The following is a 140,094-nucleotide window of genomic DNA, read 5'->3' on the forward strand; positions in this document are numbered from 1 at the left end:
CAGTCACACCGTACCCTGGCCAGTGATGAAACTGGTTTTCAAAGCTTCTGTGATGCGCATCGCTTCCTGGTGTGCTCGTCTAATCGCCCTGGTGTCTGGCTGCGTGTAATCAGCGGCCAGGTGATTTGCCTCAGCCTCCCACCCCGCCATAAAGGTCTCCCCCTTACTCTCACAGAGGTTGTGGAGCACACAGCAAGCAGCAATAACAATGGGGATATTGGTTTGGCTGAGGTCTGAGCGAGTCAGTAATGTGCACCAGCATCCTTTTAAACGTCCAAATGCACATTCTACCACCATTCTGCACTTGCTCAGCCTGTAGTTGAACAGCTCCTGACTACTGTCCAGGCTGCCTGTGTATGGCTTCATGAGCCATGGCATCAAGGGGTAGGCTGGGTCCCCAAGGATAACTACAGGCATTTCAATATCCCCAACTGTTATTTTCTGGTCTGGGAAGTAATTCCCTTGCTGCAGCTATTTAAACAGAATAGTGTTCCTGAAGATGCGAGCGTCATGAACCCTTCCCGGCCATCCCATGTTGATGTTGGTGAAACGTCCCTTGTGATCCACCAGTGCTTGCAGCACCATTGAAAAGTACCCCTTGCGGATTATGTACTGGGTGCCCTGGTGCTCCGGTGCCAAGATAGGGATATGGGTTCCATCTATCGCCCCACCACAGTTAGGGAATCCCATTGCAGCAAAGCCATCCACTATGACCTGCACGTTTCCCAGAGTCACTACCTTTCGCAGCAGCAGCTTAGTGATTGCTTTGGCTACTTGCATCACAGCAGCCCCCACAGTAGATTTGCCCACTCCAAATTGATTCCCGACTGACCGGTAGCTGTCTGGCATTGCAAGCTTCCAGAGGGCTACTGCCACTTGCTTCTCAACTGTGGGGGCTGCTCTCATCTTGGTATTCTGGCATTTCAGAGCAGGGGAAAGCAAGTCACAAAGTTCCATGAAAGTGCCCTTATGCATGCAAAAGTTTCGCAGCCACTGGGAATCGTCCCACACCTGCAACACTATGCGATCCCACCAGTCTGTGCTTGTTTCCCAGGCCCCAAATCGGCGTTCAATGGTAGAACCTGCCCCATTACCAGCAGGATCTCCAAAGCGCAGGGGCCCGCGGTTTGAGAGAATTCTGTGTCCATGTCCTCATCACTCTCGTCGCTGCTCTGCTGTAGCCGCCTCCTCCTCGCCTGGTTTTGCAGGTCCTGGTTCAGCATAGACTGCACGAGAATGCGCGAGGTGTTTACAACGTCCATGATTGCTGTTGTGAGCTGAGCAGGCTCCATGCGTGCCGTGGTATGGCGTCTGCACAGTTCACCCAGAAAAAAAGGCGCAAAACAGTTGTCTGCTGCTGCTTTCACGGAGGGAGGGGTGAGGCTGTACCCAGAATGACCAGCGACAATGTTTTTTGCCTCATCAGGCATTGGGATCTCAACCCAGAATTCCAATGGGCGGGGGAGACTGCGGGAACTATGGGAGAGCTATGGGATAGCTACCCACAGTGCAACGCTCCGGAAATCGACGCTAGCCTTGGTACATGGACGTACACCGCCGAATTAATGTGCTTAGTGTGGCCGCATGCACTCGACTTTATACAATCTGTTTAAAAAAACCGATTTCTGTAAAACCGGAATAATCCCATAGTGTAGACATACCCTTATGTGCATTTTGGCCAAAGGGTAAAGACTCTTGACATTTCCTACTACTAAAAGCTCTCTGCCCTTTGTCCTAGAAATATGTCACCTTCTTGAAATATGTCACCTTCTGCTTAACCACAGAAATCTCTGCACCTGTGTCTTGCCATCCTAATGATTCCCTGCCAATAATCTTGAAACCCTTTATATGCTCCATGTCTGGTTCTGCAGAGGCTAATATCACAATTCTGCAGCGACTAATCTCCCAACAGGATAAGTGTCAGTCACCTGAGAGGCTTCTGCACTGAGGACAACAGCATTAAAATGGGTTAGTTGTTGCCTGCTTCCTTCCAGCACAGGGCACTTATTCCTCAGGTGATCAGTGGAATTACACCTTTTGGGGCTCTTCTGTTTTTACAGGAGGTTTTGGCTTGGAATTAGAGGGATGGTTTTGTGGAAGTGAGTGCCCAGCCTCCCAGTCTCCCTCCTTCTTCCCAGGGGTAAAACAGGAAATCTGCTTCCCCACAGGACTGAGTAAGGGGACCCCAGTCCAGGAACCAGTTTTCCAGGTGTCCTAGGGTCTCACCCCCACTTTGAGCTTGTGAGTTCAAAGATGGGGACCCACAGGTATTCTCCCCCCACCCTAACCCTTAGGGTAGGTTTCCTTCTCGCTGCCACCACTCGATTGATTTGGTGAATCGAGACACCCCTCTGTTCCCCCCTCCTCCTTCCAGAGACTTTCCTGGGGAAGCACAGATCAAATCACAGAGGGAGAAAGATTCCTTTCACTTCCCTCTCCCTTCCCTGCTTTCTCTGCTTGGAGACAACCCTTGTCTCCACAGAGTGGCGCCTAGCTTCCTTCCCCTGAATCCACAGGTAAGGAACTTAACCAAGTCCTGAACTTAAAAGAGTTTATTAAAAGAATAAAAAAAGAAAAAATACACAATATCTATGAATCCAAGATAGACATTCATAGGGTCTAATCTTATTAATCCCTGGAGAAATTTCTCCCTTTTCCTCAGTACAAACAATACAGGCAAAATTATGAATAATTAATACAAACACACAGAATTGCAGACACAGGATTCTTATATGAAATTACCAGTACTTCTAATACTCACTAGCTTGAATAGAAGAAATTAGTTCAGAAAGATGAGCAGGCTTGATTAAGCATCTGGGCTGGTGTAGTTCCAGACGGCTAAGAACACAGAACAAAGAACACAGAGACCCAAGTTCCCGCTCTCTGGGATTTTCAAATTCTCTTCTCTGATTGGTCCTTTGGTCAGGTGTTTCACCAGGTCTGTGTTAACCCTTTACAGGTAGAACTTAACCCTTAACTAACTACTTATGACACCAGGACATCGACCTGACAGCTACGGGGAGAGCAATACCGCATTACAGACTATCCAGGAAGTTTTTGGAGCGTGTTGGGGACAACTTCCTGGTTCAAGTGCTGGAGGAACTTGCTAGGGGCCATGCTCCTCGACTTACTGCTCACCAACAGGGAAGAATTGGCAGAGGAAGAAAAAGCGGGTAGCAACCTGGGCAACAACGACCATGAGATGGTCGAATTCTGTATCCTGAGAAAAGGAAGAAAGGCGAGCACCAGAGTATGGACCCTGAACGTCAGAAAAGCAGACTTTGAGTCCTTCAGGGAACTGATGGGCAGGAGCCCCTGGGAGGCTAATATGGGTTAAGAAGGAGTCCAGGAGAGTGGGCTGTATTTTAAAGAAGCCTTAGTGAGGGCACATGAACAAGCCATCCTGGTGTGCAGAAAGAATAGCAAATACAGCAGGCGACCAGTTCAGCCTAACAGTGAAATCTTTGGTGATCTTAAATGCAAAAAGGAAGCTTACAAAAAGTGGAAATTTGGACAGATGACTAGAGAGGAGATAAAATTATTGGTCAAGCATGCAGGGATGTAATCAGGAAGGCCAAAGAACAATTGAATGGACTATAAGGTGGCTAGAAAGCTGGCTAGATCGTTGGGCTCAACGGGTAGTGAGCAACGCCTCGATGGCAGCTGGGGGAGTGCCCTGGGGTCTGTCCTGGGGCCGGTTTTGTTCAACATCGTTATTAATGATCTGGGTGATGGGATGGATTGCAGCTGCAGCAAGTTCACGGATGACATTAAGCTGGGGCGACAGGTAGATACGCTGGAGGGTGGAGATAGGGTCCACAGTGACCTAGACAATTGGATGATTGGGCAAAAGGAAATCTGATCAGGTTCAAGAAGGACACGTTCAGAGTGCTGCACTCAGGACAGAAGAATCCCATATACCGCTACAGGCTGGGGACTGACTGGCTAACCGTCAGTTCTGCAGAAAAGGACCTGGGGATTACAGTGAACGAGAAGCTGGCTATGAGTCAGCAGCGTGCCCTTGTTGCCAAGAAGGCTAACGACATAACGGGCTGCATTAGTAGGCTCATTGCCAGGAGATCTAGGTAAAAGATTATTCCCATCTAGTCAGCAGTGGTGAGACCACACCTGGAGTACTGCGTCCAGTTTTGCTCCCCCCACTACAGCAAGGATGTGGACAAATTGAAGCGAGTCCAGCTGAGGGCAAAGAAAATGATTAGGGGTCTAGGGCACATGAGGAGAGGCTGAGAGAACTGGGCAGGAGTGTTAGTCACTGATTAATACAGAGGCACTGTGCCCAAGGTCCTCTTTAGGTTTTTGACACTCTAACTCCCAAGCAGTGCTAAACATTGAAGAGCTGCGGCAGCAGTTTCTCAATATCCTCCGCAGGGAATCTAGGACTTCACTTTGCTCTATCTGAGGTACTTGTCTGGCCCCCATGACAATAGTATTTGAGCAGCTCACTGTAAAAGCATTTGTCCTAGCAAAACCCCTCTGAGTTAGGGCAGTGCTAGCAGCGCAGATTTACAGATGGGGAACTGAGGCATAGAGAGGCTAAGTGACTTGCCCAAGGCTGTCTGTGGCCGAGCAGGGAACTGACCCTAAAAACCCTGACTAGCACCCTAACCACATGCCTGCCTAACCCAAATCTCTGTATCTCCAAACCAATGTCCCCGGGGAATTGTATTTACATTGATGCCCACAGTAGCATTGTTCCCTGTCTGAGTCTCCCTCGGAGATGCTGCTATGTCGTTTCCTGATGCTGAGAAATGTAATGCTGAAATTTGTCTTCTGATGGTGCTGTTTTCTTCTGATGTTTCTCCACTTAATAAAATGTCGGGAGCTGGCACAGAACTTTCTATCCAAGATAAAACCAGAGGATGCGATGCTATTGCTTTGGTATTTTAAGGGCACTGTGAGAATGCATGGGTGTACCTCTCCCTGGCACTACCCCTCAGGTGCAGGATGGGAAATAATCACTTTTAAAGGGCCTTGCACTCCTAGTTCACATGGGCTCTTTAGAAAATCCCACTTTTAACCAGCAAGCAGGGACACGGAACCAAACTTCAGGTAAGCTCCTGAAGTTCCTTGAGCATTTCCAGCCCTACGGTGGGTGACACCTGGTGAAAGTTGAGGAGAGCCGGTGTTGCACCTCCCCGTACTAGGAGCAGTGGTTTTGCTTTGTGGGGACTCTGAGTAATGCAGCGAGGAGGGAATGGGGCAAAAAGCAGAGCTTTTCCCAGCAGCAAACCAGAGACAGTACCAGCTGGATCCCCAATGCACTGGTGCAATGACCTTCTGCATGTTCTAGAAACCCTCGGCACAAGAGGTAGGTCCCAATTTTAACTTACCTCTGAGCCTGTTCTGATTATGGATAAACAGGGACAGCCTTTGAAGCCTGCCCGCCCATGGAACCATCTTCCTCATTATGCTCCAGATGCCTGCCCACATAGCTGTAATGGGACTCCCAGAGCTGGGAACAACCTGCAGGAGATGGTCCCTGGGCACACACAAGGAAAACATTATACCCATCCTGGGTCCAGTAGTTTCCCCAGACATTGAAATTGGGGGGGGGGGTGTCTGAAATTATTGGGGGGGGGTCAGGGCCGATCAGGGCTGAGACTGTGAAGGTGTAGGTGGTCTGCATGGCACCACAGTAAAAACTGAAAAATGTTTCATGACCATTTTATTAGAGTTAACTCATGTTTTAAAATCATCACACAAATTAAAGTTGGCTACTCAAGCCTTCTATGAAGCACAACATCTACATCCTTCTTCATTTCTTGTTATAATTTTGCACAACTCTGTTAATGAACTTCTTGAATGCAACGCATTCATCTTTGGTGGCTTCTCGTGTGTCTGGTACTTCCATGCCTTCAATTGATATGTTCATTCACATGATCAGGCAGAAGGTGACTTCTTTCAGAACACAAAATTCTATTCAATGATGAAAAATAACACTCAACTGTAGCTGTTGTGACTGGGAGTAGCAAGAGATGAATTCCTATTTCTTTCATCCCAGGAAACATAGCACAAAGATCGGGTCGAGCCACTAGCGATGATAAAAAAGAAGTTGAAGTCAAATCTTCATTCATTCGCCGTATGATATTCCACTCTGTGTTCAAATTCTCTATTCTGTCCTGATCACATGGCAGCCCCATTGCTGGTAGTGCCTCACTCCACTCAACTGTTGGTGTTTTATAGGACAGGGATCCGTAAAAGATACATAGAGGTTGAGTCACTGAATCAAGTCTGTGTCCTTTTCAGTTGTCTTAACAAACACTTCTTGTCTTCTTCACTTAAGGATTCACTATAAATGCCTTCATTAGTCAACTTCTGGACTGAAGTCTTTGCTTCTTCCAGTAGTTTTTCAATGGATAGTTCTCTGATTGATCCAAATGTAGCTTCTATTGCTGGACAAAGATCTACTACTGTTGTAGCAGATGCCAGAAAAGTTTGCACCTCCATCAAATGCACAAGCAGACATCTGTTTGGGGTCCACTTGACAAGCATGTAACTCTTCCCAGATGTGGGTTGTCACAGATGCAGCCGATGTGTCTTCTATAACTTGAACATCTAGAAATGCACCTACTGGCCTACCCCAGACATCAAGATAATGTACACAATGACTTACTACTGGATGCCCATTTGCATCAGTGCATTCATTTGCATTGGTGCATTCATTCATGAATGCAAATTTTTTGAATGTGGCGAGAGAGTTCTTCACTTTTTCAACTGTTGAGTCTTTCACTGTTGCACGATATGTTTCTAGCCAGTCAGCTGAGTTTCTTGCAGAAAGATAGTGAACATTTGCTGGTCTTGTTTGGAACCAGTGTTCAACTTCAGGATGAACAAGTGACAATGCGCTTAACATTGGCCTCCAGTTTGTAGTGTGTGGTATCTCTTGCTTAAATAGAAAGTAGGATGCCACACCCATGTTTGTTTGTATGAACTGTGTTGTGTCTCCAGTATTCTTAAAAGTCTCATTTAGTACGTCTAAAATTGGCTTTGAAGTTAGGGAGCCCATTCTGGGTCACGTTCAAGACGTTAGCACAGCTAGGTAACATGGTGACAATCCTATCTACAAACTGCCACCATGTCAAAAGCCACTCAGAGGCTCCGTTATACTGTAATGCAAACAGGGCCTATGGCAACAAACTGGGTTTTCTCTGGTGCTCTCCCATTAAAGTTGTGGTTAGCCTAGCGACCTTTCTGCTGCTGAGATCTGAGCAAAGCACAACGCATGGTTGTCTGGCAGCAGGCTCCCCTGACTCAATGGGTTCTTAATAGAGTGCATGTTTCACCCTAGGCCGCTGAATGTCACCAAAGTTCATTTCCTACACACACACAGCAGATGACTGGGTATCTTTGGGGCACAATCCCTTTATTGATCACAGCAGGTCACACACACCTTTCCTTGCTGCCTCAAGTGAATGGGATTTTTCATGCTCCCTATTCTTGGAGTTCATGTGGATGGGTTGGGGCAGAAGAGGGGCAGCAACAACCAGGATTGATGTGCTTTTTGGGGGTACTGGGATGCACCGTGTTGATGTTTTCAATCATACTACTAGGTCAGTGAGGGAGCAGGTGTTTCTCCAGATGTTAGTGTGATTCTCATATCAAGGGACCTTGGCCATGGGTCCCCTAAATCTTCTGATGGAGATCAGCCTCCATTCCAGCTCAGGATCAAGCTCTCTGCTTATTGAATGTCAAATACCATTGTCAGAGGTGATTCTCCACATCTAGTTGGGAATCATTAAGAAAGAGATAGAGTGAGGAGCTGAACTGCACAGCAGGGTGTGGGCTACCAGGAATGATCTTAACATGGAATGGAATAGGTGAAAGCCAAATGAGCGTCAAGATCTGTCTCTCCTTTCCTTCCACACCTTCAAGAGTGAGCTGTGCTCCATTATCAGTCCCCCAAGGGCCTATGAACTATTTGTGTACCAGGAGCCAACATAGTTGTCATTCTCAAGATTGTCAGGTTGGCCAGATACAAACACCTGGAAGTCCATTTCAGAACCATCTGTGCATGAGAAAGTTTCTTCCAGGAAAAGAAAGAAGTGGGATTATTTTTAAACCCACAAGTGCTTGTGAGAGGTGTAAATACCAAGGATGGAGTAGATTGAGGGTAGAGAGAGTAGTGGGAGGATATTTGAAAAGAAAGAGCTTTGTAATGGTGAGACGTGCCAGAACATGGGCAACAATGAGCCGGTGTATCAGGCAGTAAGCCCTCAGCACACACAGTCACAGAGTCCCAAGCCTGTTATTTTATTTATTATATGTCTGACACCAGCAGTGCACTAGGCACTGTGGATAGTGTAAAAATGAGTGACCAGATGCACTGGTACTCTTTTCGGGTTTTGTGCCAATCCAGCGATACAAGCAGCTATAATCTGGTTGATTTAGACAAGTAAATAGGTTTATGGCTGCATTGTGTTGTTGGAGTGGCAGAAAGCAGACAGTTCATACTTCTGAATGTGGCCCACAGAGGTATATTTGTTGTGTGTAACTGGGTTGCTTGCCGTGCTCTGTGCATATGACTTCAGGCAAAAGAAGATTAACAGTGAGGGGGAAAAAAAATCTCTGCATATACACAGCTCCCCGTTCTGTGCCCAGGTACACATGAATGTCTACTACTTACGTCAACAGCCTCAAATTCACATATATAAATTTGGAAAGTTAGGTACAGAGAGTATTTCCTTAAGTGGCTGGTCAAGGAATTGCTTTTAGTACCTTAAAAAAAATCATGAGTTTCAATCCAGTACGCTTTCCCAGAGTGACAGTCCTGTAGTTTCCCCATCAGAATGAAACTAAAGTTGTTTTCTTCTGCTGTGTAGCTGGAGGCCAAATATGCCTGGCAAAATGCCTGAAATAAACCCCCGAGGACAGACTGAACAGTTAGTGTCACAAGTCATGCCCACCATGAAAAGACAGTCCACAATCACACACTCAGGCAAGGCTTGCGGTCCTTGTGGCCTCAACAGTGCACTCATGCACATGATAGGATAACACTATTTAGTCAATAGGTCAATAACGTGCCGCCACTGGTAATTAGTACCGAGGGTCAATGTTGGGCTATTGAAAGTCTTTTTCCCGAGTGTCTGGCTGGAGAGTCTTGCCCGCATGCTCGGGGTTCAGCTGATCGCCATATTTGGGGTTGGGAAGGAATTTTCCTCCAGGGTAGATTGGCAGTGGCCCTGGAGGTTTTTCGCCTTCCTCCTCAGCATGGGGCAGGGGTCGCTTGCTGGATGATTACCTGCTACTTGAAGTCTTTAAACCAGGATTTGGGGACTTCAACAGCTGAGTCAAGGGAGAGAATTATTTCAAGAGTGGGTGGGTCAGCTTTTGTGGCCTGCATTTTGTGGGAGGTCAGACTAGATGATCATAATGGTCCCTTCTGATCTTAAGTTCTATGATTCTATGCATGGATTGACTGTCTTCTGTAACTTCTGTTACATACATTGTTTTCGCCCCTTTTTTCTTTTTGGAAACTGAATTTCCAGGGTTTGATTTTTTTTATTTAATTTTTATTTGTCTTTATGACTTTCGTTTTTCCTTTTGGCACGCTGCACCTTTCAAAAGCTAGAGCAGGGCCTGCGTTTGATTAAAAAACTAGAAAACACTGAAAAATCAGAAGCTTTATATAAACGTTCCCGCTTTGCACAACTCTCCCCCTCCAAAAACCAACCAAACCATCACCAACACACCACCACCACCAAAAACTCCTGACAACATTTCCTATTAAAAATCTCAACCAGCTTTACTCAGGACTCCAGTAGTCCTGTGCTAATATCCTGATGTGTGCAGACATAGCCTCAGTAGGTTAGATCAGACAAAGAGGAGCTGCATCGACTAGGCATTGGGATGCCTGTGCCTTTAAGAACCCAGCCCTGGGAAGCCCATGCTGAGGCCTGGTCTACACTAGGACTTTAACCTTTTGCCTGCAGTCAACTGCCCACTCCAGTTGAGTGGGATCCGAGGACGAGGACTACCGGGAGTCCGCTCAGGTGATGGACAGTTCATCAATGACTGAGGACTGCGAAGGAAGGATCTCAGGAGACACACACAGCTTTCAGCTCTCTCCCCAACCCTCTTCCGGTCCTTCAGAATCAAAGAAGGATCCTGCGGTCCTCGCACAGCCCCATACACAGGATCATTCAGGCCTCAAGTGATAGAAGAAAAGGGAACATTATTTTTTTATAATATATATATTTAAAAATAGAAACAGTATTTACAAATACAAATATATAAAAATATAAAAATATAAAAAATAAAAAAAAAAATAGAATAATAGAATAAAAATTAAATATTCCACTATAGGAATTCAGTTCCGTTGGGCGCCTTCGTGGAAGCAAATAATTCCCAGAAAGGCCAAGCAAATGTCAATCCGAATCAGACTCTTCCATGCTTGGACATCATCTCAGGTGAGAGCCTCATCGCGTCGAATCAGCTCTGCATGACATTCCATCGCATTGCAGCGTATGTCTGCATCTGCTCATGGTCTGCTGCACGTCCTGGGGTACTGTGTGATTCTGTTATGTTAAGCAAATTATCTATTAGTGTAGGGGCAAATGTAGTAGTACCTGCAATGTAGTGTTACTATTAATAATGTTTATAATAAGGTTAATCGTAACAAGCCCAATTGCTGGGCCCACAACATAGAGGCACCAGAGAACATAGCTTGCACATATTGGGCAGCAGAAGGGCGCAGGCTGCCTGCTTTGAGCATTTCTGTAAGGCAGGCTGGCAGCTACTGGCAGCAGAGCTTTGCCACTGACTGTCGCACAGGCACTGTACTTGCTGCAATAGGCTGATGCAAGCTGCATGTGCCTGTCTGTCCTCCTCAGCTGTCTGCTCCTGCTGATGCAAATCTGTGACAGCCTGCTCTGTTCACTGGGCTGATTCCCCTGTGAGATAACTTGTTCTCCTGTATCTGTTATGAAATCTCCTTCACTGTACACTTTCTCACTGAGCTGTACTGAAACATGTTCCGGTTCTATCACATTGTTTCAGGACTCTCCTGCACTTTTCGCATCCTGCCTGCAGAGGCCTCCAGCATCGGCGCGCCCAGGCTGGCTCAGATTAGCTGGCAGGACTGTGGCAGAGGAGAGACACGAGAGCAGAGCAGGTGCAGAGCACCAGAGGCGGAGAGGAGCAGAGGAGACAGAGGAGGGCAGGAGGAGCAGCAGGCATCGCACAGGAGAGCAGGGGGAGGAGCCGGCAGCCAGGTGGAGCAGGGCAGCAAAGGCAATGCAGCAGGGGAGTCAGAGCAGGAGAAGAGAGCGCTGCTGACGCATCTGCACGCGGAGCAGCTGGGCAGGGTCTGCCCCCCTGCCCTGCTGCTGCTGCACCCCAAAGCCAGAACCCCCCCGCCCTCCTGCAGGCACCCCAAGGAGCAAAGAAGGAGGCGAGGCGTAGAACTGTCACTGCACCGGCGCAGAGCGCTAATGTTCAAGACACTCGCTGTAAATTTGTAGAAGTTCACCTTTTACCACACCACACCCCCCCCCCAACACCAGTTTTCACCCACTTCACCATTGTTAGTTTCTTGTGTGTGTGTGTTTGTGTTGTTTTGTTGTGTTTGTCGTGGGTACAGTGTTGTGTGTGTGTGTGTGTGTGTGTGAGTGCAGTGCATAGCCCACACACAGCACACACACCACACAAGGGGAAGGGTCAACTGGCACACACACACTGCAGCAGACTTCACTGCCAGTCAGCAGTCTGTGTGGTGTGTCACCTGTCTGTCAGGATTGTGCTGATTGTCCAGCTTGCTTGTCCCTGGTGCACTGCCAGCATCCCCGAATGTTCCTTCCCATGCCCTTGCATGAGCCTCCCCCCATGATCGCCCACCTGCCCCCCTCCCCACCCCAAGCCCCCATCGCCCCCAGCCCCCCACCCTTCCCCCACCCCCCCCCCCTTCCAGCCCCCCCCCAAACCCCCATGCAACCCACATCCAACACAACCACCACGCCAACCCCCCCCCCCACCCACCCCCCACAACCACACACAAGGCTGCCCACCCCCCCCACCCACAGTGTCTGTTAGGTCCAGCAGGCTGTCCGTCCTGTCCTGTACAAGCCAGCCACATCCATGTCACACAGCAGAAACACAACAGTATGCTTCTTCCATGTTTCAGAAAAGAAACAGAAATTTTATTATTATTTATTATTTATTATTATTAGTTTTTGAAAGTTTTTAGTTGTAGCGAACTTTGGAGAACCGGGTTGTGAGAGACAGAGCTCAGATCACACTACAGACACTAGAACACACAGGCAACAGTCAACTCTCTTTCAAATCAAGTCAAACAGAGTTACACACTCCTGCCTGGCGCTCAAGCCTCTTAGCTGCCTCGCTCTCGCACGGCTGGCTGGCTGGCTGGGATGATCTCTCCAGCTGATCTCTGGGCTGGTGCAGCCAGGCGGCCCTCCTCCTCCTGCACCCTCAAAAGTCAGCATCAGCTCACAGCAGCAGAGGAGCAGCACACAAGCAGGAGCAGAGAGCAGATAGCAAACAGCTAATCGGAACTCCTCAGTAAACTCCGCCATCTCCCCAAAGCACTCCGCCATCTCTCACACAACACTCCCTCAGCTCCATTCTGAAGAGTTCCTTCACTAGGGCTTCAGCCAGGCTTTTCCTTCTCACTGGCGGGGGTCCCGAGCCGGGTCCTAGGGGGGGAGGCGGTAGGCCAGATCCCCGGGTCCCCGGGCACATCATACCATCTGCACATCGTTATGCCAATTTTTGTGTGAAGGAACACTCTGCCCTGAACACACTGAAAACCACACCTGCCCTGAACAAAGATGTGAGATTAAACCCCACCCGATGTCCACCATTGATGGCAGGCGTCCCCACCAGAAGCCCTAGCTCCATTGAAAGCGAAAAGTAGCCTGGCTGGCCTCGTGGGCCCTGGTGGGCTGGGCCTGGTAGCCCCTGGCCCATATGGGTTTGGGAATCCCATCCGCGCCCCATTGACATGACGGGCCATTTTCGAGAGTCTGACCCCTCCGAGAGCAGTTGCTGAAAGCATTGCGTGCAGCAATGTCAGATCAGCAACCCCCACCAGTACTTTTGCCCACGCCTTTGCCCGACGCCCAAGTGTGGTAGCTCTGGCTAGGCTGCTGAGAGGCGCTGCTAGTTCCAGAGGGCTCAGCTCAGGCCTCGCACACTCAGCGCGGCCGGCTGCGCGTGTGCTGGCGGGGGGCAGGGGGGAGGGGGCAACACACGTCAACTGAAGTTTCGCGCCCACCTGTGTCATCCCTGAAGTTGTAGCCACCCTGTGTCATCCCAGACCTGCAGCACTATCCGGTCCCACGCCCGCCGTTCCCCAGAATCCCCACCCCACCGCCACACACCACCCATTGACCCCCCACCACCCCATTTTCACTCTGCCGCCTGCTCTGCTGCTTCTCGAGAGGTCTCCTCCTCGCTGCCGGAGCCTCTCTCAGCCTCTTCAGCAGCAGCTGTGGTGAAGGTGGGAAGAGGTGAGCGATAGACATGCGTTGACAGCGATGAGTGCAGCGAGCGCCTAGCTCGCTGTGCTGGCGCGTGTGTGCTGGCGTCCGACACAAACCGACCACACAAAGGCGCAAACAGATTCCTGCGGGGAGGGAGAGGAGAGGGCAGATTGAGGGCAATGACAACCCAAAACCACCCTCACCACCTTATTTTTTTTTCCCAGCAGGCCAGAGCCCCAGCCCTCCAGCAGCATTCCAATGGGCGGGGCGGGGGGAACTGTGGGATAGCTTCCAGTGCACGCCGCTCGAGTCGATCGGCTAATGTGGATTGGACAAGAAAGAATAGTGTATTAGTGTGTGTACACATACACAAATTTTCATTCATTGAATCCACAAAAATTCACTTAAGTAGATTCGAAATAGTCTTGTAGTGTAGACAAGGCCTGAGAGAGGCTGTCTGTGAGAGGGGAAATAAAAAAAGCCCCTTCCCCATTTTTGCAGACACTGGTGTCTCAGTCCCACTGGGGTAACTGTTACCCCCTCTGTCACTCTCTGCCAGCGCCTCACCCCGAGCTTAACTCCTGCCCCCCCCCACCCCGATTTTGCCCCTCAGCCCCTTTTCTAATCCTGCCTCCAGCTGATTGACATTCCTGACCAATTTTTGCCCTCTGATCAGACCCTGCCCCCCGCTCCGATTTGCCCCTTTTTAACCCCTGTAGAAAGCAGGCCGCCGAATGCTACGCCCAACAGGGGCAGGTTGCCGAGCACGCTCTGCACAGCCCGAGTAGCACATTCCTACAGGGAGCAATTTCATCCCCTGCACGGCTGCCCAGGGCCTCGCTGCAGCGCCGGGGGAGCCCGGCCGGCCGGCAGGTGTCAGCAGCGCCCCGCCGCAGCGGGGCTGGGCTAGTTTCACTCCGTGCTCACGGCTCCCTGCGCGCCGGCCAGAGGCGCGGGGGCCTGGAGCGAGCGGGCCGGAGCGACCGCAGGGAGCCCGCCCAGCCACCCGCGGCCCGGGGAGCGGGGCGATGGCAGCAGCAGGCGGCAGCACGAAGCTGGTGGAAATGTTCTACGACGTGGTGTCCCCGTACTCCTGGCTCGGGTTCGAGGTGCGGGGGCGCTGCACGGGCAGAGGGAGGGGTGAAGGCAGCGGGGGCTGGGAGGAACAGACCTTAGGCCTGTGGAAATCCTAGGAAATTCCCCGTGTTCCCTGAGTCTCCGAGCCCCCAGGACCTGCCTTATGTCAGGTGCTTCCCCTCCATGTCATTGCTGAATTTTCCCTGACTGGCAGCAGGCTGTAGAAAAGGGAGATCGTTTCTCCCCTACCCCCGCGCTCCTCTTCCGCCAGAAGTGCTTAGAGGAAGAATAGTTTGCAAGGTCACAGCTCCTGCCGGTGTGTACTTACAGCTGTTCCTTTCAAGGGCCTCTGTTGGCCAGCTCTCCCTTAGTTTGTTTCGTACAGGATTGCATCTGTTGCTCTCTTGCATAGAGGTGTGTTTGTGTTATCATACTGACTGTGGTGCCTTGCCTGGAACTGAAGTTAGTACAGTTGGATAAAAGCCAGCGAAGGGTGCTGACTGTTCAGTGGAGGAAAGTTAGTCATTATGCTTTAGAGAAGATTAATGTTCTACAGTTATTACTGGAGCATAGGTTGTGAGCCTGATCTTAATCTTAATTACACGTGGCCTTTGGACTAAATTCTGCCCCATGGAATCCCTGTGAAATCAATATCATTTCAGGAACACGAGGAGCCCAGGCCTTATGCCTAAAGCTAGCTGGAACAGTGCTAATAATTTTTTTAAATTTGAAACAATTTTCATTCCTTACATTTTGAAGAGGAACCAGGTTTTGGGCGGGGGTTGTCTTTGTTGTTTTCGGTTGGTTGAAAATGTTGTAAACAAACTTTTTAGTTTGAGTGTTTTCCCCCATTTCTCTCAACTATTTCCGGTTTCCATTTTGGCCAATGAAAGTGGGAGGAAAAAAGAGGCGAAAGAGGCAAGGAAACACATTTTAACAGCAAAGCCAAAAAATTCTCACTTTTGTCAAAAATTGAAAATTGCAAAAAAAAATGCAGTAACTTTCATTTTTTTTAAAATGACCTTTTTTGTCAATGTTTCAAATGAAAAATTTCAACACACTCTATTTGTACAAGACTTACAAGGGTGACTTTAGGGATACACACATTGACATCACACCTGACTAACCTCTGTTTTTTCAGGAATTTCTCAAGACCAATGGTGGTGTTTCCAAAAATCTCAGGATTTTTTTTTATTATGCTTTGGGTGGCATGTATGTTGCTACCATGAAAATGATATTAAAACCAAGGCAAAATTAAGGCAATCTGAGGCTGCAGATAGACTTCACAAGTGGTCCTTCGTGGTCCTACCCTAATGCCATAGCCCCACCCTTATTTCTGTGCAGGGCCGCCCAGAGGATTCCGGGGGCCCGGGGTCTTCAGCGGCGGGGGGCCCTTCCGTTCCTGGACCCGCCGCCGAAGTGCCCCGAAGACCCGCGGCGGGGCCCCCCGCCGCCGAATTACCACCGAAGCGGGACCCGCCGCTGAAGCGCAGCCCGGTCTTCGGCGGTAATTCGGCGGAGGGGGGCCCCCACCGCGGGTCTTCGGGGAACTTCGGCGGCGGGTCCCGGAACGGAAGGGTCCCCCGCCGCCGAATTACCGCCGAAGACCAGGCTGCGCTTCGGCGGCGGGTCCCGCTCCGTCTTCGGCGGTAATTCGCCAGCGGGGGGTCCTTCCACCCCGGAGCGGAAGGACCCCCCGCCGGCGAAAGGGAGCGGCCGAAACTCCTGCGCCCGGCCCTGCAAGAGTTTGCCGGGCCCCCCGGAGCGAGTGAAGGACCCCGCTCCGGGGGCCCCGAAAAACTCTGGTGGGGGCCCCCGTGGGGCTCAGGGCCTGGGGCAAATTGCCCCTCTTGCCCCCCCCCTCTGGGCGGTCCTGTTTCTGTGCCCCATCCCCCCTAGACGTGGGAGCATGTTTCATATTTAAGATGCAATGGCAGTTCACACCTTTTGAAGCTATTATTTCAAACTCTCTATATGCTGTTATAATTGCATTACATGTGTGTCTATGAGGGAGAGAGAAGTTTGTAACTCACAGTTAGACCATGCCTATATTAGCAAGCTTACAGTGGCAAAGCTGTACCAATGCAACTGCACTACAGTAAGATCACTTGTTTAGCTGCTCTGTGCTGGTGGGAGAGAGCTCTCCTGTCACCATAATAAAATCACCTCTATGAGCAGCAGTAGCAATGTTGGCGGGAGAAGCTCTCGCGCCGACATAGTGCTGTTCACACTGGCAGTTCTGTTGGTGTAACTTATGTTGCTCAGGGGTGATGGTTGTTGTTTTTTTCACAACCCTGAGCGACATAAGTTATAACTGACAAAAGTGGTAGTGTAGACATGGCCTAAGTGTTGCACACTCTCTCTAGTAGCTGGACCACTGAGAAGTTTCTATATTTACAGCTTTTGAGCTACTAGTTATGTCTCAAGTAATAGATCCGACTATCCTGGGTTCAGTCTCCACTGCCAGTGACATACCTGGGGCATCACATTACACACTTTTTAAAATGAAAATTGAGATTCTCATTTTATCACGACTCCAAAGCTGGGTCCTATAGCATCTATATCGTCATCTGGTCCTGGATGAAATAGATTAGAGCAGCAATAGACAGAGTTGTTCTGTGAGACAGGCCCAGAGGAAATAGATCATTTATAGTCATGAAGTGCTTAAAGAAAGGGGAGATGCTATTATTTTCCTGATTTAAAAGAAAGAAATGAATCTGATGTCATTTCTTCTTGCTCCATGGCTATTGTTGGAGTGCATTTCACAGGGGCTTAGAGTTGCTTGATATCCCTGGTCCCTCAGTAGTAATTTACAAACCTTCCCCACAGTATCGCTGGCATGAAGACCTGAGCTGCCCTGCTGATCCCTGGGTTGATTTCTAATGGTCTCAGACAGATCAGGCTTTATCTTTCATAGTTTCATAGACTTAAGGTCAGAAGGGACCATTATGGTCATCTAGTCTGACCTCCTGCACAACGCAGGCCACAGAATCTCACCCACCCACTCCTGTAACAAAACCCTAACCTATGTCTGAGTTATTTAAACCTCAATTTGAGGACTTCAAGACCTCAAGGTGCAGAGACTCCTCCAGCAAGTGACCCGTGCCTCATGCTGCAGAGGAAGGCAAAAAACCTCCGGGGCCTCTGCCAAACTGCCCTGGAGGAAAATTCCTTCCTGACCCCAAATGTGGCGATCAGCTAAACCCTGAGCATGTGGGCAAGACTCACCAGCCAGCATCCAGGAAAGAATTTTCTGTAGTAACTCACATCCCAACCCATCTAACATCCTATCACAGACCATTGGGCCAACTTATCTGCTATTAATCAAAGATCAATTAATTGCCAAAATTAGGCTATACCATCCCCTCCATAAACTTATCAAGCTTAGTCTTAAAGCCAGATATGTCTTTTTTCCTCCACTGCTCCCCTTGGAAGGCTGTTCCAGACCTTCACTCCTGTAATGGTTAGAGACCTTCGTCTAATTTCAAGTCTAAACTTCCTAGTGTCCAGTTTATATCTGTCAGAGAAAAACTCAGTTCTCGCTTTTTGTTTGGGTGCAGCAGAGTCAGATACTTTATTCTGTTTAGCAGCTACAACAGGAAGAGAGTGCACTAGGACATAGGGTGTCCCCTTCCTAGACAGGTCTCTCAATAGGTAAACAATTACAACAAGCATTTATACTTTTGTTACAGACAATAATAAGCAACAGCTGCATTTTGTTTGTACATAGGTCATCCTGATATCTTGTTTTTCTCACTTCTGGGAGATGCCAGTCTATCTACACATTATCTACACAAGGTCAAAACAACTTCTCACACAGTTCTTTTCTGCTCGCCTCACACAATCCTCGCTTCTACAAATCTCGCGTTATTAGGGTTACAGTTAGTCTAACTCTTGCTAACAAAGACTGTCATGCATTAAGATCCCCTACAAATCCCTGTCAGTTCTTTCTGTACTTCCACATATCCATGTGTTCTTGTGTCCACGTTGGTACTAAGCTTAAGTAATTCCTCTCCCTCCCTGATATTTATCCCTCTGATATATTTATAAAGAGCAATTGTATCTCCCCTCAGCCTTCTTTTGGTTAGGCTAAACAAGCCGAGCTCTTTCAGTCTCCTGACTGCTAGAGGAATTTCAGTGCCCAGACCTTGGTTCTGTCAGGCACTAGGCCTCTGGTCCTCATTGCGGGTCTTAGGAGTTGTTTATCCATTATTATTTGTCCCATTGCAGGTGCTTTGTCGGTACCGGCACAACTGGAGCATTGAGTTGCGTTTTCGTCCTGCTTTCCTTGGAGGCATAATGAAGGAGACTGGTAAGTGCTCCACTGCTCCTAACCCCCAACAGAGAACATCTGGAACCCCCTGCAGAGTGTGGCTATGAGGGAGTAGAGATTCCATCTTGCACTCAGGCTCTGGCAGGACACTGCTGTGAGGGAGCTCACCACAGATCCCAAAATGGATGCTATGGGGAATATCACAGACCACTGAGACTCCCTGCTGTCATTAGCCAGGCATTGCTGAAGTCCTTCCATTCTACTCAGAGATCTAAGGCTTTGTCTACGCTAGCACTTTTGTTGGTCAAGAAAAAAACACCCCCCTGACTGACAAAAGTTTCACCGACAAAAGCACTGGTGTGGACAGTGCTATGTTGGCGGGAGCAGCTCTCCCACAGACATAGCTACTGCTGCTCATTAGGGGTGGTTTAATTATGCTAGTAGGAGAGCTCTGTCATGAGTTCTATTCTGGCTCTGTTGGAGACTTGATTTGACTGAAATCGCAAAGCACTTCATCTTGCTGTGCCTCAGTTTATTCCTATTTTAAAAGTGAGAGTGATCCTCACTCTCCTTAATAAAGTGCTTTATGATGAACAGCACTTTATTTGTACCCAAAAGTTTATTTATCTTTAAAAACTGATTTAGCTGGTGCAAACCCCTTTGTGGACATTCTTATTGGTTTAAAACTGGTTATGTCAGTTTACCACCTGCAAATTTACTCATGCAAGTGAAATTGAAGTAAGCCAGGTTTAAAGTGATATAAGTGTCCTGACACAAGTTGCAACTGTTTTACTAAATCAATATAGTTAGACTAGTTTAAATTTGTGTAGACCAGGCCTACCTTATAACTGGAATCTTCATCTTGTAATTTCACTTTTTCTGTAAGGTAACCAGCCCCCAGCGATGGTGCCCAAACGTGCGGAATACTTGATGAAGGATATAAAGAGGATGGCAAAATATTACCAGGTCCCAGTGCAGATGCCCAAGGATTTCTTTGGGAGTGTTATCAGAAAAAGTAAGTAGGGAGGCTGCTTGGTCAGTGAGTTGACCTTTCACCTGAAGGAGATCCGGGTCCAAATCTTGCATGACATTGAAGGGAGGGAAATGAGATTAGATGTTCTCTGCTTCTTCTCCCATTTGTGATTTGTATGAAGTCCATGCATAGCTTCACCATGAGTGGAAATGGCTGAGAGTGGGATAGCACAGGAGTTTCTGCAGATCGTGACTGAGGTGCTTTGGCAGAGCTGGGAGGGGGAACAGCTCAGGATTTGAGGCAAGGAGGTAGGAGGAAAGCCCACAAGCTCTGACATTGTAATATTTTTCATCACTGAATTACATGAGGCAGAGATTGTGTTTAAAAATAGCAAATAGTTTTGCAAATAAAAGCATTGGGTTCAGATCAGTCCTATTCACACGGTCATGTTACTTGTGACTGTTCAGACGACTGCCAGAAATTCATGACAATGTTCACAGATGCTGAAAATCTCCAATATTAGCACAAACAAGTTATTCAATTAAAAATTCATACAGGAAAGTGTGTTCGTCATTATTTACAGGGTGGATTTATTTAAATCATGATTTAAATCACTAGTCAGGAAGACTTGATTTAATCATGAATGTTTACATAAAAGTATATTCTTTTTGGTTGTTATAACCTTAACACACATTCTTCACAACTCAGAGGTAGATGTAGGTTTCATTTTTAGAAGGTACACGCTATACATTTTTAAAGTGACTTATTCTGAAAAACTTTCAGATTAGTTTTACAGCTATATCAGAAAATGAATGATGGTTTGGTTATTTCATTGAAGCAGATATTTATGAAGTCATTGGAAGGTTAATCATTAATATTTGGAGGATTTTCTTTGGTTGTGACAGTGCCATCTATTGGCTTCGACAGCTGTATTAGGAAGAGAACATCACCAGACAGACATTTACATTGTTTTATTTAACTAAAACAACATTATGTATTCTGGATTTTTTTTTTCTTCAACAGCAAACATATAATATGAATTTAGTTAAACATTCAAGTTTTTTAATATCAGGTTCGTTTTTGTTAAAATTGTTTTTAACTAAAATAGTTAAATGAAATACTAAAAAATAAAATAAATCGACTGTCAGCCAGGTCAACGTGAGAAACTTAAAATATTGGCTTCTGAAGCTATCTCAGTTGTCTTCACCTTCATGTTCCTGTTTGTTCATAATCTGGAAAAGAAAAACAAGCTTTCCTGCTTTTTCAGGTCCAGAACGATTTCTCAGTTTGGAATGAATTAGTCCAAAGGAAGAAAATGTTCTTTCTACACTGGCAGAAGCAGCTCCTGCTGTTAAAAGTGAGATTATCCCTTCAACAGTCTCAGAATCCAAGCGCTTAAGTGACTTCCACCAGTTCACTGGTGTGACCTTCTTTAAAACATCATCAAACATATATTTCTTGAATGGTTCACCTTTAGCTCTGAAATTTATTATCCCTCTGTAATGCCAACTATGATTGCTAGATGTCCATGTCATAGCCAACTCCTCTTCTTCAGCAGTTTAAGGTTTGAACCTGGGACTAAATATTGAGAATATTTGCAAGAAAATGAGCTGGAGATGGCGCTTGTCCCAGATGGCTTTTTTTTTTTAATGCTTGTAATTTAACTCTGTCATTGCATATTTCTCTTCTTAAGATCTCACTCAGTTCCTTCCAAATTTCAACAGCGTCAGCAATAAAACAGCTATTTCCCTGCATTTTGTTCAAGGTTGCAGAAATAGGCTTCAGGGTACTCAGCATGTGTTCATTTCTCTTAAACCCGGTGTTGAACTTTGGTTGTGACAGTGCCATCTATTGGCTGTGACAGTGCCATCTATTTTTTTCACGATTTTGTTTGCAAACTGGCATCAGATTAGGCCATTCTTGATATAGTGCTCAAAACAGTCTACTACTGAGTTCCATCACACGTCTTGTGGGAGGAACCAAGCTAACTCTCCCACTTTTTTTGTTTCAGAGCAGCTGCTGCAAAGTGGTTGTTACAGAAGTATTTTGCAATTTCAACAACATTAGCCTTCATTTCTGGAACACTGAAGTCTTTGGCTAGGAGGTGCATCAAATGAGCACTGCAACCGTATGTCATTAGCTTGAGACTCTTTTCTAAAGCATTTCTTCTCATCTTGGATACATTTGCAGCATTGTCTGTGACCAAGCTGCGTACTAGACTCTTCCTCCGTGCCTCCCCCCCCCGCCCCCACTGTTTCTTATAGCTTTTACTGCTACTTGTAAGTATTGTGCTGTGTGCGCATTTCCTGATGTATCAATTGTTTCTGTAAGGAAGACATTCCCTTCTTTTGTCACACAAGCACATACAACAGGATCATTGTGGACATTGCTCCACCCATCAAGACTTAGGTTAACAATTTTACCCTCTAGACCTTTTGCGCACTGCTCAATTTCTCTTTCATAAACTTTATCCAGCAATTTGCCTGCAACATCTACTCTGTTGGGTGGACTGTATCCTGGTCTTAATGACTGAACCATGTTAATGAAGTGTGAGTTCTCAATCATACGGAAAGAAGAGTTTGTTGCATAAACAAACTGGGCAATTTTTTCATCAATTACCTCTTTTTGTAATCTGCTGGTTCTTATCACAAACTTATCTATGGTTGTTTCTGGATGATGGATTTTTTTTCTTCCCTTTTTGCTGTAGGTGATATATTGTGGCTATGTGGCATATATGATGTGACTGAATCACTATCATTGGCAGATAACTCTGAAACTATAGAAAATGATGGTGATCTTGAAGGTGGATAGTCTTCAGAATCCTGTATGCTGAGGGTGGGTTCTCTTAAACAAAATAAGTCAATGCAGTTATTTAATTATTATTACCATATTGCTCATTTAGTATTACTCATTGCATTCACTGACACTCAGTGCTACTTTAAAGGTGGAAATTGTAAAAGGAAGATCTGCCTATTTTTCAGCTATTTATTTTTTATCACAACTGCATCTAAAATGATAGTACTGTAGTGTAACAACTATATTTTTTGTTCAAACACGGAAATTCAAGAATACTCCAGAAGGAAGGCAGGCTGTTCCTAAGAAAGAAGTGTGCAATAAAAACGTTTACCAACCTGAAGATCCTGCATGTTCAGACATGTTCCTTTCATCCTCTTCAATGCAGCTTCCTCCTGAGAAGGAACACGTCTCATGATGTTTCATTGAAGCAACTAGACCTTGCATTATCCACCCTGGCTATTTATTATACTGCTGCTTTAAAAAGTTTCCATCAAAGCAGAGTGCAGAACCAATTTCATGTGACTTAGGTGACCAGCCACACATAACCAGAAAACAAATTGCAATTGACTGAAGTGAACAGTTCACAACAACTCTCCATAGGCTGAAAAATCTTCTATTAATTATTTCTAATGAATCAATAAACTTGAACAGTGGGAATCAGGATGGGTTCTTGAATGAGTCACTCAACAGAAATGGGGCTGAATTCAAAACAAGTATTACTGGTAATGAATAGTTTTAACCTGCTCTAATAGGGTTAAGACCCCAAGGACTAGTGCCACTGTATATTGGACATCCACGAATATAACTAGTGTTCAAGATATTAATACTGCTACTTAGCACTTGTATGAACTGCACGTGGCAGATTTCAAGTTATTAGTGAGCTAGTTCCTAACGTGCAGAGAAGCTGAACACCCACAATTCTGGTTAAAATCAGTGGAATTGAGGGCGTTGAGCACCTCTGAATATCAGGTCCTACTTGTCTCTAGTTGGGCTTCCAGTGTTGGAGGCCCCAGAACTAGAAGCAACTCTTGAAAGTTTGGCCCATGATGTTTTTGGCTATAACAAACTGCTTAGAGTCCACTCTCCATCTGAGACCAGTGCAGACTGTTCAACAAGCCATTCCCATAGGTGAATCCCAACTAGGTCCCTTTCCTAGCGAACCCTCTCCCTGTTTAGACCCTGCTGCAGGCTTAAGTAGCTAACTCCCTGGGACAGTCCCAAGGAAATCCCATACAGAAGTAGTCTTCTTATGAACATCGGCAAGAGATTCATTAATGACCTCTGCACCTTGGGGATATTCCCAGAGCAGTGGCAGACTAAAAGCCCTGTCCTGGTGTGACATTAGTGCAGACTTTATTGGTTGGTGCTGTTCCTGTGCCTCCTCAATGTGTCTTTCTGTCTTTCCCACCAAACCCAGGCAGTCTTTCTGCAATGCGCTTTATCACAGCCGTGGATATGACACAGCCACAGTTCCTGGAGCCTGTGTCCAGAGAGCTCTGGATGCGCATCTGGTCCCGGGTGAGTACTTATGCATATCCCCATCCAGCTCCTTTCCCCATCTTCCTGCCCCTCCTCTGCCATCAGTCAAACATGTAGTAGGAGGGTTGAAATCTGTGGTTCAGGGTCCAATCCAAGGAAAGCACTACATTCCAAGTCAATTTTAGCTTCTTCTGCTCCTTTCAGTGTGTGGATGCTGCACCAGTAGTTAATTCCAGAGTCCACATAATCCAGTTCCAGTTTAGGTGAATGGGATCTTTTTCCTTTCCTGTGGGAAATTCTCCAATGGGATCCCGGTCCTCAGCTGAGCTTTTCTGACTCCATCCCTGCAGGAAGACAGGGTCACTGGGAGAAAATCTTTGTGGATTCAGCATCTTGTTCATAAACATTTAACCATTTGATTTCCTCCTCCTCCTCTCACCAGGATGAAGATATCACCCAACCAGAGAGTATATTGGCAGTAAGTTTCTCCCTGTTACTACTGCTTCTGCATTCATTTGCTGTGATTTATTGGATGTGGGTCTTAGGGTTACCGTCTATAGAAGCAACTTAAATAATTTTCATTGGCTGTAGATTTTTTAAGGGATCGTTTGGAGTTATCAGGAAATTCCCTTAGGGAAAATGTGACTCCCATGTCAGTCACTCCCATCCCCTAAGTCTGTGGAAATGTGCGGGTAATTTACCAAGTAACTCTCGTGCATTTTATTGCCAGGTCTATGGTGGATATTTAGGTCACAGTGCCTTCCCTAGCAGGATGCCCCAGAATAGGCAGTGGATACACTATTAACTATATTTTAATTAACAGTAATAAAGCCAGGAGCAATGTTCAAGAGTGAGCTCAGGGAAGGGGATGGATTTGCTTCTATAAAAGGCTTTTAACTTGAGTTAAAATTTGATTCTGAAGGCAGATTGTGGAGGGGACAGTGGTGGTGGTGCAGCTGGGCTCCATTCTCAAAGCTTAGTTGGTTCGCCTTTCTTTGTAGTTGCTTTGGAATCGTGTCCATTCTTCTTTTCTTCAGTGCCACTGTCTGCATCCTGCCTCTTCTGCTTGTTAGATCTCTGGCTATAATGCAGAGATAGGCAGAAGACAGTGTTCAGATTTGAACCAGGATTAGTTCTGGGGTTTGTGTTTGAGGCCAAATCAAGGCCACAGTTCCAATTTGATCCCAAACTAGGATCTCATATTCTAGCCCTAGATGGTAGCCAAGTATTAGCCCCCACCTTACTTTTACAAATACTATTATAACTACTACTACTAATTTTATATAGCACTTTTCATCAGTATATCGCAAAGCAGAGAGGCTGCACAAGATTATTTTAGGCAGTGTTAGCATGAGAATCTAGGTCTCTAAAAGTCTTAAGCTATGTCTACACTGCCAACTTTTTTCACCAAAAGTTATACCACTTTCTTTAAAGCGCGTTCATTAAACTGCTGTTGCATGTCCACATTGTGCTCCTTGTGTCGCTGAAGCACATCCAAAGTAGCAGCTCTTGCAAAGATGAGAGCAGTGCACTGTGGGTAGCTATCCCCTGTGCAACTGGCTGGGTGCTTTGGGAAAGGTTTGCAGTGCCTCAAGGGGCAGGTACAGTGTCACATGATGTAGGGTTTTCAAGCCCATTATTCCATAGGCATCCTAATAGGTTGCCAGTCACTTTTCAACTGAAGTGTGGAGGGAAGATGGAGCGGGGGGGGGGAGAGTGTGTGTGGGGAGACAGTGTGTGTTGGGGTAGAGTGAGTGTAGCCACACGCTGTCTCATAAATTCAGACAGCTGCCAGAAGCAACCAGTCCTGGGGGAGGGGGAAACCCAACATCAGCCCCATCTCTCTCTCTCTCTCTCACACACACACACACACACACACACACACACACACACACACACACACACACACACACACACCACAGTGTGCTGGTTGTCAGAATGGAAGTTTGAAAGGGGAGGGGTGCATGCCCGCAGGGCTACTGAGTTCAAAATAATGAGCAGAGCAGTTACTTCAGGCATTGTGGGACACCTCCGGAGGCCAATTACAGCGATAAAAGCAAGCAAGGTGTTTACGCTGGCACTTCAGCGATAAAACCTTTGCACAAAAAGCCTTATCACTCTCATCTAGGTGGTTTTATTGAAGTGCTGCAGCTGAGGAGTTTTGTCTCAAAAAGTGGCTTTGCAGTATGTACACCTTTGTTTCATCTCCAAAAGCTACCTTTTGGTCAAAAAACTTGGCAATGTAGACCAGCCCTTAGCCACGCAGTCACACTACCTTTCAGAATAAATATTCTAGGTATATGTTCTTTGGCTTGTCCTGTCTCTAATCCCTCTGACCCTCCTCCCCTCTTAGACCAGAGCTAGAACTCAGAACCTCAGCTCTCCAATAGTCTACTTCCTAGCAAATGTGAATCCACTGGGAAAAGATGTGTCAAGGCCCCACTTAGGCCTGGTCTACACTGCGGGGGAGGGGATCGATCTAAGATACGTAACTTCAGCGACGAGACTAGTGTAGCTGAAGTAGACATATCTGAGATCGAATTAAAATTGCTTACTTCGTGTCCTCGTGGCACTGGATCGACGGCTGCGGCTTCCCCATCGACTTTGCTTCTGCCTCTCGCACTGCTGGAGTTCAGCAGTCAACGGGAGAGCGATCAGGGATCGATTTTTTTTTTTTTTATCACATCTACACTACACGTGATAGATCGATCGCTACCCGCTGATCCAGCAGGTAGTGTAGATGTACCCTCAGTGGCTGGTCCACATAGTAGTTATCAGTTACTCCTGTAGCTGAAGCGGTAAAGCTATGTGCTGTTGAACTGAGGCTTTAACTACATGAGAAAGTTGCACCAGTTAAATATAAAGTGTGAATTTAAAATAAAGTAGTTAAATTTGAGCAAACCCCTGTCTAGACACTTATTTTGGTTTGGGAGCAGGTTTTTTTGGTTTAGCATTAATTGTTTGGGAGCAGGTTTAAGCTAAACGGAAACAAGCGACTCTCAGAATGAAATAAGTGTCCCCAGAGCGGGGAGTTGCACCAGTTTTACTACATTGGTTTACAAACCAATTTACATTCAACTGGTGCAGCTTATTTGTATAGACAAGGCCTGAATGTCCAGGTTCAACCCTGCTGATGGTCCATTTTGTGGACTTTATGATTACATGTGAGAATTTGTTTTCTTTTTTTTTTTAAATGGGGTTCTTTCATTGACACAGGGAGGTTTTTTTAGTAAAGATCATTATCTGTACATTATGGTGTGACACAGTAGGATACGTGTCCCACATTTGGGCCCTATGTCTCACATTTTGATTGTTGGCATCACACAGTGGCAGATTTGAAGGTTGAGAAGTTCACTGCTAGAGCAAGGGATGAAGAGCCTCTTTATCTCCAATGAAGTAGAACACGCACTGCCCTTCTGTACCAATGCTCCAGTTCTGAAGATCACCCACCAACTTCCAGTTGGGCTTACTGAGTTTGGTCTCTGTCATGCAGTGTCACTCCTTGTTCCTCTATTGCTGTGTTTGGCAGGCTCCTTCCAATACTGTTTAGACACTTGAATACATTAATACCCTTCATCTTCTTTTCCACTACAGCACTTCATCTGTCTTAGTTCATATGTTGAAAGAGTTAACTTGAACTAAGCATAAACTCCCTTTCCCCCTTTTGCTAGCTAATTGAAAGCCCACCTAACAAGGGCTGCATAATTTGAGCCTGGGAGGTGATATCCCTTCAGCTTCATATTCAAAAGTCATTCAGAATAGGTATATAACCAGGCAATGGGAGAAAGTAGGCCAGACTGTCCTGCCAGGGAAATGTCCTAGGAGTAGTATTTTGTTATCATTTGACAACAGACCTTCAAGCAATGAAGCTGCAAGTAATTATTATGTAACTATCATGGTAACAGTGGCTGTTATTGTCTGCCTATCTGTCTCCTCAGGCTGCTGGGGAGGCTGGGCTACCCTCAGCGCTGGCCCAGAAGCTACTGGCAATGACCTCGACCCCTGAGGTGAAGAATCGTCTGAAGGAGACAACAGAGGAGGCACTGAAATATGGGGTGAGACGCTCCCATTGCCATGTGGGGTTAGATCTGTGTGTTCCTTTCCCAGCAGTGACACTGTGGATCAAGGCAGGATGAAGGGTAGATCAGGATACACAAGGATCTCATTGCTCTCAGACTTTTTTGTATTTTAAACACATCTTGCAAGCCAGCTTAGTACCCTAAGTATTAGTGCAGGAAATTATCTTTTGGGAAACCCAGGTTTGATTCCTGGCCCATTCTAAGGGAGGTGTCGGGACTGGCGTGCCAGAGACCAAAGCTAGTGCCTGGGGTCACTGCTCTCCACTACCATGCATGAAGCCCTGGTTTGATTCTGATTCCTTTTCGCTCAGTCTCATGGGATGACAGGGTCATAAGAGTTCTGCAGAATCCAGGCTTGGTGCATGGGACTCAGATCTGAGATAGAGAAAGAAGGGAAAGGGGAAAAAAGTGCGAGTGCGAGGGAGGAAGAAAAGTGACAGTTGTTCTTTGTAAAAGTTTCTCTTGGAACTGGTCTTGTGCTTATTCGTCTGGGTGTGACTCTCCCTGTTTTGTCTCCCTGGGGGCATTAGGCGTTTGGAATGCCAGCAGTTGTGGCCCATGTTAACGGTGAAGCTCACCTCTTCTTTGGCTCTGATCGTTTAGAGCTTCTGGGCAATGTTATAGGTGAGTGTTTCTAGTAACGTTTCCTTCTGTTTTTTTTTTTCTCCCTGGTAATTATCCATCTGCTCTAATGGGATGTGTAATGTGACAAACAAATTAACACTCTGGGGGTATGTCTACACTGCAGTTAAAAACCCGTGGCTGGCATGTGCCACCCGGCTCAGGCTAAGGGGCTATTTAATTGCAGCGTAGACATTCTGGTTCGGACTGGAGCCCAGGCTCTAGGAACCTGCAAAGCGGGAGGTCCCAGACCTTGGGCTGTGGCCTAAGCCCAAACCCGAATGTCTGCACCACAATTAAACAGTGCTTAGCTTGAGCCCTAGTCAGGTGGCATAGGTCAGCCGTGAATGTCTAATTGCAGTATAGACTCAGCATCTCCTTCCCTCTTGGGCCAGGGAAAGGGAGAGCTATATCTTTGTATCATCTGCACACGTTATCAATTATTTTACATTTTCTTCCAGATCACTGATCAAAATATTAAATCGCATTAGACTAAGAACTGATCCCTGAAGGAGTCCGGTGAAGGCACCCCAAGTACTTAAGTCTCAGTTAGTAACTACATGTTGAAACCTGTCAGTTATCCAGCTTTTAACCTATTGAGCCGTATTGATTTTGAATAGCACTCATGTTTGAATCAGAATATTGGGCGGTATTAATTCAAATGTCTGTCTTAAATCCACATCTCCACAGAGTTACCTTTATCTACCAGACTTGAAATCTTTTCAAAGAATTATATAAAATTTGTTTGACAGGACTCTCCATTATTTTTGTCTGGGCTTTGTTAGGCTGAGTAGCCCTTAATTATCCAGGTCATCCTATTTACCCTTTTTAAGTATCGGTCTGACAGTGGCTTACTTCCACTTTTATCCCTTTCTAGTTTTCCTAGGGTTCTTAAAAATTAACGTCAGTGGACCAAAGAGCACCTTGATAAGCTCTTATAAAACTCTTGGTTGCAAATCATCTAGATCAGCTGATTTTACAATGTTTAACATTAGTAGAAGTTGTGTAACATCTTCCTTAGTTACCACTGTAAAAGAAGGTTTGCTTGTCCGATTAACTCCACTTCAATGGCAAATGCTCCTTTTCCCCAGGCCAGCCCCCTCCCCAGCGATGAGGTTACATGTTGAGCTCTCTCTCTGCTGACAGAATGTCTGGAGACTGACAACCAGATGCTCAGCTGCTGTAAATGGTGCAGCTACACACTATGGGGTAAATCCTCAGCTAAAGATCCAGCCTTTTATTAAAAATAAATAAGTAAATAAATTGAAGCCTTCCCAGTCACCTGATGTCCTGTTTTAAGACTGTCGGAATCTCAGAGGTGCCATTCTCACACTACTGTAGCTGGTTAATGCGGAATTTTGAAAACTAATTGTAGGTGCTGGACAGTAAATTGCAACTAGCTAAGTCAAGCAAAGTTTATTTTTGGTATGAAGTGGCAAAAAAAAAATTGAGCTCAGGTGAGACCCTATATTTCTTGGGTGTAATAGCTGTCCAACTCATTTCAAATCTGACAGAAAAATATACCTCAATCCTAGACCTACCCTAGTAAAGGGAAATCAACAACTTAAAACTTGTTTATGGATTTTTAGCAAGGAGAACAAATTCAGGATTACAATGTGGAGACCTGCTACCAGGACTTCATAATCCTACTATAACTAAGATGAGAGGGGTTCTGATTATATTTCCATAGCAGACAGTCCAGCTGGATGTGTATTCTGCTTAGCTTATAGTTCTGTGATTATTTTTTTTAAATTTTTGTTCTAAAATAACTTTGATTTTAAATAAGAACTGGAATAGGTTGTTGTGACTGTTTAAAAACAGCATTACCCACTGTTGAATGAACCAGAAAAAAGGAAACTGAATTTCAGCCTCTGATTTGGCAGTGTTTGGGGAGTGGCGTGTCAGTCATGGGAAATGAGTTTATGATCCCTTTTTAACCTAGCCCTATAAGGAACCTGGCTAAGGGATGCCAGGCTTGATTACAGGTTCCATAGCTCATCCTTAACCCCCAGATCTGTGGGCAGATTTTAAAATTCAAGCTAATCTTTGGTGCTGGGCAGTACATCTCAGCTAGCAGGGTCCAGTAGTCTAGATGTGAAAAGCTCTGTGTCCCATTAATTACGTTCCCATTTCAGCACAATTACCCATTCCATGAGGAGGAAGGAGAGCCTCACCCTGCAACCCACCCCCAGTATCAGGATTTAATTTGTTAGCTTTTCTTACAGGAGAGAAATGGCTGGGACCAGTTCCTGCAGCTTCAAAACCCAGGATGTGAGAAATTCAGCTGCAATATGAAACAAGAAGGAAAATAAGTGACTAAAATTTGAATGAAGCAGTAATGTCCATGTCTGAGAAGTGGCATCTAGGGTCCCAGAGGGGCTGGGAGGAGAGCAGTGATGTTCCCCTGGAATCCAGTTCTACTCCAGTCCCCGTGATAGACTGAGACTGATTTTTTCCCAATACAGATTGGTTTGTTTTTTTTCCCAGGCAGGATGGGGACGTGGTGACACTTTGGGTGAAATGTTAATACAAGGTCATGGGCAATGGCAGAGCTCTGGCTGGCTGATAAGGGTGATTGAAATCTTGTCTCACTCGTGGTCTGCAGTCTGGAAGCGCCCTGCTGAGAACGACTGAATTTGTTTCACCCTATGAAGTGTAAATGGGTAGATTGAGACAAAAAACCTGATAAGCAAAGTGTGCAGTATTTGGTGATCAGTGGGAACCACAGCTGTAAGGTTTTTTTTGTTTTGTTTTTTCTTTTTTTAATATATGCAAAAACTCTTGACCTGGCTACAGGAAATTGTTTTCAGGCTGAGAGTTCAGAGCAGGGTCTGAATCCTGTCTGTGTCAGTGCCTTGCTGCTCAGCCCATATTGCCAGCCCATTGCCTCATTATCCCTGCACTTGGAATGCCTCTTTGGTTATCGTATAATGTAATATTCTCTCTCTCTCTCTCATATCTGAATCCTACACTTGGAATAAATTACATCCGATTGTTAACCTGGACATTTTGCATTGTGGGGACACACTGGCTGATTATTTCCCCCCCACCCCCAAAATGTAATTTATTCTACTCTGAAAAATGACATTTGAGCTAGATCCCTGCAGCCTAGTGGAATTCTCAGCCCCAAGTTAGGTGTCTGTACAGTGCATTGGTAGGAGCCTCACAAAATAAGAAACAAATACAGCAATATCTAGGTCTCTCTATTAGAATAGACTGATATCTCAAGCAGCACAATGACCTACCTGTCTGCCATATCAGGTCAGACTTGTGAGCCATTTAACTTGGAATTCTGCCTGAACAGTACCCCAGTAGCTGGTATAAACAAACACAAAACTAGCCTATTGTCCCACCTTGTACCTCTGCGTGTGAGGGGGAGAGAAAAGCAGGAGTGGAAGACTGACATGATTATTTCTATCACTTTCCTAGGTAAGTCACCCCCAGTAGGGTCTAAGTTGGAAGGAGCCTTGATGGGTGGGGCTGGGCTTGTGCTGAAGTAAGAGCTATGCTAGTGTCTTGGCTGGGAGAAAGAACTCCTAGCAGCTTGGTTAGGGAGATGTTAAGTATCTCACCTCTAGGAGTCACCATCTCTCTAGGAGTCAGCTCTAGGAGTCATATGTTTGGGGTAGGAGATAGCTCTCCCTGGCATGAGTGTGACTTGGCTGGGAGCCAGAACAACCTGGGTGACTGATTTTTCTGTCTCCTGGGCAATGTGGGGGATGGGACACATACCAGGGTTGGGGAAAGACTGTTGCTTTGGAACTGGGGACTAGCACTGTGAGAAGTCACATTCTGTGGCTGAAGTGAACTCGCTTTCTCTCCTCCTTTCACACCTTCGCCTCCCCGCAATGACAACAAAATAAGCACTGGCCCGAACTGTCTTAGCATCATGAGTATTTCTAGAGGACTGTAGCATGAAGATGAGCACACACAGAAACAGCCTCACAGAGCCCAGGGTCGGTTGGTCACAATCTCCTTTTATTGCAAGCCCAAGATGCCACACAGACACCACAAGCATGGAGCGAGGGTCAGAGATTCACATTTACACATCCTGCTACCGCAGGGTACAGAGAGTGGTGGGCAGAGAGAGAAAAGGGAGAAGATACAGAAGGAAAATGAAATCCTCAAGGTCAAGGCTGGGGAACTTATCAGGTACTGTAAAAAGAATGACTCCTAACGGGACAGTGTTTCCTACACTAAGTTTGCAGTGTGATGAAAGATGGGGGAAGGAGAGACCTTCATGTACACACATTCTGAGGGGACAGGCATAGCCCTCAATGGGTTCAGGGCCTCGGCCTCTCTTTAATGACAGGGTTACAGTAATGACCTTGGAAGTCAATGACATAGTCCATGTCAATTCATAGGGCAGCACTCGTGAACTGGATTTCTCTGCTGCCTCAAGAATGGACTCTTAAGTGCTGCCTTCCTAAGAAGAGAAGACCATGAACAGACTATCTAAACCCTTCTGCACTGGACTCAACGGGGAAAGTTTTATACCAGGAATAAAACCAAACTGAAAGTGTTCCCTTTTCACTCTCTCTCCTCCACTGGTGGATGGAAATCCCCTAGTGGAATAGCTTGTTCCTGGCCCCAGAGGTGGCTGAGTTGGAATGATATACTTGGATGAATTAATGCCACATTTGGTTTCGTGGTTGGTTTTCTGGTTGCTTTTGACACAACCATCACTGGAGGAAGCAGAAGGGCCAGCAGTCTTGGGAATCCAGCTTTTCTCCTCTGAATCTCTAAGGCGAGGAGTAGCCAGGCCCTTCACTTCAGCAGCAAATCCTGAGAGAGAGACAACCAGACACACAGTAAAAGCAAGTTCCCCTCACCCAAATCTTACAGCTACCACTCCTCTGAAGGGACCATCTGGCCTCACTTGTTCTGTCTACTCCTCAACCTAACCACCTCCCTCCATCCCAGAGCTGGTCCCTCCCCTAAAGATCTAAGTCTAAGTAATGTTTTGTTTAGACATATTTTCAAAATGAAATATTTAGATATTTCAATTCTAAATGACTTTGTGCTGACGTTTACTTCAACTTTATTTTTAAAAATTGACAAACATCTCAAAAGCCAGATAAAATGGTTTGTTGAACCCGAAACAATTTTTTTCTGACTTTTGAGAAGGGCCAGTAAACTGAAAATCAGCTATTTGCTCTAAATACACTGTACTTCCTTCCCCATGGGTGTTTCCTCTGCCGCCCCATCTCCCCCCCGGTTCTATTGCTAAGTCTGCAGTCTCTGGGGGGAGTGTGTGTCAGTCTGACATCCACACCACCCATGGGGCACTGTGCTACTTTGCTGTCAGGTCAGAGAGAGGAAGTTTGTCACCTGGATAACTCACTCACCAAGACATTAATGAAACCAGAGAAACTGCTCCCACTGCATCTCAGAACCCCTAGGGATCCTGCTGCTCAGAGTGCTCTCTCTAGCCCTGCCACCACTCACCCCATTATAACTGTCTAGTAGCTCATAGTCACATTCTGCCTATCTGAATAAGCTGTAACACTGCCACAGAGAAGCACATTCCACCAATGGACAGACATGGAGACAGACACAAAACTAGCCGGTGAGCAAGAGATGGTTCAGCAAAATAAGAAAACCCTGGGAACCATGGGGGATGTCTGAGCAAGGTGGGAAACTTAAAGAGCATTTGGAGGGAAGGGGGGCAGCGCTAAGAAGGGGCCAGAGTACAATGAGGTAAGGAGAGGTGGCTGGGAAAGGCTATGTTGTTGAGTGGGGTGCAAAGAAGTTGCCAGAGAAGGGGGCTCAGCTAAATGTGTAGGGGCACAGGGAGTGGCCATGGAAGGGGTGGGAACCACTAGGATGTTGCTTCACTGTGAATCTGCCTTGTGGAGGGGTGGGGGTGGGGAAAAGGCCCCTTCTCATCCTTCACAGTTCAGCCACCTGCCTCCAACCCTCCATCCAGGGGCATGAAGGCTCCTAGTGTGTCAGTTACCTGTGCATTACCTAGCATGCACCGTGACACCCCTCCAGCGATGACATCACACACAGCACAAAATGGAGGCCTGTAGAACAAGGAAATGGCAGTTCTTTAACCTTCCCTGAAGCATTGTCCCCATGCACCCTGGCCTCCTGAGCATACAAAGCCCCCTGCACCAAGACCAGCTCCTCCCTGCCCCATCATCATCTGGGTGTTGGTGAGGATGGAAGCACATGGAGGCCTGGCACATACCGGGCTGTAACGCTGAGCATCTGCCTTGCTGCCTTTCCCCTTCTCCATGGAGCCTGCAGCGTTGGTAGAAGGGAGCAGTCGAGTTACTAGAAGAGAGCCAAGCACACAAGAAAATGAGTTTTTCCAGGAATGGGAAAAACAGTTCCGTCACCCCAATCTGTGATCCATAATCTGTCTCCACCCCTTAGCCATCACCCCCATCTGTCTGATCCCTACAACCTCTTGCATTGTCTGGTAAGTTTGCCTGCATGTGGCAAAGCTGCTCTCCAACAGTTCTTAATTTGATCCAGGACTTGCTAGGGTTGAACTCCAGCACCTCTAAGCTTGACAGTTCATATCCCTAGCAACTGTGGGGTTGCTGCATCAGTTATGAAAGTATAAACATTGCTTGAGCCCGGGCACCTTTCATTACAAATGAAGTACTGCCTCCAACCACTCCAAATGTGCATATTTCTGGCCCCTCATTTCAACCCCACTACCCGTGTCTCTGTCTACTATTACACACAGAAAACTATTTTAAAAGAACATTGTTAAAGTTGTAAAGTCAAGCACTTGGAAGTGAGGAAATGCTAGAATTAAGGCTGCCTGTGCAGCCTTAGTTCAGCCTCCTAGTGCATATGCATAATTATTTAATTACATATTTTTTCCACAGGACCCTTGCCTCTTTCAGTACACAGGATGGATAGTGCTCAGTTAATGTTTTGTTTTCTCTGTGTTGTTCAGCATGTGGCCCCAGGGCTTATTTACTGCACACTACTTAAACACTGTTCTGAATTCAATATTATTAATTTCTTCAGGGGCTTTTCTTTGGTGCTCTTCACTACAGTACCTGAGTGCTTCACAGACTATAATCAATTTATCTTCATGATACCCCTCTGAGGTTGTGGGGTGATATTAGCCCCATTGTTGATACTGGGAACTGAGGCACAAAGAGAATAGTTAGAATTGTCCATTAATTTTGGCAGCCCAATTTGAGACTCATAGCAGTTCATATGTTCAAAGCACAGCTCTTATAGATTTTAGCCCTTCTACAAATCAGACCCCAGGATCTCACACTGGGCACCTAAAAAATGAGGAACACACAATCAGTGACCACCTGGGAAAAGTTTTGTTTAAGTGACTTGCTCAGTATGAAATAGGACAATAATTCCTACAGCATATCTTTTTTTTTTTAAATCCAATCTTGGTTTAAAGATTGCCAGTGATGGAGAATCTACTACAACCTTTGGTAAATTGTTCCCATGGTTAATGTTAAACATTTATGCCTTATTTCCAGTCTGAATTTGTCTAGCTAAAACATCCAGGCACTGGAGTATGTTATACCTGTGTCAGCTAGATTGAAGACCTTATTATTAAATATACAAAAAGTAATTTTCCCTCTGCTGATATTCACACCTTCTTGTCCATGGTTGGAAATGGGCCACCTTGATTGCATTGGCCTTGTTAGCACTACGAAAATAATTTTCCCTCCCTTGGTATTCACCCCTTCTTGTCAACTGTTGAGAATAGGCCACTTCCACCTTAACTGAATTGGCTCGTTAGCACTGACCCCCAACTTGGTAAGACAACTCCCATCTTTTCATGTACTATAATATATATTCTGCTTATTGTTTTTTCCACTCCATGCATCTGATGAAGTGGGTTTTAGCCCAAATAAATTTGTTAGTCGCTAAGGTGCCACAAGAACGCCTCATGGTTTTTAATTAAATATTTGTAGCCCAAGTAGATGCATACAGATTGTGATCAAGTCATCCATTAATCTTAAATTAAATAAATTGAGCTCCTTAAGTCTATCACTAGATGGGATGTTTTCTAATATCATTCAAGTGGCACTTCTCTGAACCCTCTCCAATTTATCAGCATCCTTCTTGAATTGTGGACACCAGAACGGGACACAGTATTCCAACAGCAGTTGCACCTGTGCCAAATACAGAGGTAAAACAACCTCTCTACCCCTACTCGAGATTCATAGAAGAATCATAGAAGATAGGGTTGGAAGAGACCTCAGGAGGTCATCTAGTCCAACCCCCTGCTCAAAGCAGGACCAACACCAACTAAATCATCCCAGCCAAGAAGGCTTTGTCAAGCCTGACCTTAAAAACCTCTAAGGAAGGCAAGTCCACCACCTCCCCAGGTAACCCATTCCAGTGCTTCACTGCCCTCCTAGTGAAATAGTTTTTCCTAATATCTAACCTACACCTCCCCCACTGCAACTTGAGACCATTACTCCTTGTTCTCTCATCTGCCACCACTGAGAACAGCTTAGCTCCATCCTCTTTGGAACCCCCCTTCAGGTAGCTGAAGGTTGCTATCAAATCCTCCCTCATTTTTCTCTTCTGCAGACTAAACAAGCCCAGTTTCCTCAGCCTCTCCTCATAAGTCATGTGCTCCAGCCACCTAATAATTTTCATTGCCCTCTTCTGGACTCTCTCCAATTTGTCCCCTGTTTATACATCCCAAGAATCACATTAGCTCTTTATGGCCACAGCATTGCACTGGGAGCTCATGTTCAGCTGATTATCCACCCCACCCCCAAATCTTTTTCAGAGTCACTGCTTCCCAGGATAGAGTCACCCATCCTATAAGTATGGCCTACATTCTTTGTTATTAGATGTATACATTTACATTCAGCCATATTAAAACACATACTGTTTGCTTGCACCCAGCTTACTAAGTGATCCAGACCACTCTCTGTCAGTGACCTTCATTATTCCCTTCATTATTTTCCATTACCCCAACTTTTGTGTTATCTGAAAACTTTATCAGTGATTATTTTATGTTTTCTTCCTTGTCATTAATAAAAATGTTAAACAGCATAGGGCCAAGAACTACTCCCTGTGGGACTCCACTAGAAACACACCCGTTTAATGATGATTCCCCGTTTACACTTACGTTTTGAGACTTATCAGTTAGTCAGCTTTTACTCCATTTAACGTGCACCAGTTTAATTTTATATTTTTCCAGTTTTTTAATCAAAATGTCATGTGGTACCAAATCAAATCCCTTACAGAAGTCTGTTACATCAACACTATTACATTTATCAACCAAACTTGTAATCTTATAAATAAAACATATCAAGTTAGTTAGTTTGACAGGATCTGTTTGTCATAACCCATGTTGATTGGCATTAATTACATTACCCTGCATAAAGAATTAAAGAGGCCTCTATCAGCCACTCCATTATCTTGCCTAGGATCACTGTCAGACTATAAGCACCCACGTCATCCCATTTACCTTTTTTAAATAATGGCACAAAGTTAGTTTTCTTCCAGTCTTCTGGAACTTCCCCAGTGTTCCAAGATGTATTGAAAATAAACATTAACAGTCCAGCAAGCTCCTCAGCCAGCTTATGTTTAAAACTCTTGGATGAAAGTTATCTGGGCCTTTTGATTTAAAAATGTCCCACTTTAGTAGCTTATGTTTAAAATCCTCCTGAGATATTAATGGCCTGTGAAATATGTTATCATATGATATGACTGACTACACCCCCCAAATAGAGAACAAATATTTTTGAACTTTTCTGCATTATTATCAATAATAATCATGATAAGTTATTGTCCTTAATTCTGCTGGCCATAGATTTCTCTTTGTGTCCCTTTGCTTCCCTTATCAATTTTCAATATTTGCTAGATTCTGATTTATATTCATTACTGTGAACGTCCCCTTTCTTTCATTTTTAATAGCTGCCTTCATTTCCCCTCTAAACCATGTCAGTTTTTTAACCAATATGGTCGTCTTCCTTGTTTGTTGGATTGTGGCTTTTTGGGCATCTAGTATTTATGTACAGAGCCAGTATTAACTGGCCAGTATTAACATTCCTGCCAGGCTCCTATATAACCCTGCAAGGAGGGATGTTTGCCTGCTGTTCTGTCCTTCAGGCCTGACCCTACACATGGAATTGACCTAATTTCTGAGATCCCATGTAGCCCCGTATGGTGACATGCTGTGTGGGTCCTGGCTCCAACCTCTGTTGATATTGGTGCTGGGCTCCTACATAGACTTGCATGAAGGGATGAACTACTGCTTCAGCAAACATAACACCTGGTTCTAATCTTTCTAGTCCCCAATATCCTGGCAGAGAGAAATGCTCGGCTACCGGGAAGAGTCTGGGATCCAAATCCAGAATTCATTCATTGCCATGATGCACTAGGTTAGTGGAGCGCTGCCACCTCTGTCACAGAGCACTTAAAGCCTTATTCTAGCCCAGTATTAACATTAGGGCCAGACTCCTCTTTGCCCCTCCAGGAAGGGGTATTTTCTTGCTGTTGATTCCTTGAGGCCTGGCTCTGTACACATGGAATTGACCTAATTCCTGGGCTCCTACATCGTCCTGTAGGGCGGGATGCTCTGGAGACCCTGCAGCCTGACTCCATCCCTGAAAGTGATGATATGTGGGTTTCTAGCTGGCTGCTGAGGGGAATGTGCTGTTGTGGTAGCTGCTAATTACTTCTAGTCCCCATGTTGCTGCTGGAACTACCCACCACCCCTCCTACCTGCTGAACTTCAGGGCAGAGGAGAAGAATTAAACAAACAAAACAAAAAACACCCTACAATGAAATTGGCATTTGGAGCTGCTCCTCCCCACTTCATCCCTTTGGGGCACTAATCTGCTTGTTTGTTATTGCACTGGAAATCTCTGCTGTGTTTTTCAGTAAAATGTTATTTCCTTTTCCCTCTTAAGGACTCTGCACTGACTGGGATGGGGTGGGAGTCCCTAGCTTGTGTTGTATATTTCCTGACAATGACTGAATTACAATGGAGTAAGGGTTGAGAGATCAGAAAAGCATTTTAGGGTGAAAAAATATTACAGAGATGATGTAATTATCTCCAAAACAAGCATTATGTCCCCAGCAGGTTCAGAGTTCAAGTTAAACTTTAAAGACAGGCAACTGTGTTAAGATCTGAGAATGCTAAATTAGGACTCCCAAACAACTTTAATTCTGCCCTAGACGGAGACACCAGAGAAAACAATATGGAAAAAAAATGTCTCCAAAAGTCAGTTTAGTCTAATGTGGGATCACAGACTCTGCTAGGCATCCATCTTAATTGTATGGTTGCAGCATGGCATCACTAGAGGGCAGAGTTAATATTCTCTGGGGCTTTACATGAAACAAATCCTACAAAAACTGGTCCACACCGTCCCAGTATGAGCTGACACCATGGAGTTTCAGAGTTTTACACACTGAATTGCTGACCTACTTCACAAATCGGCGTAGTTGTAATAGATCACTAATAGCTCTAATTTCTCAGGTTCTCCTGCGCCTCCATGTTCCAGAACACCAGCCCCAGTACAAGTCTGTTCTCCTGCCACACACCTCACACCATCTCCTCTTCCCCGCTACTCCCAGTAACACCAGACCACTTGAGGCAGGGACCTGAATGCCACCCAACATACCACCATTGCCAGGGCACTACAAGGGATATGATGAAAGGCACACTGCTGCTATGGAAACCCTGAGGCCTGGCTCCATCCCCTAACTTAATATCAATGTTAGCCTGATATATAGCCCTGCAGGGAGGAAAACTACGGTTACTGCAGAGAGTGATGTCTGGTTCCATTCCCCAGGCCCAGTCTCCATTCTTCGGACTTCTCATCCCAGTCACCTTGCTCAGCCAGTCCTAGTCTCCCCCTCCCAACTCCTCATACAATTTGTCCCTCTCCTCCTTCCCCCATCCCCCCTGCAAACTGGCTTCCAGTCCTAGTCTCCCTCCCTAAGCTACTTATCCCATCTCATGTTCCCCATCCAGGCCCTCCCTAGCTCCTTGTCCCAGTCTCTATGCATAACCAGTCCCAACCTGCCCCCCTCCACTCACAGTCACAGTTTCCTCCCCCCTGCAGTCCCAGTCTCACTAGACTCCTTGTCCCAATATTCTCTTTTCCATCTCCCCATCCAGCTCTTGGCCCCTCTGCATTGTAATAAAATGGCTTCCTTTTCCATGCAGCCTGGGTGTCTGTCGGGGGGGGGGGGGGGGTGACCAATGTCATTGACAGAACAGGAGAAACAGGCTCCCTGCTCTCAGTTCCAGTGCCCCTGCCCAGCCCCAACCCAGTCTAGAGCAGCTGGAAGCATCAATGACAGGAGAAGTCAGTCTGAGCTCCCGTAGCCCTGGGCTGGAATATGCTGCATTGCTCCATGGAGGTGGCACAGGTGCAGTCCTGTCACGTGCAGAAGATGAGAGGGGACAGGACATGCTCAGTCACTCTGTGGGGATGGCACATGCACTTGCTGGTCAGTGCTAGGAGGGGATGCAGTATGCTCAGTGACAATGGACTTCAGAGATTTTAGTTGTTAAGCTCTAGCAAGTGTGTGCTGAGCATGTGCAAACTGTGATGTTTTTCAAAGGCTTTTAATCTGGCCTAGTTTGGTTGGATTCTCACAGGGATAGTGAAAGTCACATCCCTGACACACTCCTGCTCCAAATTTTAATCCCTGCCTGCTCCAAACCATGGGGGCACAAGAGCTGTTCTGAGAAAAAGTCTCACAATTTTTTTTTAACATGGGCAAAACAAGGTAATCTAGTTGTTAGAAACAGCAGAACCAATTTCGCTGATTTTCCCCCGCCCCACCTTCCCCAATCAGCCTGAGGCAAACACCCAGCATTGGCAATTTCAGCCCAAACAGTTAAAGTCTGGCAAAGTTATAACCAAATGAAAACAGGGTCTTATCATGGGAAGTGTCAGGCGACCATAATAGCAGACAGGTCTGCGAGCCCTATCTATAATCTCTCTCTGTATACACACACATATATATTCTGTCCACAGGATTTACCTAAAGTCTGTCCCCGCCCCCATCTCCCCACTCCCATATGTATCAAAGCATTTATACTGTGCACATCCTAAGTGCCCCCATCCTAAACTCTCTCCCCATATCTCCCTGTCCCCCTTCTCTACGCTCCCTCACTAGTTTGAGTTCCTCTCCTGCTCTTTGCTACTCCACTTCACCTTCCTGCACTCCTCCCATTCTGGGTATTGAGAACAGGTGCTACTGCTGTCTCTTTACCTCTCCACACCCTCACATGTTCTAGAGAGGGAGGTAGGAGCACAGTTTACCTGGTGAACTAGCACTACTGGGTGTGCCCACACTGTCATCCAGCCACACGCTCTGAACCAGGGAATCCCGCTTCTGAGGACCCTCAAGAGAGCACATCAGCTCCTGGAGAGGGGAAAGAAGGGATATTTTAGGAAGGCACTTTGTAAACATGGACAAACCCGGTGGACACAGAAGAAAGTAGAATTTAAAGAAAGGGGCACTCTCGGGAGGACACAACTGGATGAGGGGACCCGGAGTCTGGGGGGAGGGGAATCTCTTGGGGAACTGTTGTATTAATTTTGATGGACTAAATGGGCCCAAAAAGTCACTGTTAATGTGTCACTGTCCAACATTAAACAGTTCAGCATTTGGTATACAGGGACCTCAGCCTACTTAGTAACATGGCAAACACACCATTACAAATCTTTTACCTTTTATTACCGATGCAGAAAAGAAGGAAAAATAGTCAAAGCATTTGCAATATAAAGTTTTACATAAGGCTCTTATTTTAATAACGTCTCTTGTTCCCTTTGCCTTTAGCTGGAGAGAGTTTTTAGAAGGAAATCCCCCATCTGGCAATCTTAGATGGTATTAAAAAGGACAATAAGTGTCCTTTATGAGGAAAAAAGAAGTTAGCTGAGAGGAGCTGGAGCTGCCTCTGAAATCTGAGCCTGTTTTCTTGAAAACAAAACAACACAGACACAGATACACATAAAAGGGAACAGAAAAGACAGAAAATGCAGCTTCTATTTCTGGTGCTGACTCTCATTTGCAATCTTGCTGCTGGAGAAACACAGCACATGGTCTGATCACCCCCATCTGAGACCTGGCAAACTTGTACCAGCATTGGGCCATTTAAGACATTGCTTTTTGCTACCTTCCTGGTGGCAGGCCTACAGCACTCTTGTAAAAATTAATAAACAAATAAATAAAAACGCAGTCTTGGCCAGCTGAGCCAGACTGTTATTAACAGAAGGAGAGAGATAGAAGGAAAAGAAATAAGGTAGGGAAGGAAAAGGATGTCGGCGGGTGGCGGGAGAGAGGGAGAATAAAGTCTTCCATCCCAGGTGGTGGTTGGCATTTAGCTGATGGAAGTAGCAGGGTCATCTGGGTCCCTCTCTCTGGCGAAGTCTCATCAGGACATCTCTCAGGATCTGGATGACAAAGGCCCAGCAGTGTCATGGTGATTCCCAGGGTCCCAAGAGACAGTGGCAGTCATGATGGTGAAACTTGCTTCTTCTTGTACTCCGGTCTTTCATTCAGCCACCATCTTCTAACTTTCCCCAAAAAGTCTTTTGGAGGACTCCAAGAGGGACTGATAAGTGGAATTGCTCATCCCTTCATTAAATGTTCTCCAAATAATTAGAAGCAAGAGGAAGACCAAGGACAGGGTAGGCTGATTACTCAGTGAGGGGGGGAAGACAATAACAGAAAATGTGGAACTGGCAGAAGTGCTAAATGACTTTTTTGTTTCAATTTTCACCAAAAAAGGTTAGTAGTGATCAGATGTCTAACACAATGAATGCCAGTAAAAATGAGGTAGGATCTGCAGCTAGCCTCTGAGGCCCTAGCTTCTGTCTGCCAGAAGCTGGGAGTGGGTAATAGGGGATGGCTCTCTCAGCGACTTCCTGTTCTGTTCACTCCCTCTGAATCCCACCTGGCACTGGCCACTGGTGGAAGACAGGATACTGGGCTAGATGGACTATTGGTCTGACCCAGTATGGCTTTTTTATGTTCTTATATAAAATAGGGAAAGAACAAGTTAAAAGTTACTTAGACAAGTTAGATGTCTTCAAGTCGACAGGGCCTGATGAAATACAACCTAGAATGCTCAAGGAGCTGACTGAGGAGATATCTGAGCCATTAGCAATTATCTTTGAAAACTCATAGACTGGAGAGATTCCAGAGGACTGGAAGAAGGCAAATATAGTGCCATTCTATAAAAAAGGGAATAAGGACAACCCGGGGAATTACAGAGCAGTCAGCTTAACTTTAGTACCGGGAAAGACAATGGAGCAAATAATCAACCAATCAATTGCAAACACCTAGAATATAAGAAGGTAATAAGTAACAGTCAACACTGATTTGTCACGAACAAATCATGTCAGACCAACTGAATAGCTTTCTTTGACAGAGTAACAAGTCTTGGTGAATGGGAGGAAGTGGCAGATCAGGTATATCTTGACTTTAATAAGGCATTTAATACTGTCTCACATGACCTTCTCATAAACAAACTAGGGAAATACAACCTAGGTGGAGTTACTATAAGGTGGGTGCATAACTGGTTGGAAAACATTCCCAGAGAGTAGTTATCAGTGGTTCACAATCAAGCTGTAATGGCATATTGAGTGGGGTCCTGCAGGGCTCAGTCCTGGCCTGTTCAATATCTTCATCAATTAGTTACATAATGGCACTTATAAACTTTGCAGGTGACACCAAGCTGGGAGGAGTTGCAAGTGCTTTGGAGGACAGGATTCAAATTCAAAATAATCTGGACAAACTGGAGAAATGGTCTGAAGTAAACAGGATGAAGTTCAATAAGGACAGGTGCAAAGTACTCCACTTAGGAAAGAACAATCAGTTGCACACATACAAAATGGGAAATGACTGCCTAGGAAGGAGTACTGCGGAAAGGGATCTGGGGGGTCATAGTGGATCACAAGCTAAATATGAGTCAGGAATGTAACACTGTTGCATAAAAAGTGAACATCATTCTGGGAGGTATCAGCAGGAGTGTTGTAAGCAAGACATGAGAAGTAATTCTTCCCCTCTACTCTGTGCTGATAAGGCCTCAGCTGGATTATTGTGTCCAGTTAGGTAATAAGTGGAGATATACCAATCTCCTAGAACTGGAAAGGACCTTGAAAGGTCATTGAGTCCAGCCCCCTGCCTGTACTAGCAGGACCAATTTTTGCCCCAGATCCCTAAGTGGCCTCCTCAAGGATTGAACTCACAACCCTAGGTTTAGCAGGCCAATGCTCAAACCACTGAGCTATCCCTCCCCCACATTCTAGGAGCCATATTTCAGGAAAGATGTGGACAAATTGGAGAAAGTCCAGAGGAGAGCAACAAAAATTATTAAAGGTCTAGAAAACATGACCTGTGAGGGAAGATTGAAAAAACTGAGTTTGTTTAGTCTGAAGAAGACTGAGCGGGAAACAGTTTTCAAGTGCATAAAAGGTAGTTAAAAGGAGATGGGTGAAAAAATTGTTCTTAACCTCTGAGGATAGGACAAGAAGCAATGGGCTTAAATTGCAGCAAGGAAGCTTTAGGTTGGACATTAGGAAAAACTTCCTAACTGTCAGGGTAGTTAAGCACTGGAATAAATTGCCTGGGGAAGTTGTGGAATCTCCGTCTGTGACGCTCTGTACCTCAGGGGAACACCCTGCACCCCCATGTTCACCCTTATAATAGATTGTGTGTTATCCAATGCAAAGTTTGTCATGTTGGGTGTCTTCGGAAGGCTCATGATGCATGGAGCATTATTGTTATTTCATGTACATAGTTATGAGGCTGAAAATGTGACTTCATGGCTTAAAACAAGCCCAGGCAAAACTCTCCAAGAGCAGTTCACACCTCATCAGGGCATGTATGGGACAAACCCAGCCCAGCCTCACAGGAACAAGGGACACTGCAAGACGGAAGTTCCTAGGGTTGTGTCTGGGACCGGAGATATTGGCTAGTGTCATTCGGTTGCACAATCCAAGCAGCGGCTGGCCAAAAGTGCTCACTCACATAGCTGGGAGCAGCTTACATGCTGGAGGCTGTGTGTGAACAGCCCAGGAGTGGGGGTTCTCACAGCAGAGCAGGGTAAGGGTGGCTCCCAGAGTCCAGATAACATCAGGGGAATGTCACACTGTCACTGGAGGTTTTTTCAGAACATGTTAGACAAACATCTGCCAGGAATGGTCTAGTTATTACTGTCTTGAGTGCAGGGGAACAGACTAGATGACCTACTGAGGTCCTTTCCAGTCCTATACTTCTATTCTATGATTATTTTGCCCACCAATTAGGCCTATTTTCTGATACACTAATTTGGTCCATTGACTTCCAGTCCCACACTTTGTTTTCCAGGCATGAGCTTAACATAGTCCTTGAGTTTTTTTTTTTTTTTTTTTTTTAAATAAAAGGGTTGGAAGGGACCTCAGGAGGTCATCTAGTCCAACCCTCTGCTCAAAGCAGGATCAATCTCCAACTATTTTTTTTGCCCCAGATCCCTAAATGGCCCCCTCAAGGATTGAGCTCACAACCCTGAGTTTAGCAGGCCAATGCTCAAACCACTGAGCTATCCCTCCCCTATATCACTAGGTCTTTTTGTTTGGACTAACTCACTGTTTATACACCTTTTCCAGCTTTTCCTATCAGCATCCATTGTTGTAGGTTACTGTAATACTTTACAAACTTTTATCCACTTGCCCACAGTTAGGCTCACAACTGGGGTAGACCTACTAGGCCCCAATTATCATTACAGGACTTAGCTGGTGTTAGGGGAAGGCAGGAGAAGGGGGGACCCGGAGTGTGAGGGGGAGGGAATCTCTGTATTTTAGGGCTCATAAATCCTACACTCACCGTCTCATTCTCCTCTTCCTCAGATGTTTCATTTTCCCTCACTCCACTACAGCAGCTGCTCACGTTGGATGAGGAGCGTGAGAGTGGCTGCATCACACAATATCCCAAGGTTTGATTGGAGAGGGTTCTGAAATCCAAGTCCAAAGTTATCACCATCATTGTGATACGCAAATCTCATTTTGCACCATTCACCCAAGACCCTTCCAGTGGTTTGCAGACAGTAACAAAGCCTTACAAGTCCCTGTGGGGCAGCTTTATTGTAATCATCCATATTGATGGGGGGTCATCCAGAGAGGGGAAGTCACTCATCCCATGGTCAGAGTCAGAGCCAGGAAGAGAACCTGGTGGAACTAGCTCCCGATCCCTGGCTCTAATCACTAGCCACCACATTCAAGGTACCTATATGAGGGGATAAAAAGTGAGACACCTGCCATGCTGAAGCCTTCCCCAGGGACACCGATTGTTTCTCCTGAACAGAAAGACCATTTTCAACTCACTTGTTCTTCCTGTTTGGGAACTCTGGGGAACTGGGACTGGAAGAGCCATCAGACTTCAGGTCAAAAAAGGGTCCTGGACTCTCCAGCACCTTCTGGATTCTGTCAGCAACATCCCTACTGGTGTGAAAGGAAAACCAGCTACATGAGACATGAGTTACCACTGTGTTACTTAATGCTTCCTACAAGGGGAAATACAGAGGGATTTCTATGGGGGACACAGGTACAAGGTGCAGGTTGGGGCAGTTTGGAACACAGCAATCTTCTTAAGTGGTCTACAAAGGAAGAACATATCAGGACTGGGCCTTTTTATGCTTCTTTATGATAAAAATAAAAGACCTGAAAGGGTTTAAGTTTTCAAAATTTCTTCTCAACTTGCTCCCCCTACCCCCATCCCACTAGAAATTCAGATCTTATCTAACCTGGAAGACTCTACAGTTGACTGGAGATTTAGTATATTTATAGTGTCAAACATACCATGGAGGTGACATTTGACTAACTGAGAGCAGCAGTGGTTTTTCTTTCAGACTGTATCAAACGTGTTTTTGCAGACACCTATTTAACTAATATATTTGTGAGGAAATCTCTTTGTGTGAATTATTCTGCAGTGCAGCCCCTTCAATTAGGAGCTGAGAAAACTCCCAGTCTTCATCTCAAGTCGTCTGATGAGTCAACCAGCAAATGCGGGGAAGAGCAAGCTTAGCATTCCTGATATATCTAAGGTGAAAACAAGCAGAAGAAAATCTAAAGAAACCCAACACCTTCTTTCTGTATTATAAAGAAGCAAAGAAGGGCACAGACCCATTTTTCCACCTTTGCAGGAAATCTTTAAACATCCTTGAAGAGGATAGGGAGGTGAGTAACATATAAAGGGCTGGGCTGAGGAATGTATTTATACGAGATGTACAATTGTTGTTAAAGGTAAGCCACAAAAAGTGCAAGTGTCGTGACAGTTTTTTATTTTAGATACATTGTTAATGGGAACTTGCCTCCATATAATTTATTGTTCTAAAAAAATACATCATTTCAAATAAAAATAAGTCTGTCAGTGTCTCTCAAGAAAGGGCAAGAGAAAGAGACATGCGGAGAGACTTCACAGGCACAGATTTTACCCATGGTGTTGGTCACAGCTGTATACATTCTGGGAGGGGGGTTCTCTTCTCCTCTACACTGAGCCCTTTGACAGATTCCTGGATTTCATGAAGGGAAGGTTTCATGTGGTGTATAGAGCAGTTCAAAGGACTGGGCTTTGGATCTGGCATACACTGAACCCCTGATGTACAGCACCCCTTTATGGGCCCATTAAGAGCTTAACAAAATAACCTCTACTGCTCAGTGTGCAATTTTCAAACGCTCATAACTCAGCTACATCAAGACCTGGAAGAAAGCTGTGCTCTCCTCCTCAGTGAAGGCTACTTCTGTGATAGTCTGCAAATCTCAAAATTCAGCCATTTTGATTATAGCATGTTTAGAGAAGTTGCACAATTATTTCTTTTAAAAGTCACAAGATTTAGTTACTATTTTAAAAAAATGGAAAAAAATTATTTTTCTCCACTCTTCTCTCACATGCACACAGCTTGTCTACCCCTCCCCTACTTCCTTCCCCTCCTACTTCCTCTCAGTTCCCCTGGGTCCCAGGCCTATTTTCTCCTGCAGTCTGCCCCCATTCCTGTTCCTTTGATCCCACCTCTCCATCTCCCCTTTTCTTGCCTCCCCCAGCTTTCACCATCCTCCATCTCCCCTTGATCCCAGTTCCTTCCATCTCTCCTCCACTGCCCCAGCACTCTTCATCTCACCCCACCCCAATCATTCCCACAGCTCTTACCTCTTCTCCTCCTGGATGTTCTCAGTGCCAATGGCACTGCTGCGACGCCCATGGAAGTGGCTGCCTCGGGTGCGTGATGGGCTCCTCCCAGGCAGGGCAAAGGACTAGAGAGAAGGTGAGTAAGGAAGTTATAGGAAGGAGGGAGGGGAGTGTGAGAGACAAAGCAGTGGAGTACTGGAGGAGGGGGAGAGGGAGTGTGCAACCTGGATCCCAGACCCTCTCCTTGCATCATCTCTGATATGTAGTAGTGCTGCCCAGAGCCCCCAAGGAACCAGAATGTGAAGGAAGAACTCCCACAAGCTGTCAGTGAGGAAGAGAGGGGAGGAAGTGATCTCCAACTCAGGGCCACTGAAAGTCCCCTGGTGCAGCAGGGCGCTCAGGCAGGCTGCCTGCCTGCCGTGGCCCCATACCACTCCCATAAGCGGCCGGCTGCTAGCACGTCTCTGCGGTCCCTGGCAGGGGTGGGGAGGCAGTTCCGTGTGCTGCCACCGCCCCCAGCACCATCCCCCTAAGGGGGAGGCACTTGCAGGCTCGGGCAGTGCATGGAGACACACTCTCCCCCTCCTCTCAGGGGCTGCAGACGTGCTAGCAGCCAGCCGCTTCTGGGGGCAGCGTGGGACCACGGCATGCAGGCAGCCTGCTGCGCTGCTGGGCCGGGAGCTGCCTGTGGTAAGGGCCTCCCTGCTGGAGCCTTCACCTCACACCCCTTCCTCCATCCCAACCCCCTGCCCTAGATCAGAATCCCTCTCCTGAACCCAAACTCCATTCCAGACCTCACACCCCCTCCTGCACCCCAATCCCCTGCCCCAGCCCGCTCCTGCACCAAACTCCCTCCCAGGAAAAAGACTTGTATACAGGAGCCCCACAAAATCTAATAGCCCCGGGCCCAGAGGAGAGTTAATCCAGCCCTGAACACAGATGCTAGGAGAGACAGAGAGGAACTAAAACAGACAGGCAGAATGAGACGCAGAGAGACAGGAGACAGAGTCAGAGAACTGGAAAGAGAGACAGAGGCTCAGGCAGAGAGTTACAATGTCAGAAAGAGAGACACCGAAAGAGTTTGGAAGAGAGGCATAAACTCAGATTGAAAGGAGACACAAAGGACTTGTCTACAATATGCAGCTTTTAGTGACAAGGCTGTGTCGACACAGTCTTGTTGGTAAAAGTCAGCATGTGTGAACGCTCTCTGTCGGTATTTTGTCAGCACTTTTGCCGACACAATACTTCCAGCCCAGTAAGCAGCGTTAGCTTTGTAGGCAGGAGAGTGCTCCTGCTGACAAAGCTGCATTCACGCTGCCACTTGCGTCGGCAAAATTTTTGTCTTTCACAGGGGGGCTTTTTAAAGTACCCGTAAAAGAAAAAAGTTTTGTCGACAATGTCGCAGTGTAGACAAGCCCAAAGAAACCAACAGACATACAGACTCAGAGAGAGAGAGGAAGGGCCCAGCTCATCACTACTCTATGGCTCCTTCGTGCAGACATAAGGATCTATAAAGCTATAACATCTGTCCCCTGGGCAGCAATTCCTCAAAGAAAGGGACCTCCCTGGTTGACACAGAGCTGGTGTTTTTGGCACTACACCAGCCCTGCTGGAGCCCCAGTGCAGAAGCCTTAGGCAGCCAGGTGTGAGTTAGCTAGTAACCATATTTTCAGAATCAGAAACCAGGCCACTTTTGTGGCAACATTTTCGGGGGTCATGAAATATTCATAAAGACGACATGAGTGCACTTTTTCTTATACAACTAGGTGTTACTTCTATCAGTGACACAGGCATATTTCTCAGAATGGAGCATTTCTCCTGGAATGTAGTGCTCTGAATGAGTTTGTCATGCAACACCAACCAAGTATCCTTAACAGTCACATCAAGTAAAAGAATGGTTTTGGCAGTGCCTGTGCTCATCTAACTTTTCTTTCACTCCAAATACTGTTCATCCCTCTGAGTGCTTGTTCCACTGAACTGTTGTTCAATGAACATTTGATTGATGAAGTGAAACACTGAAACAATTCCAGCATCCTGCAGTTCTCATCATATAAAAAACCAGGACTGTCTTGGTAAAATCAAGGTGTATGGTCTTTTTTCAGTTAGAGCAATATGCAGATCCACAGCTAGTCCAGGATAAGGGTGGCACAAGGGTGATGTCAAGCCACCTCTGCCCTTCCTCTCAAGCCCTGTGCCAAGCTCAGATCCAGTGTGTAGATGAACGGGACCCAGAGACATAAGACAAAACAGAGACACAGACTCAGCACGAGAGAGATGCACAAAGAAACACCCAGTCAGACACACAGAGACAGAAACAGAATGAAACAAACAGAAAAGATTCACAGAGGGACACACTAATAGGGATAGAGGGACAAAATGTGTGGGTCGCTCATGGAGGATCAGAGACATGCTTGGCCCCTTCCAATGGCACTCCCTCGCGGTACCTTACCGCAGCAATAGCCTTGGTGCCCTCGGCGACACTCTGGTTGAGAGCAAGGCCGGCAGTAGCCGGGCGGCTGGGCGGGGTTGCCGGCTGCTGTTGTTTCCTCATGGCTATCCCCATGGTATCCAGGCTCTGGCTGCGGCCTCTGATCACCCGCTGGACAGAAGGGAGACAGAGAGACAGACGAAGAGACACAGATACACACACAGACACACATAAGGACAGTACGAAGAGCATCACGGAGGGGAGCAGAGGGGGGGGACAGACACCAGTATCAGAAATATCCTCCCTCCCCACTAGAGCTCAGCAGCCCAAAAATTACCCATGGGAAAGGCCTGTTTGGTCCCATCTTGTCTATTTGCCCCCGGGTCAGTGAAAGATTGTTCCTTCTGCTCTCAGTCTCCCCCATCCTCCTGCAGACGATAAACAGATTCCCCACCAACATTACAACTTTCCAGAAAGCCAGCATTACCTCACACAGTCATACCGAGTGCAAGAAAAGGGACCAAATCCCCATGTAAGGCTGGAGGGCTCAGTCCCAGGCAGGCCTATGCAATGGCCATGAGAGAGAAGCTGCCTCACGGAAACCAGAGTACTCTGAAAAAGCCACTTCACAGGCCCCCTCCCTCTTCTCCAGCCCCTTAAAAGGCTGTCTGAACACAGCGATGCGCAGCAGCTGCCAGAGGCCAGAAAAACAGATTTGGGGGTTTATGCCGACAGGCGCTGGACAGAGTCTGACATTTTCTATTTACCCACTGAACAGGTGCTGAAAGCTGTTCACTCAAACACTCAGCCATGACCTGCACCAACCACCTCTACAGGTGAGTGGGGAGTTGGCGCATTTTGTCCCCAGCAATTCTGATGAGGGCTGCCAACCAAGGGGGCTGACAGTGCCAAGTGCCAAGTGAGTTGCTGGTACCTGTGAGAGGAAGCGGGGCTGGCCCCAGGCCTCGGTGGGGACAGGGGAGGGGGAGGGGAAGTGGAGTGACCCGGCCCCAGCCTGCTCTGCTCCCAGGCTTGGGGGACTGGGGGGAACCGCCCCCCAGCACTCGCCAGCGGTGCAGCTGGGAGCCAGGGGAGTGGAGCAGGCTGGGGCCGGGTCGCTCTACTTACCAGTCGGTGCAGGCCCAACAGCTTCTGGAGTCCTCAGGAGAGAGGGGGCGGCTGGGGTGGGGCAGGAGCAGGAAGAGGTGGGGGTGGAGCAGGGGCAGGGGCGCTAGGGAAGAGCCGGAGCAGGGGCTGGAGCAGCACGCAGCTGTGCAGGGCACCAGGACCTATGCAGCTGAGTACTTTGCGTGTGGGTAAGGACAGCCCTGGATGCAGGCAGTGGAGTGAGAACCAGCACACTCATTCCCTCCTGTTTGAGTAGGCCAGTGATACTCAGACAGGAGGCTCAGGAGCTGCAAGTTGCTCTTCAATGTGTCTCCTGCAGCTCTTTGCAGCACATGATATTAAAATACCAGGATTAAATTATTTATTAACCAAGCTAAGTTATTAATCAATCAGGATGCTTTTATTGTAGAATACTTGGTCAGTCATTTTGCTGTGAGAATGGTATATATAAAGAGAGAGAGAAAGTAAATGAAACAATGAATTCATACTACTGTGGCTCTTTTGGGTAATGTTGATCACTAATTTGGCTTCTGAACCATTGAGATCTGAGAATCACTGGTATATGCGTTCCCTCCCCCACATCACCCTGACGCTGTGCTCCTGGAGATTGGCCACTGATACCACCTCATCATACAAAAAAGAGCTTGTGCTTTTAGAGGGAAAAAGGTGTATCTCAGTATTCCAAAGTATCTAGATACTACAGCAACAGTTGTGTGAGATACAACCATCAGATGGGACCTTCCCAGCTGCTGCTGCTGTCCTGGAGCTAGGCTAGAGCCAGTGTGCTGCTGGGGGACAAAAGGCTCTGCCCCCCGAGCCCATCATACTTCCTTCTGCAAGCTCCTGATCTCTTTTCTATACATCAGGGGAATTGGGTCCTCCCTGCCACTAGATGCTAGCCAGGGCCAAGGCTAGGGCCAGGGGGTGTAGGGCTTCATTTCATCCCACCCAGAGGCCTCACATTAGGAACAGCATGGGATGCTGTACTGTGCCAAGCTGCATCTCCCTTGAGTGGGGAGTGAGAAGCTGCATTTTTCCTTGTGAGGTACACCTCTACCCCGATATAACGCGACCCGATAGAACACGAATTTGGATATAACACGGTAAAGCAGTGCTCGGGGGGGGGGTGGGGGGTGCTGCGTGCTCCGGTGGATCAAAACACGTTCGATATAACGCAGTTTCACCTATAATGCAGTAAGATTTTTTGGCTCCCGAGAACAGCTTTATATCAAGGTAGAGGTGTATATAAAAATACATTGCAAAATGTGGCTGTTGAGAAGGAGCCACATTTCCCCCCACTCCCTACCATCCCAAGCACACGTGCTGAACTGGGACTGAGCTGGGTGGCGGCCGCTCTGAAAGAGGGGTTGGTTTAAGAGGCTGCAACAGTTCTTGATCTCTCACCTTGAAATTTTCAAAGAAGCCACCACCTCCATTCTCCATCTTGTCATCGTCCCCAGAGGCCAGGCCCATCATGCTGCGGCTACGGAGCTGCAGCTCCTCAAAAAGGCTCTCTAGAAGGGCACTGCGAGTCCGCTCCTACACCAGGGCAGAGAGAGAGAGTGGGAGAAAAGGGACAGAATAGAACAGAAAAAAGAAAGGACAGAGCACTGAGAGAGGGGGAGAGAGAGAATGAACTCTCCTGTGTTTCAGCTATAATTGATACATCCCACTTTGTCTAGTGTTAAGAGGAATATGATTTCTTCCAAATGTGGACCCTTCTCTAACTTCCTTATTCTCCCCCCATTCTGAAGGCAGATATACTGCCTTGAGCTATTTTTGGTGCCCTTTTTCTTCATTTCTTCTGTTTTCCATTTCCCTCAGCCCATCTTAGAAGAGCCTAGGAAATGAAATCAGGGTGGATAAAATCTGATTATTTAAAATAAATAAATAAATAAATAAATAATGTTTCTTCATTTAAATCAGATTTTCTCTCTTTAAATTAAATACATTTTTGTTCTTAAAAATAAACCTATTTGAAATTATGACAACCTATGTTAAAGGCCTAAACTTACTACAATCTATTAAAAATAATTTAAACTAAATTTACAAAATATAATCTTAATCAGTACACGTTTGCTGCCAAAGTTTTAAAGAATGTCACACTGCTGAACTGGTGGAAGACACTGGCTAAGCACCTGGAACCAGAGTTTGTTGAAGTGCTAGCTATTGATAGTCTTTTGCAGGCACAACACGAATATTTTCTTCATTTCAGTTTATTCAACTAGTTCTGTTCAATGGCTAGTTCATTCAAAGTTAAGAAACGGACCGGGAGTTTAAAAAGCAGGAAAGCTCGTCTCCCTCTTCCAATCTATGAATAAAAACTAGGTGTGAAGATGAGGCCTACTAGTTCTAAAGCCTTGAAGGACATGTTGCCAGAAAAAAATAGTACAGTTCACTCACTGCAGAGGATACGTACTTTGGTTAGTAAATCAGTTAATTTTAAATGCAAACATATTCTCATAAACTTACATTTTTAATTTATTAAGTAGTTTAAACTATATTCCAATTTCCATCCAAATACAGCTTGACACAAATCACACAGAAAAAAATCTAGTAAATGAAGAAATGTATAATTCACATCTTCTACCTTAATAAACAAATGTAAAAATTAAGAATTTGAATAAATGCATGTTAAGCAATATAATTGCTTAAATAAATATGTATAGATATAGTGAATCCTCCTGGCTAGCAAAAAGAAGTATCAAATTTAGTGTAAAAAGATATGGTTGCAAATTAATATGCTTTAATGGTTATCAACCAGTGCAAATAAACCTTTATTTAGGAAAATAACTAAAAAGTATAAATGGAAAACAAGATTAAAATTGATTACGGTATTTAAATCAAGATTTTGTACTTGCTAATTTAAATCAATCTACCCTGAATCAAATGCAAAAATCTAAGTTAATGCAACATTAAGATTGGGTGGCTTTCACTGTACAAAGTCAGGTAATGTAACCACTAGAGTTCTAGTAGCAGCCACTTTGCACATATGCCAGATATAGTGTTCTTGTTTTGGAGGGGTAAAATGTGTACTTTAATATAGATATATATAATAAAACATACAAGAAACACCACGAGGCTGAGTTAACATTTAATTTACTTCATTTTATTTTTAAGGGACTTTAATTTCCTAAGTGTTGCTATATCTTTCATTAATTGTGCAGCCTTAAAAAACTAACAGTTTTTTTGCATTTATTAAATATTAATGTGAACACTCAAGTACACAGACTCACCTCTAGTTTGGCAAACTTTTCAGCCCGGTAGCAGCTGTACTCAGCATTGATTAGCTTAGCCAAAAGGAATTCACGAAACTCTTGACCCTGTGGGAAAAAAAGGAAGTATAGATTGGAAATGGTAACCTAGGAAAGGCTCTGGATATACATTTCCTTAACCCCCCAGGGTTATCCAGCCCCATCCTGAAGCCAGATTGGAAACAGCAACCTAGAGGTGACGGAGTGTGTAAATCACACAACTAATCCCTGCATCGCTTGCTTACAGGACTCATCAGAGACACAAACCTTTTTAAATATAGCTGGATTTGGGAGTGGGGGTCCAAAGAAGGGGACGTCATCTCGAGCTGTTACTGAAACCTGAAACAATACAGAAGAAACCACTTCAACATCATAACAAGAACCAGAATGTCACATCCTCTCACAGTGATGAGCTTGTACAGTAACTCCTCACTTAACGTAGTTATGTTCCTGAAAAATGCCACTTTAAGGGTATGTCCATACTACCCGCCCGGGTCGGCGGGTAGCGATCGACTTCTCGGAGTTCGAGATATCGCGTCTCATCTAGACGCGATATCTCGAACTCCGAACGCGCTCCCGTCGACTCCGGAACTCCACCACCGCGAACGGCGGTGGCGGAGTCAACGGGGGAGCTGCGGACTTCGATCCCGCGGCGTCTGGACGGGTAAGTAGTTCGAACTAAGGTAGTTCGAGTTCAGCTATGCTATTCGCGTAGCTGAACTTGCATACCTTAGTTTGACACCCCCCCCTAGTGTAGACCAGGCCTAAGTGAAGCGATGTTAAGCTAATCCAATTTCCCCATAAGAATTAATGTAAATGAGGGGGTTAGGTTCCAGGGAAATTTTCTTCACAAACAATTTAATACTGGTACACAGTGATGATGATTGTGAAGCTTGGTTGAGGTGGAGGAGTCAGAGGGTGGGATATTTCCCAGGGAATGCCTTACTGCTAAATGAACTAGCAATTGACTGAGCCCTCAAGGGTTAACTCTCACAACACTCTACAAGGCAGCAGGAAAGGAGAGAGGGCAGACAGAGACACACACCTTGTGTGTGAGAGAAAGAATGCGCATTTCCCCTTTAAGTAGCTGACCCCAGGCTTAAGTACACTGCCTTGTTAATTAAATCAGCTTGCTGAGACCTGAGTCCCAAAGCTACTGCCTAGAACAGGGGTAGGCAACCTATGGCACGGGTGCCGAAGGCGGCACGCGAGCTGATTTTCAGTGGCACTCACACTGCCCAGGTCCTGGCCACCAGTCCAGGGAGCTCTGCATTTTAATTTAATTTTAAATGAAGCTTAAACATTCTGAAACCTTATTTACTTTAAATACAACAATAGTTTAGTTATATATTATAGACTTATAGAAAGAGACCTTCTAAAAAAGTTAAAATGTATTATTGGCAAGCAAAACCTTAAATTAAAGTGAATAAATGAAGACTCGGCACACCACTTCTGAAAGGTTGCCGACCCCTGGCCTAGAAGCTCCCTCCATCCATCTGTCATGTGTCCCCCCTGCTCTATGGAAGATGGGGTAAGCGGGGTGCAGGAGCAGGGGGGAAGGGGGAGACACCCTGACATTAGCTCCCCTCTTCCCCCTACCCCCCCGTACAGCAAGCTGGAGTCTCTGGAAGCAGCTCCAAGGCACAGGGCAGGAGCAGCACATGGCAGTGGGGGGAGGGACAGCTGTTACACAGGGAACTTAGGGGAGTGGGGAGTTGATAGGGGGGCTGCTGGTCCACCCTGGTTCCAACCATCCACCACCTAGCTGCAACGGGCTGCTTTTCCTGCAAGCAGTGGACAAAACAGGCGGCTGCCAAACGACTTAGAAGGAAGCATTTCACAACTTTAAACGAGCATATTCCCTAATTGATCAGCAACTTAATATTGAAACAACGTTAACCAGGACGACTTTAAGTGTGGAGTTCCTGTATAAGAACAGAAACAGAAGTCATGGACCCTGAAAACATCCGGTGATGTGGATCAGTCCCATAATACAAAACTAAGGGGCATCTGATTTAATTAAGGGTAAATACATTTCAAATAAATCAAAGGCAATACTTCTCCACAGCACGTAGTCTGTAGTGTAGTCAGCAGACAGTTCTATGCCAGCTAAGTCCCAAGTGTATATCTAAATAATATATTATACCACAGAAGAACATAAATTTTATGAATCCAGTCTTCTGAACAACCATTTATCCAAATCATTTTCCCTGATAGGGGGAAAAGAATATAACAAAAGTGATGCCAATGAAGAACAAGTCAACATCCCTTCACATCCTGATGCCGTCAATGCAATGGAAATCACTTTACTGTGGTTTGAAGGACAAGAAGAAAGTGATGCAGTGCACCAGACTGAAATTTATGCCGGTATCTGCTGCAGTATTGAGATATTCAATGTAATGAACTCCTCAATCCCCAATTAGTTTCTAACATAGTTCTACTGTAATATATACTCAGTTTATATAGCATTTTTCTTACATACATAAATACATACACACACACATATGGCCTTCATTACATTAGCTAAGTACCTTACAATCATTAAATTAATGTATCCTTGAAATGTAGAGCAGCATTATTCTTATTCCCATTATACAGATGGAGAACTGAAGGAGACGCATTCAGCAGCAACTCACCCAAGATCACAAAGGAAATCTGTGGCAGAGCCAGGGATTACACACAGACATAGCAGGGTGTCTGTCTCCTTAAGAATTATAAGGACTAGTGGTCAATCAACACCTATTCTTTTTCATGTCCCTTAACTTCTGGGACTTTTTAGAGTAAACGAAGACCTAGAGAAGGCAAAGTTGGTGCTGGGAAAGAGGAGGATGGTCCCAGGAGAACAGTTAAGGCCTGGGGAAAATCCAGGCTATTATTTCTTTAAAAGCCCGGGACTAGCAGGACAGGTTTCTCCCAGCTAATCTGGACAAGCTCTGGGAAGACGACTGTATATATTGTCTCTTCCCTCAGAACAAGGGAAAAACCAGCAGGGGGAGGTATGACTGGGAAAAAAGGTGAGCTGGAGGAGAAGCGGGCTAAGGCTCTATATTTGATTTAAAGTTGTAGCTGGAGCGGATAAAATTTGGACTCTGGGGACTTTATTTTGATTGGTACGGTTTATGAGAATAAACCAGGGTATTACTGGAAGAGAAAAGCTTGTGTGGAGTTTTAAGGAGTCCAAGAGGGGAAATGGAGCCAGACCCCCTGAGCCATGCTTGGCCAGAAGGGGGCACTAGAGGATAGGCACACCCTTCAGTGCCTGACCTCTCTTGTCCCAGGCTAGTTCCCTAAGCCATAAGACCATCTCCCACTAGAGACCTGGCTAGTTAAAATCTTGCATTACACTGGGAGGTGGTTTAGCTCATGTTAGGATATAGATATTCAGGCCTGTCTGCAAAGGCCTAGACTTTAAGAAGGTATAAAAGAAAGAATAAAAAATACTGTCTTCCTGTGTAATGGCCTTTTCTTACTGTGTCAGTCTGAGGCCTGGTTCTTCAGCTAAGCAGCCATAAGCTGGGAAGTGTATGGTCACATCCTCACATTCCAAACTAGTCACACTGAAATAAGGCAATCTGGGGTTGTTAGGAAGGTGATTAGATCTATCACCTCCAGAGAAAGGGAAGAGCCTAGAAAACATGAAAGGAAATTTAGTTTGATAGTTTTCTGTCTGGTAAGAACTTACTTATCAATAGACACAGCTGGAGAACCCTTATGTCGGTATAGATGTAGTTGTGAAATCCTCACTTCTGTATTGTTTTGTATGTTTATTTGCATGGTCTCTGGTTCTGTGATTGTTTCTGTCTGCTGTATAATTAATTTTGCTGGGTGTAAACTAAGGTGGTGGGATATAATTGGCTAGCTAATCGTGTTACAATATGTTAGGATTGGTTAGGTAAATTTTAGTAGAATGATTGGTTAAGGTATAGCTGTGAATATTACTATATAAATTAGGGGCAAACAGGAAGTAAGTTGGGATTTGAAAATAAGGAAAAAGGAACTTGGATTTAAGCTTGCTGGAAGTTCACCCCAATAAACATCGAATTGTTTGCACCTTTGGACTTCAGGTATTGTTGCTCTCTGTTCATGTGAGAAGGACCAGGGAAGTGTGAGAGTGAAGGAATAAGCTCTCTAACAGCTCAGTGGTTTGAGCATTGCCCTGCTAAACCCAGGGTTGTAAACTCAATCCTTGAGGGGGCCACTTAGGGAACTGGGGCAAAAATCTGTCTGGAGATTGGTTGTGCTCTGAGCAGGGGGTTGGACTAGATGATCTCCTGAGGTCCCTTTCAACCTTGATATTCTATGATTTCTTGACTCTGAGGAAAGATTAAAATAGCCAAGTACTATGGTCAAAATTTTCAAATATGATTGTCTAAAATTAAGCACATAGTGTCAGTGCCCAAATGTGGACCTAAGATAGGGAAAGCATTGACAGAAAAAACTGCCCATAGTGAAATCTATTATGCTGCAGAATAATCTCCCAGGAGAAGTGGTGAAAGGTCCAATGGAAATGTACTGTAGCCTATAGGGAATGATTCTGCAGTGGCTCCTGGGCAATGACCTGGAGTATTTTTAGTTCTTTTCCATCTGTAACTCCAGTGATGGAAAGGATGGCCAGAACAGTCCCACCAGAGGCTGTGCAAGGAGGGTTCAACAGCAGGGATGGACTAAGGGACACGGCAGATGCCACTCCCGCTTTCATTTTGATAAGGGCCCACCGTGAATTTCTGTGGCCCCTAAAATGAACTGGGGGAGCAAATGGGGAGTCTCACTCCACAGATGAGCAGCAGTGCTGTGAAAGGCTGCCCTTGCCCCTGGCTGGTGGGAGATGAGCAAACAGGAGAAGTCAGCCTGTCCACCCACAGAGCCATGGTTGGCTAGATAGCCAAATCCTCTCCCTGATTCCTTCTGCCAACTCTCCTGGGATTCATAGAAGGGACTACTATCTGTGATAATCTAGTCTGACCTCCTACATAACACAGGCCATAGAGCTTCTCCGTAATAATTGCTGTTTGGACTAGTGCAGGGTTCTCAAAAATGCGGCACGTAGGCTGCATGCAGCCCGTGGAGTTATTTCCTGCGGCCCACCATAAGTGCAGCCAAGCTCCCCCCACCCCCCTACTCCTCCCCCGACAGTGCACCATGTCCCTGCTCCTCTGCTTACCTCCCAACGCTTCCTGCTGACAAAGAGCTGTTTGGCAGTGCTTAGGACTTTCCAGGAGGGATGGGGAGGAGCGGGAACACGGCGCACTCAGGGGAGGAGGCAGAGAAGAGGTGGGGCTGGGGTTGGAATTGGGGCAGGGAGGGAATGGAGCTGGGGCAGGGACGTTGGGGAATGGGTGGGAAGAGGCAGGACGGGGGTGGGGGCTCATGGAAGGGATGTAGTGGGGGTTTTGCAGTCTGTTACCAACCAATTTTGAAGCTCTCAGCTATTTTACTTGATAATTGGTGTACAACTGCAGAAAGGTGTGTATTTGTGCTGTGCCAAGAGTACTAGACCATTGTGATATCAGAGATAACTCAACCAATCACCACCCTTACTCAATAGCTAATTTGCATGCTAGTTTCATTGGATGTATGAGGGAGACTTCACAGACGGTGGATTACTTGGCCCGACTGGCACCCCCTTGTGCCTAGCTGCCACCTCATATATCAGCACAACCACCTACACAACACCACAACCAGCAAGTCCAAATACTGATAGCCCTTCACTCCAGTACACATCTCTTATTTGCCACCAACACAAATCAACCAAAATCTCCCAGCACAACACAACCCAGGCACAAATCAACACAGCTTTCCATCACAACACACATTTGCTCACCCTCACTCATACTTACCTTAAACTTGAGTGGCTAAGTGGCAAGTCCTTTGCTAGTAAGCATATATTGGGCTACTGTGACAACGCAATAAAAGTCAATAGAAAAATCACTGTAAGATGCTATACAATTTAAGGGTGTTGAAAAAAGATATATTTTATATGAGAAACAGTACATGACCCTGTAATTAAAAGATTACATGATAACACAGTCTCAAAGGGGCAGAGAAAAAGTTGCGTGTGCAACCCTAATTTTGGCACGTGTGCTTAACTGTGCAGTCTTTACATTCTCTTAGTGTAGTTTTTTTGTATGAAATGTGGTACAATTTGCAAGCAACACAGACTGGTTTCATCTCAGGATATCAAACCTAATATTGGTGCTTTTGTTGATGCAAAACGCTGCCAGCTAAGTGGCCAAAAATGAAATGACTGTCTAAATTAGCACTGACTTTTTGCAATACGTTAATTTTTAATAGCATACTATATTACTCTTCATTTTTTACTATATTTTTCTATCGTTGCATGAAAAGGTTTCAGTGATGTGGCCCTTGGGCCACTGTACTAGTCCTCATATGGCCCTCGTGGTGATTGGAGTTTGAGATCCCTGGACTAGTGCATATCTTGTTAAATCAATATTGGATGTTTTTTCAAAAATTGTCAGTGATGGAGAATCCACAACAACTCTGGTAAGTTCTTCCAATGGTTAATTACCATAATTGTTCAAAATTTGCATCTTATTTCCAATATGAATTTGTCTGGCTTTATCTTCTAGGCATTGGATCTCATTAGACCTTTCTCTGCTAGACTGAAGAACCCTCTAACTGAATTGCCGTTTGCCATGTAGGTACCTATAGAATGTGATCAAATCACCCCTTAACCTTCTCTCTGTTATACTAAATAGACTTGAGAAGCTCAATCCATCACTATAAAGCAGGTTTTCCAATCCTTTGACTATTCTCATGGCTCTTTTCTGAGCCCTCTCCAATTTATCAACAGCCTTTGTGAATTGTAGGCACCAGCACTAGACCCAGTATTCCAGCAGCGGTCGCACCGGGACCAAATATAAAAGATTGGAGAAGGAACTGAGTGGGCTATACATGCAATCGCTGCTGCCTGTGCGGGCCAAGAGTATGAGCTCGACTGCAGGGCAGGAAGCAGCCTGACAACGTGGCCACTGTGAGCCTGCCTTGCGCAACATCTGAGGCTCAGCCAGAGCCCAGAGTGGTGGCCCTGGATCCAGGGCTGGATTTACACCTTACACACCCCTAGGCACAGCATCTTCAGTGCCCCCGCCCCACCTCCCTATGTGACCCTGCCTGGAGCCCCCCTCCCACATCCCCACGTGGCCCCGTGAGCCCCCAGCAGCCCTGTGTGGCCTGCTCTGCCTCCTAACCTGGCTCCAAGAGGGCGCCTGTCATTTTTCACTTGAAGAAAAAATGACATCCGCCTGCTAGGTGTTTGCTGCTGCCCACCAGACCAGGCAGCCTCAGCCAGCTCAGGCTGTTCTGGTGCCACAGCAGCCTCTGGTGGAAGAAATGCAGAACTGCAGCACATTTTCTGCAGAAAACAAATTCTGCCTCCCTTAGAAATGAATTCTGCACATGTGAGACAAGCGGCTTGTGGGGTGTCTCATCAGGGGACGGGGCAGATCTGGAGGCTCCCAATAACTCCAGAGCAATTCGACCAGCAGCAGTAGGGCAACAAAATAGCCCAAAAATACCACAATTCGCAACTGCTAAAAATCCCTGGCAACAGACAACTAAAAATAGCCCAATTGGGCTAGGAGATAAACATACTTGGCAACTCTCCCTGCACGCCCCTTGAATGCTGGTGCCCATAGGCACATGCCTACTGTGCCTAATTGGAAATCTGTCCCTGCCTGGATCGCTGATGTGGGGCCCTGGGACTGTGTGCATGTTCATAATGGTGACTGTTATTGATAAAGCAGTTGGAATGATGTTTAGGTGAATTCCTGCCTCCCCAAAAGCTGGAGGAAGGGTCTTGCACTCCAGGCAAGGGGCAGAAGTTTGAACGAACTACCAGCAAGGGGATCCCTGACCAAACAGGGGGCCCATTGGCTGTGTTTACCTTGTAGAGGGTCTCCCCAATGGCACCATGAGCGAGCTGTACCACCACATAGGCATGCAGGAAATTAGACGCTATCATGTCAGGGACAAAGGGAGTGTTTTCATCCTGGAAGACAATGGCCACAATGTCGTTCCCAATGTGACGCTTCCGCTGCAGCTGGAGGGAGCAAATGAGATGAGAGAAACCAGTAAGAGGGGAGATTCCTTCCCCAGCCACCAACCCATCCGGCACTCCCAACCCACACCCCCAGCTGGAAACCCAACCCCAGCCACTAATCTACACCCATCCCTAACCACTGCTTACTCCAACACACACCCAGTCCCTAGCCCCATCCACCAGTTCACTCTCCCATCCTCCTGAATCACTTGGTGCCTCTCCTTATGGTACCTGCTGGGCATCTCCCTCTGTGAACGGCAGCTTCGTAGATATATGGAACATGATCTCCTTGCCCCGGAAATTGGTATAGACTGATTCGGTGCCAGTTTGACCCCTCGTGACATCCAAGCCTCCTCGGAACCTGAATGCATTGGCACCATGTGGTGCGGGGAAGGAAGTAGACACCAGTAATGCTATTCAAGGTTGTCATCAGAGACAGGTTTAAGAGCTCAGTGGTTGAAGGGCACCACACACTCCAAAAATCAATGCAGTAGCTAGACTGCAGCTGCACAAAATTCCTATTGGCATCATCCTCTCTCCACTGAGAACTAGAGAGGCATCTATTCCTGCCAAACCAGGCAGCTTTGGAGGAGCAATCATCCCTGCCACTCTCAGGGGAAACATCTCCAGTTGAGAAATGTGGAGAGCACGGGGTGCCCCACAGAAGCAGATGGTAAGGACCAAGGCTTATCAATGCCCATTAGCACCTCAAAGCAGCGCAGGATAGTGTGGATATGGTCAATGCTCTGTCATTCTCTGTTGATCCTTGTGGGCCAGTCCCAGCTGCTGTCAGTCACACAGCTTAACATTTGGAAGAAAAGCATCCCAGGAAAGTGTCCCTAGAATCTCCCATTAGAAATCCCCAACCATTCAGCCCAGCTCCCAGTCATGAGACACAACCTCAAACACTGCGTATTGGAGAGAGCCAGAGCTGACAAACCAGACTGGATACTGAGATATGTAAATGCACAGCACCAGCAGGGAATGGGACTCCAACAGGATCCCAGGGGAAATGACAGGCCAAGCCTTTCTGGGAATACCCCACAGGATGCACAGCTAGAGCTCTATTTAGCCTACATGGGGGCTGAGTTCTTTTGAAAATCCAACCCACAATGTAGTGTTTGGATCAGGGATGTGGCCCTCTAACAGATGGACCCACAAAGAGGATATGGGCCTGCCAGCAGAAGGAGACCTGCTTTGTGATTTTTTGGAACTGAAGACACACGGGTCTACTTTGGGCTCCCCAAGTCTGTGCCTCGTACCTTAATTGTGTCTGACTGCAGCCCCCATGCTGTGCTGACTGGTCACTCCCATGCTGTCCCCTGCTTACCCACGGAAATCCTGCAGCTGGATCCTGTCTCCAAGGAAATCCAGGAACTCCAGGAAGGCCAGACTCTCTTCAGTGTTACTGAAGACTTCTTCCTCTGTGGTCTAGAAGGGGAGAGGAGAGATGATAAGCAGAGGGGATTATTCCCCATACACACTCTCACCTCTCCTGGGATCTGGAGAGGAGGAAAAGAGAAAAACTGATATGGGGAAAGCTCACTTCCCTTCTCACACACAGAGTCTACATCCTCCCACCTCAGCAGGGTCCAGAGCCCTATCCCCCTGTATATAATGGAAAATTGTCTCCTCTTCCTTGAAATAAAACAAGGTCTGTCCTCCAGCACCAAGAACATGGAGAATGCGAATCTCACTCTGGTGCCAACAGGGGGTTCTCTCCCTGTGGACACTGCAGAGGGGAGAGAAGTCTCTAGGACTCAGAGGGCTTCCTTGGGTTGACAAGGAAGAAGATCTCAAGACAGCACCAAGGGGTCCCCAGAACCAATATGACAGAGAAGGCCAATGCCTGCAGGGGGCACAATCTCCCAGCTGAGGTGCACTAATGTTGCAGCAAGGAGAGGAGACATTAGGACAGAAAATGATACATAGTACCAGTGCTTGGTACCACTAGGAGCTGTTCTAACTAGAGTGGGATTGGGGCTCATAAACAGCAAAGAGAAACTAGACTTCTCTAGGACTGAAATTGCAGGGCACGAACCCTTGGATCCAGAGGAAGGCACTAGGTTTGGCCACACTGACAGGGGGATGTGAGGAGAGAAGCCCCCAAGACTCAAGAGTGACAGGGAATGAAAAAAAAATCCTTGACCCCAGGTTGGCTTAAGTCGCCTTCTATATGGTTGGGGTTGAGAAATGTGACCTGGTGTGTTTGGGCCTGAGGGTGCTTGGTTGTGGAGTGCAGAGAGCTCTCACCTGCCCAGCTTTCTGGTAGATGACCCCAAATTTGAAGTTATTGCTTATGACGTGTTCATCAAAGGCAACAATGAGCTGGGAAGCCTGGGAGGGCGGAAAGCATAAAGTCTCGGTCACATCCCACCAGAAGCCCCTGTCATCAGAGGGACAGGCAGGTGGGAAGCTACTGTAAACATACCTTGGGGTAGAGGACAGGGAAGAATCGGTCAACATTCACGTCCTCACACAGCAGCTGCCGAGAGAGAGAAAGAAGGAAAAGTGGTGATTGATTGCCACTGTTGGGAGCTGTGACTCCCCTTCCTATACCCTGACTCGCTACAGGCAGGAGGGTATTGCTTTATAGTCATCTGGCAGGAGTCTCTTGGTAAGAAAATCTAAGGCAAAGTGAGGAGAAAAGATAGATGAGAAAGGGCAAAAAGACTGGAGAAGAAGAAGGGAAAAGAAAAGTGAGAGAGAAGTGAGAAAGGAAGCTGAAGAGTGAGAGTTAAGCAGAGCCAGACAAAGGGTATGTCTACACTGCAATCAGAAGTGTGATGGCAGCCTCTCTAGACATATCCGAGCTAGCTGTGATCTATCTAGATCATATAACAGCAATGAAGTTGTGGAAGCACAGGTTAGCCTCTCAAATATGTAGGTTCCAGGTGGCTATCCATCTGGATAGCCTATGGCTTTACTGCTATTGTTATTCAATCTAGTTAGATCAAAGCCTGCTCGGATATGTCTACAGATGCTGCACTCTGACTGCTGTGTAGACATACAGGAACTCCTCACTTAACGTTGTAGTTATGTTCCTGAAAAATGCGACTTTAAGTAAAATGATGTTAAGCGAATCCAATTTCCCCATAAGAATTAATGTAAATGAGGGCATTAGGTTCCAGGGAAATTTTTCACCAGACAAAAGACTACACACACACATACACACACGCACACACACACACACACACACAATAAGTTTTAAACAAACAATTTAATACTGGTACACAGTGATGATGATTGTGAAGCTTGGTTGAGGTGGAGGAGTCAGAGAGGGAGATATTTCCCAGGGAATGTCTTACTGCTAAATGAACTAGCAATTGACAGAGACACACACCCTGTGTGTGAGAGAAAGAATGTGCATTTCCCCTTTAAGTAGCTCTTCCCAGGCTTAAGTACACTGCCTTGTTAATTAAATCAGCTTGCTGAGACCTGAGACCTGCAGCTACTGCCTAGAAGCTCCCTCCATCCATCCGTCATGTGTCCCCTCGGTCTATGGAAGATGGGGTAAGCGGGTGCAGGAGCAGGGGGGAGGGGGAGACACCCTGACATTAGCCCCCATCTTCCCCGTACTGCAAGCAGGAGTCTCAGGGAGCAGCTCCAAGGCACAGGGCAGGAGCAGCACATGGCAGTGGGGGCAGGGACAGCTGCTGCACAGGGAACTTAGGGGAGTGGGGAGCTGATGGGGGGGCTGCTGGTCCACCCTGGTTCCAAGCCCCCACCACCTAGCTGCAACGGGCTGCACTTCCTGCAAGCAGTGGACAAAACAGACGACTGCCAAACGACTTAGAAGGAAGCATTTCACAACTTTAAACGAGCATATTCCCTAATTGATCAGCAACTTAACATCGAAACAATGTTAACCAGGATGACTTTAAGTGAGGAGTTCCTGTACCATGAGTGTGTGAAAAAATATGTACTCAGTTAGGGTCTCACCTTCGCCATCTGGACTGCATTGGGGAACTCATTCAGGCAAGAAATGGGGATCAGGTCATGTTTGGTACCAGTTCGAGTCCTGCCACAAACCAAAAAAAGAAGAGAACCAATGACAAAGGGAAATGCAAACAACATCTCTGACTGCTTAAGGCGACTCCTGCTGCACCTCCAGATCTCTTCTTATGGAGGGAATATTGTTCTTGCATAATATTCTGGTCCAGTAACTAAAGGGTTAATTAGATCCCAAAAGGGTTATACATGTGCTAAGCTAGAGTCTATGTAACTAGTGCCTAATGCAGGGATCCCCAACACGGTGCCTGGGGGCACCATGGTGCCCATGGGGGCATCTAAATGTGCCCGCGTCCTGGCCGGCGGTCGAGCATCCGCCGAAATGCTACAGTCCTTCATCTGGTGCCCGCCAGATGAAAAAGGTTGGGGACCACTTGTAGCCCAGTGCTTGGTATTAATTGAGCAGAAAGAAAACAGCTAGTTAGGTGACTACATGGATCTCCATCACTCCTAGAGACCTTTTTTGCTTAACAGTTAAATATATTGCAAAGGAAATCCAGGTGTTGCTTCAACACAGAAGGGAATATTTTGGGACAACAATGGGATTCAAAACCATTACTCCCATACACAAATCTAACTGCACTAGCCCTGAGGTCATCCTCATAAGTCAGGCATCATAACTCCCTTCTATCTGGCTTTGGCTGGCCTGCCAACAGCATGCCAGAGTCTCATTAGGAAGGGGTGGTGCATAGAACCAGGGTCTCTTCCAACCAGCCACCAGCACTTTCCTATGTGTGTGTCTGTGCTCAATGAAAATATTCCCTGGTACAGCTCAGAGGGCTTTTAGATTCCCCCCCTTTTTATGTAAGATTTCTGCTTATCCTTTCACTATGTTTCCCTATCTACAATGGAACAGACACATCAGAAATTCTCTTCTTCCTGACCCCTCCCCAATCCTGGCTGCCCTGCAGCCCTCAGCTTCCTGAGGGTGACAGCTGGGAGAAGCTGGGAGTAAAGAAATATTAACGCTCAAAGATGAGCCAGAAGGAAAAGGGGCTTCCCCAGTCAGGGGTTTCCCTGCAACCATCCCTGGGACAATGACATTAGGTCACAAAATCCACACAGAAAGACTTCCTGGTAAGGTGGGAGACAGAGCGTGGTACATGTGTTTCCATGTTGGGTGCTGTTACCTCAGCAGCAGGTGCAAGTTGTCCTGCCTCTCAATCTGCTCATACTTCACAGAAAGGATCAGGTAGCCCAAGGTTGTGTCATTGGAGTAAAAGTTCTGATGCTCCTAAAAACAGGAAGTCAGAGAAGCTCACTCTCCCAACGTACCCACCAGATAATACCTATGATATTGCCAGTCTCCCATAGTCCCTGAGAAGATACCCCTTCACCATTGGGTGTCTTTCCCACCATCCTCATCATCTCATGCTCAGGCTAGGCTGTGAACATGATAGAGCTATTCAGGACATGATAGAGCTATTCGTGGAGCATAGCTTCCTCCTTCCCAGGTCCCTGTGAGGACAGAACCTGGGCTGCACAGCACCAAAAGCAGAGGCCTCTACCACTTTGATCTGAAGGAATAACTCCGTTGTGAGTATGCTGCAAGCTCTTAGTGTTGCTGGTGCTATCCACTACAGGAGTTATGGTCACTGTGATGATTTCTTGAACCCAAGCTCACTAATACATGTTTCAGCAGTGAACCAAGGAGATCTGCTAGGCTGAGCAGAAGAAGGGAGTGCTTAGCGTACAGTGACTCAGTAGTACTGCACTTCAGATGGTTGCTACAGTTGTGCAATACTCCACTCTTGCACATTTTGCAAACTCATTGGGTCTATGAGACTCTGCTATACCAGACCAGTCATCCCACATGAGAAGAGGGGAAAACTCTTACTGCTGCATGGAGTGGGGTAAGGGTCATATCAGGCTAGCAGTGTCATCTACAGCTAGGCCAAAGATCAGATCCAGCATGTATCTGGTTATGTGGGTGGCTCTGGAAAAACTCCCTGGTTACTCTAACAGATATGGGGTTAGCGGTGGCATACCCAGCACTTCGAAAGACTCCCAAGATAATAAATTTCAGTCTCCAGATTCAGAACAACATCTCCTTTCATTCAGACAAGAAGCCGCTGGTGCGGGGTCTGTATACTAATATCATTCTTACACTGGCCTTGTCTCTGGTCTCAAACACCAGATGAATTTGACTTCTGTCTCAATGAGGCCTCTTCTGCAGTGGAGACCAGATGCACACATTTTTAACCCTGTCTGTGAGCTTATACTGCAAGGGGTACTCTGTTGAAATAAGCTGAGCCAACTCTGGTTTAGACACCTGGTCTCCAGAACCGATCATGGTTTTGTTGACAACTGATTGTGACGTGGTCAGCATGATCGTGAGATCCACCTGGTGACCACCCATCACCCCAGAGGAGCCAGTTCAGGTGGAGCCTGTGGGACAGCGAATAAATGCCCATACTTTGAACCTCACCTGCAGGCTGGTCTCTGCTTCCATGTGTTCTCATAGCTGGAAATGGCAAGATCAAGGAATACTTGGCCCCACTCCTGTGTAATACATTGGCTTAGTGCATGCAACTATCGCTCTCTCGCTATAACAACCTGTTACTGAGCTACAAGAGTTTGTCCTTTGGCTCAGCTGGCAGGCCTTCTACATTTTGTGCTGAAGGGCCTGGGTTTGATCCCCATGTCCAGTGACTGTCTGTATATGGTGGCCACCATGATTCATTACTGTTGTTTCCCTTCCATCTCCCAAGGTCTGTCTGTGTCCAAAAGTCTCAGCAAAAGATACCCTTTATATTCATCAGATCTGAGACCTCTCTCTTCTCCATCACACTGGACACTACACAAAGTGCAAAGGGGCACCCCTGACGTAGCTCTGACTCTAAGTAGCACATTGCTGGGTGTGTAGTGGGACACACCTTATTTCATTATTTTTGGCACTGGGGAGGTGTGGGATCTGGGGGGAGGAGGTGAGGTAACCCCCAAATCCCTCAGGAGGCCATTAGGATACAGTTTAGCCATGGAGTGGAATGAGAGGCTATGGGATTCCCCCTTACCTTCCCCAGGAAGTGCTTGCGGTACAGCTTGGCTGTGGGGTCACACTCTAGCTTCACTTTACTGCTGCAGGGGGAAGGCAGGTCAGGTAGAGCTGAGGTCGAGCTGGGGAGGCCATGGCAGGTTCCTTCAATCCAATAGCCCCCGAACTGGGGTAGGATAATGAGGGGGTATGGCCACCCTTTCCGTAACACCTGTCCCAAGAGACAGAGGCATTGCTTTGTGAGGCCAATAACATTACTGAGGTGGAGGAAGAGACTGAGCAGAGCAGAGCCAGCTGTGACTCACCTCATGGATGCTGGGGTATGGGATATACTCCTCTTCTCTCTGAAATCACAAGGGACCAGAGACATGAGGGAGCCTTTATAGTACCATCTTCACTTGGTGACCCAGGCTGCACATCCTCCACCGCCACTCCTCCCCATCCAACCCTACTTCTTTAGAGTATCTAGGTTAGGGTGCATTTCACAGCACACAGCATTATAACACACAAAAACTTCAGCAAATAAACTCCAGGGGCCAGATTCCACTCCCCGTCCCAGCTGCATGGGGCACAGTCAGGCAAAAACAGAGTAACCAAATTGTGAGCCAGATTGAGGCAAATTAAGCCATGTGTGGCCTGACATCCTTAGTCCCTTGTCCCATGCCAAGAAGAGTGTTGGAGTGGTGCCATGTTGCTGCATAAAGGGACAGCATGCAGGGACACCTGGGGATGGGGGACAGTGTTTATGCAAGTAGGGTAGAGCAGAGTGCACTGATCATTCCTGCATCCTGGGAGCAGGAGGGGTGTCACTTAGACCAGCCTGCAGATGGTCAAAGCTACACTCCAGGGTGTAGCTGAGGCTCCGAGGATGCTCTGTCCCTGATCACAAGAGGTGACCAGCTCCCAGATAGGGCAGCTCTACCCCTGCTCTCTGAACAGCACTATTACCACATGAGTGATTATGCTGACACGAAGGGGGCTCTGTGCCACGGAACAGTAGAGGTAGGTGCCTGCCAGAAGCCCATTCTCACAATGCTAGGCACACTGAACTTTCTTCCCATCTTTCCTTCGACACCATAAAACAGGGCCCCAGTGCAGTGAGGCTCCATTTTTCTGACAGTGAGGGTGGCTGATGCACAACTGCAGGGGCTGCTGAGGCTGTGTAAGAGGATTGGGGGAGAACCCTATGTCGAGCTACTTTAATGTTCTTCTAGCCCCGTCCCTTTAACCACGCTTGCCACTGACACGCCCCTCCAACCTACACACTTCCTGCCCACGTTGCTTCCTTGTGGGTGATTTTGTTACCCCACCAGGTTAGAGCACCAGAGCAGAGACAATAGAAAAAGGGAGAGAGAAAGGTCAGAATTTGAAAAAATGGGACCCAGTTCTTTGTTGGCCAATTAGGTGAGAGTCATGGACTTATTAGGAGGAACTGGTCAGATTTTAGGTTGCCCAGCTAGCACCCACCCTAAGCCCTTACAGGTTCTGGGCTCACGATGCTTACTGAAAGATATGTGACTCAGTATAAGTTTCTCTTTTAAATGTTATTAAAACTCAAACTAAAATAAAAGCAAGGAAACACCTCATCAGAGCTACTCTACAATTAATAATATGAAAGCAACTGATTGAATCTGCTTAGATTTTGAGAGGGTGTTTATTATATTTCCATCATATTTTTAGACCCTATTGTGCAACATCCCCAGAACCCTGATAAAAACACAAAGACTTGAGTTACAAATACTAGACTCCTCACCCCTCAAGAAGGCTGAGGAAGGGCAAGCTGCAAGTAGAAACACTTTATTTGCCATTCTCAATAATATATGAGGCACCAAAGACCTAACCTGACCTTGAGCGGAGTTGGGAGAGAACATCTTTGCTCATCCAGACGACTCCCCTGGAAACACAGAGAGACAGAGATAGTAAAACCTCACATAGCAGCATGTCTGTTTTCTCTCCCCACTGCCTCACACCCCATTCTCCAGGTTGTGTATTTGAGGAGATCCTTCAAGGCTGCCCCTCTAATCCACTGCTTTTGGAGATGTTGTGGGGGAGGTGTGACATTATATGATTAAAATATGACCATGTAGATCATTGTTGCTACCACCATTATACAATTGCAACAAATCTTATACAAAGTATGCCGTGTAAGGTGTCAATGGAAAAGTTATTGTTCGCTGAATATGATTATCCTGTTTGTATGCGTGCACCATTTTTGTATCTTTATGTACCAGTCTTTCAAATGTGGTTACTCCTGGGTTAACAGCCAAGTTTGCATCCAGTCTGCCCAGCTGTGACGGAGAAAGGAGTTAGGAATATTAACCTGGTAATGTTGCATGGGAGTTTTACTAGTTTACTGTCTGCATTAATGACTTCACTGAGGGATGATACTTGATGGCCAGCACATAACCTGAGCCCAGGAGGGGGTTGGGGCCAGGTGACACATTCTGCCCGGGGAAACTAGACAAAAGCTGGAGGAGAAGCAGGGGTATGTGGCTGGGTGAGACGGCTGGAGGGAGTTTCAGTTTGGAGCTGGCTGGGGAGACGGGGGAGGCCCAGACCCTGGGTCTGGGCTCCTCACCCCCCCAAGATGGACCTGACTGAGGGGTCCTGTTTTCTGTACCTACAAGCTCTGTTTTAGACCGTGTTCCTGTTGTCTAATAAACCTTCTGTTTTACTGGCTGGCTGAGAGTCACGGTGAAATGCAGGAAGTGGGGGGTGCCGGGCCCTGACTCCCCTACCCTCCGTGACACCAGCACATTGTGAAAGGACGATTCAAGTTGATGGCCCATCAAAGAACACTTAGCTCTCAGAATGGATATAGAAGAAGCTCATCTCCACCCCGGGGCCCTTCCTGAGTATGTTTTAGCCAGAATATGGGTAATGGATCCTGCTATCGAAGCATGCAAGGGTATGTGACCCTGGACTCCATCTTGTACCTATACTTTTCCACAAACTAAGACTGAGAGCTTTTCCCTCCCCATGGGAGAAAGTATAAAAGGCCCTGGAAGAATTTCCATTTTGCCTCTTTCCTGCTCTGATCTCTGGACTACGGACTTAACCTAACAGGAGCATTACAAGCAATGGACTGAGGACTTTCCAATCTTTTCAAAGTTATCGGTGACTGTACAAGACAGCAGTTTATTCCATCACTGCTTCAGGCCTGATACACTCATTGCAAAGTTCTTGTATGTATTTCATTCTTTTGACCATTTTAACTCTCTCCTCTTTCTTTTCTTTTATAAATAACCTTTAGATATTAGATACTAAAGGAATGGCAATAGCATGATTATTGGGTAAGATCTGAGTTGGATATTGACCTAGCTGTGTTGCTGATCTCTTGGGATCTTTCTGACTTCTTGTTAACCAGTTTGGTGAAACAGAAGTTTACTTTTGTTACTGGCTTGGTGTATCTTATGGATGAATAACCACCAGTTTAGGGTGGATGCCTTATTTCTCAGCAGTTTGTCCTGAATCTGGCATCTTCAGCTGTGACTAGGGTGACCAGACAGCAAATGTGAAAAATCGGGATGGGGGTGGGGGGTAATAGGAGCCTATATAAGAAAAAGACCCAAAAATCGGGACTGTCCCTATAAAATCGGGACATTTGGTCACCCTAGCTGTGACCCACAGGGAAGACTGTAGGTGGAGAGAAGGGTGATATGGGGGAGAAAAAGTTGACACTTGCCTGCCAAAAGGCCAGAAATTTGGAGTTAAAATTAACATGACCCCAACTTCCATCCCACAGAATGTAGCACTTCTGGTCAGAGAGCAGAGACATGTGCTCCCAGCCAGCATCTTTCACCTCTAACTCTCCAATCCCTCCACCTGCCTTTCTGCCCACTCCAAATAAATAGGAAAGGGGGAAAAGAAAATCAAAGAATGGAGTTCAAAACTTACATTCCTTTCTTACTTCCCCCTTCCCCGCAGAACTTTGCCAGGCTGGCATCCAGGGCCGGCTCTGCAGTTTTCGCCGCCCCAAGCAGCGCACTGAATTGCCGCTGCGGACGGCGGGGGCAGTCCGTGTGCCCTTAGGGCGGCAGGTGCATTTCCGCAGCAGCAGCAATTTGGCAGCGGCTTCTATGTTTAGCTGAAGCCGCCGCAGACAGCTAAACATAGAAGCTGCTGCTGAATTGCCACCGCTGTGGAAACACGCCTGCTGCCCTAAGGGCACACGGACTGCCCCCGCCGTCCACGGCGGCAATTCCGCGCGCTGCTTGGGGGCAAAACAACAGGGACTGCCGCCCCTTGCAGATTGCCGCCCCAAGCACCAGCTGGCATCCCTTTGATGCAGAGACTGCCTCAGACTTTAGAGCAGTGAAGAGTGAGCCCTGAAATGCTGATTCTCTCAGTTGAGAGAAGCAGCCAAAATTTGCTTTGGAGATTGAGGCTCAGAGACTTTAAGGTCAGAAGGGACCATTGTGATCATCTAGTCTGACCTCCTGCACATCGCAGGCCAGAGAACCTCCCTCTCTCATTGGGACAAGAACTGTCTTTTCCTCATGAAATGGACAGTCCATCTTGCTCCCTTCCAGGTCATGGAATTAATCCATGCTCTACAGATAACAGACACAACTGTTAGTTGAATATCACACACACATACAAGAGCCAGAAGTAGACAATCCCAACACAGAGATGAACTTCACATTTAAATCAGGCTCATAAACAGTAAAGTAAGCCCTCAGAGTGGATCTCCAACTATCTCTGTTTTCCCCTCGCTGCCTGTATAAGGAAAGATGTAGCAGATAAAATCAAGCTCACACAGTTCTCAGGATTATAACACTGGAAGTCAGGGGAGAAAAAAGAAAGTCTGCTGTAGAATTGAATGGCCACATAGTAGCACCAGAGAGACATGAGTAACAGCAATGATAATGAATGATATTTCTCCGGCTCATATCCAATAGAGACATGCATAAATAGTTTCTTGTAGCACCCGCAAAGTTCTGGTGCTGTACAGACATATAGAAAAGCACAGACCCTGCCCCCAAACTCCCACAATCTAAAGGCAAACAGAAAAAAGAAAAGGGTGCACCAAAGTGCCGAAGGTGATGAACAACACAACTTGATAATGTAGATGTTTCTGGGATAGGCCTGATTTTCCTTCTCTCTAGCCATCATTAGCTGGATAATTTCTTCTAGACATCACTGAAGAAGGACTTTAGGAAGGACTTGACCACAGAGAAGAGAGTGGCTTTGAGGATGAGCTCCAGGAGGGTGCTCATGTACAAGGAGCAGTGTGGAAGAAGACATTGAGATGGTTGTGGGAGAAGCAGACAAACGGGATGGTGATGTTGGCATCATTGCAGATGGGGTGAAGGTGGCAGATGAGAAGGGAGGGCAGGGTTATGCAGGCTCTTGACAGGAAGGCTCATCTCATTTTGGTGACTGAAATCAGATTTACTGGATTTTTACTCCTGTTAGCCCTGCAGAGCCAGCACAGCTCAGAGATCATGAGCTGAAGTTTATCCTACCTGTGCATTAGCCATGGAATTGGCTACTAAGTTCCACCTGTGCAAACTCACTGAAGACAGTGGAGTCACACAGTGGAGTCATGGCAGGGTATTCTGGCAGTGATGATGTTTGAAATGGAAAAACACCTAGCTTCATTCCCAGATCCCAGAGGGAATTTTCAGTTAAAACAACAACATTTTACCTGTAAACTAAGCACACCTAATGGGGTGTGGCCAAATTAATTTCCATCCAGAGAATTACACTGAGATGACATTAAGACTGTAACTGCACTCAGTGATCAGGAAATGCCAAAGTTGAGGTTGGACATGCACACTTAACCTTACCCCAGTGCACACATATTACATTACAAGCTTTAGTTACATATTCACATGCTATTTTTCATAGAATATCATATAATACACTATTTTAGTACAGTCTCAGGTACAATTTATAATATTTTGATTTCCTGTTTAATTGCACTAATTTAATTATCATAACAGTCCAATTTATCTTTATAAACTTGGGCCCAAGTTGTCTGCTGATGGAAACAGATTTGGCTCCATTGATTTCAGTGGCACTGCATCCAATTACATCTAGAAAAACTTTAGTCTTTACACTTTTTATTGATAGTTTCCTTCTCTCTACTGTGTATATTGTAATAACAGTAAGCCATAGCCATAAATTTCCTTTTCAACCACCAGTAGAGCTGCTTGAAATATTTTTTAAAATTGAAAAAAAAATGCTGAAATTAATTTTGTTTTGAAGGGTTTCAAATGAACCCATTTTCCATTTTTTTTAAATTGTATCTTCTGTTGTTTTGCTTTCTTTCCCTGTTAATTTTTTTTAAAAAATTCACTGTGGGATTTTCAACAGAGCCTACATCCCTCACTTGTGCTCCCTAAATCTCTTGAGTGCTTTTGAAAATCCAAACTTCAATTTTCAAAAACTAACTGGGGAAAAAGGAAAAGAGAAAAGAAAGGGGAAAAACAAAAAATGAAAAATAGTAAATGAAAAATATTTTTTAAAAATCATTCAAAAGATATAGTGAAAACTTTCACAATAAATGAAAACAATTTTGCTGTATATTTTAATTTTAAAAAGATAATTTTTCTATAAAAAAAGCTGTGTATTCAAAAATTTTTGACCAGCTCTATCCAGCAGCATATCCTTCCTTAGTGCAATTCTGGGGATGAGGCAGCTAACTACAATGCTAAATTAGCTACACTCACATGCACAGTAGTCTTCATTACATGCAACAAAGAAGGTAATTTAGCTGCAAAATCAGGTGGCCTATATATGAAAGCAAATTCTCACTGGCTTTCTGTGTGGTTATGCACAATCTTTGGCACATAAGTCTAAGAATAGTGGATGAAATCCCCTTCATAAGAAGGGCTTCACCCTAGGCAGCCATTGATGTGCTAGGGTGCTCTCCTCCTACAGAGTTTAGGAGGCAGGTTGAGGGAGAATTCCACACTTTATAATGTGCACTTGAGCTAGGCAAAGAGCTCTGCATGTCCTTCCGACACAGAGTTGCATAAGACCTTCACTCATGTACAGCATGTCCTTCTATAGCTATGAGAAAATCTGCAAAGTGTACTGTGCCATTTTCAAATTTTTTCTCCACACTCTGGCTGAAGGGGGAATTAAAGCTGTTTTCCTGTATCCCCGGTAAGTGCTCTAACCACTGGGATAAAAGTTATAAGGTGGGGAGCTGTTACCTCCACCTCCAGCCACTTTGTGTGGCAGAAGGCAGGCCCAGTTGTGGACTGCTAAGAGAGCTAGGCTCCTAAATCCAGGCTGCCAGGAGGCACTTGAGAGGGGTGGGACTTAGGACACACCCTTCTCTTTGGCACCTTCATTTGGCTAGCTTAGGCAGTTCCCCGCCTAGGGCACTGGCATTTGTGAATCACATTCTGAGGTGCCTCTCTCTCTCTCCATGTATTGAAGAGGTGCCTAAAGGCTTGTCTACACATACAGCACCACTGCAGTGTGTCTGGTGAAGATGCTCAATGCTGATGGGCATATGCCAGTGGGAACTCTCTCCCGTCAGCATAATAAAACCATCTCCATAAAAGATGATAGCTATGTCCTGTCAACATAGTGCTGTCCGCACCAGTGCTTATGTCAGTGCAACTTATGTCGCTCAGGGGTGCAGCTTATTCACACCCCTGAGTGACATAAATTGTGACATAAATTATGCCGACATAAGATGTAGTGTATACATAGCCATAGGCACTTTTGTCACTAAAACTTTTGTCACTCAGGCTTGTGAAGCACCAGTGTGGACAGCACTTCGGTGGCAGGAGCCGCACTCCCATCAACAAAGCTACCGCCCCTCATTGGGGGTGTTTTTATTTAAAGAGTGGCCACACAGCACACCTTACAAGGGCGCGGCTGCAGTGGCATAACTGCACTGTTATAAGGTGTGCTGTGTAGACATAGCCTAACTCAGGCTTTGTGAATCACAATGTTGTTCCTATGATTTTCTAAGTGCCTAAAACTTAGGCGTTACAATGCTTAGCCCTGGTCTACACTACAAACTTATGTCAGTATAACTACGTCGCTCAGGGATGTGGATTTTCCACACCTCTGAGCGATGTAGTTATACCAACTGAACATCCAGTGTAGACAGTGCTATGTTGATGGGAGAGCTTCTCCCGTCAACATAGCTACTGCCTCTCAGGGAGGTGGAGTACCTACACCAATGGGAAAGCTTCTCCCATCAGCATAGCCCTTCACTAAGGGCTTGTCTACATTACCCGCTAGATCGATGGACAACGATCGATCCAGCGGGGGCCGATTTATTGCGTTTAGTCTAGACGTGATAAATCAACCACTGAGCGCTCTCCTGTACTCCACCAGGGTGAAAGGCTCAGGCGGAGTCATGGGGAGAGCGTCAGCTGTCGACTTACCACACCGAAAACACCATGGTAAGTAGATCGATCCCCCCCCCCCCCCCCCCAGTGTAGACCTGGCCTAAGTGATATAGTGGCACAGCTGCAAGTGTAGACAAGCCCTTAGAGTTACAATGCCTATGTTCCTTTTTGGATCCAGGCCACTATCAACAGTGCTGCATAATACACTATTATTACTTAATATAACTCAATACTTTGCACCTGGAAACATCATAAATATTACGTCAGTTTATGGGACAATTAGTTTCCAATTTAACTTGTACTTTTCCATTTAGAAAAGGGCTGATAGCTGAAGGTCAGATTTTGCCACCTTTACTCACACTGAGTCATTCCTTACTCTGCAAATAATCCCAGTAACACTGTTCACAGAGTAAAGTGCTACTCATCATGCATGAAGGTGGCAGAACCCGCCTCTTACAGCTCGGAGGTGTATACATATAAATACTGCACACAACTTCTCATTCACTAAGGGCTAGCACGTACCTTTAGTTACAGCCCTGAGTATGGGGTGGCACATAGATGCAGGAGAAGCACTGGGAAGAGACGCACAATTCTTCTCTGAATTCCCCTCTTCTGTGGGGAGTTATTTATTATACCGTGTTTCAGGGTACAGAATCTTCTCCCTTATGGTCTAGCCAGCTCTGCTCCCTAGGCAATTAGATTGTAAGCGCTTTTGGGCACGGTCTGTCTTTTTGTTCTGTGTTTGTACAGCACCCAGCACATTGCGGTTTACAACTGGGGCTCCTAGGCACCATGGCAACACAAATAATAACATATGTGTAGGCGGAGCCACTCATTCCCTTCCCCGCCCCTACTTGCAGGGAGCGTACTGGAGCTCTACCCTGCTCCCCCTGATAATGCTGCACCAGCTAAGCAGTAATCATTACTATTCACTACCATCACGTAAAGCAGTTTCCCAAGGGACATCCTTCTAACATAGCCACCCAGATAGACTATCTCAATAAAGTACAGTGATCACCCTTAAAAATATATAAAGGGCAGAATTAAGGTTTCACATTAACTTTGGCATTTTCTGACATTTGAGTTCTGAACTCTGCACCCTTAGTGTTCTCTAAGGGACATATATTTGCATTTAAATTAACTGTGTTTGAGCCCCTGAACCTGAGGGAGGTGACAGTGAAGCCACCCTACCAGAGCCAGGAGAGCCAAGACTGGGAGAGCAGACCAGGCTGGTCAGGACTGAAGGGCACAAGTGAAGCTGCTGTGAAGGTGCAGGGACAGGACAGGAGTAGGAGCGGACAATGATCAGTTACCAGAAATTAAGGATCCCAAAGTTTGATTGAATAACTGCTCCTCACCTGCATTTTTTCAATCATTTCAAACAAATCCACAGTCTGTGAAGAGAAAAGGATGACACAGAAAGAGATCTGACATTTCTATGAGAGAGAATGTCATCTGCAGTAACACCAGCTATGACAAAAATAATAAGGGTCCTCATGCTTCAGGGCAGAAATTATTCATCTGCTGAAGTCAGGAAGGAATCCCTCTCCCTACATGGATGGCACAGTATTGAACAACTGGCCAGGTGCATTGTTTTCACCTTGCACTGTTAAAGGCAGAATAGCGGCCTGATCTGGTATTGGATGAGCCAGGATTCTGGACTAGATGGACCATCAGTTGCATCTGAGTGGCCAAGATAATGGCCTGCTCTGTTATGTAAAGAGATGGGAAGTTAAACTAGATGGACCAGTTTTTAGGGCACTCACTGAGAAATACATATCTGTGCCCACAACACACACACTCCCACTGTTCTAATGCACATTGCCTGTTCCTCTCCCCTGTTCTCAGATGCTCTATGTATATTCCCATTCTGGACAGGGAGGATGCAGCTCCTTACCTTGTTGTGAACCGCAGGGGTAAGTGCAGTCTGGGGGTCCTGGACAGGAGAGTCTAGGATGTCACTGATGCAGCGCTCCACTTCATCAGATCTCCTGAAGGGAGACAATTGCCATTAACCCTTATAGCATCCAGGATGCCAATACTCATATACAATCTCTCCAGTGGTTCTCCCTGCCACTGGATCCCGCTTTGTCCACCTGCACTAGCTCTCTGACAATTCCCTTCCCTCTGGCTCGGCCAAACCACTTCCCTGCTCCAGGCTCCTGATTCAATGGCTGGGTTGCAGCGACAAGATGAGTAGGTCCTAGATGGAACAAATGCTGGGAAGCGGGAAGAGGGGAGGGTTCCCAAAAGTGGGGACAGGACCCAGGACTAGCCTCTGAACTATTAAAAACTGTCAGGTTCCCAGGAATCAGCCACCTTGAGACTGCTCAGTATCTGAAGAGCTAAAAGCCCTTGGAGTCACTGAAACCAGAACCTAAAGACAGGCCCACTTGCTACAGCCTTGCTGCCAGACCCAGGGATGGGAATATGCCCGAGCCAGGGCAAGCAAAGGAGAAAAGCAGGGGTCAGAACTATCACTGCTAAGGGGGTGAGCAGAGCTGAGGAGGGGCTGCTGCCTTGTAAAGTTCCCAACTGTTGCAAATTTATCATAATTATGGCCCCTGCTACAGGCCATCTTGTGATGATGTGAAAAGCTGCAGCCGTCATGCTATCTGTGGGAAGAAAACTCAGACAGCAACCCTAATGATGTCTAGCTGTCTAGGGGAAGCTGCATTACACTGCAAGCTCAGCTGACAGCATCCAGAAGATTTAGCCCCAGCACTCTTACTAGCAGCTGTTAGCATTTCTGTGCCATTCACGATACTTATTAAAGGCCAAAGTTGGAGATTGAGAGAACTATTATTTCACAGGTAACAGAAGCTGCACAGTCAGAACTGGGAATAGAAGCCAGGTCTCTAATGTAACAGTGTCCACTTTGTCACACAAACTTGCAGAAAGAACATGCAAAAGTAAGTAGTTCTATAACTCATGCTAACACAGTGTGGCTCTGTGTCCCCCTCTAGTAGCTAAACCACACAGAGGTTTAGGACTCTCCTGCTATTTCCAAGCTAAGAGCTCTGTAAAAGGTTCATGCTTTAACATCAGTGGTCGCAGGTTTGTACCCCACAGATGGCCCAAGCAGGGGTGGTGTTTGTTGTTACATTTCTCTACACAGGGCTGGTGCAAGGATATTTTGGGCCCTAGGCAAAACTTCCAGCTTGCCCCTCCCCCTCCGCACATTGGTTCATTGAGGGGCAAATCCCCAACGAGCCTCTATAGACCCCAGGGGCCAGCCGTGCCCAGGGGCTGCTCCCCAGACCAGGTTCCCCCCTCCCTGCACCCTGACCTCCCCTGGAGGGTGTACAGCCCCCCCGCGAGCCCTCCCCACCCCACCCAGGTGGCCCCCGCCCCAAGTCCACTCACTGGCTTTGCCGGGCTTGGGCCACTGCAGCAGCTCGGCAGGGAGGAGCCGCCTTCCGGAGGCACCAGAGAGCCAGAGCGTCTCGCTTGTGGGGGCGGCGAGCCCCAGCCATGGAGAAGCTGCAGCAGATGCATGCAGGCAGTGGCCCCTGTGCGCCCCCCGGCTCCCCCCCTTGCCGTGCTCGGGCTCTGCAGCTCCTGGGCATGTGAGCTGCCACCGGAGCGCGGGGCCCTGAGCCTGCTCCGGGATGGGCAGCGGTGGCTCACTCCCAGGAGCCGCAGAGCCCGAGTGCGGTGAGAGGAGAGACAGCCGGGGGGTGCACAGAGGCTGCTGCCCACATGCATCTGCTGCAGCCTGCAGGAGCCCCCGGGGGGGGCAGGCTGCAGCCTGGGCAGGAGGGGTGGGGGCCGCGGCTGCTCCCTGCTAGCGGCACCGCCTCTTTTGCAGGGCTGCTTCCCCCCCCTGCTCCTCCATGGCTGGGGCTCGCTGCCCCCGCAAGCCGGCGCTCTGGCTCTCCGGTGCCTCCAGAAGGTGGCTCCTCCCTGCCGAGCCAAGGCACCGCTTTTTGGTGCCCCAACCATTTGGTGCCCTAGGCAACTGCCTTGTTCGCCTAGTGGTTGCGCCGGCCCTGTCTCTACACTGTCTGTAACTACCAGGTATCCGAGGGGTAGCCATGTTAGTCTGGATCTGTAAAAGCAGCAAAGAGTCTTGTGGCACCTTATAGACTAACAGACGTTTGGGAGCATGAGCTTTCGTAGGTGAATACCCACTTCGTCGGATGCAAGTATTCACCCACGAAAGCTCATGCTCCCAAACGCCTGTTAGTCTATAAGGTGCCACAAGACTCTTTGCTGCTGTAACTACCAGGGCACAAGCAGTTTTGAGGGCCAAGAATCCCGATGCCCCACATTCTACTGCTGTCTCATGAGTACTGGTGCAACCCACTGGCAATGTGCATTTGGTGCCTGACTTTGTGGGCTGATCCACATAGAGGGTAACGGCATGCGCCCCCCCTTAGTTACTCCTACAGCTGAAGTACACGAGATCTGTGTTGTGCATCTGAAGGTTGAAACCCTGCTAATGACACATATGGGAGTAAAACAGTATAAAAGTTAGTCTAAGGATCCTGGAGTAATTGTTGGTATGTCTATATGCAAACCACTGTAGTTAATTTGAATGTTGTACTAATATTCATTTTTTTTTTTATTTTTTGTACTTGGTTAATGGGAGCGGCTCCTTTAAGAACAGGGCCAGGCAAACAGAGTGCATCTGAGACTGACAGCACAGAGGGGGGAGATTTACACTGTGTCCAGAGAGCGGATGACTCTGCCTGTGTAAGCTGCAAAGGAGATCAGAATTTCATTTAATAAACTCATCTCTCCAGAAAGAAGCCTCATTCTCAAAGGTGCAAGATTACTACTTTTGCGGGACTGAATGCCTCAATCATTTGTAATGCGGTATAGACTCAGCATCTTCCACCTGCAGATCACCAGTTTCAATCCTTCCCTGCTCAACAAGGATTAAAAGTTGTTCCCATCTAATGGATCTTCAGTGGCCCCTCTATGAGATGACTCTGGCTGAGTCCCAGTTCCAAACTCACCACATCACAAACTCACCACCATGCTTTGCACTCAATTGCAAGCTTTCGGGGCCAAGGACCGTCCCTTACTGTGCAAATGGAAAATGCATGGCACAATCGGGCCCCAGTTTTGGTTGGATCCTCTAGCAAAAGCTCCTTCCGCAAAATCACCCCATCTGCCAGGGTTGGCAACAAGACAAACACATTGCGAGTGGGCAGGGGGAATTCAAAAAAAATCAGAAGACAGGACAAAAATGGGACTTAAACTTTTAAAACAAATTTCATGATTTTTGGGAGACTGACTCATGAATTTTGAGCTTTGGGGCTTGGCAGTACTGCAGGCCACAAGGAAGGACCATTTCTATGCATATGTGTTTGTAGGAGAATAAAAACACTTCAAAAAACTTCTACCCCAAACTAGCAGGTCTCCTTGTCGTCGGCAAAACTTTGTTTTTTGGGGGTGTGTGTGTGAGTTTTTAACACCTCTGAAACACAAAAGTTTTGTTGTTCAGTTGCCAGTGTTGACCTAGCCTAAGCCGCACGTTCTTCTATCAAGGAAAAACAAAGTGTCCCAAGCCAAACAAAATCACAAAGAAAACTGGGCTGGGGAAGAGAAGTAGCAGAGGGCCAGGGGAGGACATTCAATGCTATATTAAAGTTTATTGAGAACTGTTTAAATTCATGCCACCTTTTAAAGAGATATTTCTTTATGCAGAAATGGTTCTTAACCATACAGCTGTACTACCTTTAAACAGAAAAACAGGAACCCACCTCTGGAATTATTCTCACTATTTACTGCTTACATTTTAAATAGAAAAGTAGCTCGGCAATCCTGACCTGCAGCATGCACAGCTATTCCAGTCCTTCAGTCTCCACACTCAGCCCTGAAATCCTGTGGAAGACCCTTTGTAACCCTCCCAGCTATCCATTTCCACATATACTCTGCCAGTGCTTCTCCATCCTGAAAATAAAACTTGCACATCCACTTTGACAGATGTCACAAGCCCTTTAATTCTCCTTCCACAGCCGTTCGTAGGAGTGATTTGTTGCTCTCTGGTAGGGAAAGTGTCCAAATCCTCATGAAACTATTCTCACAGGGGCTTGTGGTTGAAGGGTGCATGTGGCTATCTTGAAGGCTCTTCATGGGCTTAGGAGTCCAGCCCAGGAGCAGAAACAACACTATGTGACTTCAGAGACTAGTCAAATGGCCATGAATAGCAAATTACAGATAACTCAATGTAATAGCCATGGCCAATAGTTGGCAAATGACCCTCTTAAGCTGAAGTATGTTCATGGGAACCGTTCCCTGAAACATTTAGAAGAATCACCGAATTCATAAGAATTAGAATCTGTCTGCAGGTAATTCACAGCTAGAAAATAGGTCTGAAGAAATCAAATAAAATGTTTGCTGAGGAACATTTGTCTTGACCTGCAGCAGTCCCTGCTATTCCAGTCCCGGGCCTCTCTCCAGTGCAGTCATGCTCTTTGGGGTTTTGGTGATCACATCCTAATCACACCACCAGAGCACGTAGTAGCTGGAGCTTTGCATCCCCCAACACTGTGTAACAGATTGATTCCTGAACTCCAAAGGAAAGAGAGCAAGACAGAGGCAGAGAAGTGAGAGTGAGCAGCTGCCACCGATGAGGCTAACACTCTTGCTCAGTGGTTCTCAACCTATTTACCACTGTAGGCCACATATGTGGCCCACAATATGTTGTGTGGGCTGCATCCAGTACTACCGGTATGGCCCTGAGGATGTCACATGGGCCGCAGCTCTGTGCTGATTGACCCGCAAGCGACCCATGGTCCACAGGTTGAGAACCACTGTGTCCTCATTCTTTGTCTAGGATTTCCTCTACATGCCTCTGCTTCCTTTTGTCTCTGGAACAGACAGACAGAGAAGGCATATTGGGTCACCTGGCAAACTGCTTAAACTCTCACTCCAAGCTCTATCAGTTATTTGGTCCACAGCTATGGGCCATGCCCTGCGGGCACACCAGATGTTACACTGTTCTGTTCCGGGAGGAGAAGTCCTGAGGAAAATGCTATGCACCCATCCTCAAACACCCATCGCCATCTCCAGAAACATCAGAACTGGGGAACTGCGTCTCCTTCTAAGGGGAAGGAGGAGGGAAGAAAGTGAAGTCTCAGCCTTTGAAGGAGAGCTCATCCTGAAGAAAACAATCAGTCACTCCCCTACCTCAGCCCACAATCCACACAGGCCAGGGAAAGCCTTCTCTCTGCTGGAGAAAGGAGAGGAGGTTGTCCCAATATCAGAAGGATGGAGATGAGGCTGGGGTGATGGAGCAGATGCATATGTGAATTTCCCTGGAGGTTTCCCTCTCTAGTTTTAACCCACTCCCACAGCTTCGCCAGGGTTCTGGCAGGAAGAGGCTGCATAATGCAAGGTCTGTGAGAGGAAGCCAGGGGCTGGTACAGGTACATACCCTCCATAGGCTCCGAAGGTGAAACTGCGCTTCCGAGAAAACATTCTCTACTCTTCTCTCTGCTAAAGGTGGATTCCTGGCTCTCCTGCGTGCCAGCTTCCTCTCCTCTTGTCTCGGCATGCAGCAGGGCATAGACTCACCTCCCTGTCTCTGGAGGGCACAGGCTCCCTCCTCTGCCTTCCCAAGCCCCAACCCCCACCTGCTTCTCTTTCCCGAGACACACTTCAAATGAGAGAAAGGAAAGAGCTGCTCACAGCTAGGGCCGGGCATGAGCCACATGAGGGCAGGAAGCTCCCAGGGAGACGCTGCGGGACACGCTGTGAGCAGCAGAGAGTGAGAGCATCGCAGTGAGAGACTGAGAAACAGGAGGCAGGGAGAGAGCAGAAATTAATGTGAGACGGGGGCACTGTTCCTTTTCCATGGCTTGGGGAGCTCAGCTCTCCCCGCACATCCTCTCTGGCCAGGCTGTTGAGATGAGGACCTCCAGGAAGGGGAATCTCAGGTGGGAGCAACAGAGGGACCTGATGATTGGCTGAGGAATTTCAGGGGTTCCCAGAATTTTCTGCCAGTGAGTAAAGTGGCAGCAGAACCCGAGAGGGGGAGAAGAGTCCCCTATTTCCCTCCCCTCCTTTAAAGTAGGGTATTTCCCTCTCAGCCAACTTGCCATACCCTACAGGAAGAGAGGGTCACAGGAGCAATCCCGTACTGTCTCCCATTCCCTACACAGGGAGGGAAAGGCTGTAGCAACCCCTTCTAGCTCCACCCCCTCTAGGCAGTAAATAATACAGAATGCGGAGACTTGGCATAAAATCTCTCTTGTGGAATGTCTAGCTGTTGGAGTGCACAAGCTATGGTATTGGGCATTTCATACCTTTGGCAGGTCAGCATCTTTGCTTTCACATCAGTACAGATTCTCCATCCTGGTAGAGACTGTGGTTGGGGGCACTGTCCCCCCCTCCACAGACATACACACATGGTTGTGTTTACCTGACTGTGGCCCTGTTGCTTGGGGACTTGAAGCTCTTTCAGATGCATTTCCTCTCTGCCCCCAATCTCTTCCCCTTGCTATGTGAGTCCCAATGCCACCAAATGATGTAATGCTCCATCACCACATAACATCAAGACCTGTGACAGCATCCACTGCAGCTGGTGAGCTCCCGCACTCATCTTGAGCTACTTTAATCACTGGGGGAGAAAGAGGAAGAAAGAAAGAATGGCAAAGAGTGAAAGGAGAGACAGAGAGAAAGAGAACAAAAAGGGAGACAAACGAAGGTGGGAGGAGGAGCAGTAAAGAAAAGAAAGTCACAGGGGGTAGGAAGGACCAGAGGGTAGGAGAGACACACAGAGTATGTCTGCATGTACTATACAGGAAATGCCAGATATAGATGGGGTAGAAAGAAAGAAAAGGAGAGAGGGTGGTATAATGCCTCCTGTTGGGAACATGAGTGTGGGAATGTTGTTCTACTGCCTCCAAAATGTTCTTGTCATGAAAGGCCAATGGAATTGCAAGTGACCTGGCTGCGTATCATTGTCCAGGTCAAGCATAGATTCCCCCACAAGCAACTCCCATCTCATAATGCTGGGAACATACACAGAAGAGAGAATGAAAACAAGTGATGAAAGCCAGCTAGTGTGCCTTCCTGTGTTCAGAGCAGAACCTGAGGCATCACATACAATGAGGAGCTGCAGCTGGATGGAAGCTTTAGGACCCAGCAAGAACAGATCATGGCTTATTCTCTCTGTCTCTGTCCCTCCAGCTCTGTTGCTGGGGAATAAGAGGAACTGTGTACTCACAATGTGGGAATTTCTGAGTGGGAAGGGGAGATTAGCTAAACTAGAACAAAGAGGGAGCATATGGGAAAATGAAATGTAGACAGGTGAAGGGTCTTGTACTCTGAGGAGAATTGCCTCATGGGGAGTGGAGATTAGAGCTCTCTTATTACTGGATCTCTAGGTATGTTAGGCCTGGCTTTCATTTCACTGCATCACAACTTTATAGAACCAAAGGACACAACCCCAATATACAACTGCAAAACAGCTCCCTCAGCAACTCAGCACCCACAGGTCCCCAGCATACAATCTAGTTGCAAACAGCCTCCCTCCTCAAACAAGTCACAACTCCCTGCCACTTGCTGCCCCTCAGTATACTACTAATACACAACCACTCTCAACAACCGCTGCCCTCAACTTGCACTCAAGCCAAAGACTGCCTGTGGGTATGCACTAAATACAATGATGCCCCCTGACTGTATGGGCACATGCATCCAGTTGTGTTAATGAGTATGTTTCAGGATGTATGGGTCAGTGTGTGAGGTCATTCATTCTGAATATGTGTAAGTTTGAGCTGGAAAGGTTTGGATTTACTCTAACACAAATTGATCTCTGCATCATCCATCTATTAATTGAGTCACTGTAAGCATATCTGATGTGAGACATTAGCTCACAGAAGGGAATGCATGCACAGAAACACACAGGCAATCACACAAACATAACCCCTCAGACTGTAAACTCGTCCTCACAGAAACTGGCTCCGTCTGTACTCATTAATACTGTGCAACATTAATAAATCAGCAAACAGCTTCACAGGTGCAAGCCACGCACACACACAGCAACACACAAATCCACATCTGCACACACAGTTGCACACAAGCATGTCCACACAAATGCAGACACACACACCAACACACAGTCCCCTGTGCCAGTGCCAGATGTGCACAGATGGCATCTCCCATGGTCCATCTGGGCTCAAGATTTGATGCCATGAGGTTGGGAGGATAAAGGTGAGATCCCTCAGACAAACCCCTTTAGCCCCCCCCCGTGTCTCTGTCTCACTCCCTCTCCACGTACCCTACCCTACCAGGTTCTCTGCCTCTGGCCAACCCCTGCCCCGCTGAGCACTGCATTACAGCACAATTTCTTTACAATATACCCCAGAGCCACCTCCCCCTTGTAACTGAAACTCCCTCAGTCAAGCTCCGTTCCCTGCACCGTGCCAGGGGGACCCGTGTCAGCCCCCGGCCCAGCTGCCTCTGCCCCCCCTCCGGATCACAAAACACATTTAATTGGCATTGCAGGAGAGGAGGGAATGAAAAGCAGCTGCGCTCCCCTACCTGAGCTCGGCTCTCTCATCCCCGGCTGGTGAGCGGATGGAGACACAGGGAGTCCAGCTGCTCCCGCATACGCTCCCCCCTCCTCGCGCTATCAATTATTCAAGTAGGTTGCAGTGTCCTCTTCCTCCTGCTCCGTCTGCCTTGCCCTCCCCTTCCGCTGCCCCCACCTGCGGAGAGAGGGAGTAGAGCGGTCACACGCCACACCAAAGAGATCCTCCTTCAGGGGAAGAGCCCCGCTGTGCTCTATACCGGGAAAGTGGCTCTTAAGGAAAGGGGTCAGCGTGGCAGTTCCCTGGGGACTGGTCTTGCAAACCCTCCAGGATTGTGCTGGAGTCTCCAGGACTTAATCTGTATTTAAAGATTAGGTCATGTGATGGAACCTCTAGGAATACGTCCAACCAAAACTAGCAACCCTACCAGGGACTGGCATTCACAAGGCAGGTACAGCACTGGCAGTGGTACCCTCCCACAGGCACCCTGCCCCCTTCCAACACCATAACCTCAGCCCTACAGAAATGACCCAGGATTTTTGTTTTGTTTTGTTTGGTGGTGGGGGGAGGGGTGCTTCGCTCTGTGGCCCACTCAGTCATAGTCTGATTAGTGTCAATTGCAGTGAATTTGGTACATAACTTGACTCATTTCATGTGGTGACCAAGGAACAGAGCTAACGACTTACAGTTAATGCTATTGTGGTACTTGTGCCCTATAGGTGAAAAGCTCTGTACCTATTGATTTCACTCCCCCATCTAAGACAGCCAGCCCCACCTCCCCCTATCATAGGGCTGGATTGTAACTACTGCAGCGGAGGGGAAGGGCTCTGTATTCCCTTCCCATGAGCCAATCAGTCCTCCTGACCTTTTCCCCATTGAAGTAATTTGGATTTACTAAGATCTCATCTCACCCCACACTGTATAGGTCAGAAGATGCCCTCATGCAGTGTCTAGGCTGAGATAGTCCTTTATTGCTAAGATCTGATTAAAAGATGTGGCTTGGTCCCACAACATGAGCCAGAAGAGAATGAAGCCCTATACCTCCTCTCAGGTATTTGTGTAAGTGGAGTGGGGACTCCTTGAGGAGCCTCCGTGCTCTGATCAAAGACTGAATGAGTAACTTAACTTGGTCTAGAAAGGCACTAAGGCCCAGATTGTCAAAGGTATTTAGGTGCCTAAACTCCACTGATTCCAACTCCCATCTCATCATGCTGGGAACATACAGAGAAGAGAGAACAAAACGTGATGAAAGCTAGCTAGTGTGCCTTCCTGTGTTCAGAGCAGAACCTGAGGCAGCACATACAATGAGGAGCTGAGCCTTGGAGCTCAAGCTCACCGAATGGGGTTTGATCAGGATACAGCCAATTTAAAAAAACCCTCTCTTTACAAGCCATCCCACCCTACTACCTCCAATGAAAATGACAGACTGGGTGTGTGTGTGGCACAAATCATCTTGTTGAATTCAGACCAATTCTCCAATTTGTCAAGGCCACTTTGAATTCTAATCTTGCCTGCCAAACTGATTGCAACCTCTCCCAGCTTGGTATCACCTGCATATTTTATAGGCAAGGATGAATTGTGGAACTGACAGTTAGAAAACAGCTTCTCTTTACTTGTAAACTCAGCACTTGTGTCCCCATATCACTGAGAGATGATAAACATGGAGCTCCAGGGTGTGATTAATAGACAGACACTTTTCAAAGGAGAGGTGCACTTTATGCCTAATGTAAAGCACAGTCAGAGTCAGAAAGAAGACTCTGACAACCAGTCCCTGGCCTTCTATCTCATTAATGTCAACTTTTTCAAAAGCTTGTGCATATGCACACTGCCATTTGAGTGCCCACTTCTGGGCACAAGTTGGAGTTGGGTTTCCATGGGGTTTTAAAGATTGGATTTGATCATGGCCATGTGCTCTGAGTGTTCTGGGCCTCCTATGCTCCAGATGGGTGAAGTCAGGATGTGTTTTTTGGGTGAGTCCTCAGTAAGGATTTTTCAGGCAAGCAGGGGTGTTCAATGGCAGCACCAGATTCAGTCAGGTCAGAGGTGTCACTGAGCCAGGAGCTGCAGTTACTCAAGAACCATCCCTGCACTAGGTTCTTGTAGACATTCTCCCAGTAAAATATAATCCCCCTATGCCCCAACCAACACTCACTGATAGGGGGTGAGCAGGAGAGAGAAAAAGAGAGTTTGATATGATCAGACTAGGAAAGATAAGTTAGTTAGATTTAGGAATTGGTTTTGGGAGAGCTGGGGGAGGGGACAGAAGTTGGCAAGGAAACAGGCACACATACAGGGTGCAGAGGAAGAGAGTATTGTGGTTTTCAGTATTGCCAACCCTAAGGGTATGTCTACACTAGGAAATTAGGTCGAATTTATAGAAGTCGATCTTTAGAAAGTCGATCGCATATGTCCCCACTAAAAGCAGTAGGTCAGCGGAGTGCATCCTCAATACTGTGGCCAGCATCGACTCACGGAGTGGTGCACTGTGGGTAGCTATCCCACAATTCCCGCAGTCTCTGCCGGCCATGGGAATTCTGATAGGGCAAAAACATTGTCGCGAATGGTTTTGGGTACATGTCATCAGACGCCCCTCCTCCGTGAAAACAACGGCAGACAATTGTTTCGCGCCTTTTTTCCATGCAGACGCCATACCATGTCAAGCATGGAGCCCACTCAGCTCATCGTCACCGCTGCTGTTGTGTTCTGGGTGCTGCTGGCAGAAGATGGTGCAGTAGGTCTGAAAACCATCATCATCCACCACTTCTGATGCAACTCTGCTCTCCTGCTGTTGTAAATGAGCTCAGTCTCAATTGAGTAAATGATGACTGAGCTCAATAGAGTAAAGGAGCTCAGTCACCTACTGCTTCCGCTGCAAGTCTGCTTTCCTGGTGCCATGAATCCACCTCGCAGGTCCTCTTGTTGTTCTGTATAAATATCTATTCTCATGGCATCTTGTCATCATCCACCGCTTCTGCTGCAACTCTGCTCTCCTGCAGACGCCATTACCCGGCAAGCATGGAGCCTGCTCAGCTCACCGCTGCTGTTGTGAGCATTGGAAACACCTCGCGCATTTCCTGCAGTATGTGCAGAACCTGCAAAAGAAGGCGAGGAGGTGACGACAGCTCGATCACGATAGTGATGAGGACATGGACACAGACTTCTCTCAAAGCACGGGCCCTGGCAATTTGGACATCATGGTGGTAATAGGGCAGGTTCATGCTGTGGAACACCGATTCTGGGTCTGGAAAACAAGCACAGACTGGTGGGACTGCATTGTGTTGCAAGTCCCAGTGGCTGAGAAACTTTCGTATGCGTAAGGGCACTTTCATGGAACTTTGTGACTTGCTTTCCCTTGTCTGAAGTGCAAGAATACCAAGATGAGAGCAGCCCTTACAGCTGAGAAGCGAGTGGCGATAGCCCTCTGGAAGCTTACAACGCCAGATAGCTACCGGTCAGTTGGGAATCAATTTGGAGTGAGTAAATCTACGGTGGGGGCTGCTATGATCCAAGTAGCCAATGCAATCACTGAGCTGCTGCTATCAAGGGTAGTGCCTATAGTGATCCTTGGGGACCCAGCCTACCCCTTAATGCCATGGCTCATGAAGCCATACACAGGCACCCTGGACAGTAGTCAGAAGCTGTTCAACTGTGGGCTGAGCAAGTACAGAATGGTGGTAGAATGTGCATTTGGACGTTTAAAAGTGTGCTGGCGCAGTTTACCGACTCGGTTAGACCTCAGCAAAACCAATATTCCAATTGTTATTGCCGCTTGCTGTGTGCTCCACAATATCTGTGAGAGTAAGGGGGAGACGTTTATGGTGGGGTGGGAGGTTGAGGCAAATCGCCTGGCTGCTGATTATGTGCAGCCAGACCCCAGGTGGTTAGAAGAGCACAGCAGGGTGCGCTGCGCATCAGAGAAGCTTTGAAAAACAGTTTCATGACTGGCCAGGCTATGGTGTGACAGTTCTGTTTGTTTCTCCTTGATGAAAACCCTCTCCCTTGGTTCACTCTACTTCCCTGTAAGCCAACCACCCTCCCCTCTTCAATCACCACTTGCAGATGCAATAAAGTCATTATTGTTTCAAAATCATGCATTCTTTATTAATTCATCACACAAATATGGGGATAACTGCCAAGATAGCCTGGGAGGGGTGGGGGAGGAGGGAAGCACTGGGTGGGGTGGTGGATGAGGGGAGGAGAAAAGGACAAGGCCACACTGCACTTCAAAACGTATTGAATGCCAACCTTCTGTTGCTTGGGCAGTCCCTCCCCCTCCCAATGTTCTTGGGCGTCTGGGTGAGGAGGATATGGAACTTGGGGAGGAGGGTGGGTGGTTACACAGGGCTGCAGCAGCGGTAGTCTGTGCTCCTGCTGCCTTTCCTGCAACTCTACCAGACACTGGAGCATATCAGTTTGATCCCCCAGTAGCCTCAGCATTGCATCCTGCCTCTGCTCATCTTGCTCCTGCCACCTCTCATCTCACTCGTCTCTCCTGTCCTCGTGTTCATTTTCTGCTTTCCTGGACACTGACATTGTTTGCATCCACACATTTTGCTGAGCTCTTTCAGTGCGGGAGGACTGCATGAGCTCAGAGAACATTTCATTGTGAGTGTGTTTTTTTCGCCTTCTTATCTACACTAGCCTCTGGGACGGAGATGATAGGGGTAGTGTTGAAACATTTGCAGCTGTGGAAGGAAAGAAAGGGGGAGTAGTATTTAAAAAGACACATTTTAGAGAACAATGGGTAGACTCTTTCATGGAGAACCAAGCTGTTAACATCACCTAGCACATGTGCTTTTGGTACAAGGTCACATTTTGCCTCTTATATTGAGGGTCTGTCGGTTTGGTGTGAGAGATCACACACGCAGGGCCGGGCAACAGAATTCGGCTTGCAGGCAGCCATGGTAAGCCACAGTCTTTCAGCTTGTTCAACCTTCATAACGTGGGAATGGTTTCAAACAGCAGCGCCCTCCTTTCCCATATTAAGCACCCGTTGGGTTGGCCATTTAAAAGGAGGGGCTGTACTGGCCGCGAATGCATCCCAAGTCTTCAGGGCAAATTAATCATTAAACACGCTTGCTTTTAAACCATGCATTATATTTACAAAGGTACACTCACCAGAGGTGCCTTCAAGGTCCATGAGCCTGCCTTGGGAGGGTTGAGAGGGTATTGGCTCCAGAGTGATAAACAGTTCTTGGGTGTCGGGGAGAATGGTTTCTCCACTTGCCTGCTGTGCACTATCCTCCTCCTCCTCCACCTCCTCGTCTTCCTCATCCCCAAAATCCCCATCCCTGTTGCATTAGACTCCCCCCTTGCAGGTGTCCATGGACAGGGGTGGGGTAGTGGTAGCCCCCCTCCCCCAGAATTGCATGCAGCTCATCACAGAAGCAGCATGTCTGGGGCTCTGACCCGGAGCGGCCATTTGCCTCTTTGGTTTTTTGGTAGGCTTGCTTGAGCTCCTTAATTTTCATGCGGCACTGCTGTGGGTCCTTGTTTTAGCCTCTGTCCATCATGCCCTCGGAGATTTTTTCAAATATTTTGGCATTTCGTCTTTTGGAACGGAGTTCTATAGCACAGATTTGTCTCCCCAAACAGCGATCAGATCCAGTACCTCCCGTTCGGTCCTTGCTGGAGCTCTTTTGCGATTCTGGGACTGCATGGTCACCTGTGCTGATGAGCTCGCCACACTGGCCAAACAGGAAATGAAATTTAAAAATTCCCAGGGCTTTTGCTGTGTACTTGGCTAGTGCATCTGAATTGAAAGTGCTGTCCAGAGCGGTCACAATGGAGCACTCTGGGATGGCTCCTGGAGGCCAATACCGTCGAATTGCATCCACACAACCCCAAATTCGATGGCGATGTCGATTTCAGCACAAATCACCTCATCGGAAAGGAGTACAGAAATCGATTTTAAGAACCCTTTAAGTTGACAAAAATGGCTTCGTCGTGTGGACAGGTGCAGGGTTAAATCTAACGCTGTTAAATTCGACCTAAACTCGTAGTTTAGGCTAAGTACAAATCAGGAGTCAGGCCCGAAAAATTCATGAGATTTAAAAAAAAAATACATTATAACTCTTTTGATTTGATTTCTCTTTTTTGAGCCTTTACGGGGTCTAATTTTCAAGATTTTCTTCACAACTATGAGAGAAAGAAAGAAAGAAAGAAGAGTCTCACATAATCACATGACTCCAAGAGCTGAGGCTTTAAGAAAACCCCTGATTTTGGTGAGACTCACAATAAAATCATGAGAGCTGGCAATGCAAGGTTTCAGATACTGGGTTGGAAAAGCAACCATGCTGGGCTTGCGACTTGATTCAGCTCAGAGAAAGGAAGAGGCAATTGGACAAGTGAGCCTGAGAATCAGAAGTGGAGACACCTGATCTGTGAGTCACGGAGTTACCTAGAGGAACAAGCTCACCTCTGAACTATCCAGCATCTCTGTGATAAGATGGAGAAGCCTACCCACAGGAGTGAGACCCTCTTTGTGGCACCCAGAGTCACCATTGCATTAGGCTCTTTAGCCACTTCTTTAAGTACTCCATTGATGATATATTTGGCATCAACCAAACAGTGGCCTCTATGTGACTTGAAGAATTCTTACTGCTATGTAGAGCAGTGTAACATAGCGTGTCAGCTACTGCATGGACAAGCCAACTCAGCTTGAAATGGTGCAGGAATTGTATGCTGTAGCACCATTTATTTTGGTGCTTGGCATCCTGTGTGGGCATTCAGAAACAGACAACATACCTACTGAACACATATGATGTTCCCATGATACACAATCCCAAACTGGTCTTCGTAGCTATTGAGGAGAGATACCCTTGTTACTGCCACAGTTCATTTGTCTTGGCGCATTCTGGGCTGCCTAAATTCTTGGAGAGGGGACACATTGCTCTGGATGCATATTTGGGGCAATGTACAGTTGTGGCAGTGCCCCAGGAGCAGAGGAGGAACCAACTTGTGACTCTGAGCCACAGTTAGTTCCTGGTTTCCTCCTTGCTCCAAGGAAGAAGTAATGTGTGTACCAATCCCACATCTGGTGCAGATTACGTTCTACTCCACCCTGGCTTGGCTCTGGACTTCCTGTGTGCTGCTTTGGATGTCACCAGCCACTGTAGTCTGGACAAGGAAGTTAATTAAACAGGAGCTAATTTTTCAAATATGTTATTGGGAATGTAAATTTATTTGGAATTTGATACTGTAGATAATGGGAAATAAATGGCAAGATTTGGTTCCAAATACCAAGGGTCCATGAGTGCTACAACATCACAGGCATTGACGCCTTTACAATGAGAGCACAGCCGAGATGGCGCGATTATGTGGTCTGAAGGTCTGACAGTAGAATATCAAAGGTGGTCTTTTACCAAGAATTTCAGACTGGAAGTTGTTTTAGGGACAAACCAAAGGACACTCTCAAAGCTTACCTCCAAATTTGCAATGTTGACCTCAACACCTGGGATCTCTTAGCCATGAGTGATAAAATCAGATAGCGACAGCTCTGCCACCTCAGACCGAAAGGTTTTGAGAGCTTGAGGATTCCTGCAATCAAGGAGAGTCATGCAAGGTGTAAAGCTAAAAGCAGTTCACATTCATCTACAATTGTCATCACCTGTCATACTTGCAGACAGGGCTGCAGGTCAGAAATTGGTTTTTGGTCTCATCTCAGGACCCACATAAGTGACTGTAGCTCCTCCACTGAACTCAATGGGAGACTCCATCATGTGCCTAAATACAGATGTAGGTGCCTAACTTTAAGCATCCAAGTCTGAAAATGAAACCCATACAGCATATATCCTGTGAATGATTTGATATCTTGTATTAATCATAACCTGTATAATAAAATTGTTGCTCCTAACTTCCATTTTAGATCTTTGTATCATCTGTTTAGATTATAAACTCATTAGGGCAGGGCCCTTGTCTTCATATCTGTCTGTAAAGACTCTAGCACACATTTAGTGCTATATAGATTATAATGCATTATATACTTACTTGGCACTTTTCAACAGGGCTGCCCAGAGGATTCAGGGGGCCTGGGGCAGGGCCGGGTCTTCGGCGGCAATTCAGTGGCGGGTCCCTCTCGGAGGGAAGGACCCACCGCCGAATTGCCACCAAAGAATGAAGTGGCGGCGGTAGAACAGCCTAAGTGCCGATCATGCCCCTCCACTTACACACAGGGGGCGCAGGCCGAGCCAGGGCAGCACTCAGCAGCGGGTTTTTTCACTCACTCCGAGTCTTCCGCTGCACTGAAGGACCCGCTGCCGAAGACCCGGAGTGAGTAAAGGGCCCACCGCCGAAGTGCCGCTGAAAACCTGGAGCAGCTCGCGGGGTCCCTGCGGGGCCCGGGGCAAATTGCCCCACTTGCCCCCCCTCTCTGGGTGGCCCTGCTTTTCAACTAGAAACCTCAAAATTTTTTACTGAGGTTGGTCTCTGTTATTATCCCCATTCTACAGATGGGAAAACTGGCACAGAGAGGTTAATCAATCCACTCAGGGTCACCCAATGAGTCAAGGGCAGAGCCAGTAGAGCTGGGTGGGAAACTGTTTTCTTGTCCTGTGAGATTTAATTTTTTTCCCATTCTGCACTGGGACAAAACTGAAACCTTTCATACTTTTTTTTGTGAAAAATGAGAGCAATCTAATCCCTTCCCAGAAGAGCCTAATGGTTACTTAGGGTACTCATCTAGAATGTGGGAAACCCCAGTTCTAGTCCTAACTCTAGTCTGATTTGAAGCAAGGACTTAAACCTAGGTTACCTGTGTAGAGACTCCCTTGCTCCCCTAAGTACATTGCCTCCAACATGTGCTGTTTAGGCTACCTGTCAGTTTCCAAGCAGGCAAGAGGACTGTGAGGAGGCAGGAGGATCTGGGAGGGCATATTGGGCAGAGTGGGAGGTGGGAAAGGGGATTTCAGGAAAGTGGTGCAAGAGCTCATGGTGAGAGCAGAGAGTGAGTTTGGGTCAGTTTTAGGCAGGAGGGGAATCAGGAGAGTTAGTTCCTTTGTGGGGTTTCAGGCAGAGGGTGGATTAGAAAAAGTTAAAAAAAATTCCATTAATGTCTCCACAGCCATTTAAATTGGATCTGGCTTCAGTGACTCCCTACTAACTTCCCCAGCAAATTCCTCTCTGGCCTGAGATGCGGGAGCTTGAAGGGAGATTGTTTCATTCTGTGAGCACTAGAAGGGATTAAAATGAACCTGCAGCAGCCTCAACCTAGGAGACAGCGACTCCCAGACAGGGAGGTTGTGAGTGACAATCCTTTGGGGGGTGGGAATATCTGGAGATACAACTGCGTTCTCAGAGAGATTATGTCATCCCAGCCCCAACCCCGCACAACTCTTGTCATCCTGACAGTTCTTTGGGGAACAAGGAAGGTGAAGCTGGCCCTTTAAGAGAAGAAACGGCTGCTTATTAGTGTGGACAGCACGATCCACTGCAGTATATGAGCTGGCTGGAGGGAGGGGGAAGTGGCACACAGAGGTAGGGATCATCCATAAATTACTCCACCATGAGAAGCAGCAGGATGACCATCTACACACAAAGAAAATAAAGGGCAAGTATATGCAAAATACAAGCATAAAACTTGTTCAAAAGGGCACTCTGAAGAGCTTATTCTCTAAATAAACAAGATATACTAGGTGGTATTATTATCCCTATTTACATACATGAAACTGAGGGATAAAGTGACTTGCCTGAAGGCATACAGGAAATTAAACTCAAAACTCCAGTCTATTGCCTCAACCAATCACAACAGTATCTTCCCTCCCTCACTTTCCTTACTACTACTGCTTATTAGACTCAAGTCATGGAATACTTGACATGACAATACTTGACATACCAACCTGACATCTGCCGGGAGAGCAATACAGCGGTGCACAGACAATCCAAGACGTTTTTGGAGAGTGTAGGAGGCAACTTCCTGGTACAAGTGCTGGAGGAACCAACTTGGGGCCATGCTCCTTTTGGTTCCTCCACAAACAGGGAAGAATTGGTAGGGGAAGTAGAAGTGGGTGGCAACCAAAGGCGCTGACTCCGTGGGTGCTCTGGGGCTGGAGCACTCACGGAAAAAAATTGGTAGGTGCCCAGGGCGGCATGCTGGGGGAAGAGGTGGGGATGGGGTGGGGATTTGGGGATGAGATCCAACAGGGGCAGGGAGCGGGTGGAGTTAGGGCAGGAACTTTGGGGATGGAATGGGGGCGGGGCCAGGGGCGTGGAAAGGCACAGGGTGGGGTGCGGGCACCCACCGGTGCCAGAGAAAGTTGGTGCCTATAGTGGCAGCCTAGGCAGCAGTGACCATGAGATGGTTGAGTTCAGGATCCTGACAAAAGGAAGAAAGGAGAGTAGTAAAATACGGACCCTGGACTTCAGAAAAGCAGACAGACTCCCTTAGGGAACTGATGGGCAGGATCCCCTGGGAGGCTAAGATGTGGGGGCAAGGAGTACAGGAAATCTGGCTGTATTTTAAAGAAGCCTTATTGAGGGGCAGGAACAAACCATCCCAAAGTGCAGAAAGAATAGCAAATATGGCTATTCTTGGCTTGGCTTAACAGTGAAATCTTCGGTGAGCTTAAACTCCAAAAGGAAGCTTACAAGAAGTGGAAATTTGGACAGATGACTAGGGAGGACTATAAAAATATTGCTTGAGCATGCAGGGGTGTAATCAGGAAGGCCAAGGCACAATTGGAGTTGCAGCTAGCAAGGGATGTGAAGGGTAACAAGAATGGTTTCTACAGGTATGTTAGCAACAAGAAGAAGGTCAGGGAAAGTGTGGGCCCCTTACTGAATGGGGGAGGCAACATAGTGACAGATGATGTGGAAAAAGCTGAAGTACTCAATGCTTTTTTTGCCTCGGTCTTCACAGACAAGGTCAGCTCCCAGACTGCTGCACTGGGCAACACAGCATGGGGAGGAGGTGAGCAGCCCTCAGCAGTGAAAGAACAGGTTCAGGACTATTTAGAAAAGCTGGACGTGCACAAGTCCATGGGTCCAGAGCTATTGCATCCAAAGGTGCTGAGGGAGTTGGCTGATGTGATTGCAGAGCCACTGGCCATTATCTTTGAAAATTCGTGGTGATCGGGGGAGGTCCCAGACGATTGGAAAAAGGCAAATATAGTGCCCATATTTTAAAAAGGGAAGAAAGAGAACCCAGGGAACTATAGACCAGTCTGCCTCACTTCAGTACTCGGCAAAATCATGGACCAGGTCCTCAAGGAATCCATTTTGAAACACTTGGAGGAGAGGAAGGTGATCAGGAACAGTCAACATGGATTCACCAAGGGCAAGTCATGCCTGACCAACCTGATTGCCTTCTATGATGAGATAACTGGCTCTGTGGATATGGGGAAAGTGGTGGATGTGATATATCTTGACTTTAGCAAAGCTTTTGATACAGTCTCCCACAGTATTCTTGCCAGCAAGTTAAAAAAGTATGCATGGGATGATTGGACTATAAGGTGGATAGAAAGCTGGCTAGATCGTTGGGCTCATGGGTAGTGATCAACGGCTCGATGTCTAGTTGGCAGCCAGTATCAAGTGGAGTGCCCCAGAGGCCAGTCCTGGGGCCAGTTTTGTTCAACATGTTTATTAATGATCTGGATGATGGGATTAATTGCGCCCTTAGCAAGTTCACAGATGACACTAAGCTGGGGGAGAGGTAGATACGCTAGAGCAGGGGTGGCCAACCTGTGGCTCCGGAGCCACATGCGGCTCTTCAGAAGTTAATATGCGGCTCCTTGTATAGGCATCAACTCTGGAGATGGAGCTACAGATGCCAACTTTCCAATGTGCCGGGTGTGTATGTGGGTGCTCACTACTCAAACCCAGGCTCTGCCACAGGCCCTGCCCCCATTCCACCCCTTCCCATCCCCTCCCCTGAGATTGCCATTCCCTCGTTCCCCCCGCCCCGAGCCTCCTGCACACCACAAAGCAACTGATCGGGAGGTATGGGGAGGGAGGGAGGGGGAGGCGTTGATTGGTGGAGCTGCCCGTGGGTGGGAGGCACTGGGAGCCTGGGGGGTGGGTGAGGGGGGGAGCTGATGCAGGGCTACTGACGTGTTACTGTGACTCATTGGGAATGTACATTGGTAAATTCTGGCTCCTTCCCAGGATCATGTTGGCCACCCCTGTGCTAGAGGGTAGGGATAGGGTCCAGAGTGACATAGACAAATTGGAGGATTGGGCCAAAAGAAATCTGATGAGGTTCAACAAGGAAAGTGAAGAGTCCTGCACTTAGGAAGAAAGAATCCCATGCGCCGCTACAGGGTGGGGACCGACTGGCTAAGCAGCAGTTCTGCAGAAAAGGACCTGGGGATTACAGTGGACGAAAAGCTGGATGTGAGTCAGCAATGTGCCCTCGTTGCCAAGAAGGCCAACGGCATATTGGACTGCATTAGTAGGAGCATTGCCAGCAGATTGAGGGAAGTGATTATTACCCTCTATTCAACACTGGTGAGGCCACACCTGGAGTATTGTGTCCAGTTTTGGTCCCTCCACTACAGAAGGGATGTGGACAAATTGGAGGGAGTCCAGCAGAGGGCAACGAAAATGATTAGAGGGCTGGGGCACATGACTTATGAGAAGAGGCTGAGGGAACTGGGGTTATTTAGTCTTCAGAAGAGAAGAATGAGGGGGGATTTGATAGCAGCTTTCAACTACCTGAAGGGCTGTTCAAAAGAGGATGGAGCTAGGCTGTTCTCAGTGGTGGCAGATGACAGAACAAGAAGCAATGGCCTTAAGTTACAGTGTGGGAGGTCTAGGCTGGATATTAGGAAATCCTATTTCACTAGGAGGATGGTGAAGCACTGGAATGGGTTACCTATGGAGGTGATGGAATCTCCAACCTTAAACATTTTTAAGGCCCAGCTTGACAAATCCTTGGCTGGGATGATTTAGTTGGTGTTGGTCCTGCTTTGAGCAGGGGATTGGACTAGATGACCTCCTGAAGTCTCTTCCAACCCTAATCTTCTATGATTCTATGTATACTAGGCACCTATTAAGGGGTATCCTGTTAAAAACAGGACAGGTGGCACTGTTTTGCCAACTCTCATGATTTTGTCATGAATCTCATGATAATTATTGTTTTCCTTAAAGCTCCAGCTCCTGGAGTCAAGTGGGTATGTGATGATTTCGGCCTTCATTCTTAAAGAAAAAGTAAGATTCTAGCCCTCATGGCTGTGGAGAAAGCTTCAAAATGTGACCACAGTGCACCCTAAAGGCTCAAAAAATAGAAGGCAGATAAAAAGATCACCAAATCTATTATTTTTACATAATCGTATAATTTTTAAAGCCAATTGCATGATATTGGTGAGCCTGACTCATGATTTTTGAACATTTGGGATTGGCAATACTGAGGTGGGTATCAAGCATGTACCAACCAGAGCAGCGAAGAAAACAATATAGGAAATATACACAATTATTACATCAAGAGAGTTCAGCTAGGAAGTATCCCTACATTACTACACCATGACTAGGGTCCTACCAAATTCATGGCCATGAAAAACACATAATGGACCATGATATCTGGTCTCTGCCATGAAATCTGGCTATTGTAGGGGGGTCACAGTATGGCCACCCTTACTTCTGTGCTCCCTTCAGAGCTGGGTGGCCAGAAAGTGACTGCTGCTGGCTGAGTGCCCAGCTCTTAAGGCAGTGCCACCAGCAGCAGTAGTGCAGAAGTGAGGATGGCATTTTATAATATTGTCACGCTTACTTCTACACTGCTTGTGGTGGTGGTGCTGCCTTCATAACTGGGCTCCTGGCCAGCAGCTGCTGGTCTCTGTCTGCCCAGCTCAGCAGGCATCACCACAGCTAGCAACAATGCAGAAATAAGGGTGGCAATACTATGACCCCCCTACAATAGCCTTGTGATACCTCCCCCTCATCCCAGCCTCCTTTTGGGTTGGGATCCCCATGGTTAGAACACTGAAATTTCTGAAGCCATGAAATTTAAGTTTTTAAAAATCCTATGACTATGAAATTTACCAAAATGGACCATGAATTTGGTAGGGCCCTAACCATGACAAACCAGCTAGAGAGTGTCTATCATTTACTACACATCAAGATACTGTCAGGGACTGTCTGCCAACTGCAGTGAGGCAAAAGACAAAGGTAGGGATCATCCATCAATTACTGAACTAATAAGGCTACTAAAGAGACAAGGTGAGTGAAGTAATATCTTTTATTGGACCAACTTCTGTTGATGAGAAACTCTCTCACCAACCGAAGTTGGTCTAATAAAAGAGATTACCTCACCCACTTTGTCTCTCTAATATCCTGGAACCGACATGGCTACAACTACACTGCATACTGATAAGGCTATATCAGGGATTTTGATTTGAAGTAGCTTACTTTGCACAGTGCAAAATTTTGCATACATTTTGAGTATGCAATTAGTACTGCACTAATGTCCAATGCCTGTAAAATGTAAAAGGCTAAAGTGACTGGATTTGATTTCTACAGTAGCTGTGTTAAGACTTTTAGTCTTCTGAATTTTATATTGTACTTTTTTTAAAAAATGAATGTAATATAGTTGCAGCAAAATGTCTGGTTATCAAAAACATAATGTAATACTTGAGGGTTATATCGTTCCAGGAAATTTTTCTTAATCAAATATGTATACTCTGGCTTTTCCAAATTGCTGCTATTGATAAAGGTCAATTATTACTTTTCTGTGATTTTCCATATCTTATCTGCAACTCAGCTGCAATTATCTGAAGATCATTTTGCAATTCAAGTAGGGCCTTAGAGCTGCCACTATTTACTGCAATACAGACAAGATAGGAATGCATCTTACTATTTACAGCCTCACAACGTTCAGGGAGAGATTGTCCATCAGTCAAAGGACCATGAGAAAGAGGCCACGAACCATCCACTAATGCTGAATTCCTATGAAACCTATTAGTTAGGCAGGTCTTTGTGTGTTATATGTTCTCCTTGCAATCTGCATCCTTTTCTCTGATGCTTTGTCTTATCAATTAGATTGTAAATTATTTAAGAAAAGAATCATAATCAATCAAGAAGAGAGAGAAGAGATGACCATTGACATCTATGATGATCTCTGATGACCTGCCTCCTGCCAGATACCCCCCACCACCCACACCCAAGCACCCCTGCCCCCCCCCATGCTCGGAGGAAGGCGAAAACCCCCAGCCATAGCCATCTTCCCTGGGAGAAAATTCCTTCCGACCCCAAATATGGCGGTCAGCCCCCCCCGAGCAGCGCAGACTCTCCAGCCAACCCCTCTGGAAAAAAAGGTTATATCATACCAGGCATAATGACCTACTATTTGACTAGCTTATATATCCTATCATACCATCCCCTCCATAAACTTATCTAGCTTAATCTTAAAGTCATGGAGGTCCTTCGCCCCCACTGTTTCCCTCGGGTTGTCTCTTATTTGGGTTTGTACAGCACCTAGCACGATGTGGCTCAATCCTGATTGGCACCTCTGGGCTCCACCAAAATATAAATACTAATGATGAATAATAATCATATTTCCACTACTAGGGCTGCAGCAAAAGCTCAGTCCTTGTCTCATTTATAAATGCTATTTTTAATAGTATAGCAGTGTTTTCCCCAGGAATTTAAATTGGGAGGGGGGTGTTCAAATTTACAGTGGGGAGGTCAGGGCGGATGAGGGGTGAGACCGTGAGGATGAAGGAGGGCTATGTGGCACCATAGTAAAAACTGAAAAATGTTTCATGACCATTTTATTAGATTTAACTCAGGTTTTAAAATCATTACACAAATTAAAGTTGGCTACTCAAGCCTTCTATGAAGCACTATATCTACAACCTTCTTTGTTTCTTGTTATAATTTTGCACAACTCTGTTAATGAACTTCTTGAATGCAACGTGTTCATCTTTGGTGGCTTCTCGTGTGTCCGGACCTTCCATTTCTTCAATTGATATGCTCATTAGTTCATTCCCATGATCAGGCAGAAGGTGACTTCTTTCAGAACACAAAATTCTATTCAATGATGAAAAAGAACATTCAAGCTGTAGCTGTTGTGACTGGGAGTAGCAAGAGATGAATTCCTATTTCTTTCATCCCAGGAAATATAGCATAAAGATCGGGTCGAGCCACTAGTGATGATAAAAAAGAAGTTGAAGTCAAATCTTCATTCATTTGTCATATGATATTCTACTCTGTGTTAGAATTCTCTGTTCTGTTCTGAGCACATGGCAGCCCCATTGCTGGTAGTGCCTCACTCCACTCAACTGTCGGTGTTCTATAGGACAGGGATCTGTAAAAGCTACGTAGAGGTTGAGTAGAAGCTAGAAGTCACTGTTGTATATTTTAAAGAATGAAGTCTGTGTACTTTTTCAGTTGTCCTAAGAAACACTTCTTGTCCTCTTCACTTAAGGATTCAATATAAATGCCTTCATTAGTTAACTTCTGGACTGAAGTCTTTGCTTCTTCCAGTATCTTTTCAATGGATAGCTCTCTGATTGATCCAAATGTAGCTTCTATTGCTGGACAAAGATCTACTACTGTTGTAGCAGATGCCAGGATTGCATTATGTAATGACCCAAGTGGTTTCAACAGTAGAGTTACAAGAGAGAGAATGACAAGAGTCTTCTCTGAATGTAGTAGCAAAAGTAATCCACCAGCCTCACTACTTAGGTCCATCCCATCTTGGTAGATACTTTCCAAAGTCAGTAATAATGGCTGGAGTAATTTTAAGACAACAGCCAAGGATCGCTCATGAGAAAGCCAGAGGGTTTTCCCAGGTTGGACTAATTTGAACTTCAGTCCCAGTGTATCTTCTATATTTTCCAAGATATTCAATATTTTTGGACTCTTGCTGAAAAAAAGAATATAATGAAAACATTCAATTTATAGCTTTTTAAATGTCTTTTGAAGAGTCTGCAGCTCGTACTAGCGCTAGTTGGAGTAGATGGCCTCTGCAGTGTGTATAGGAGAGATTAGGGTTACACTTTTCTCTGAGCAAAGCTTGTACTCCACAATGTCTTCCAGAGAAGTTTGCAGCTCCATCAAATGCACAAGCAGCCATCTGTTTGGGGTCCAACTGACAAGCATTGAACTCTTCTAAGATGTGGGTTGTCATAGATGCAGCCGATGTGTCTTCTATAACTTGAACATCTAGAAATGCAACTATTGGCCTATCCCTGACATCAAGATAATGTACACAAAGATAGTGAACATTTGCTGGTCTTCTTTGGAACCAGTGTTCAACTTCAGAATGAACAAGAGACAATGCACTTAACATTGGCCTCCAGCTTGTAGTGTGTGGTATCTCTTGCTTAAATAGAAAGTATGATGCCACACCCATGTTTGTTTGTATGAACTGTGTTGTGTCTCCAGCATTCTTAACAGCCTCATTAACACTGACCGGTGTTGTCCACATGAGATCACCTCCCAGGTGTGGGGCAAGAAGGCACCTTGCTCGTTCCTCCAGCTGCTCACTGTTCACTCTGGCCACTGTTGTTCATTGTACTACCATTCACTTCATCACTCTGTTGCCAAAGGCCCTGCGCAGTCACCTTCTGCTGCCACCTGCCACTGTGACCTCTGCAAGTTAGTCTCTTGAGGGTCCGTTGAGCTCTCATTGATTTCAGCTAGGAATCTTGCTGCTAGTGCAGACTGGGCTGTCTCATCCACAGAAACACTGTTCCACAGCTGGTCTAAGCACTTAGAACTGATTATCAGTGATTTCAGCTGCAGTGGTCACTTAACAAAACAAAAGACTATCTATGGAGTCTAATCAGCTCTGTCTTTAAACAGTGGAGAGGGGCAGGTCAAATAGTACTTGTGACTCAGGCAAACCATCAAGCAAAACACCTGTCTCCACCCTCTCTCGATGCCCTCAATCAGCACAGGCTAAAGTACAGTTCTACTGCCTTTTACTCATACAATGAGAATAACAACATTTCATTACCCCCTCCCCTTGCTCATTCAAGTGATTAAAACAACAGGGAGTCTGGTGGCACCTTAAAGACTAACAGCTTTGTTTGGGCATAAGCTTTCGTGGGTAAAAAACCCACTTCAGATGCATGGAGTGAAAATTCCACTCTATGCATCTGAAGAAATGGGTTTTTTACCCACGAAAGCTTATGCCCAAATAAATCTGTTAGCCTTTAAGGTGCCACCAGACTCCCTGTTGTTTTTGTGGCTACAGACTAACACGGCTACTCCCTGACACTATTGAAGTGATTTGTAACCCAACCCCAGCCAAAATCTATCACTTGGGCAACACAGCTCTGTTTGCTGGATACCTAGGTAGATTAGGTGTGAATGTAAATATAATCTGGTCCTGAAGCCTTTCCCCCCAAACCTCCAGCTCATCACTAGCTGTCAGGGAGAGCTTATTTAGACTTTGCTTATAAATCATAATTTGAAATTATTAGGTTGGCCAACATCACTGAAATGAATGCACTGACATTGTCATAAAAACAAAAGCTGTATAAGGAAGCTAGTCTATGTTCATACTTTTCTAATCTATTGTACTTTTTCAGATAAAATATGTGTATCATACACTTTATATGCTTTTAAAGTGTGTATTAAGGTTTCAATTTCAATTCAAATTTCCAAACAATCACTAAATTGGCAACACTGCAGGTAACTAGTTCATAAAACTGGGCACGGGGGGGAGAGAATCCCTGTAGTATAGGGTATATGAGCAGCTACTGTTCTGCCTAAAATTATACACCCACAAGAGGGAGCATCTACTTTTACTAGACTGAAAAGAACAGCTGGGCTAGGGAGCATTCAGCAATTGCTAGACTGTAGTGAACTGGGCTGCTAGGACAGAGAACATCCAATAATTGCTTGATTGCAATGAACTCTGTGGATGGGAAAGGGAACATCCAACAGTTCGTAGAGTGCAAGTGATGGTATGGCTGGAAAAGGGAGCATCCAATAATTTCTAGACTGCAGTGAAGGATGGAAATAGTGAGGATTAGCAATGCTATGATGACCTGTATCCTTTAGTTAGGGAACATCCAACAATTCCTTAACTGCAACTAAAAGGAACTGTAATGGCTAAAGGATGAGCAAGCTGTTTTCTTCTTTCTTAATGTGTGTCGGGGCCTAAAGAAATGTGTGGAACTGTAAACATCAGTGGACCCCTGCCAAGGTGATGGAAACTGTAGAAGTAGTAAAGAGCTGGGTGCTGCTGGACAAACACAGAGAGAAGGCGATAGCCCAGTGAGATAGGGCCATTTCCTTATTTCTACAGTAATAATAATAATTAATATAAATATTTAATCTGTATGTGCATTACCTTTCATTACGAAGAGCTTTACAAACCATAGAACAAACCCAATGTTAAGAGAACATTCAGGCTGCAAAGGTAACAGCACTCAAAGTCAGAAAATGCCAGTATTAAGGAAGTGCAGCTCTGCTTTGAAAGTGATTGTAAAAATGGGAATTCATTGACTTCCTGTTTACTGGGTCTCAATTACCCCAGATCAAATGTGTTCACTTTACAGGGAGGGAGATAAAACATTTTTCTAACTGCCAAACCTGCAAACTGCCTCAAGGAACTGAGATTCAAGTTAGGTTCTTCCCAACTGTGCATCATGATCAATAATAAACTCTGCCCCCAGTGACCCCTCAGGAGTCCTATTTGCACAGCTGCAACTGACTGGAATATAGAAATCAATTCAGTTGATGATGCATGGGAAGGAATAGGCTTCATCTTCGTCTTTCTGAGCAGTGCTGGCAAGGCACACAAACAAATAGGAGTAAGAAGCAGGGAAAACTTATTGTGGTCACTAAGCCCGGCAACTCTGAATGGAGAAGGTCTAGTAGGCCAGAAGGTGCTATTTTTACAGACTCACTTTTCAAGTGAAGCCAGTGTTTAAAATGTACTTTTTCCAAGAATCTTTCCTACCTTGTTGTCCTCATCAGTAATCACTCCACACCCTCCCTTACTTGAATTGCCTGCTTCTCTGTCTTTGTCTCACCTGCCTTAGGCCTTGTCTTCACTGCTAAACAAAAGGTGTGTGTTTTTTACCTCAGGTAACGATCCTGAAATAAAAACAAAGGGAAGACCAAGCACTTTCATTTTACCACCAGGTCAATTCACCAAGGTCATCCCTGTACCCCTGTTTGGGGTTGACCTCATCTAGTTTACCTCACAGTAAAACTAAAGTGGCCTGTCCTCGCTGTGCTTTTACCTCAGGATAGTTCACATGTGTTATTTACCCCAAAGTATAAAATGTCCCTTTTTTTAGCTTTGAAAGTAAGGCCTCAGCCTGTGAACTCTCTAGGGCAGGGAATATGCCTCACTCTGCACTATATCTGTAAAGTGTACAACACTCCATAAATGATCATTATCACTAATATTATAGTGCTCTACAACTTCAAAGCAGAGTTCAATCATTAACTAATTAATTAATCAGCCCACCCAGGTAGTAAATCAGCCTGTCAGCTACTGATAACAATCCAGTAAGGCAGCACCCTAGGCAAGAGAGTCACTGATTTAGAGTCCTAGTGGGGTGAGTGTTTATATTTCAGTTGTTTAAGGCATTAATAAACTTTGCAAACTTGTTTGAGTTTGCTCAAGAGCAAGGGACAAACACTGTAACATTTCTGATGCAGGATCAGAGCTCAGTGGGGCTGTTTATCTTACCCTTAATATTGCCAAATATGGAGTTTCAATTTCTAGCTGATATAATGTGGCCCATATTCATTCCCCATAGCACCTCTGGGCAGGGATAGTGTGTGATCCCACAAACTAAAGAGATCTAGGCTAAATTCTAGCTCTGATAATGACATTCTGCATTCCTAACCTGCCCCCCATCCTTTTTTATTCCCTGCCTTAAGATGTTATTTACTGTTACTGTAAATTGTTAGATACCTGTGGCATTCCACCCCAGAGGTGGCAGCATTTTAGGGGTGGGTGATTATGCTGGTACACAGTGTTTGTAAAACAGTTGGGGATTCTTGTAACTGTAAGGGGATATCTGTGTTATTTCTGACAGAGAAGAGACAGGACTCTTATGAATGCAAAAGCTATTCTCTTTTGGGGCTGTGGGACACAGACAGACCTTATAGTTCTCTCTGGCTCACAGAGTGACAAGGCAGCCTGTGCTGCCTAGTGTCACCACAGTTGGGCTTGGTCTGCACCTAAAACTTAAAGAGACAAGGTGGGTAAAGTAATATCTTTTATTGGACCAACTTCTGTTGGTGAGAGAGGCAAGCTTTTGAGTTTACACAGAGCTGTTCTACACAGAACTCAAGAGCTCTGCATAAACTTGAATGCTTGTCTTCCTCACCAACAGAAGTTGGTCCAATAAAAGATATTACCCCCCCAACCTTGTCTATATACTATCCTAGGACCAACATTGTTGTAACAACACCAGGGAGAGGGGTAGATCAGTGGTTTGAGCATTGGCCTGCTAAACTCAGGGTTGTGAGTTTAATCCTTGAGGGGGATCTGGGGCAAAAATCTGTCTGGGGGATTGGCCCTGCTTTGAGCAGGGGGTTGTACTAGATGACCTCCTGAGGTCCCTTCCAACCTTGATATTCTATGATTCTACATACCTAATTTAGATTGAACTAGCTACATCACTCAGGGCTGTAAAATACTTCATGCCCTGTATGACATAACTATGCTGACCTAACCCCCACTGTAGACACAACTTGGTTGACAGAAGAATTCTCCACTGTTTCACCTATGGCCTCTTGAAGAAAAATCCCTTTCATTACTATAGTAAGTGTCTAGGCTACAGCTGTGCCACTTTAGCACTTGTGTAGATATACCATGTGTCTCCCTTATCTGCTTTCTCCCTCCTCAATTAACCTTCCTTCTTCCTCCCCTACAATATTTCCTCTTGTTCCTCCCACAGCACTCCATTCTTCCTTCCTTTTGTACCATCTTCTAGCAAGGGGTCCCCTCCAGCTCTCCTGACATTGGTTCCCTGCTGTCCTCCTCCATCCTCTTCTCCTACCCTGGCATCAGGTTTCCGCTCCATTCTCAGCATCACACCAGTAGCTCCAGGCCAGCATCAGAAGCCAAGGCAACTGCAGCATTCTACCCAGGAGTAGAAACACAGGCCCCAAAAGTTGGGTGCCTTTGTTTCACTAGATGAGAAAGACCACTAGGTGTTGATAGTCGGTGTCCCTAGACAGGGGTGAAGGAAGACATTGACACGTTGGATGTGGCCTGTGCACTTCATACAGCACCCAGCCAGTCTGCATACACCATATGGTACACTTGGAAGCACACCATTGTTCTGTTCAGAAAGCCTGGCTCATAATCTATTGTAATCCATGTTCTTTTAAACGGGAACCTCGACACTATTGTGATTAGAGCCTGAAGTGCCACAGACAGCTAAAACATAATAAAAAGTAAAACAAAGAGACTTTGTCTGGGTCCAGAGATGTTAGTTCTGAATCCTGGATATCTGTTCAAGGGATTATTTTCCCACCAGTTCCTTTTCATTTTGGGATTCTGGCACAAATGTATTAGGGAAAAATCCTATAGAATTTAACAGAAAATGGGACCCTTTTTATGGGTTTTCTAAAGATTCCTATAGAACTTAAATATTATTGTTCTTGCTCTAGAATTCTCATGGAGTGGTCATAAGAGCCTATGAAAGGATCTTATTCTCTTTTAAATTGTGTTGGATTTTAGAGTAGTGTCTGTAGACGCTCACTGGTTTTATCCATATCCAATTCTACTTGACTTTTCCCTGAGGGGAAGCCCCTCTCCAGTGTGCTCATGTTTGGCTCTATATTAAAATCCATATCTGTACATATCCCCTTCACCCCATGGTGCCACTGGGCTCTGACGGGTCATTACTAGGACAAACAGTGTTGCCAGCACTCATAATTTTATCACAAGTCTTTGATATTTTGTTTGTTTCTCTCTGAGAGCCCTGTTCCTGGAACTCAGAGGTTACAGGAGAATCTCAGCTTTTATTAAAAGAAAAAAGTTTCTAGATTTCTTTGGTGTAGAGAAAAGCTTGAAAATGTGACCTGAATGTATCCTAGAGGCTAGGAAACCAGAATGCAAAGAAAAAGAACTCAATAGTCATTATTTTTGTAAAATCTCACAATTTGGGGGCTGTTTTCATGATTTTGGGGCCTAACTTGTGAATTTTGAATGCTTGGGGTGGATAAATATTGAGGATTACTGGAAACCTTTTGTCTTGGTTAATTAGTTCCTTTTCAAGACCTGAAATTCTGGAGCAACTCCTCACCTCAAATGCAACTCTGCATGTGCAGGCTTGAGGAATTCTGTTAGGAATGCAATGCTTCCATTTGTCTGAGCAATCTCTCTCTTTCTGCGTATCCCCAAAACTGGTGAGGCTCCAGCAGCAGGAGTGCAGGTGTCCTCTGCAACACTACAGCCCCTCCCAATGTGCTTTAACTGTTATATAGTAGGAACATAGAGGATAGCTCTGTTTCCATGGCCTGACTTTGACCCTGCCAAAAAGGGTCCAGGAACCACCCAGAGAGGTGAGCATGGGTGCAAGGTTTGTATAATTTTTGGTGGTGCCCAGAACGGGTCCAAGCAGAGCCATCCCTTCCATAGGATGTACTTTGGGGGGGCCTTGCACTTCAGGGGGATACAGGGATACAGGGTGGCAAGGATGGGAAGAGGTGGGGTGGGATGGAATGGAGTGGGGTGGGCTGGGGCTGGGTTACTCACTGCTGCCAGCACCAGGCCCTCCACTAGCCCCCCAGGCCGCACTGGACCCCATGTCCTCCTGAAGCACGGGGCCTCTCAAAGCATGGGGCCCGGGATGGTTGCCCCGGTCCATCCTATGGATGGGATGGCTCTGAAAATATAAGCCCAAACATTGGTGGACCTGGGCCCACTTTCCTGAATATGGGGGAACACGAGCATCACGGGCCCATATAACTCGCTGCCTAAGGAGGTGAGTTTATGGTGTGTATACATAGCCCACAGGTACTGGAGTGAGTCAGAGGACAGGGAGGAGATTGCCAGCTACTAGGAGAAAAGTGAATAGTCAGCCTCTGACAGGCTACAGCTCAAGCACAACTGACAATCCACATGCTTCTCTAAAGTGCTGAGGAGGAGTAGCATAATGTAGTTGGGACTCTGCCCCCCACCCCATTCACTCAGGATAGCCTAGAGGGGGGCGTACCACATGGTACTACCATGTCTGCTACCTCATCTGCTGCCCCATGACTTATGGATCATAAACTGATAAGGAAAAGCAAAGTCACCTTCCCTCAGGCTGACTTGGCAGGACCTGTGAGAGTAGTAAAGGGGTGTGTTCCCAGAGCAGAGAATGCCCAGGATTTCAGCAGAACAGAGACAGGGCCGCCCGGGGGGGCGGGGGCAAGTGGGGCAATTTGCCCCAGGCCCTGGGCCCCACAGGGGCCCTCATGAAAATATAGTATTCTATAGTATTGCAACTTTTTTTTATGGAAGGAGCCCCCCAAATTGCTTTGCCCCAGGCCCCTTGAATCCTCTGGGCGGCCTTGAACAGAAAGAAGGGATCTAGGCCCTCTGGCCATGCATGGGTCCCATAGGTGGTTGCTCCGGCTTTCTGTAATTTCTTTCTACATACCATCAGTGACATTAACCCTTCTAATTATATAGGGATTAATGGCATCATGGAATCTATGACATATGCCAGCAGCATCTCCCTAGGGAGCAGAGCAAGTTCTTCCAGACTGTTCTGATAAGAGAGCTTGCTGCAAAGAGCAGGTTTATTAATAGCAATCTGGACAAGAGGCGGGGGAAAATTAGAGGGTGAGAGGAAACAGAGAAGAGGTGAATTACTATCCAGTGACTGAAAGAATGACATAAAGACAGACAGAGATACTGAGAGCAAGAGAGAGAGAAGTGATAGTCTTGTCTACACTAAAGAAATGTGCGATCACCTGAGCTTGCCTCTACCACACTTGGTGACCATACACTGAAAGGGTTCCAACAGTTGACATGTGTATCAATTAGAATTGATTCCAACAAGGCTAGCAATCATGTTAGTCTGTGTGGTGCCAGTTTCAGTGTGGACAAAAATTGCAGACAGAATAGCATGTGGGGCAAACACTGCTCCACACTGCACCTCTCATTGCTGAGGCGGTCTGCCTGCTCTTTTTGCTGCACTCCACTGTACACAGACCTGCCTGGCTGGATGCCACTTACCTGTACAAATAGCTCTGCACACACCATAGAAGTCAGCTGGAACCTTTGTCCACAATGTGCAATTTCTTCTGCCAGAATGGCACGTCCACCATGATCAACTTTGTTTTAGTCATGCTCTTGATTGCCATTACCGCATGTTTCAGACGAGACCTTTTTGTGAACAGGCTTCCGGCTGGCCCGCTGACATTTGGGCCCTGAGAAGAGGAGATCCAGACCCATCTGAGCCTTGTAACTAGCAATATCCTGGCCAAGCTCATGCTGTGAGAACAGTAAAGTCCTTAAAGTACAATATAGCAAGGCCAAGAATAATCAGTCCAGCTCTTCATAGGAATTCTGCCCATTTTATGATTAACTTAAACAGTCCATCAGGACTCTCTTCTCACCCAGCCGGAGATGCTTAGACAGCCCCAAAGTGCCTTGAGATGTAGCCATGGGGTAGGCCAGGAGCAGGGGAAAGAAAACACCCCCCACACCTCCAATCAGGAAAACTGGGGACCAAGGAGCCACATCAGAAGATACCTAGTATCTTGCCAGGATTACAGGAGTTCTGGGTGGGAGGGGAAGGGGAGATCGCAAGAGTGTACAGTGCAGCGAAGCCAATTTATCACAAAGAGGAGGAATCTGGGAATGATGGACCCTCTGCAGCAGATATGTAGCTTTTTATTGTAAAGCATATTAATGAGGACTGAGTTTGCTGACTTTGGGGGTGGGGTGGGATGAGGTGGAGATTTCCAGATTCCACGAACACTGCCATTAGTGTCCATGCAGGGGTGGCTCTAGGCACCAGTGCAGCAAGCGCGTGCCTGGGGCAGCAAGCCATGGGGGGCAGCCTGCCGGGCGCTGTTAGGGCGGCAGGCAGGCAGCTTTCAGCGGTGTGCCTGCGGGAGGTCCGCCGGTCCCGTGGCTTTGGCAGCAATTCAGTGGCGGGTACGCCGATGGCACGGCACTGGTGGACCTCCCGCAGGCATGCTGCCAAATCCGCATGACCGTGGACCGCCCGCAGGCATGCTGCTGAAAGCCACCTGACTGCCATGCTTGGGGCAGCAAAAAACATAGAGCCGCCCCTGTGTCCATGAAAGGTTAGATACAGCTTCACATGCGAGGTGTCCATGTCTCCCCCTGCACATAACACCCTCTTCCTTCATGGTCACTGTACTAACCACCTGCAAAGCCTTTTCTTTCCCACCCATCCTGTCCCCTTTTAAATCCCCAGGTCTTGGAATTTCCAGGGACTTCCCAATTTGGTCCATTATTCCCAGTCATGCTGATGTGACCAGCTCAGTCCACAGCAGCTGGCTGAGCCATGCCACATGGAGAGATTCTAAAGGGCAGACAAATGAGGAAAAATGCCAAAAGTAACACCAAATCATCACGTAAAGAGGCAAAAAATAGGAGCATTTTATTGCAAGAAGTTGTGTTGGCTATTATAGTCAAAATATTTACACTGCTTTGTATTTCTGAGTCCATATGCCAGCCATCAGCAGCAACAGAAACGACTGTGTATTTACAATTGCATTACAACCTGCCTCGTGAATGCATGACAGTCAGTCCTAAGCAGATTCAGTCCAGCTATTTATGTAATTCCATGAATACTCTATATAGCAGATATTGATTAAACTGATGTGCAAGTAACACAGGCCATGACTAGTGAGATAAAAACAACAATCTAGCAGAGAGATCTCTTAATTCTAGCCTTTATTTGACCCTGATCTTCAATGCCAATATCCAGAAATCTTTCATAAAACAAGTCAGCCAATCTCACTATTACATTTTTAGGCAAGGCAAATTGCTCTCCACTTATCCCAAAATCTAATATAGCCTCTCCTCCAATAACTAATGCCTATGTACCCAGCTTTTAACTCCCTGACGGCCCCCTTCTTTCATTTGCTGAGATTCCTAACAGGTATTTTCTAAGGTCCTGTTTGCTTCTAGTAAGCAACCCCTTGTGACCCCATTTGCAATGACCACCACATGCATCCCACTCTCTTGCTTTTTCATTGCCTGCCTATTCTGCTATTGAATAAGCTCCCTCACCACATCTTACTTTTTTAATTGGTGTATAAGGATTCTAATTGTATGTCTTCCCCATTTTCAGCTCTTGAAGGAGCTAGCCTTCAAAGAATGAACAAAAGCATTAATTTTATCTCATGTTTTGGTATATCAAGGACTGTATGGGCAATTGCTCTGGTTATAATGCTGCTGTTTCCTGTTTCCCAGTACAGTGTCTGTCCCAGATGGTGGGCCTTCTGGTAGGACCAGGCAGGCTGGTTCCTTGATCATGGCAGCCTAATCATTTTGAGGGCCTTCTCATGGAACTGCACATGGACATGAATAGGAACTCAGAGCAAACATACCCCCTTGAGGACCATAAGTGATGGCCACCATCTTGGCCAGCACCCTGAGGACTGAACTGGGGATCTCCAGAGGTAACAATAGTGAGTCTGTATAGCTTGCGTTAAAGAGCCAGGCTCTCAAACTGAGCGCCGTAACAGATTCACCTCCCCTGTTGTTTGGGCTCAGAGCAGGACACAGACCACACACTGACCAGTAAGTTACACGTAGGATGAGGTTCACCTTGGAAAAGCATGAAACACTGTTAGAAAGACAGGAACAATATCAGTAGGAGGACGAAGAATGAATGCAGGAATACCTAATGACCAAGAGGGAGAAACCTAGGAAGCACAGAGAATTCCAGTGGAGCAGCATAATGACTATTTAAAAAATAGTTAACAAGAGCATTAACACAGCAACTGGCCCTTGCATCAACTCTTTGTACCCAATGCTCTTAATAATCTAGGTAATTCATCATATTAGCCTGCCCTTTATTTTCCTGCTCCCTCCCAAACTTTCCCCAGGCGTTCACCTTCATCACCAGAAAAAAGGGAAGAAGAAATATTTATTCTACTTTTAATTCTTTTTGGAACAAATGGCTAGCCAAAATTCAGGGTTGAGTGGGTTATTAGAAGAAGAAATTAAAGTTGGATTCAGGTATTTCTTTGGTGCAATCCATTTTCTTTACAAAGAATGTAAAGGTGCTGTTTCCCTGAACACAGCAGGAATCAATGTATTTTCTCATTGCACCAAGCCCCATGTTAGCCAGCACTTAGCCCAAATGCGTGCTCTCTCTATACTTTTGCTCAGGACCACATTTCAAGTGTTTCATAGAATCATAGAATCATAGATTATTAGGGTTGGAAGGAACCTCAAGAGATCATCTAGTCCAATCCCCTGCTCAAAGCAGGACCAATCCCTAAATCCCCAGTTTGTCCTGGCTGTATCTTTGGCTTTCTGATGCTTGTCTGGTGTTTCTCTTTTTCTGCTTCTCTCTCATTAACATAGCCACATCGCTCCAAGCCAATCAATTCCCTGCTCCTGAGTTTATTAGATCACAGAGGAACCCCACTGGGCTGTATAGTACAGCTTCTGCTCCAGCCTTGCATGTGGCTTTGTGTTGGGTGGAGGTCCCTATTATTTCAGCTATCTGGTTCCATAAAGAAACGTAATTGTTTCTTACATTTGTCAGGAATGAGGAGTTATTCTTTCATCCACCAGTTTCAAAGAGGTTTAACCCAATCTATAACAATAACATTGCCGTTGTCCAAAGGGTTTTTATGGTGTCTACAGCCAGCCTGCTAGTGTGTTAAAGTATATAACAAAGCATGTTTTTAACATAAAAGTGTCTGTGTACTTTTCACATCAAAATGCACAATACAGAAAGCAGATATGATAATGACAACCTTAATTGCTGAAAATTCACTACAGGTCCAGAGCCATTTCCAGCTCATATTCAGTCTCCGAAAAACACAATCCTGGATCTGCTTGGTGTATAGATGAATCTTCTTCTCCCCAGGTTTGAGTAGTCAAGACAAGACTGCACAAGCCATGGCACTAGTGAGTATGCAGGGCCACTAATGTCACGGTTGTTTAGTGGGAAGAGAGTTCAGCATCATCCACTATTGAAAAGTCCAGAATTTTTGGAAACCCTGATATCATCCATTTTTCCTGGTTGCCCTATGTACATATCCATGAACCTCCTGGCACTGGCACTGGCACCAAAGGAATTATAGGACTTTGGGGAGCTTCACAGGGAATTCTGGGACTCTGACCTCTTTTCCCATAATTTCCAAATTCCTGAGAATTCCAGAAGACCTTTCAAAATCTCCTAGAATCCACTACTTCTGGGAGCTGTGCCAGGAATTGTGGGATAAGCACTTAGAAAGCAATATTACTGCAATGCTGTAGAAGAGCACTTGTGTACATGGGGGACAAAATTCCAAAGCTCCACCAGTGTGGGTGCAATGCCCTGTTGGTGCTTAGCAATGGTTCACGTCTCTAGTGAAGGCACAGCAGGGGAGACAGAGAGTCATCTCCAAGTCTTGTCTACAGTGCACATATTCCACTGTGCTGACGTGGTTTCTGAAACAATGCTCAAATTCGTTTATCCTTGTCTATACTGCAGCTAAACTGCATTCAGCACTACACCTGTCCTTGACAATCACTGTCAATAATGCATCATTTGTGTTGTAAACAAGCCCTAGATGTCATGCTTCACCAAGATTTTACTGTAGATGGAAACCTTGCAAAAAGTGTGCTAGAAACCAAAGCCTGATTGTCCCTTCTTTACAGTGATATAAATCCATTTACTTCAATGGAGTTCTCCTACAGGTGTAAGTCAGAGGACAATCAGGCCTCAGTCCACAAAAACTAAAAGAGCTGAAAGTGGTTTGGCCCCATGCTAGCAGCCAAAATGTTTTTTCAGCTCCAGTTGAAGGAAGTCCAAGGGGCAAACTATTGTTAACAATCATTGTTAGCAATAGGACTGCTTCCTAGTTCAGACAGATCCTTGCAACTGCCAGTTTTTGGAGGGCATTCATGTGGAAAATCCATGTTTGAGAGTTTACAATGATTTTTACTAAGGGTTCAAATGATCACTAGATTTGGGGAAGATTTCAATGCAGGCCTCCCACTTATCTGTACTCCTGATCTCCAGATGGGTCCATGATAGCAGGGACTCCACTTCAGCCCTCTGGGAGTTAATAACCTGATTGTCTGCTTCTCCTCTTTTGTTCTTACAGTCCAAAAGGGCATAAACTAGTATGTGACGCCCAGCAACCAATGCGGGTACATAACTTACATTTTCATAGAGCTCATAAAAGTTTTACATATGGGCCATGGTGCTTCTGGGCTGGGCCTGGATAGGGATCAGGGGCCTTTCTGAAGGGCAGGGAGAGAAAATAAAATCCTCACTGAGAAAGGAGAGAACGTTTATTAGTAGAGGGAGGTGGGCCAGAAACACAGACACAAGCACACCCACACGACACACCCCGCCCTTTCCCCCAGCTAGCTTCCTGCTCTGCTAGGACAGAACAGCAAGAGAAAGAACGGGGAGGAGAAAAGAGGAGTGAGAAGGAGCACAGAAGAGAGGAGAGAAAAAGGAGAAAATAGACGACCACAGAGAAGTGAAACTTTGGATTCGGTGCTTCGAAAAAGGAGTCAAGGCTACTGTAACAAGGTTTCCCTGTGGTCTGCTACCTTCCCACATTCACTGCTCACTAGCATATAAAGAGCTCCCTTGGGAGTGTGAAAGGAGTCAAGGGAAGAGAAGGAAGTGCTTTTGGTAGTGTCTCTTCCTCAGGTCAGGGAGAGAAAGGCAAGGAATAGATTCAAAAGAGGCTTACAGATCGTTCCTTGGGATGAAGAGAGAAGGCAAGAGGACATGGCTGGTACTGGCTCCAGAAGGCTCTCTCTGGTGAGTGCATGCTGAAAGTGATGGCACAAAGGCTGCTGCAAGGGACTGTCTTGATGGAGGCAGCTGGAGAATGTGTGTCTGTGTGACTGCCGTGTGTATCAATGTGTATGAATGTGCATATGTGCTTGCAGGAGTGCAGATGTGCATAGGTATAACTGTACACATACCACAGCTGTGTATTTGTCTATGAGGGGAGGGGAGGGAGGTGTGTAAAAGAGAGTGTAAGAGTGTACACATAAGTAGGTTCACAGGGTTAGCCCCACTGGAACAGTGCACACACTAGGTGCGTCAGAGAAAGGCAAATGTTATGAGGATATTCCCTGATGTCTCGAAACATAAGATTTGATTAGCCCTAGTCTGGTTTGTATAATTACAACTATCAATGCTCATAATTTCATCCATCTCTTTTTTTAAATCTAGCCATGGCATTTGACACAGTGTGTGTATGAACATTTGTTTATGAGTGTGCCTATCTAAGTGATAATACTTGTGTGCTTGGAGTAGATGTGTTTGTCTACCTATATTACTATGTGTCTGTGATATGTCTGGGTACATGCATGAACGTGTCCATGCGTGTGCCTGTTTGTGAATGTGTACATGCCTGTGTGGGTGTACTCACCTGCCATGGGAATACATGCATATGCAAGTGTATGCCTATGAGAGTATGTATGTAACTCAGTTTTTATATCTGTGGTTTGTATGCGTGTGTGTTCGAAGGTGTGTGAATCTGTATAATCTATGTGAATGCAAGAGTAAGCATTAAATAAAGAGAAATCTGATTTTGATTACAAAAACAAAAAAGACATCCTGTGATAGGTTCAGGCAAATGGCCAGCGTTGGGGTCTGTATGCCTATCACTTCTCTCCCTCTCTGTGTCACTATTTCTGTCTTTTTCCTATTCTCTGTTCCTCTCTCCTTTCTCCCCAGTCTGGGAGATTTCCTAAGTAGGCAGCATTCAGTGTCAGGCTCTGCACTAGCAACATGGGAGGCAAGGGCCCTCTCTCTGTGGAATGTTCCTGGAACTGTCCAGTGTTTGTTAACTCAAGTCTGTGATCTTAGATGGGGAGAGAGTGGTCTTAGACCAGGACATCCTGGCAGGGGAGTGCTGCGGAAGCAACGTTCAATCAGCATTGACTTCACATAAGGAAAGCGTTCCCTAGCCTGGTATGAGCTTGTGGCTGGCCTATGGGAACAATGTTCACTAACAGGATAAAGCAAGGAGAGGGCTCCCTCAGGTGTTTCCCTAGGATTGGCCAATTGTTAAAGGAGACTTGTGCTAGTGTCAGATGATAGAGGGCGCCCTTGCACTGTAATTTTGTTGTGCTGTAAGTATTGACCCTGAGGTTTGCCTGCAGTAGGCTCATGAGTTTTCCCACTAAGCGGGGGAAAGGAGGGGACAAGTCCTTACTTCTGGTCTTTGCCTCCGCACCAAACAGAGGTCCCTGGTATTCGTGACATACAGGCCACAACACAGTGATCATCACTGTCTCCTGCAGCAAAGAAAAGATGACGGGGGAGTCAACGGGGGAGGGAGAACTGGGGTACTTGGAACGTGGAGGTGGGAAGGAGCCAGCCAACAGGAAGGAATTCGGAGGGGCCATTTAAAATAAATCCCAAGATTCGTGCTGAGTTTTGCCTATGTGCTGGAATCAAAGCTGAGTCTGGTCACAGCCATGAGGTATGCGTAGAGCCCTGCAAATCTGTGGATATCCACTTTATATCTGCAGATATCCACATCTGTGGATGTGGATATCCACAGACCATTTTTTGCGGATCGCTGATCAGATGTGGATACAAATTATGTAGCCACACAGGGCTCTAGGTATATGGCTGCATGTTGCACATTATCTGACAACAGATGCTTATGCTCAGGCAGCTCATATTCCTGTGTTCAAGGATTCAAGTGTGTACATGCCACATTCTATTATCTTTTGTTACTTTGTTGTGTTTGCATGTCCATTTGTTGTATATATGCCCTCATGGGAGAGTATTTGCATGTCTGTATGTGTACATTTGTCCACACTAATTTCCTCATATTTGTGCATGTGTATGTTGCCCTGTAGGCATGTTTGCACGTGTGTCTCCTACATTTGGTGTGTATTTGCATAAGCATGTCCTCATGGTGATGTGTATCGATGTTGGCTTGTATTGATGTTGGCATGTATTTATATACGTGTCCCTGTGTTGTGCATGTGCATATTCTTGTGGTGGCATGTATTTGTGTGTGTGCTCTCATTTTGGTGTGTCCTTGTGTTGGCATGTATTTGCACAGGCATACACCCATGTTGACATGTTTTGCGGGTCCATGTTTCATGTTCAAAACCCCTCCATATCTTCCACAGATCTCTATTCCCCCAGCAGCCCAGCCTTCTCCCATTGCCTGCCATCACCATCCACATCACCATGTGGGTAGAGACACATTGGAGAGGCATTCGCCAAGCTTTGTTGTTTGTCTTCACCGCCGCACTTCTCATTGGGGTCATCATGCTGGCTATCTCCTCTAACATCAACCCAGTTGGATTCTTCTTCCTGGGGGTGGGGGGCGTGTGCCTGATTGGCTACTTGCTGAGTGTGTTTGTGGAATGCTTCCTGAAGCATCGGCACCAACAGGATACAAATCAGGCAGCCACAAGGAGACAGAGCCAGGCAGGGTAAGCAACTATATCTATTACTTCCCTTTATTTACCCCTTCCTTCAGCCACAACCATTTTAATCTTTCCCTTTCATCATTCTTCTGCTACCCTTCTCCCAAGGGGCAAAACTCAAAGTCCATTCCAGGAGGCACAGTAATCTCTTCTCCTCCCATATGGAGGTTCCCAAAGTTACAGAATTTTAAAAATGTAGGGCTGGAAGGGTCCTCTAGGTCCTCAATTTTTTTGATACCAGGTACTGGTTTGCTGCCTTCCTAAACTGTGTCAGGGAGATCTCAGCGACTGGCGCTGGTCCATGGACCAGTTGTTGAGAAACACTGCTCTAGAGGTCATCTTATCTTGTCCATCCTCCTGTGTTAATACAGGTCTAAGTATTCTGTACAACACAGAAATCACATTCATGGTATTCCCTTCACTGACTCAGAGCCCATTTCCGAGGCCACATAGATCCAGCCCAGTTTTCTCTGCCCCTGAGTAATCACGTCTTACCCCTACCTTCCCTGCAACTCTTTCCTAATGAGCCAGAACAGAACTATTGTCTTGCAACAAAATGAACCAGACAAGGAAGGAGACAGAAATAGCTGGGGAAATGCTATGGTGAATCTCAGCTGGGTTTGTGCTGCTTGCTTCTCCAAACCTCATATCCAGGACAATTATTCCCTAGAAAAGTGGCCTCTAATTTTTGGTGCCTCTGTGTTTTGACTGTCTTACTTGAGACACACAGGGACTGAATTTGAGAGGCTTTGAACACCCACTACTTCTACTGGCTTCAATTAAAGTTGTAGGTGCTCAGCACTTACATAAATTAGACCCAGATTGTCTATAATTAGGCCCTTAAAACAGAGACCATACTGGGCCTTAACTTCTCTGTACCTCAGTTTCCCTGTCTGTAAAATGGAGATAATTTATCCATCTTGGTAAAATGCTTTCAGATCTTCAGATGCTGTATAAGAGGAAAAGATTATTTATTATTAGAAAGGCAACATATTAAAAACTGATTTAAAAAAAATTCAGCTATTGTTCATTGCTGCTGGGTATTCTGGAGGCAAATAGCTCATGAGAGTTAAAAAAAGATTAAATATTATTAGGAAGAACTGCATCTACAATGTTGTTACCTAGGATAAAAACGACAAGGGCTGTTTGTCAGGAGAACTAACACCCCTATTAACTCTTTGTGGAATAGAATGTCCCTATTATTTAAACTAAAATACAGTATTTCTTATTTTCCTCTCTCTTTGTCTTCAAAAACCCCACCATTGCCAGTCTGATATAATACAATAGAGCTAAAAGGTGCAGTGTTTTTTCTCCCAAAAAAACCCCTATTAATTGATTTTAAATGTTGGCAGATCTGCTATGTCTGCTAAGCTGAGCACCAGTTGGTGGGTCAGGAGGACACCAGACTAGATAGACAGGTGGTCTGAGCCATTGTGGCAAGTGTTGAACTACCAGGCTAAATGAACCATTGTTTGGATCCTGCACAACAGGAGGTAGGATATTGAATTATATGGACCAGTGTTCTGATTTAGAGTGGCAGGACATGGCATACAGGACCATATGGACGAATCATCTGAGCACTGCTGACCTGTTGATCTATTCAATTGTCTGTTGCATGGCCCTCATTCTAGAGGACTCAGATCCCCTCCCTCATGGGTTTATCTCCGTGTAGAGTATAAACATCATGATGACCTATTTAGTCGATGTCCTTATCTTTTGTGTGTAGGGTGAATGCTGCCTATGAAGCACCAGCCTATGAGGAGGTGGTGACAATGACACCAGCCCCAGCAGTCTGGACGATCACCTCCACTTCAGGCACAGTGCCCTCAACAGTGGGGGAGCCACCACCATACAGTGTGGTCATTGAGCCGCCCAGTATGGCAGAAACTGGGGCAGAGACCTTCAGCGTCTCAGTGGCATCAGGCATCAGGCGTGCCTCTGAGGCAGACGCAGGCTCCAGGCTGCATCTTAGGTTGGTGCTGCCCCCCAGGATGCAGCGCTTTGTCTCAGATATCCATGACGTCAAAGGTGCTGAAGAGAGGCTGGAGCGGCTGGAGCCACTCACCCCACCACCTGCTTATGAGAGTCCCACTGATGATGATGATGTCTTTGCAGAAGCTTTCCAACCCTCAAGACAATGATTAAACAGACAGCGCCTGCTTGTTATGGATGAGGTACAAAACCCAACTAGTGCCACCACAAACTGGAGAAAGGAGCTCAATGCTGCGGGCCATGTCATGGGAGCACCAAGGAGTCCACAATAGAGGATGTGGGGCAAAGATGGAACACTGAGCCCAGGGCTGTAGTCTGTAAGTGTGAAGAGGACAGTGCACAAAAGACCCCTGACCCTACACATAGTACACTCTGTACCTCTCCACACATACTGCTCATTCTCTCCTGCACCCCCTACATACACTACCTGCTCCAACACCACCTGCTATTTCCTACACATATACACACACTATCCATTACCTCCCTACATGGACAAACTACTTACTATCCCCTTCATGAACACACACTGACTCCCTCTCTCATACACATACTCACATTATCTGCTACTCCCTGCACAAACACTCTTAATACTTCCTACACACACATATGTATTGTGTACTTCTCCCCGCACACATGAATGTCCACCCACTTACCAACTATCCTCAAACACACACATATTTGCCAATGTCCTGGATTATTCCTTAGATTTCACGCTGTCTTGGCATCTTCCTCAGAAATGAAGTTTTGGGTTTTTCCAGAAACAATACATTAACTGATGGGCTGTGAGTTAGAAACTATCCCTTAAAGTGGATTGTTCAGAACCAGGGTCGTCTTAGATGATAAACAGAAATGAGTGACTACTCACCAGCAGATACCAAAGACATCCACAGCCTTGTAGAGACAGCCCTACATTTTATAGGGTCCTACATTACTTAACAAGTGTGAGGCCCCATCCAACTCCCTCTGCATGCCCACAAAGTCCCTGTCTGTCTGCATCCCCTTCTGAAAAGCTATTTATGGGGCCACACAGCTTTTTTTTTTTTTTTTGCCTTCTCTCCATGGAGCCAAAAGATGGAGAAGAAACAACTGTCTTAGAGGAAGCTGGGAGAAGGAATGAAGGGAGTTAACTGTCTGCCATGAACGGCTGGGACCAGAATCAGATGGGTCTGATGTGGAACTGATTGCAAAAAGTATACTGGAGTCACTGAAGGCCAGAGCCCAGTGCAGCTGCATCAGTTGCAGGAGCCCAAGTTGCCCTGCATCCTTGGAGAATAACCAAAATCTGGGTTCCAGCTTACTACAGTCTTGCATTTATATATTTTTTTAACTTGTATTTTTTAGTGCTGTTGATTTACGATTTTTAAAAAATACAATTAAGTGTGTTTCAGCCAAAGCTTCACTTCCCAGTGACTTCTTATTAAATGTTATTGGTATTACAGTAATGGCTACATGTCCCAACCAAGATCAGAACCTCATTGTGCTAGGCACTGATAAACAGATAGCAAAGGACAGTTGCTGTCCCAAACAGCTTACAAGACAATGGATGGGGAGAAAAAAGTGTGAGAGTCCTGTGGCACCTTACAGACTAACAGACGTATTGGAGTATGAGCTTTCGTGGGTGAATACCCACTTCGTCGGATGCAATATGGCAGTCTCTTTTGGCCTTGAAATATAATTCTATTTCCCACAGAGGCACTATTGCGGGGGGTGGGGTGGGGGAAGAGGGGTTGTACTCTTCATACTTAAAACAGTAGCAAGTCTATCTTACCACTTCTTGAACCAGACTAGGAATTCTGAAGTAAAGCTTTTGATTCTACTGGAATCCTTTGCATGTTCAAAACAATACTGCAATGGTCCCTCCTGGCAGAAGTGGCATAGAGGGACATAAAGAATGAAGCAGTATAATCTAGAACAAGAATCCCAGATGCACACTGCAAAGCACAGTGGACTAAAGGAATGAACCCTGGATCAAACAATGAGGTATCATGGCCAGCAGCAGGGGTAGGGTGACCATATGTCCGTTTTGGCTGGGACAGTCCCTTTTTTAAGCCCAGTTCCGGCCCTCCTGAGTTTTTGGGGCAAAAGTGAGCATTTGTCCTGTTTGCTCTTGCTCACTTGCTCAGTTGGCAAGAAAAAATGGGGCAAATGCCCACTTTTGTCAAAAAAGTGGCGTGTGGAGGAACCACGCTAGCCCTGTGCAGGGAGGGAGGCAGGGCTCAGGCAAGCAGCAACCTCAGCCCTGCATGGGGGGGGGGAGAGGAGGCGGAGAGGGAGGGGGAGGAAGCAGGGCTCGGGTGAGTGGCTCAGGCCAGCCCTGCATGGGGGTCAGGGAGAGGATGGCTTGGGCTAGCCCAACGCAATATCCCATTTTCCCTTTGGGAAACATGGTCACCCTAAGCAGGGGTATCAAACATATTTGGAGGAAAGAACCAAATTCCATGTTTAATTCTGCTCTGTTCCAGGCTATAATTCAGGACTATATATCCCCACAATGCAAGGTTTGTACAGAGATCAAGGGGAGAATATGGCCTTTAGATAGTAACTAAATATTCAGTGATTATTTCTAATTTGTTCAGTGTCTTATCATCACATTCACCACTGGGGAAGGAAACCTGCGCCCGGTTGGACCACTACTATCTCTGCACCTTTTATCTCTTCCTTCCCATCCTCCTTTCTCTATTTCTCCCCACCTTCCCTGTCTCTGAGTTCCTTTGTCCTTTTCTCTGCATTTCCTTCTTCAGTGCTGCTCCCATTTCCTACCTCAGTGGGCTCCACTTTAGGAGGGCCAGCAAGTGTGAAAAATCAGGACGGGGGTGGGGAGCAATAGGATCCTATATAAGAAAAAGCCCCTCAAATCGGGACTGTCCCTATAAAATCGGGACACCTGGTCACCCTACTCCACTTCCACCTTAACCCTCATCCCACACAATAAAATAATCAGGGATTAACTACTCAGTGTTGACAGTGAACAAGTATCATTGGGATTTAGACCGGATTCTCTAATCAGATTAACAAGAGTCTGGGGAGTAAGCCATTGTTTCAAACTGTCTGAAGACCGAAGGAGACATCACTGTATCCGATGAAGTGGGTTTTAGCCCACAAAAGCTTATGCCCAAATAACTTTGTTAGTCTCTAAGGTGCCACAAGTACTCCTGTTCTTTTTGCTGATACAGACTAACACGGCTACCACCCTGAAACCCACCACTGTATTGGTTACACTCTCTTTACCATTGGAAGGTTAGCCCTCTAGCCATAAGGGCTAGAAACTTACTCTTTTTAAAAAATGATAGTTTAGATTCTGGAGAATGAGAACATGTCATGCAGGCCATAAAATCACCTAAGTTCAGCCAGCTCCATCATGCAGGCAGTTTGTTTGACAGGCCTGTCCTAGAGCAAGGAGAAGAGTTCCATTTTTAATTCTGCCACTGATTCACTCCATGCTCTTGGGTAAGGACAAGTCTACTTTTAAAACACTGCATTGGTGCAGCTGTACCCACGCAGCTGCACTGCTGTAGCATTTTAACAAAGACGCTCTACGCCAACGGGCGAGAGCTCTCTCGTTGGCATAGTTAATCCACCTCCCCGAGAGGTGGTAGTGATGTCGGTGGGAGAAGCTCTCCTGTCAACATACCTCTGTCTACATGGGGAGTTAGGTCAGTATAATTATGTCATTCAGGGTGTGAAAACCTAGACCCCGAGTGATGTAGTTACACCGATATAGGTCTGTAGTGTAGACCAGACGTCAGTCACTTCAGTTTCCCCATTTGTGAAGCTGGAATAATCATACTTCTAAGAGTTTTGTGAAGTTTAGGTGGTTAATGTTTGGATACACTTTGACCATGCAAAGGCCTATAAATGTGAATGTACACCTCTACCCTGATATAACGCAACCCGATATAACACTAATTCGGATATAACGCGGTAAAGCAGTGCTCCGGGGGGGCCGGGCTACGCACTCCGGCGGATCAAAGCAAGTTCGATATAACGCAGTTTGACCTATAATGTGGTAAGATTTTTTGGCTCCCAAGGACAGTGTTATATTGGCGTAGAGGTGTATCTTTAATTAATCCAGCCCTTTACCACTTATTTAAATCAATTCATTAAACTCATTTTGAAAATAAATATTCCTTGTAATATTGTGCTTCACCTTCTCTCCACATCACTCAAGCTTGGTGGCTGACTGGGTTGTCTTGGCCAGAGAAGGAGGTGTTACGTGATCAGAGCATTTCATAGCCTGAAGTTAGAAATAAGTGGTTCTGAGAAGATTTTCCTCAAGATTTTTCACACTGAGCCTCACACCTGCCCATTTCCAACTAAATGGCAAGATATCCTCAGATTCCTCCCAGAACCCTAGAGTAGTCCAGTGATATGGGTTTTATGTGAATACTGCCCATAGCATTTCTCCCTAGCTTTGGGAAACATTTCTTTTTAAGATCCAGCAAATTTTAAAATAAGGTCATTTGTTTGGGGGGAAGGATGAAAGGGGATGAGAGAGCCTGTAGCTCAAGAACATCGAGGAAATGAACCCAAACTTGTACCACTAACTCTCCAGGGTCCCTCAACTGACATAAGAATTTTCAAGACAATTAACATGCATGTGGATTTTAAAGCACTTGGAAAAATCAGCTTTTTTAAACAGAAAGTTCTGCTCAACCTTAATTATGGAAGTCACTACCGATCTTTTCTCTACTCCTGCTCCTGCTGGGAATGATGTGGCCAGCGCACCCCCTACAGGAACACTTAAAAAAAGGAAGGATTAAAAGCAACAGCAAAACATCCTTCTTTGACCTCGCCATCCCACAATAGTTACACATACATAAACATTCCCTTCTATGGGGTTGTGACGGGGCAGACTGGCCCCGCACTGGGACTGAGAGAGTTAACCCTTCCCTGCTGGCAGAGGAAGCCATGCCCCTGAGGCTCTTCTGGGCATGCTCCAACCAGGAGTCAAGCATAAAAGCCTGCAGAACTGCTCAGTCAGGGCTGGCGGCTGGGGAAGGAGGACACCCAGCAGAAGCTAGAGCCTAGGAGCTGTTGCAGCCCTTGCAGGAGGGAGCTGAGGACCCAGGAAGCAGGCCCAGAGATTGGCAGCTGTGGGAACCCCAGGGAGCATCGGGTGCTGAGAAACCTGGAGACCCTGATGCCACAAGGACTGCTACGTTTGGAGGACTGGTAAGAAGTGACCCAGGGAAGGGAAGGAAGTGGTTTCTCCCACCACTCTGAGGGCAGCGTGTTGCGGTAGGATTCCCCGCTGACGCGTGGTGGATCATGCCATCACTAACAGGGCCCTGGGTCGGAGCCCAGTGAAGGCGGGTGGGCCCGGGCTCCTGTACCGGGGGTCTCTACCCCCCCCCTTTTGGGGGGACAATATAGTTCACTGACCCCTCTCTCTCTCCCCCCAGAGGAGGTAAACGAACTCCAGCTGCTGGGCCACACTATCCCCTGAGGGGAGAAGAATTTAGAGGGAGACTGGCCATTAGGCCACGCTGCCTTAGGAGTGCACTATAGAGACTCCAGCCACTGGGTCACGCTCCCCCCACCCAGGAGGCGGATTTGAGGGACTCTGGCCTTTGGGCCATACAGCGCTGACTACCAAAGAGGTAGCAAGACTAATGTAGATGCAGGGAGGTGGGGTTAACCTCCCCCCCCCCCCGAAAATCAAAGGGGTTGACAAGGTACAAAACCCACCACAAGGGGTGGAGAATGTGGGCATTGACCAGGGTCTGTTAGAAGGACCCACATGTACAAGATAGAGACTGACAAGCTCCTAAAATGGCTGCTGGAAAACCAGCAGCAACAGGCTGTACAACCAGCAGCAACAGCAGATGCAGCTGTTACAGCAACTGGCTGCACAGCAGCAACTGCAAACAGCAAAGCAACAAGAGTTTTAGCAACAGTTGGTTTGGGAGTTAGCCGCCCAGAAACAAGTGAGTCAAGATCGACTCTTTCAACAGGTGGTGATCTTGTTGAAGACGGCAGCCAGTCCTCCTCCCCACCCAGCTGGAGGAGGGCCAGGGGAGGGCTGCGGTGGACTACCAGTGTGGTTGATGAAGATGGGGCCAGAGGACGACCCCGAAGCCTTCTTAGTAACTTTTGAATGGGTAGCTACGGCAATTCAGTGGCCCTCCCGAGCACTGGGCCACTATTCTCGCCCCGTGTTTAGCGGCACCCACACAGGCCGCTTACCGCAATCTTGACCCACAGGAGGCGCTGCACTATGAGAAGGTTAAGGCCGCCATCCTACACCAGACAGGCATCAGTCCGGAGACGTACTGGCAGAGGTTGCGTTGAGAGAAATATCTGCCAGGGGCCAGGCAGTAGCCCAGAAGGTCCGTGACCTCTGTTGGAGGTGGCTGGAGCCTGACTGCCGTACTAGCTGACAGGTGGCCAAGGCTGTGGTGCTGGAGCAGTTCCTCCGGATCCTGCCCACAGGGGGGAAGGAGTGGGTGCAACGACACCGGCCAAAGACCCTCGCAGAGGTTACGTCCCTCGCCGAAGACTACATGGCAGCAGAGACGGAAGAGCGAGTGGTTCCGAAGACAAGGACTTCAGGACGGGGAGACCGTCACCCAGAAGGAGTGGTGCCTAAGGCTGGCGGGAGAGGTCCTGTTTGCCTGCTTGGCAGTTGGGGTCTCCAACAAACCCCAAGACCCGGGCCCCCTCGGGGGTACGCTTGTCCCGGGACCAAGAGGAACCGTCTGGGGAGGCAAACCTACCACAAGGCACCCTATCCACAGAGGGAAATCGCGATAGATGCTACCAGTGTGGACAAAGGGGGCACTTCAGGAGACAATGCTCCTACATGGACTGTAATTATGGACAGGTCCTGAGGCGGACCGATGAGCCTGGAAGAAAGGGTCTTCGAAGATGGTGATCCCAGTGCGAGTGGAGGGAACCCCAACCTTAGCACTGGTAGACTCGGGGTGCAGCCAGGCCATCATTTGCCCGGGATTGGTAGGGGACTCCCCTCCCACCAGGGCCCAGATACAGTTGCAATGTATACATGGTGATGTGAAGTTGTATCTCACCGTCTGGATGCAATTGAAGGTTGCCCAACAGGAGGCACATTGCATAGTGGGGGTGGCCCCTAGATTAGCTTACCCCATGGTGTTGGGCTGCGACTGGCCGGGTTTGACTGGTCTTACACAGGGGTGGAGTGGACAGCCCGAGAAGAGGAAGAGAAATGGCAGGCAAGGTTTGTTGGGTCAACCCGGGCCACAAGACTTCTTGGAGGGGACATCGAGGGGGCCCAAAGTAACCGAAGGGAGCCAAGCCCCGACCAACAGTCCGGCAGAGGAAGAGACGAGGTGGCTGGATGTTGAGGGAAATTTCCTAGAGGAACAGAGAGAGGACCCCAGCCTTAGTCAAGTCTGGGAACAAGCAGTCAGCTGGGATGGAGAGGCCCATCCTCGGCAATACCGGCCCCAAGGCCCCCATTTTGAGATCCACAAAGATTTACTTTATCGAGTGGCCCAGGAGCCAGAGACACCAGCTGAGGTTCAACAATTGTTGGTTCCCCAAAGATTCCGAAGAGGACTGCTCCGCCTGGCCCATGCGGTCCCCTGGGTGGGGCATTTGGGGTGAGAAAAGACTTTCATAAGAGTAGCCCAACAGTTTTTTTGGCCAGGCATACACCAGGAGGTCCGGGATTACTGTGCCTCTTGCCCGGAGTGCCAGAAGGCTGGCCCAAAGGGGGTACCCAGGGCCCCCCTGGTGCCTTTGCCAGTGATTGGCCCTCCTTTTGAATGGATTGGCCTCACCTGGTGGGGCCCCTGGGGAAAAGTAGCTCAGGACATAGGTACATCCTGGTCATAGTAGACTATGTGACTAGGTATCCCGAGGCAGTACCCTTACGAACAACTACGGCCCCCATTATCGCCAATGAGCTATTACAGATATTTTCCCGGGTGGGATTGCCACAGGAGATATTGACAGACCAGGGGACTAATGTAACCTCCAAGATGATGGCAGAGCTCTGCAAACTGCTGAACATCCGGGCCCTTAAGACCTCCGTCTACCATCCCCAGACAGACTGATTTCAATGTGACCCTGAAGGCGATGCTGAGGAAGTTCGTGGGGGACAACCCCCGCCAGTGGGACAAGTACTTGCCAGCGCTCCTCTTCGCCATACTCGAAGTACCACAAGCTTCCACCGGGTTCTCCCCATTCAAGCTCCTCTACAGGAGACAACCCTGGGGGATTTTGGACCTCTTGAAAGAAACCTGGGAAGAACAAGAGACCCGGGTCAAAGGTTCGGTCCAGTATATCCTCCGTCTGAGGCAATGGCTTCAGGAACTGGGCACCCGAGCCAGAGAAAACCTATTACAAGCACAATGCAACCAGGAGATGCAGTATAATCGACAGATGAAGATGAACTTCGAACTGGAGGACCGAGTTCTGCTGTTACTGCCCTCTGAGTCTAAATTATTAGCCAAGTGGCAGGGGCCGTTCGAGGTGGTTCGGCGGGTAGGGCCCGCTGATTATGAAATGCAGTTATCCGGACGACATAGGGACACCCAAGTATACCACGTGAACCTGCTGAAGGCGTGGACGGACCGCGAGGGTTTTATGATCGTCCCATACCCTCCAGAGCCCGAACTAGGGCCCTTAGCCAGCGAGTAAGAGACGAAAAATTATGGACTCAAAATCCTAGGCATCAGTGAGAGCAAATTGACAGGTACGGATAAGAAGCATTTCAAGCAACAGAAGAAACATCTCATTTATTCAGGTCACAGTGACAATGAACACTCAGAGGGACTAAAACTCACGATGACAGATCCTGCAGAAAAATCACTCATCAGCAGGGAACCTATCAACCCACACATCATATACACCAGACTCCAAAAGATGTCAATTTTACAGCGCTGTGCTCTGACAGAGGAACATAGTGATGAGGATAAAGATGAGTTCTACAAATGCCTCCAAAGTGTGCTTGACAGAATACAAAACATGCCTTATTCCTTGCAATGTGCAACATTAATGCTGAAGTAGGATATCTTTTATTGGACCAACTTCCGTTACCTTACCCACCTTGTCTCTCTAATATCCTGGGACCGACACAGCTACAACAACCCTATATGCAAAGTAGGATGTGACAATGAAGAAATGGAAAGAACAATGGGGATGTTTAGGTGAATTGTCCTTGGTGTTCGACCTAGTTCTTGCAAGTAACCTGTTCAAAGACATACACAAAGAAACACGGAATTCATAAGATGGCAAAATGAAAAACCAGATTGACCACATGTGATGGGGTTCCTGGGGTGCAACCTGGACTGTGGGACTGCTGAGCCCTCTGTCCCACCAATCTAGGGTATCCCTCTTGCACTGTGATGCTACTGTTAAGCCACAAGGTATTGCACTTACGCAGACATCCACAGGCAGGGACACACCCAACTGAGTTATATGAATGGCTGGCCAGCCACTCATGAACCAACAATAGAGAGGCTCCAGCCAATTCCCCCCCAGCTCCCCAGCCTTGCACCCCACAACTGTACCGTCTTGCCCTGGTCCGAAGCCTGACCAATATAACTTCATTATCCAGTCTGCCCCTCTGTGGCAGGCTTGGCACCACACCGTCCCTTTGTGGCAGGGGGGATGGGGTGTCAAGACCTCGCCACTTACAAATTCACATGTCCGCCTTTCTGTGCGTGGCTGGTTGCGGCCTAATGGCCTCCCTCCACACAGTCACCCCTTGATCGGGGTCGTGTGGCCTGAGCCCAGGTAACTCACCCTCAATCATTGGGGCAGTGTGGCCCAATGGCCAGGGTCCAAATAACTCACCCACCCCCCATGGGAGCAGTGCAGCCTAATGGCCAGAGTCCATGCAATCCCCCTTGCAAGCGCGGTAGTGCAGCCTCGCAGCCGGAGTCTATATAACTCACCCCCTCACGTGGGAACAGTACAGCCTTATGGCCAGAGTCCTTGCAATCTCCCTTGCAAGCGGGGTAGTGCAGCCTAGTGGCTGGAGTCCATAGGATTCACATGGTTCGGCGTGGGGGAGGTTTAGGGGGACCTGGGTCCACCCGCTCCACTGGGTCCTGAGCCAGGGCCCTGGTAGTGGCAAGCTCCCCTTGCCACCCGCTCGGCAGGGATCCGCCCACAACATGCCAAGCGCCTATTTCTAACACCGTTTGCCTTTAAAGTTCCCTTGGGTCACTTCCTACCATAAATGCCAGGTTCTCTGCTGCGGGGGGCCCTCCACTCTGTTCCCCTCCTGTGACGTCCTCCGCCTGGGTATCAGGGAGTGTCCCAGCTTGGCTGGCCTCCGGATCCTGGTGCGCAGGCACTCCTGCCTCAGGAGCTAGCAGCATACCTCCTTCTCCTCCGATGGTCAGCCTCAATTGAGCTGCTCTGCAGGCTTTTATACCTGTTCTCCAGTTGGAGCATGCCCAGCAGAGCTTCTGGGGTGTGGCTTCCTTTGCTAGGAAAGAAGAGTTAATCCCTGCGGTACGAGTGTGTGGCCACTCTGCCCCATCACACCCTCCCTCGATGTGGAGAGGACAGCTTTTGTAAACTGAGCAGAGATTTCCCAAGCACTTCAACCAAAACACTGTTTTAGGTAAAATATAAAACAGATTTATTAACTACAGAAAGGTAGATTGTAAGTGATTATAAGTCACAAGCATAGAAATCAAAGTTGTGCAACCCTAGGAACCAGCATCAGGGGGAGGGATAACTCAGTGGTTTGAGCCTTAGCCTGCTAAACCCAGGGTTGTGAGCTCAATCCTTGAGGGGGCCATTTAGGGAACTGGGATATAAATCTGTCTGGGGACTGGTCCTGCTTTGAGCAGGGGGTTGGACTAGATGAGGTCCCAAGGTCCCTTCCAACCCTGACAGTCTATGATTCTATTTCTCCCTCCAGATCCTTGGATTCTGGGGGGTAGAGGGTGTGAGTGTCTGGGCTGGGGGGATGCTGCTGGGCTCCAGGGAGGGAGAATGATTAAGGGCCTGGAAAAACTTCTGTATGAAAAGACTGGCATTGCTTCCTTAAAAATGAGACAAAGGAGCACATGATAAAAGTCTGCAGTGACTGGTCTGCAAAAGGTAGAACAAGTAAATCTGTTCTCCTGTCTCCGGACAAAGGTAAAGTCAATTACATTAAAAGGTGTGAAATTTCACACAAAAAAGAAATACCTTTTTTGGACTGTGGAACTCTGTCACTGGCAATCATTGTGCCCAAGATCCAAAAGGAGACTGTATATCATAGAATCATAGAACTGGAAGGGACCTCAAGAGGTCATCTAGTCCAGTCCCCTGCACTCATGACAGGACTAAGTATTATCTAGACCATCCCTGACAGGTGTTTGTCCAACCTACTCTTAAAAATCCCCAATAATGGAGATTCCACAACCTCCCTAGGCAATTTATTCCAGTGCTTAACCACTCTGACAGAACGTTTTTCCTAATGTCCAGCCTAAACTGTCCTTGCTGCAATTTAAGCCCATTGCTTCTTGTCCTATCCTCAGAGGTTAACGAGAACAATTTTTCTCCCTCCTCCTTGTAACAACCTTTTATGTACTTGAAAGCTATTATCATGTCCCCTCCCAGTCTTCTCTTTTCCAGACTAAACAAACCAATTTTTTTCAATCTTCCTTCATAAGGCATGTTTTTTAGACCAATGGTTCTCAAACCTTTTTTTCCACGGACCACTTGAAAATTGCTGAGAGTCTCGGCAGACCACTTAATGATCTTTCCAAATGTTGTTTGTACCGTTAGCTAACTATTGTAAAGTGCTTTGGATAGAAGTGCTATATACAAAAAACTTAATAATAAACTTTTTTTGTTCTACAAATAAAAGCACACAACTCATTTTAATATCAGTAGTCTTAACTTTCTAATGTGATGGATGTGCCCTCTCTCCCCCACTGCAGCAGCCCCCAAGCTGGGGCTGGGAAGGAGGAGGGGTCTCCTCTGCCATGGCAGCCACCGAGCTGGATCTGGGAAGGAGGGCCGTATCTCCCTGACAGCCGGAGCCCTGGAGCTGGGGAAAGTCATCTCTTTCTCTGGCTGCTGCAGCCCTGCACGTCCCAAATTCCTCCCACCCCACCTCACCCTAGTCCCCCCAAGGCCACTACCTCACCTTACATGTGGGTCTTCTCCAGGGTCCAGGCACCTAATTAGTGGAGCCATGCATGGCTCTGCTAATTTAGGTGGATGGTCCTTCATTCTCTTGTGTGCAGCCGCCCAGGCGTGCACCTTAGAGGGAACTATCTGCGGACCACAGTTTGAGAACCTCTGTTCTAGACCTTTAATCATTTTTGTGGCTATTCTCTGGACTTTCTTCAATTTGTCCACATTTCCTGAAATGTGGCACCCAGAACTGGACACTCTACTCCAGTTGAGGCCTTATCAGCACGGAGTACAGCGGAAGAATTACTACTTATGTCTTGCTTACAACACTCTTGCTAATACATCCCAGAATGATGTTCGCTTTTTTTGCAACAGTATTACACTGTTGACTCATATTTAACTTGTGGTCCACTATGACCCCCAGATCTCTCTCTGCAGTACTCCTTCATAGGCAGTCATTTCCCATTTTGTATGTGTACAACTGACTGTTCCTTCCTAAGTGGGGTACTTTGCATTTGTCCTTATTGAATTTCATCCTATTTACTTCAGATCATTTCTCCAGTTTGTCCAGATCAGGCCCGCACAACATGCGGCGTGCGTGGGCTCACTGTGCGGCCCGCGGGGGGTGAGTAGGCAAGTGGTGGGTGAGGGAGGGGGGTTGAAGAGGCAGGCGGGCAGTGGCGGGGGGGTGAGAAGGCGAGCCGAGGGGGTGGAGGGACTGAGGAAGCCAGCAAGGAGTCAGTGGCTGATCTGTTCTACTGATCTGGTCTGGCTCCCATCCCCTCTCCAAGGGTTGCAGCTGTCTGGAGGTGCCTGCCTTCCTCACTCACACTTCATTCAGTCAGCAGGGCAATTGATTACAATGTTGGGGGAAGATCTTATTCTACTTCTAGTAAAAAGACATTTTTCTTTTACCTTAATTTTACTACCTTAGGGGCCCGCTATAACATATTACCAAGGTTCAATACCACTGTTTCGGTGAGCGCTGAGGAAGGAGGGTTTGTTTCCACGGGGCGGGCGGTGCTGGGGGGGAGTATTTCAGGGGGGCTGGGTGGCGCTGGGGGGGGTGTTGTGTTTCGGGGGGGCTTGGCGGCACTGGGGTGGGGGGCTTGGCTGGGCCAGGGGGTTCAGCCCTCAGCTGTTTTCTTTGGAGTAATATGGCCCTTGCCGCTTTACGAGTTGTGCAGGCCTGGTCCAGATCATTTTGAATTATAATCCTATCCTCCAAAGCACTTGCAACCCCTCCGAGCTTGGCATCATCCGCAAACTTTGTAAGTGTACTGTCTATGCCATTATCTCAATAATTGATAAATCTACTGTTGTTTGGCATTGCCATAGACTAGATAATGAAGAAGTGTACGAGCAACACAAACTCTGGTATAGAATGGATAGATCGCAAATGCCTTAGAACTTTGCTGACAATATTGTGCTTCAGAGTGATACCTTCCAAAAAGCTAAAAATTAAGACAACTTGGTAAAAACAGGAGGCCAAACAGGGCTCAGAATCAGTTATGCTAAAAGAATCTCCTTGAAACCCTGACATCAAGCAACATCATCATATTAGAAGGCAAAAATATACTTTCTTGATAACAGTTCACATACCCTATTAGTTAATGGTCACCTCAAGAAGAAAGGGACACCAAAGATAGAAAAGGCATCCACAGCATTTGCTAAACTTGACAAAGCATAGAAATCGAAAAGATACACAATACCAGAACAAAACTGAGAATTCTCAACTTAAACATAATCTCAGTGCTAACATATGGCTGTGAGAGCTGGAGATCCACCAAAACAACAGACAGAAAACTAGACACGTTAAAAAATAAGTGCCTGTGAAAGATTTTGGGCATTGGCTGAAGAGACTTTCACCAACAAATAGATTTGAAAAATCTTCACCAGAATCAGAAGAAAGTGCTGGACACATTTGGAGCAAGTACACACGGACTCCCACATGAAGCCATCAAGTGGGAACCAACTGGTGTGAGGAAATGAGGATGTCCAAGATAAACATTAAGAAAAACCTGTAGCAGTGAGGACAGAATAATTGATGTCAGCACCACAAAGCAGACAGAAGCAGCAGTAAATGTAAGAGTAGAACAGAAGAGACTACTTTCCATCCTAAGCACCAATGCTGGCACAAGAGTAATATATATACAAAAAAAACGCCTACCACAACAATCATGAGTCAGGCTAAAAAAAAAATCGGCTTAAAATGAGCATTTAAAAAAATGACTTTGGGTTCTATTTGTCTTCTGGTGTTATAGTCTTTGTGGGACACAATTTCAAGTTTTTCTCTGCAACCAGGAAGGCTAAAACTTTTTTTTTAATGAACGCTGAGACTGTTACATGGTCCCAGGACTCCAGGAACTGAGGCTTTCAGAAAAGCAACAACTATCTCAAGACTGCTGATAAAATCATGCAAGTTGGCAGCCCTGCCCAAACTATGGGAGCAAAGCAGAGTGGAGGGAGTGGCAGGGTGGGGCTCCCATGTGCCTGGCTGCTCAGGGGAAGATGGGTGCATTTTATGGCTGCCAGATGCCTCGTTTTCAGCTGGAAAGTCTGGACAAAAGGGAATTGGTACTGTGTCTGGTTCTCACGAATGGGAAAGAAGGGGGAGGGTGTCAGCATCTCATGGGCTGAAAGGTTCCACATTAGGGGCTGAAGCTCACATCCCAGACCCAGAGCAGAGGGCCCCCAACTGGTGGTGGTGGTGGTGGTGGGGAGATGGAGAAGACCGAGTAACCCGGAAGGGGGAGGGACAGAAGAGCAGGGAGCAAGGAGCCACAGGGCATGGGAGGAGAAAGGAGTGAGCAGGGGGAGGGACCTTGAGAGAAAAGATAGGGCGGGAGGCAGGGCCCCATGGTATTCAATTAGCAATTTGGGAAGCACCCCCACAGCGGCCTGCCAGTGAGTGGGCAGATGGAGTGGAGCCCTCAGCCAGCTGGTGGGCGGGCCTGAGACCCCGAGTCAGCAACGTGTCTATAAGTGGACACAAATGTTAGGGTGACCAGATG

The 140,094-nt window shown here is 46.6% G+C and overlaps 3 protein-coding genes across 18 annotated transcripts; 2 read left to right on the forward strand and 1 right to left on the reverse strand.

The window, feature by feature from the left end:
• The first annotated feature begins 14,183 nt into the window (after window positions 1-14,183).
• Window positions 14,184-32,112, forward strand: GSTK1 (glutathione S-transferase kappa 1). 2 transcript variants are annotated; one of them, XM_039539362.1, is made up of 8 exons: window positions 14,184-14,566; window positions 18,765-18,846; window positions 19,694-19,822; window positions 23,994-24,094; window positions 24,498-24,533; window positions 27,994-28,110; window positions 28,665-28,758; window positions 29,217-30,973. In XM_039539362.1, the coding sequence occupies exons 1-8, from the start codon at window positions 14,486-14,488 to the stop codon at window positions 29,222-29,224; spliced, it is 648 nt and encodes a 215-aa protein (XP_039395296.1). In that variant the 5' UTR covers window positions 14,184-14,485; the 3' UTR covers window positions 29,225-30,973. The 2 variants fall into 2 exon arrangements, with proteins under 2 accessions (XP_039395296.1, XP_039395288.1); XM_039539354.1 differs by lacking the exon at window positions 29,217-30,973 and adding an exon at window positions 30,981-32,112 and having other exon boundaries at window positions 14,186-14,566.
• Window positions 32,113-32,712: 600 nt separating this feature from the next.
• LOC120405631 (rap1 GTPase-activating protein 1-like) lies at window positions 32,713-89,859 on the reverse strand. Of its 9 annotated transcripts, XM_039539329.1 has the most exons (25): window positions 89,798-89,859; window positions 89,549-89,715; window positions 80,946-81,039; window positions 80,407-80,442; window positions 72,571-72,618; window positions 71,030-71,068; window positions 70,744-70,935; window positions 68,860-68,963; window positions 67,661-67,739; window positions 66,150-66,203; window positions 65,972-66,055; window positions 65,049-65,149; window positions 63,950-64,079; window positions 63,563-63,718; window positions 55,927-55,998; window positions 55,642-55,728; window positions 53,810-53,944; window positions 51,299-51,448; window positions 48,871-48,974; window positions 47,049-47,165; window positions 46,552-46,678; window positions 42,003-42,105; window positions 34,952-35,037; window positions 34,715-34,784; window positions 32,713-33,540 (listed from the first exon to the last, which is right to left on the reverse strand). In XM_039539329.1, exons 4-24 carry the CDS (start codon window positions 80,422-80,424, stop codon window positions 34,761-34,763), a joined length of 2,010 nt encoding a protein of 669 aa, XP_039395263.1. In that variant the 5' UTR covers window positions 80,425-80,442; window positions 80,946-81,039; window positions 89,549-89,715; window positions 89,798-89,859; the 3' UTR covers window positions 32,713-33,540; window positions 34,715-34,760. The 9 variants fall into 9 exon arrangements, with proteins under 9 accessions (XP_039395263.1, XP_039395227.1, XP_039395219.1 ...); XM_039539293.1 differs by lacking the exons at window positions 89,549-89,715; window positions 89,798-89,859 and adding an exon at window positions 86,439-86,512 and having other exon boundaries at window positions 47,049-47,162; XM_039539285.1 differs by lacking the exons at window positions 89,549-89,715; window positions 89,798-89,859 and adding an exon at window positions 86,439-86,512.
• Window positions 89,860-109,948: 20,089 nt separating this feature from the next.
• On the forward strand, window positions 109,949-126,404 carry TMEM139 (transmembrane protein 139). Of its 7 annotated transcripts, none has more exons than XM_039539394.1 (6): window positions 109,949-109,994; window positions 116,843-117,060; window positions 118,388-118,516; window positions 119,966-120,374; window positions 122,717-123,025; window positions 124,746-126,404. In XM_039539394.1, the coding sequence occupies exons 5-6, from the start codon at window positions 122,778-122,780 to the stop codon at window positions 125,158-125,160; spliced, it is 663 nt and encodes a 220-aa protein (XP_039395328.1). In that variant the 5' UTR covers window positions 109,949-109,994; window positions 116,843-117,060; window positions 118,388-118,516; window positions 119,966-120,374; window positions 122,717-122,777; the 3' UTR covers window positions 125,161-126,404. The 7 variants fall into 7 exon arrangements, with proteins under 7 accessions (XP_039395328.1, XP_039395308.1, XP_039395327.1 ...); XM_039539374.1 differs by having other exon boundaries at window positions 116,843-117,051; XM_039539393.1 differs by having other exon boundaries at window positions 116,843-117,051; window positions 119,986-120,374.
• The last annotated feature ends 13,690 nt before the right edge of the window (window positions 126,405-140,094 follow it).

This window comes from Mauremys reevesii, linkage group 1 (genome assembly GCF_016161935.1).
Source record: "Mauremys reevesii isolate NIE-2019 linkage group 1, ASM1616193v1, whole genome shotgun sequence".
NCBI classification, from domain to species: domain Eukaryota; kingdom Metazoa; phylum Chordata; order Testudines; family Geoemydidae; genus Mauremys; species Mauremys reevesii.

Excerpts from the sequence above, each read along its gene's own strand:
- GSTK1 (XM_039539354.1), top strand. The coding sequence starts at position 14,486 with ATGGCAGCAGCAGGCGGCAGCACGAAGCTGGTGGAAATGTTCTACGAC. Across the intron at positions 24,095-24,497 it reads GGATGCGCATCTGGTCCCGG|GATGAAGATATCACCCAACC; the intron begins GTGAGTACTTAT and ends TCCTCTCACCAG. Across the intron at positions 28,111-28,664 it reads AGGAGGCACTGAAATATGGG|GCGTTTGGAATGCCAGCAGT; the intron begins GTGAGACGCTCC and ends TGGGGGCATTAG.
- LOC120405631 (XM_039539285.1), bottom strand. The coding sequence starts at position 86,482 with ATGTTTTCTCGGAAGCGCAGTTTCACCTTCGGAGCCTATGGAGG. Across the intron at positions 48,975-51,298 it reads GCACCAAGGCTATTGCTGCG|TCCTTTGCCCTGCCTGGGAG; the intron begins GTAAGGTACCGC and ends CCTTCTCTCTAG. Across the intron at positions 35,038-42,002 it reads CAGTAGTGCTAGTTCACCAG|TAACTCGACTGCTCCCTTCT; the intron begins GTAAACTGTGCT and ends GCTCTCTTCTAG.
- TMEM139 (XM_039539394.1), top strand. The coding sequence starts at position 122,778 with ATGTGGGTAGAGACACATTGGAGAGGCATTCGCCAAGCTTTGTTGTTT. Across the intron at positions 123,026-124,745 it reads AGGAGACAGAGCCAGGCAGG|GGTGAATGCTGCCTATGAAG; the intron begins GTAAGCAACTAT and ends TTTTGTGTGTAG.